Source organism: Narcine bancroftii, unplaced genomic scaffold (assembly GCF_036971445.1).
Source record: "Narcine bancroftii isolate sNarBan1 unplaced genomic scaffold, sNarBan1.hap1 Scaffold_258, whole genome shotgun sequence".
Taxonomy (NCBI): Eukaryota; Metazoa; Chordata; class Chondrichthyes; order Torpediniformes; family Narcinidae; genus Narcine; species Narcine bancroftii.
Window position 1 is genome coordinate 15,827 of NW_027211993.1, and position 144,179 is coordinate 160,005.

The 144,179-nt window shown below is 42.9% G+C and overlaps 2 protein-coding genes across 12 annotated transcripts in view; one reads left to right on the plus strand and one right to left on the minus strand.

Moving 5' to 3' along the window:
• The window catches only part of LOC138750772 (vasoactive intestinal polypeptide receptor-like), a 12,173-nt gene extending 6,859 nt beyond the window's left edge, over window positions 1-5,314 (plus strand). The window contains exon 4 of the mRNA XM_069912914.1: window positions 4,149-5,314. Within this exon, the coding sequence (XP_069769015.1) occupies window positions 4,149-4,337 (189 nt within the window). The 3' untranslated portion in view covers window positions 4,338-5,314. The remainder of the gene's footprint in view (window positions 1-4,148) is intronic.
• A 26,964-nt stretch (window positions 5,315-32,278) lies between these two features.
• Window positions 32,279-107,374, minus strand: sec22c (SEC22 homolog C, vesicle trafficking protein). 11 transcript variants are annotated; one of them, XM_069912905.1, is made up of 11 exons: window positions 106,887-107,352; window positions 104,011-104,054; window positions 94,327-94,395; window positions 94,154-94,225; window positions 89,538-89,697; window positions 88,030-88,240; window positions 83,233-83,396; window positions 77,444-77,623; window positions 58,270-58,388; window positions 50,522-50,587; window positions 32,279-38,583 (listed from the first exon to the last, which is right to left on the minus strand). In XM_069912905.1, exons 6-11 carry the CDS (start codon window positions 88,209-88,211, stop codon window positions 38,383-38,385), a joined length of 912 nt encoding a protein of 303 aa, XP_069769006.1. In that variant the 5' UTR covers window positions 88,212-88,240; window positions 89,538-89,697; window positions 94,154-94,225; window positions 94,327-94,395; window positions 104,011-104,054; window positions 106,887-107,352; the 3' UTR covers window positions 32,279-38,382. The 11 variants fall into 11 exon arrangements, with proteins under 11 accessions (XP_069769006.1, XP_069769005.1, XP_069769008.1 ...); XM_069912904.1 differs by lacking the exon at window positions 104,011-104,054; XM_069912907.1 differs by lacking the exons at window positions 94,154-94,225; window positions 104,011-104,054.
• Between the last annotated feature and the right edge of the window lie 36,805 nt (window positions 107,375-144,179).

Below are 144,179 nucleotides of genomic sequence, written 5' to 3' on the forward strand. Positions count from 1 at the left end.
CTGGCTGTAGTCAATAGCCAGTCATTTCATAATGTGATTTTTTACGACTACCACTTGGGCCCGCCACGGACTCTTACTAGGTTCAATTATTCCCTCTTTAAGCAGTCTCTGGGTCTCTCCTTTGATAAACTCACGATCCTCTTTGCTGTAAGAACGGCTCTTAGTGGCAATCGGCTGACACTCGGGATAAATCACTGAAAAGGGAAGAAGCTTTGATCTTTAATGCGAACAGACTGCAGTAACTAAAACAGGGAATGGTAAGTGTGGGTAGTGGCCCACCGAAATTTAACGCAACACTGTTCATCTGAGATTGAATATCTAACCCCAGTAACACAGGGGCGCAGAGCTCAGGCATTACAAAAAGCCAAACATCAGCCAGGCAATGTCCCTGGAAATTTAAAATAACTTTACACTTGTCCTGTATAGTTTTTTAAGTTCACTACAAGCCATTGATATCTTTCGGTTCGCTGGATATCTCCACAAATTTAAGGCTCTGGCAACTTTCTCGTCGATGTAGCTGTCAGTACTCCCCAAGTCTATTAGACAATCAAGAATCTCACCATTCACCTCCCCCTTCATAGTCGACAGTTCCAGTCCGTAACATCCCCCAAGCTTTACAGTCAATCACAGGGGTTCTCACCTCGCCATCACTTGAAATCGATTCAGCCTGCTTGTCTGAAGATTCCCCCTTGTCACAGTTGTCTTCCATTCCTGCCGCTCCAGGGAGCATTTTCTTGGTGCTTCGCTTCTTCTTCTTATCAGTGGGAATACTTTTCGCCTTACACGCTTTAGCAAAGTGGCCGAGTTTCCCACAATAGCTGCAGGTAGCAAATCGAGCCGGGCACTTCTGTCTGGAGTGCCAGCTCTTATGACAGAAGTAGCATTTTTCAGTTCCCCCTTTTCTTTCCTTCGGGGTTCCAGCACTCCTTGATGTTTCCTTTTCGGTTTCTAACATTTCACTGGACCGCAAGGCACTTCTCAGTGTTTTGGCTAGAGTGACTGCCTGGTCGTAGGTTAAGGGCTCTGACTCCAGCAGCCTCTGTCGGATGTAACTGGAGTCAATCCCACTGACTAAAGCATCCAGCTTCAAGGCATTGCGGTGTTGTTGCACATTGACTGCCCTGACATCACATTCCCCCACCAGTGAGTCGAGAGCCAGTGCACAGGCAGCATCACTTTCCCCAGGTTTCTGGCATCTAGTCAGTAATTGGTCTCGAGCAAGCACCACATTCCGTGGCGCTGCATAGTAAGCTGTCAGACGTTCCCGGGCTATAGCCAGAATGGTAGCTCCTTGCGTTACGGCGAAAGGGACCTCACCCAGCAGAGAGTTCAGGTGGCCCCACTGTATCACCTCATCGACCACGTTGTTTCGAGCCCTGTAGTAATCGAAACAAGCAATCCAGTGGTTGAAAATTTCTCTGGCCCTCGGAGCAGACTGGTCGATTATCAGCCGCTCTGGCTTGAGGGCTGCATCCATTTCTGCTAATAAAATTGAAGTGCCAGTTGATGAAGTAGACAAAGACGATGTGGTCAAACAATAATCATGGCTTTTATTAGCAGAAACTCATGGTACAATAATGAAAGACAATAGGTGCATATACAGTTATATCCAAGGGGAGTGTCCTTAACAGTAGAGATAATGCACAGCCAATGTTAGTACAGCAAGGCTCACCAGAGGGGAGACGGGCAGTTTGGCAGACATTCACCACAGATCTGTTCTGGGACCCCTGCTCTTTGTGATTTTTATAAATGACCTAGATGAAGAGGCAGAAGGACGGGTCAGTAAGTTTGTGGATGATACAAAGGATGGGTGGGTTCTGGATTGTGCTGAAGGTTACCGTAGGTTACAAAAGGATATACAGGACCTATAGACAGTATGCAGAGGTGAATGGATAAGTGGCAGATGGAGTTCAATCCAGATAAGTGTGAGGTGATGCATTTTGGAAGGACAAATCAGAAAGCTGAGTACAGGGTGAATGGTTGGATACTTAACAGTGTGGAGTAACAGAGGGACCTTGGGGTCCAAATCCACACATCTCTCAAGGTTGCTGGGCTTCAGTAGTTGGAGGATTAAGTTCAAGAGTCAAGAGGTCATGTTGCAACTCGACAAATCTCTGGTGAGACCACACTTAGAATATTGTGTTCAGTTCTGGTCACCTTATTATAGGAAGGATGTGGAAGCAATGGAGAGGGTGCAGAGTTGATTTACCAGGATGTTGTCTGTAATGAAAAATAAGTCTTATGAGGCAAGGATAGCAGAGCTGTGGCTTTTTGGAGCCAAGAAAGATGAGAAATGACTTAATAGAAGTCTACAAGATTCAGAGAAGCTTCGATAGGGTGGACGGCCTGCACGTGTTTCCCAGGGCAGGAATAGCAAATACCAGAGGGCATCTGTACAAAGTGAAGGGAGGAAAGTTTGGGGGAGACATCAGAGGTTGAGGGTATATGGAATGCCTTGCTGGGGATGGTGGCGGAGGCTGGAATACTAGGGACATTTAAGAGATTCACTCAAGCCCATGGATGAAAGAAAAATACAGGGTAGGAAGGGGTTTTTTTTGTAGGTGTATATAGGTCACCAAGTGTGATGCAGTTCTTATAGTCTTGCAGTGTTCATGCTCCTGCATAAAATAGTCTCAAGTTTCCTCAGTATATAACACCCGTATACTGAAGCGTCCACAACAACTTAAAGAGCTGGGAAAGGCAGAATGGGTTGAATGTTATGCTTTATTCTAAGCAGGATCTGCATTGTACTTGCCCTCTCCATTCTCTTTCTGAGTTCTCATCAGCGATTGCTCAACAACTGTTCTACCCAACTGTTGCCATTACGTTAAAACTCCCATATGCAACTGGTTGGCTCCCTGTGGACAGAGCTGCGTGTTTTGGTTCTTTAGCCTGTTACATCGGACTTTTCCCGTGTAAACAGTCACCCTTCCCTCCATGGGCAACTGCCACTGGGTAAAATCACCGCTCCAATAGTCCAGGGCTCCCAAACTTTTTAGCTCATGGAATCCTTTTGAGGAGCACTTGAGAATCGTGGAACCCCAACTGTCAATGACAGTCTGAAAGACCTGCATAGTAAGAAAGTAAAAAAAACTTACCAAGAGCAGATTAATTTCCACCCAGGCCCTAGGCTGTGCTTTAGGAAGGCCTCCCCTGACCATGCCCCACCATGTGCCCAGCTACCCCCGCTGCCCTGACACCCGCTGCAGCCCATGCCATATGAGACACCGTCGGCTGCGCACCCCTCCCAATGTTCACTTACCTCAGTTGACAGGCTGGACATCACCATTTCAGAGACCCCTCCTTGCACACGCCGCACGTCTTCATGCTGCCACCACCGGGACCCAGAAACAACCGCGCACATCACCCCAGCAACAACGTAACGCCGACTCTGGCCCACAGTCATTGGCTTCACCCACACAGATCATAATTTCATCTGCGCAACCCAGTTTGGGAAACGCTGCACTAGCCCCGTGGTGCACGGATTAAAACTACGAGATGGCTGTTACAACAGTAAACCCTCGATAATCCTGCACTTTCAGGGCTTCAATCCCACAGTGACAGATTTTCTGGATTGTTGGATGTTATTCCTATCAATTGAATCCCCGTCCGTTGTCACAGTTGGCGTGGCGGTTAGCGTAACATTATTACAGCGCCAGCGGCATGGGTTTGAATCTGGTGCTGTCTATAAGGTGTTGCTACATTCTTCCTGTGTCTGCATAGGTTTCCTCCAGATGCTCTGGTTTCATCCTACCCAAAGGTACACTGGCTCAATTGGTTAATTGGGTGGTGCGGATTTCCTGGACCAGGAACAACATCTTCCACAGTGGGTCTCAACCTTTCTCTTTCCACTCGCGTCCCACTTTAAGTAATCCCTGTGCCATCGGTGCCGTGTGATTAGTAAGGGATTGCTTAAGGTTGTGCGTCCGCATGTTTTTGCACCGAGGGCTGGAGAACGCTGATTCATTGGGTTGTACATGTACGACCAGATGACAATAGACTTGGAGTAATGTGTTCTGTTCTGGTCCCAGAGTGCTGATTTGGCCAGCATGGGCAAGTCGGGGTGAAGGGCCTGCTCACTTCTCTGACCCAGCCACAGACTGGAGTCAGAATCATTCATTTGTTGCTTTGTTTCATTGTCTGTGCAGGTTCAATCCGAACTGAAGCGAAAATGGAGACGGTGGCACGTTGAGAGGTCTGTGGGAGGAGAAATGAAGTATCACCAACCTTCCATAGGCAGCAATGGGGCCAGCTGCACCACCCAGATCTCGGTGTTAACCAGGTGTAGCCCCAAGACCAGAGATTCCTGCATCCAAGCTGAGTCTTCCATCTCCTAGGCTCTGGCACCTTGAAGATTCATCTGAATGTTGAATCCCACACAACCCAGAAGGAGCTGATAAGCGTGCGAGCTTTCTCCCACTGAATTACTTTAAAATCTAGTTTTTTGGGGGAAGATGCTAAAAACATTCACAAATGATGGAAGTCGGTCAATATTCCCTGCATGTCTGCGGTTAGTGCGACACGATTACAGTGCCAGCAATCCGCATTCGAATCCATCTCTAGGACCTTCCAAGCTGCCGTGTAAAATGGGATTAACCGGTTAGCGCCCCACTCGGGCAGCAGCTTGAAAGGGTCCGACCCAGTCAGCATGGTCCAAATCCAACCGGGTCCCTGACCTACCTCAGAGGTAGCCAGGGAACCCAGGTAAACTTAAATAGGTCGCGTCCACCATCAGCTTGAAAACGAAAATGGCCGACCCGGTTGAACCAGTGACATCAGCGCTGGTGTGGATGCGTCATCAGGCTGCATCGACCGAATTGCGCATTGCTTACACCCTGCTGCTCCTCCAATGGCGGCAGCATTCGCCGGACAGCAGTGGTCACAACAGTTGCCTGCTGTACGGCAGCACAGCAGAGTTGCTTAGCCAGCATCTGAAGATTGTTCCCGTACCCGTTCGCCATTTGGATTTTGATTTCACTTCCGGTAGTACTTTCAGTGACTGCGTGGCGCGTCATTCAATGTGTCATCGTGGGGGGGCAGGATTCCCCCTTAAATCGCTGGGTTCCTTTGCCCCACTAATCGCACCAGGGTCCCAGGAGGGCTACCCAGGTGCTGCAGCTTAAAAATGCCTCCTGACCGAAAGGAGTTTGTACGTTCTCTCCGTGTCTGCGTCGGTTTTCCCTGAGTGTTCTGGTTTCCTCCCACCCTCCAAAATGGATGGGGAGGGAGGGTTAATTGGGTGGCACAGGTTTCATGGGCCAGAAGATCCTGTTACTGTGTTGTATCGTTAAAATTAAAATTTGAAAATGAAGAATTATTGCATTTCCAGATTTTGCTTTGGAAATCTTCAAATGGAGATTGGGTGAAAAGATCAGACCTGTTTACAACAATATTAAACAATTCATTTATTAATTTAAAAATACAGCCCAGTAACAGGCCCTTCCTGTCCATGAGCCCATGTTGTCCAAATACACCCAATTGACCAATTAACTTATTAACCCTGTACATCTTTGGTGTGTGGCCGGAAACAGAGGCACCTAGAGAAAACCATTTACTTCCATGGCTCTGGGATGCCCTCTATCCATGAGGCAGAAGGAGACCATTCAGCCCATTGAATACAGGCCAGCTTCTGGACGAGCAAACCCATCCTTCTTCCCCATACCTTACTCGCTCGAACCCCTTCCTTGATTCTTTTGCCCCTAATCTCCACCAAGGATGGAATTTACACTGGCCACTCCTTAGTCATCGAGGTATGCAGCACACAAACAGGCCCTTCTGCCCAATTCATCCATACTGACCAAGGTGCCTCCCACTTTCCTGAGCTTGTCCCATATCCCTCTAAGCAATCCCAATCTATGCACCTGCCCACTGTCTTTTGAATGTTGCAGTTGTCCCTGCTTCTACCACTTCCTCTGGCAGCTCAGTCCATATATCCACCATCCTTTGGGCGCACCCCCTTGAATCCCTTTTAAAACCTTTCCACCTGCCCCTCACCTTAAACCTACACCCTCTCAGTTTTAGCCTGTCCTACCTATCCTGGGGCAAAGACCATGACCATTCACTCACCTTACCCATTCCCATCATGATTTTATAAACCTCTAGAAGGGTCATTCCTCAGCCTCTGAGTTCGAGGAGAAACCAGTCCCCACCTAGTTTCTCCTTGTAACTCTGTCCGGTCCCGACACCATCCTTGTGATTTCTTTCAGTTTTTAGATTGTTAAATTGGTCTGCTTAGGTTGGCACCATATTGTGGGCCGAAGGGCCTGTGCTGTATGTCCCAGCTGGTAGCCAGCACTGCATCAGGTTTCCAAATATGGGCTCACCAACATTTTGTACTGCAAGTGTGCCAAGTGCCACCTTCGCCATCCCATCTACCTTTGGCATCCCCTCTGTACCTGTACCTCTGGATCTGGGGGTGTCAGCGGAAGTAGCGATACTGCGGGTTGAAGCTGACGCATCAGTTGAATGCTAGGAGACTTCTGCACTGAGAGGTAACATCTTTCACACAAGATTTAAGTTCTCTAACCTCTTGCCTTGAGGAGCCCAACAACTGGCTAAATACTGATTTACTGACACCACCAGTTCATAGGCTACGTGTGGAAATGAATGCTGTCAATCTAAGTGAAACTGTTTCCCACAGTCTATCGATCAAGATCAATGTAACAGCTGTAAATAGTTATTATCCTGACCAAATACAGTTCCACTGTACGTTGCTTCACAATGAATGCATTTTTGTGTTGCCATGGCAGCAAACTGAAGTTCGATGTGATCGTTTTGGAGAGAGTGCATCCACAAGACATAGGAGAAAAATATGGCTGTTCAGGCCATCTAGTCTGCTCCACCATTCCATCATGCCTGATTTACTATCCTTTTCAACCTCTTTCTCCTGCCTCGACTCTTTTCCTGATCAAGAACCTATCTACCTCCACCTTAAATGTCCATGATAACTTGGTCTACACAGCTGACTGTGTCAATGAACTCCACAGATTCACCCCCCACTGCGTAAAGAAATTCCTCCTCATCTCTGCTCTAAAGAGAAATTTTTATGTCCTGAGGCTGCGCTCTCTGGTCCCAGATATCCCCCACTGTAGAAAACAGGAGTGATATTGGAGAAGAGGGCCTCTTCAAGTGCAACTATACATATACGCACAAAACAGTGATTCTCAGGACCATGGTGAATACGCATTCATACACGATACCCTGCATATAATAATCACATTTATATATATATATATATATATATATATATATGCAGATATAATTAAAAATAAATATTAAACATTTTGGGATGAGATTTACCTGGTTACAGGATACTGTTCGTCAATCGCACAGCCTACAGGAAGAAGCTGTTTCCCATCCTGTCAGTCCTGATTTTGATGCTCCTCCTTGTAGTGGGTTAAAGATCCTGTGTGCTGGATGGAACGGGCCTTCTATAATTATTTTGAGCCCGATTTAAGCAACGCTCCTGGTAAATGTTGTCAATAGAGGAAAGGAGATCCCAGTGATCTTCGTGGACATTTTGATGATCCTCTGTATTGACATTGATGCCGGCCAACAGAACCCTCTCAATTGTGACCCTGTAAAAGGCCCAGTGGCCTTACTCTTCTCAACCTCTGTGCTTTCCTGACTAATGAGGAAACACTGTGGGTCCAGGATAAGTTGTCCTTTATATGCACACCAAGGGACTCTGCGCTGTCCATAACGGAACCATTGATGTGCAATGGACCTTTGTCCTCCTGAAGTCCACAATCATTTCTTTTGTTGATGGTGGTTGCCATTAACAATTCAAGATATTTCCAGAGCTGGGCATGGATTAGCAGATAGGAATGTGATCCTGTTGGCATCAAACAGGCCTAGTTGAAATCTGGACAAGACTGGGAACTCTACATTCCAGGGAATGCATGCACCAGGCATTAGCAGCAGGGAGGATGGAGTTGCAGTGCAATGGCAATTTAGGGTTCCCTCCTGCAGAAAGGTCTCCTAATGAGGAGCTATACACAAAGGGAGAAAATAGGAAGAGTCCACTTTGCCACCTCAAGCATTGCCTACCATTCAATATGGATGTCCAATCCCTTTATACCTCCATCCCCCATACAGAAGGTCTTTAAAGCACTCCGCTTCTTTCTGGACCAGAGACTCGACCAGTCACCCTCTACCACCACCCTCCTCCGCCTGGCAGAACTTGTCCTCACTTTATCCAATTTCTTAACCATATAACAATTTCAGTACGGAAACAGGCCATCTCGGCCCCTCTAATCCGTACCAATTTAAGTGAACTCCACTAGTTCCACCTACCTGCTCCCTGTCCATAACCTTCCAATCCCCTCCAATCTCCTCTTAAATGACAAAATTGATCTTGCTGCAACTACCTCTTCCGGAAGGTCATTCCACTCAGCCACCACTCTCTGAGTGAAGAAGCTTCCTCTCATGTTACTTCTAAACTTTTTCCCCCTAACCCTTAACTTATGACCCATCATTCCAATCTCTCCTATCCTCAAGGGGAAGAGCCTATTCACATCTACTCTATTTGCCTCATAATTTTAAATACCGCTATTAAATCCCTGCTCAACCTTCTATTCTCCAGTGGATAAAGACCCAGTCTAATCAATCTTGTTTCACTTCCTCCTAATCAAACAAGTAACCATGGGTACCTGCAAGGGTCCCAGCTACGCCTGCCTGTTTGTGGGTTTTGTGGAGCAATCTATACTGAAACCTGACACAGTCAAGACCCCCACAACTCTTCCTCCGGTATATAGACGACTATATCAGGGCTGTCTCATGCAACGGCAATGAACTTGTCAACTTCAACCACTTCATTTCCAACTTCCACCCTCAAGCTCACCTGGTCCATTTCCGATAACACTCTCCCCTTCCTGGATCTCTGACTCCACCTCGGGACACAAGCTTTCCACTGACATATATTACAAACCCTCTAACTCCCACAACTACGTTGACTACACGTCCTCACACCCTGCCCCCTGCAAAGATTCCATCCCCTTCTCTCAATTTCTCTGTCTCTGCTGCATCTGTTCCCAAGAAGAGGTCTTCCAGTCTAGATCTTCTGAAATATCTGCCTTCTTCCACAAACGTGGCTTCCCCTTCACCACCATCAACTCAGCCTCACCTGCATCTACCCCATTTCCCACTCATCTGCCTTGGCCCCTCCAGAATTTCCAAGACTTACAATAGAATCCTCCCCTCTCTGCCTTCCTTTGGGATTGCCCCCTCCGTGACTCCTTTGTGCACTTATCCCTCCCTACCAATCGTGCCCCCCTCCACACCCCTGGGTGCAGGTTAGTGGGATGAGGCAAAAAAAATGGTTCAGCACTGAGTAGAAGGCCGGAAGGGGCCTGTTTCCGTGCTGTAGTGTTCTATGGTTCTGTTATCGGGACTTGAGAAGCTGAATTATGGGGAAAGGTTAAACAGGTTAGGACTTTATTCCCTGGAGTGTCAGAGAATGAGACCCTTCAGGCCAACGTACACATGCTGACCAAAATGCCCCACTGACACTAGTCCCACCTACCTGCCGATCGCCCATATCCCTCTTGATCCATCCCATCCATGTAGCACCTGGCTCAACCCACTTCTCTGGCAGGCCATTCCACACACCCACCACCCTCTGTAAAAAAAAAAAATAGTTACCCCTCAGGTTCCTGTTCACTCTCCCCTCAAACCTCTGTCCTCTGGTTACTGATTCCCGACTCTGGGCAAAAGACTCTCTGCGTTCATCTATCCTCTCATGATCTGTACACCTCTGTGAGATCTCTCCCTCCCCCCCACCCCCCAAATCCTCCTGCGCTCCAAGGATTAAAACCCCAGCCTGCTCAACCTCTCCCTGTAGCTCAGGCCCCTGGCAACTTCCTCTGAGATCCTTGGCCAGGTTTCAGAGACTGGGAGGAGCGATGAGTTGCATTGTTTGGAAGCTCTGGGAATAGTGAGTTAAAAGAACGAAACCCCCTGCTTAAATAGAGAGGTAAATTTCAAACTAATCTGCCGGAGAAAACATTCCTTGATGTGGCTCTCTCGGGAGAAGAGGGAATCAGTTAGCATTGACTCATTCGATCCAAATTCAATCATTTCAGAAAATAATATTGTTTGGAGAATGAGTTAGAGAGACGTGATGTGGTGAGTGTATTGTGTTGCAAGGAATGGTTGTTTTGAGATGTGGAGAGAAAATTAATCTTTGATTTTATTAACACGAGCAGAAGAGTGAGTGTCGGCATATAAAGTCAAGGTGAATCCGAGCCGATTCCCTAAGTATATTAAGAGCAAAAAGGTAACTAGAGAGATAAAGTCCCCTTAATGATGTGTAGTTGACTATGTGTGCAGCCACAGGAGACGAATGAGATTGAAAATGAATATTTCTCGTCTGTATTTACACGAAAGTACGGGAATTAGAACTATCAAACACTAAAGCACAGAAATCGGCCCATCCATTCTGTGCTGAAATAGCCTCAATGATCTGTACCTAGAACACAGTCCTTCATACCCCTCCCATCCGTGTACCAACCCAACATTTTTCTTAAATGTCAAAATTGAGCCCACATTCATCATTTCCACTGACAGCTCATTCCACATTCCCACCAGGCTCTGCATTAAGAAGTTCCTCTTAATGATCCTCCTAAACCTTTCACCCTTGCCCCATAGATACAGTTTTTGCCTCACCTAACTTGTGGAAAAAGCTTGCTTGCATTTTCTCTGTCTAGACCCCTCAAAATTTTGGATACCTCTATTAAATCTCTCCTCATTCTCTGAAGCTCCAGGGAATAAAGTCCTAACCTGTTTAACCTTTCCCTCTAACTCATTTCTCAAATGCCGACAATATCCTTATGAATCTTCTCGGCACTCTTTCAATCTTACTGATATCCATCCTGTAATTAGGTGTCCAAAACTGCACTCCATATGTGGCCTCTCCAATGTCTTGTACAATATCCCAGCTCCTTTACTCAATACTTTAATTTATGAAGGCTAATATACCAAAAGTTCTCTTTATAACACTATTAACCTGTGACATCACTTTCAGGGATTATGTATCTTCATTCCCAGATCCCTCTGTTCTTCCACACACCTCAGTGCGCTACCATTTATTGTATATCTTGGTTTGTCCTTCCAAAATAAAAAACCTCACACTTGTCTGCATTAAATTACATCTACCATTTTTCAACCCATTATTCCAGCTGGTCCAGATCCCTCTGCAAATGTTGAAAGCCTTCCTCTCTGTCCACTATGCTACCAATCTTTCTGCCATCTGCAAGTCAGGTGATGGAGGTGAGCATTGGAGAGAACTTTGGACCCAGTGATCACGGACGGGTCCATTAGCTTTAGCTTAATTTCCCAAGATCGTGTTATATGGCGAGCTCTCCACTGGCCACCGTGACAGAGGTGCACCAAAGAAAAGGTACAAGGACTGCCTAAAGAAATCTCTTGGTGCCTGCCACATTGACCACCGCCAGTGGGCTGATATCGCCTCAAACCGTGCATCTAGGCGCCTCACAGTTTGGCGGGCAGCAACCTCCTTTGAAGAAGACCGCAGAGCCCACCTCACTGACAAAAGGCAAAGGAGGAAAAACCCAACACCCAACCCCAACCAACCAATTTTCCCCTGCAACCGCTGCAACCGTGTCTGCCTGTCCCGCATCGGACTTGTCAGCCACAAACGAGCCTGCAGCTGACGTGGACATTTACCCCCTGCATTAATCTTCGTCCGCGGAGCCAAGCCAAAGAAAGAATGATGGAAAGGGATAGGTCGGGTCTGAGGTTGAAGTTCTTCGAAGGGGGGAAGGCCAGATTTGGAGAAATGAGAATGGATTTGCAGAGCATTGTGATGTTGGCTGATCTTTTTGCCGGAAAGGATGTAAAGGAAATTTGGGGGGCATTTAGGGGTGAGATTTTGAGAGTACAGGATCTTTATGTTCCAGTCAGGATGAAAGGGAAGACTAAAGGTTCGAGGGAGCCATGGTTTTCTGGTAAAATTAACAAATTGGTCCAGGACAAGAGAGAGGCCTATACTAAATATTAAAAAAAGGGATTGAGGAGATGTATGGTTGTAACTTAGATTGCAGGAAGAACCTTAAGAGGGAAATTAGAAAGGCAAAAAGGTATGAGGTGTCCATAGCTAATAAGGCAAAGGTGAATCCTAAGGGTTTTTACAGATATGTGAACAGTAAAAGAAGGGTTAAGGATAGAATAGGTCAACTGGATGATGGGACCGGTGAACTATGTCAGGAACCATATGAAATGGGAGAAATATTGAACAATTTTTTTCTCGTCCGTATTCATAAGGGAAAGAGACATTGGGCTATACGAGATAAGAGAGGCAAGGGGCTTAGTTATGGAAAGGATAGAGATTAGTAAAGTGAGAGTTTTAGAGCTTCTAGGGTCAATTATGGTAGATGTCTCCTGGTCTTGATGGGATTTTTCTCAGGCCTTTTAAGGGAGGTCAGGGAACAAATAGTGGGGGCAATGACAGTGATTTTTCAACGATCACTGGAGGAGGGGATGGTACCACAGGATTGGAGGGTTGCAAATGTAGTTCCGTTGTTCAAAAAAGGCATTAGGTGTAGGGCAAGTAATTATCGGCCAGTAAGTTTGACTTCGGTGGTGGGGAAGGTTATGGAGGGTATTCTGCGAGATAGTATATACGCATATCTGGATAGGCAGGGATTGATTAGGGGCACCCAGCATGGGTTTGTAAAAGGAAAGTCATGTTTGTTGAAGCTTGTTGAGTTTTTTGAGGAAGTGAAAAAAAAAGTGGATGAAGGTAGAGCGGTTGATGTGATCTATTTGGATTTTAGTAAGGCTTTTGATAAGGTTCCACATGGAAGGTTAATAAGGAAGGTTCAGTCACTAGGAATTAGTAAAGAGATTGTGACATGGGTGTGATAGTACAGATTCTATTACCGATGTGTATATGCATAGATGGTAGTGCAGGATGACTGTGATTGGTTGAGAGTGTAGCCACGCCTACTGGCAGGTCTTAAAGGGTTGCTCCTAGCCAGACCAGGTCATTCTGGACTGGTCGACCTACTTGTGATACGCTCCAGTCTTCTAGTTAATAAAAGCCTTGGTTTGGATCATCAAGCCTTTGATTCTTTCGATGCACTCTACAATAGATTCAGAGGTGGCTGGGAGATAGACAGCAGAGAGTCATGGTGGACAACTGTCTGTCAGGTTGGAAGCCTATGACAAGCAGGGTGCCTCAGGGATTGGTGCTGGGTCCCTTGTTGTTTATCATTTATATTAATGATTTAGAAGACGGTGTGGTTAACTGGGTAAGCAATATGCAAATGATACTAAAATAGGGGGAGTGGTAGATAGTGATGTAGATTTTCTTGGATTACAGAAGGATTTGGTTTGTTTGGAAGAGTGGGCTGAAAGATGGCAGATGGAATTCAATGTAGACAAGTGTGAGGTGTTGCATTTCAGTAAAAATAACTAGAATAAGACATATACAGTTAAGGGGAGGGCATTGAGGTACGCAGAGGAGCAGAAGGACCTGAGGTTATGGTACAGAGTTCACTGAAGGTGGATTCCCATGTATATAGGGTAGTTAAGCTGACCTTCATAAATCATAGTATGGAGTATAGGAGCTGGGAAGTGATGCTGCGGCTGTTTAAGGCATTGGTGGGGCCAGGTTTGGAGAATTGTGTTCAGTTCTGGTCTCCAAATTATAGAAAGGATATAGATAAGGTGGAGAGGGTGCAGAGAAGGTTTACAAAGATGTTGCCTGGCTTACAGCATCTGGATTACAGGGAGAGATTAAGGAGACTGGGACTTTATTCATTGGAAAGTAGACGACTGAGAGAGGACTTGATAGAGGTATTTAAAATTATAATAGGAAACTAGACATTAACAAACTCTTTCCCCTGAGGACAGGAGAGGTTGGAACAAGAGGGCATAAGTTAAGGGTAAGGGGCCAAACTTTAGGAGAAATATTAGAGGATGCTTTTTCACTCAGCGAGTGGTGGCAGAATGTAATGATCTTCCAAATGAGAGAGTTGCGGCAGGGTCCCTTCTGTCATTTAAGAGAAGGTTGGATGCGTACATGGAGGTGAGGGGGTAGGAGGGTTGTGGGCGGAGAGCGTGAGGATTGAGCTAGTGGAATTGTTCTAGTGAACCGGTGCGGACTCAAAGGGCCGACATGGCCTGTTTCCACTCTGTAAACGGTTATATGGTTATAAAAGAACAATGATGTCCTGAAATTTATTGACATTATGAAAGTGGAGGTGTCATAACTTGAATAAATCTCTTGAGACCTGACCTGCTGTATCCCAGAAAGTTGTGGGAAACAAGGAAGGAGATTGGTGGGTCCCTGCAGAGATTCTTGTGTCTCAATTTGCTATGAATGAGGCACGGGAAGAGTGGTGGGGGGGGGGGGGTGGAGGGAGAGGGGGCTAATATTGTGTCCTAATTTAAACAAGGCTACCAGGACAAGCCAAGGAACTGCAGGCTAGTGAGCCTAACATCAGTGGTGGACAAATTACTGGAGGGGATTCTGAGAGACAGGCTCTCCCTGTATTTGGAAAGGCTTTATGTGTGGGAAATTATGTCTCACAAAATAGCATTTTTTTTAAAGAAATCACCAAGATCATTACATCAGAACATAAGAAATAGGAGCAGGAGTCGGCCATCCAGCCCATCGAGCCACTCTGCCATTCAATGAGATCGTGACTGATCTGATTTCTCTTGTCTCATCTCCACCTACCTGCTTTTTCCCCACATCCTTTAATTCTTCTGCTATGTAAAAATCTATCCAATCTTGTCTTAAATATAAGGATTGAAAATAGGGTTGTAGATATTGTCTACATGGACTGAAAGGGGAAAACTTTAAATGGAAATTTTAGGGGTACTGTAGTGTTCCATAGTTCAGTCAAGTTACCAGGAAACAAAATATTTAAACTCTGTGTGTGTGTATAAAATTGGATTGTAACACCACCCAGTGGTTTAAACTACCCATGACACTATATTTACATCCATTGTTTAATTGTCAATAGATATTAATAAAACAAGAAATAAACCTCAACTCTAAATACTGGTGCACTAAGTTCTGTAGAAATAATAACCTGTTTTAAAGATTAATCTTTTGTAAACTAGAGATACACTACTGCAGGTTCTTCTCTGTGGATTGTTACCTTGTCGTGGTAGAGAAGTTTGTGAGGACCTGTGATCCCGAGAGTGATGTTGTCTGGAGCTCTACTCCTGATAGGGCCACCCATGGCGGTAAGGTCGAGGGCGAGGTCCTTGACAAAGAACAATCCAACCAGGTCCTCAATGGAGGAGCAGGCGGACAAAGTTGCTTCAAATTCAATGTCTGTGAAGGCGGACGAAGGCTGGAACAAGTCGATCAGCTCCAATCATCAAGGCTTCCAGGCCATTGGAACTAGTTGGTTGATCTGTGAAGTATCATGTGCTTCTTGGGAGTAATAATCAAGTACAGGTTAAACAAACACATGCCTAGGTATCATTGCTCGGTGGGCCACTTTCCAAGATTGGACTCATAAGCCACTCGACCCAAGGGATAGCCATGATGGATAATGTAAACCAGAGATAGATTACTGAAGATACTGAAATCTGGAGCAAAAAGTAAACTGCTGGAGGAACTCAGCAGGTCGAGCAGCATCCGTGGACGGGTACAGGCCGCATGCAGGCAGGAGGGACTAGTGTAGGTGGGCTAGTTGGCAAGTTGGGCCAAAGAGACTGCTTCCTCGCTGTGTGACTCTGATAGATATAGCATATTGTTTGCGCTGCTATCCCAGGCACATTAACTCATTCTAAAGTACAGCCGGTGTTCAATAATAAAGTGCAGGGTGTAGTGTTACAGTAAGTCAGAGGGTGCAGGGTTTGGAGAGAGAGACATAGTCAGTTAAACGATGCATTCTTTGATTCCATGCTCCCTCTAAACCCATCCAAGCCATGTATTCTCGATGTTGCAATAGCACTTGCCTCAGCCACCTCCTCTGGCAGCCTATTCCATTCACCCACCACCCTCTGAATTTAAAATTCTTGTTAAATCTCCCACTTACCCCCCGACCTTAAACTTCTGGCCTCTGGTTATCGATTCCCCTACTTCAGGCAAAAGACTCCATGCATTCACCCGATTTAGACTTCTGTGAGATCACCCCTCTGTGGATCCTGTGTTACTCCAAATATTAAAGCCAGAGCCTGATCAACCTTTCCCTGTAGCTCAGGTCCCAAGTCCTGGCAACATCCTCAGAAATCTCTGCACCCACTACAATGAAGCACTGTGTGGTCTGCCAAGTGGACGTGAAAGGCCTGAGGCAGAGCCCAACTCCTGCCACAATCTACCAGTTACTGGGTTATATGACAGGTCAGCCTCCAGCTCCAGGGATCCTGCTGTCCAATGTGGGTACCATGAGCCTTGACAGATTTCCCAGCTCTCGGCTGCTGAACCCATGGCAGCAAACTGAATGGGAGATATCACATGCTGAGATAAAGAGAGGCAGGGTGTTTTAATGCCTGTACAGCACAGAAAACACCTGCCTGTGCCAATAAAAAATTGCCCATTTACACAAGTTACTCAATTTAACAGGTATGGAGAGATTGGATAAACTTGGTTTGATTTCTCTGGCATGTAGGAGGCAGAGGGGCAACCTGATATTTTAAATTTAGATATAAAGCACGAGTCCGTGCCAGCAAATTTACACACAATTAACACACCACCCCTGGTACATTTTGAATGATGGGAGGAAACCACAGCCCCCAGGGAAAACCCACGCAGACATGGGGAGAATGTACCAACTCCTTACAGACAGCGTGGGATTCAAACACTGGTCCCGATCGCTGGCACTGTAAAGGTGTTGCGCTAACCGCTAGGCCAACTGTGCTGTCCTTAACCATGATAAAAGTTTAGAAAATCATGAGAGGCATTGGGAGGGTGGACAGAATCTTTGCTTCAACATCACTGTGACAGAATTGTGTTATTATTAATATTTAGTTATAAATTATATTTTTTTTATATATTTTCATTTTGAGGGTTCGGACACAGACACACACAATTACACTCAGAGAGAAGAAAGCAACCCCAATAAAACTAGAAGTCTTTGTTCTTTAGAATATCTTGGTCAAGGAGGACATCTAATTAAACAAAAGGCTCTTTACTTGTTTACATATGGTATAAGAATGGAGTCTCCGATGGTATCTGTTTAAACAAAAAACACGCTTTTCCTTGTGGTCAGCAGACAGATCGGAGGCATTGGCTCGTAAAACACTGTCAGTGGCTCCAGAAGGGATGACGACTTTGCTGCTTCTCTTGGTTAAGAGAGAGAGAGAGAGCAGTGTTGTGGTGGCATTTTAAATCGCCACCTCTGACTGACCCAATTCTGGGCAAAAGAAAGCAAGATCATTCTTGTTTCTGAATCCTAACTATTGTAATGGTTGCCTCATCAGACTCATACCTGAGTTTGTGAAATCATCGTGGAAGAAAACACAAGAACTGAAACCTCCATGTAAGAGGGGGAAATCATTTGTGTGAAGAAACGATTCTCTGAAAACTACAAGAAATTTGTGAGTTTTGATAAGCCTGATGCTTCACATTTACTCCATAATTACTTTTGAACAGCAGTAAAGACTTTGAGTTTCAACACAAAAAGTTTTCTGAGGCTGAACTTTAAAATCATCTCTTCAGAATCATGCCTGAACTGCAATGGTTTTTGATTTTGCCACACACACACACATTTGCACATAGTGGGGGTTAGAGTTAAGTTAGAAGTGTTATGTTATTAATAGTTATTAATAAAAATAATTGTTTTGAAATTCCCATTGTGGTGAATTACCATTACTGCTGGTTTAGTACATAATACTCACACACTCAAGGACGTGTGTTTAAGGTGAGAGGGAGGAAGTTTAAGGGAAAATATTTTACACAGAGAGTGGTGGAAGCAGAACAGTAGCATGCAGGAGGCTTCGAGATAGACATAAATATGCAAGAATTGATAGATAGTATGACTAAGATAGTCAATGTGAGATTAGTTCATCATCATTTCATACATCAGTTACATTTAACACCTGGAAAAATTAGAGATATAATTTAATTCCTTCAAATTTATGCTTTATGTCATAAAGAAGTAAATTCTTTTTATACATTCTACTTGGTCATGTGACACTATTAAACCCTTTTGGATGCGACTTCAGGAGGTTTTAGAGAAAATTTTTAAGATTAAATTGTTGATGGAACCAACATTATTTTAAATGAGGTAACATTAAAATGTTGGGTTTGAAATTGAGATTAAATAGGCATCAAATTGTGTTTTTGAGATTAGCCTTGGCTGTAGCCATAAAATGTATAGCGATTACATGGAAAAATTAGATTGATTTAAGTTTGCAACAATGGCAATAGGGAATTGAGATCATGCATTCCATTGGAAAAGACAACGTATAATTTACATGATAATTATCTTTTATTGGAAAATGTGGAGCCCTTATTTGGATTAAGCGGGGTTAAAGTTTTGAACTTTCTTTGACACATTGTGGGGATTCCGTGGCATTTAATTATGTTATTGATGGGTGTATCTCCTTTCTTTCTTTCTTCTATCTTTGGGGTTCGGGGTAGTAGGGAGAGGGAGGGATTGGAGGGAGGGGAATTGGGGTGGATGGGAGGGGGGATTTTGGGATTTTGTATATAGCACATTGTGTTTTGTACATGAATTATTATATTTGAATGCAATGTGGCTTAAAATGTTAAATAAAGTATTTTTTTTAAATATGCAGGAATTGGAAGGATATCTACAGTGCAAGAGGCAGTGTTTTCGTTTGCATTGGGCATCATTTTTAGCACAGACACAGAGGCCGAAGGGCCTGTTCCTGAGCGATAGTGATCTATGTTCTATTAATCTATTACACACTTGGAATATTGAGTCCAGTTCTGGTCGCCTCATTTCAGGAAAGATGTGGAAGTTTTGCAGAGGAGATTTACCAGGATGTCGAATGGATTGGAGAAGGCATCTTATGAGGCAAGGGCTTTTCTCTTCAGAGCAAAGAAAGATGAGAGGTGTACTTAATCGAGATCTTCAAGATTCTGAGAGGCATAGATGGGGTGGACAGCCAGCACTTTATTCCCAGGGTGACAGTAGCAAATACCAGAGGGGAGGAAAGTTTAGGGGAGATCCAAGCATCTGCAGGAAACTCAGATGGGGAGAGCGTGCAAACTCCACCCAGACAGTGCCTTAGCTCAGGAATGAACCCAAGTCACGGGTGATGTAAGGCAAGAGTGCAGCCTTGTCCTACTTCAATTGAGTTATACTTATTTCAAATATTTTTTCCTTATTTTCTTGTCAAGAGAAATTTGAACTTATTTTGAATGTCAGACTTTCACCAACTTTCACCAACAGTGGAGATTTGAAATTCAGGGCTTCTCTCCTGAATATCTTGAGAAGAGTGAACATCAGAGTTGTAAGGCTGGAGATACACACAAAGGAAAAGGTGAGACAGCAGGCAAACACGAATTTCAAAAGGCATTGCACTGAATATAGGAGCTGTTGCATTAAAGCTACACACGATGTTGGCGAGGCCACTTTTCGAATACTGTGCCATGGGAGAGATGTCATTAAATTGGAAAGGATGAGGACAAGATTCTCAAGGATGTTACCGGGACTGGAGGGCATGAGATAGAGTGAGTGGATTGGTGGGACTTTATTTCCTCAAGGATAGGAGGCCGAAGAGTGACGGTACAAAGGTTACAGAGGTGGGTTCACACAGAGAGTGGTGGGTGTATGGAATACATGGCTGGTAATGATGGTGGAAGCAGGTACAAGAGGATCTTTTGAGAGAATTTTGCATAGGTACATGGAATTGAGAAAAATGGGGGGTTATGCAGTAGGGAAATTCTGTACAGTTGTTAGGTTATTAGGTCAGCACAACCCTGTGGGCCAAAGGGCCTGTACTGTGCTGTAGATTTCTGTATTCTGTGTCTATAAAATCAGAGGGGGCACAAAAGAGGTGAATGGACACTGTCTTTTCACCAGGGACGTAGGCAAGTAGAGGGGTGAAGATTTAAAATAAGCCTGAGGGGGCAATTTTATTTCACACACAGGATGAGGCTGTGTTATCTGGTCCTAGACTCTCTCTCTCTCCCTGTGCACTCCATCCAGCTCTTTTAATATTCAAAATGTTTCAGTGAGATCACTGCTCGTCCCTGCTAAACACCAGTGGGTCCAGGCCAAGAGCACGAAACGGTTCTCATCCATTAACCTCTCATCTCTGGGATCATTCTCGTTAACGTCCTCTGGACCCTCACCCAAAGCCAGAACACCTCCTTAGATATTGGGGCCCAAAATTGCTCACATTACTCCAAACGTGGTCTGATGAATGCCACAGCCTCAGCCTCGCTGTAAAACACAACTGCAGAGATCTGGAGAAGTGCAGGCCAGCAGTGGGAGATGAACAGAATAGTGTGAGTTATATCAGGGAAGCAGGAGCTTGAATGATCACAGATGTACTCAGTCGGGTGATAAAAATCCTGGTTACTTAATCCAGAGGTAGTGACGTGTTCGTTGAAAGTTTCAGGAGATGAGCTGAGCCAGGGTAGTGTAATCAGAGGTCCAAATGGGCAGTCTTGGATAACAACACCAATTGGAGTTTATTAAGAGCTGAGAACTGGTTTGCTTGCAGGTAGATCTGTTAACAATGTCCCACACCACATCATTATTGTCTGCTTGTCCAAACTTTCCATAAAAAGGTGCTGTGCTCTTCAGCTTTCTAATGAGATGACGCTGATGTGCAGGTTTTAAAGCTGTGGTTTTCATACTTTTTCTTTCCACGCATATTCCACCTTAAGCAATCCCTATGCCATAGGTGCTCTGTGATTAGTAAAGGATTACAAAGTGGAATGTGCGTGGGAAGAAAAAATTTGAAAACCACTTTTAAAGGAAATATATTTACAGATCTTTATTTCATCAGTATTTTTATTTGCAATGTATAGTTTGACGTGCAAAAATTGAGCTGTTGATAAACAGAGCATATAAAACATCAGATGTCTTAGTTATTGTACAATGGTGCAAAAAGTATTCAAGGTTCATGTTTTTTTCCCATTTTAAATGTAGACATACAGCACGGTATCAGGCCCTTTCGGCCGTACCTCCCAATTGACCTGCAACCCCTGGTGCATTTCGAATGGTGGGAGGAAACTGGAGTCTCCAGGGGAAATCCACGCAGACATGGGGAGAACGTACCAACACCTTACAGACAGCGCAGGATTCGAACCCTGGTCTCGATCGCTGGCGCTATAAGGGTGATGCCCTAACAGCTACACTGACCATGCCATCCTTTATGTATTTGTATTTTGTTCAAATACTTTTTCTTAAATATATTTCTAAACAATATATAGGTTTTCAACAGACCAGTCTGGTACCTATAGGGGACCTAATGATGCCAGCGACATTTAGAAACTCAGCAGGTTGAGAATCATCAGTTGGAGAAAAATGGTTGACCTTTCAGCCCAGGAGCCCTTCGTCAAGATGGAAAAAAATGGCAGCGCTGCTGGAGCGGTCCCAAGGAGAGCAGGAAGCAAAGTCCATGCTCCTCCAGGGTCCAATCGCCCACTCTGACTGCTGTCGGCTCAATACAGGCTTTAAATGGCCTGTTAAATTAGCTGGCGTTGATTTATTTTAAAACCCTGCGATGCAAGTTTCTTGCCCAAGATGGCACCGCCTATGTTCGGCAGCAGCCACGAGGGGTTGCAGACTCCTGAGAAGCGGAGGACTGGCACAGGACAACAGTAAATAGGAGACCACCACCTGTTTGAAAAAAAGCAGATGAGATGACCCACCGGATGGTGACCCAGCAAGGGGCTCTGAAGCTGACTGTTGGTGAATCGAGGTGAGGAACCCACCACGTAGGGTGTGGGCGACTGAGGTCAAGGGATTCACACCAGGCTGCGGAATGCTGGAGACCGGCTCCAGACTGGCTGAAAGGGTAGTAGGCATCAGAACCAGGATGCGAAAGGATGCTGGAGGCTTCCTTTATCATGTCAGATATGCATCTGGAGCTCATGTTGCTGACAATTTGGAGGTCAGTGTGGCTGTAGGACTGCTGGAGGCCAATCCACGGACATTCGGTGACTTTGTGGGGGTGGGGGGTGTTGGAATCTAGGGGTTAAAACAGTATGAAATAAATGATTAATCAATAAGTTTATTTGGACTGCATGAGTCAGGGAAAGAGGAATGTGGCTAAGTGGCTGTCACAGCATGGAGCAAAGTTGGCTGAACAAAATTGGCTGCTCCCAAGATACAGGGAGAGGATATGCATAAAACGATTTAGGAGGAATGCTCAACTGAAGGAGGTGGGAAGTAGCACAGGAGACACAGGCCAGATCAGAACAAAGAATGGCCTGCAAGAATCAAAGGGAATGGAAAACCAGTCTAGGAGGAAGATTAAGGCACGAGGAGGTGTTAAAGAGAACAGCAGAAATTGGCCAGACAGGGACCGAATGGTGATTAGAAATATCTGGGGATGAATTAATTTCAGATCTAAACAACAGGATAGTCTGGCCTGGAGGATTAACATGGGAATGCTACACCCCAGAAATCTGCAAAACAGGAGATGACTTGTGATAACCCTTATGCAAAAAGATCTAGCAGGGAAAACAACTTTTGTTCTGTGTGATAAGATTGACCTATATAAACTGTGCCAACTGGACAATAGGGGTCAGTCTCGGGGAGTAGCTCACTGGCAGGTGACCTATGAACTAACAGACTGACCCAGAGCTCTGTTAAGTTTTATTCTTGTGCTGTGTAATAAATTGACTGTTGAACCGAATACCTTCTCCTATCACTTCATTCAAAGAACGCGCTGGACTCAGACCACACATAGACTAAATTAAGAGTAAGGTAAAGCCAGAGTCCAACAATTTGGTGACCCCGACGTGATGAAGATGGAGAAGTGACGGAAGAAAAAGATACGAAACACCGGTCGATTGTGGTGTGGTGATAACAACAAGTGACCATCCTACAAAGGGAGGTAAGCAGACGCCTGTTTTAACGAAGTTCTGCTATTGGCAAAGATAAATTGTGTGTTGTCACTACTCTGCAAAAGCCCTCGTTAAAGCCAAAGAATAAAACAAAAAGGGGGTTGGAGTCCCCCTAGTAGAACGGGGTTGGAGTCCCCTGTAGTAGAAGGGGGTTGGAGTCCCCCTAGTAGAACGGGGTTGGAGTCCCCTGTAGTAGAAGGGGGTTGGAGTCCTCCTAGTAGAACGGGGTTGGAGCCCCCTGTAGTAAAAGGGGGTTGGAGTCCTCCTAGTAGAAAGGGGGTTGGAGTCCTCCTAGAACGGGGTTGGAGTCCCCTCGTAGCGATCTCGAGAGATAGCTTTAGACACTTGGCCAATTAGTATAAGGTGTATGGTGATGGTTATTTGCTTCTATAGTGTATAATAAGGATTTGTTTAAGAATCGTGTACCATAGTAGTGTATAATAAGTATCCGTATAAGGTGTATTGTGTTATAGTTATTTGTTTCTATAGTGTGTAATAAGTATTTGTTTAAGAATCGTGTACCATAGTAGTGTATAATAAGTATCCGTATAAGGTGTTCGGCATTTAACTGTTTTTTCATGCACGCTGGTATTGTTGCTGTGTATATCACTGTATTACTCTCGATGTTTTAAGTACTTCTGAAAAAGGGGTAGCAGAGGTTACAGATTGTACTGTTTTACAGGGTAGAGAGGGCATAGAGGCAAGGTATTTAGAATACGGATCAGGGAAACACAGTGGGGATAGGCAGTCACACAGTGAGGCATCAGTGTACACAGACTAACCGCAAAACAAACAATAGACACTTCACACAACCACGAGACACATAATCCCCCACCTGGCTCTCTCTCTCTGATCATCCCTGAAGGGGAACACCTGTTTTCAGGGAGCTGCTGGTCATCTGGTGGTTATATAACGTGGAAAGGGGCGAAGTAGAGTGCAGGGTGTCAAAATCCTACCAGGAGAGAGAGCCAGGGAGTACGAGGTCTAAAGGGTTAAAGATCAGAACGGAGATGGAAGGAGTAAATAGGGATGTAGGGCAAGAGTTCGGGGAAGACAGAGGAGTTCCCCCATCTGTAGACAGACAGTGGGAAAATACAAGGAATCAATTACTGGGAGGATGACCGAAGGGAGAGGAAGGACAGGCTAGGGAACGGTACGAACAGATTTGGAAAGAGCTGCAGAGTCAGGGGAAGGTACCACGAGGGTTTGAAAAAATCCGGCTGTTACTGTACTTAGGAGAAGCAGAGAGGGAAGCATGATCACACACAGAAGACAGGGTCAGGAGAACCCTCGCTTCCCTTTGGGATATGCGTTGCGGGAAAGGAGGGAGTGGCCGCTGCGGTGGCACTGACATCTGAACAGCTGGAATGGTATGAGATGGCAGGTGAGGCCATTCCTCATGTCACCCTTGCAATTGGCACTACTCATCAGGCAAAAGATTTGGGACCGATGTGTCGGAACTTGAAGTCCCTAAGGGACTGGTCTGACACCCAAATACCGACAGTGCAGTTCTCCTCATCTGGTCAGGCATACAGAATTTTGTCTCCGACACATGATCAAGTCCTCCTTGAGCATAGACAGATTGAACGCTTTCATGGTAGAGAGAAGATGGATCACCCCGACTCGGCCCCTATGCTAGATTCTCTCCCTGAGAACCTGTGGTCAGTGGGACCAGCAGATGTGGGTTTTTGTCAGCAGGTTGATCCCATAACCTTCGAACTGTCAGATTTCACCCCTAGTTGGCAGATGCAGTATCCCCACAAACCTGATGCTGAGGAAGGTTTGGCAAAGACCATTGATGGCCTTAGGTATTCAGGGGTGTTGGAACATTCGCGTTCTAGTTGGAATACACCCATTTTACCGGTTCCTAAACAAGACACGGGCAAATATCGGATGGCCCATGACTTAAGGCGCATCAATGGTATTGTGAGTACACCCACAGTTCCAGTACCAAACCCATATACTGCCATGACTGCTTTAACCCCCAACCACAAGTGGTTCTCTTGCATAGATTTAGCGAATGCTTTCTTTTGCTTGCCGCTGGCAGAACCATTAAGAGATGTGTTTTCGTTCACGTATAGAGGTAGAAAGTTGCGGTATACTAGGCTTCCACAGGGCTTTATTTTATCTCCAGGGATTTTCAATCAGGTGTTGAAAGAACAGCTGGGGGGGCTAGCACTGCCAGGTGGGGTAGTTCTGATCCAGTATGTAGATGACATCCTATTAGCAGCACCTGATCATGCTTCCTGTTTGGAGGCCACCTGTCTCCTGCTAGTGCAGCTGTTTAAGGCAGGCTTTAAAGTCTCTCGCTCAAAGCTGCAATGCTGCAGACAGGTGGTCACCTTTTTAGGGAGAATGGTCTCAGCGAAAGGCACAGGGATTTCCCCTGCACATCAAACAGCGATACTACATCATACAAAACCAAAGACAGTTAAAGAGATGCTTTCGTTTTTGGGTTTGTCAGGTTATAGTAGGCAGTTTATCCCATCGTATGGTGAATTGACACATCCACTGCGAACTTTGGTGAATGAGCAGGGGATGAGGAACCTGGGAGCTACACTGGATTGGACTGCACAGGCTGAGATGAGTTTTATTCTATTGAAGCAAGCTCTTACAACAGCTACAGATTTGGCGATTCCAAATTATAAACTACCTTTCTTTTTGGATGTTTCTGAAAAAGCACACACAATTGATGGTGTTCTTTTTCAGAAAAAAGGGGGTGGAAGATGTGTGCTCATGTATGGGAGTATCACACTAGACCCAACGGAAGACAGACACCCACCATGTACAAGACATGCAGCAGGAGTAGCAAAGATTCTACAAAAGGTGGCACACATAGTAATGGGACATGGCCTGACAGTATTAACAACACATAGTATTGTAGCATTTGTGAGCTCCACAGCATTTACAATGACTTCGTTAAGGCAGACGAGACTAGAAAAGATCCTGAATGCTCCAAATGTTACGTTTACCCATGAAGGCATTAACATGGCAGAAAATAGTGGAGAGGATGAACCAAACAATAAAAGGTAAGATCGGGAAAGTACAGGCACGGACCAAACTAAATTGGGTGGATGCGTTGCCTCTGGCATTAATGTCAATAAGGAGTTCGGTAAGTTCTGTGACAGGATTCACTCCATATGAACTACGAACGGGGCACCAGTTCCCGGGACCGGGAGCCGGAAGTCAGACTACGAAGAATGAGGTAAGTTCAATGGGATGCAAGCTGTATTATGATAAACTAACGGCTCTGGTGTCAGATTTTTCACAACAGGTCACAAGTCCCAACAGAGAAGGGGAAACACCGATACCTTCAGTCGCGGAGTGGATTCTGCTAAAGGTCATCAAGAGAAAGTGGTCGGAGCCCAGGTGGACAGGACCCTACCGAGGGGTGGAGAGGACGTCCCACGCGGTTCGACTACAGGGAAAAGGCGAGACGTGGTATCATTGGAGTCAGTGTGCAGCCACGGACCCACCAGCACGGACACTGGAACAGATTCGTACGGCGGCGACTGAGAACCTGTGAGCAACTACGGACTAAGAACTTTCTGAACGGGTCCCTTTAAAGAACATATTGGACTCCGGGGACTGTTGATGGTAGAATCTATTGTTGTTTAAAAATCAATGACAATGGGCAAGCAGTAAAGGAGATTTCTTCAGGTATTCGCAAATTAGCTCACGTCCCGGTTCAGACCTGGCGACCCTTGGGCAGCGCATGGCTGGGAAATTTGTTCTCTGGAGACTGGGGATGGATACAGACTATAGTGCTAGTTGCTGGATTTGTGGTTTTGGCGTTGATTCTGATCCCATGCATCCTTCCCTGCCTCCAGTGCCTCATTCAACGAGCGCTGTCACAGAGAGACATCCCCAGACCCCAAGGCATGTATTTGTCCCTACTGCCCTCTCAAGAGTGTAATGATTACAAGGGATCAGAAATGCCAACCCTAGCATGTAACCCGGATTTCTCTATCTAATAAGTTAACTGGTGGTTGGTCTCATTTTCATGAGACCAAAAGGGGGACTGTTGGAATCTAGGGGTTAAAACAGTATGAAATAAATGATTAATCAATAAGTTTATTTGGACTGCATGAGTCAGGGAAAGAGGAATGTGGCTAAGTGGCTGTCACAGCATGGAGCAAAGTTGGCTGAACAAAATTGGCTGCTCCCAAGATACAGGGAGAGGATATGCATAAAACGATTTAGGAGGAATGCTCAACTGAAGGAGGTGGGAAGTAGCACAGGAGACACAGGCCAGATCAGAACAAAGAATGGCCTGCAAGAATCAAAGGGAATGGAAAACCAGTCTAGGAGGAAGATTAAGGCACGAGGAGGTGTTAAAGAGAACAGCAGAAATTGGCCAGACAGGGACCGAATGGTGATTAGAAATATCTGGGGATGAATTAATTTCAGATCTAAACAACAGGATAGTCTGGCCTGGAGGATTAACATGGGAATGCTACACCCCAGAAATCTGCAAAACAGGAGATGACTTGTGATAACCCTTATGCAAAAAGATCTAGCAGGGAAAACAACTTTTGTTCTGTGTGATAAGATTGACCTATATAAACTGTGCCAACTGGACAATAGGGGTCAGTCTCGGGGAGTAGCTCACTGGCAGGTGACCTATGAACTAACAGACTGACCCAGAGCTCTGTTAAGTTTTATTCTTGTGCTGTGTAATAAATTGACTGTTGAACCGAATACCTTCTCCTATCACTTCATTCAAAGAACGCGCTGGACTCAGACCACACATAGACTAAATTAAGAGTAAGTTAAAGCCAGAATCCAACAGGGGGGAGAGACACTCTCTTTTGCTTCCCGGACTGTAAGGGCCACTGGGCAACTTCTGCTGAAGGCAAATCTTTATCTGCCTTACGGTGGACTAAAGGAAATATTGTGTAATATATTTTCTGTTTTATTACACAATAAAAAAAAAACATCTTAAATATTGCAGAGGGACCAAAGAGTTCAGGGCTGGAGGAGGATGCTCACTGAATGCAAAATAGAATCTTCCATTAACCTGTCACCAATGTGAGAGGTTATAAAATCTTAGTTTAGATTATTTTAAAGACACAAGAGACCCCGTAGATGCGGGAATCTGGAGCAACAATCAACCTTTATTTGACCCACCAGCAGTTATATTTTGTGGAGTTTGAGATTTGGTCTGTCACCAAAGACTTGCAAGTTTCGACAGGTGGACCATGGAGAGCATTCTGGCTGGATGCATCACTGGTATGGAGGTGCCAATGCAAAGAAGAAAAAGCTTGAGTTGCGAGCTCAGGCAGTTCCATCATGAGCAAGAGTTTTCACTCCATCGAGGATCTCTACAAGAGGTGGAGTCAAGAAAGGAGCCTGTATCCTCAGACACACCACCCAAGCCATGTCCTCTTCACTCTGCTACCATCAGGAAGGAGGCACAAGAGCCTGAAGACAAACACCCAACAGTGCAAAAGCAGCTTCTTCCCCTCAGCCATCAGAATTCTGAACGGACAATATTGTGACAGAATATATAGAAATATTTTTGGGAGATAAATTGGGAAAGGTTAGAGTAGGTTACATACAAACACTTTAAAACAGATCTTATTTGAAATACCGGAGACTTTATATCCACAGTCAGTAACTTTGAAGAATGCCTATGGAGACTTCACAAGTAGGTGTGAATTGGACTGACGTTGTGGAATGAATGGACTATTGTCTTTAAAGCAACAGCTGAGACATCACAGCTCTTCACACTTTTTGGCAGGAGTTTGAAGAGTGCTCAGAGAGAGGGCACTGATGGGTTCTTGCTTCCCTACAAATAACAGATGAACCAGAAGACTGTCTCCTATTATTTTATGGCGGAGGTCAGTTGGTTTTGTGCAAGCAGAGAGGGAGTTTCAGGCTGTGTGAGGGAAAAAGAAAGAAAGCAGTTTCTGACTGAGTGTCAAGCAGCAGAAGCTTGCTGGAACTGAAACAGAAGTTCCAGTGTGGCTGTCTAATGTTTCACTTGGAAATAAGAGAAACAAAAAGGAACTCTGTGGTGACCTGAGAGAAAGAGGTTATCATCTGGAGAATCCCGATGGGGCAAGTTTCATCAGCAAGACACTGGGTGACTGAGGGAAGTACCTCCGTTGTGGATATCCTGGAACAACACATCTCTCTCTCTGTGCAAACCTATGGGAGCCATCCCAAGTGGTGACCGTTTCCCTTTCGAGCACCAAAGCCCGGTGAACTTTATAAGCGTTAAATTCTGTGCACAGTCTAAGAATGGCCTGCAACCTGTGAACTTGGAAGATGAGAAGTGAGATTGGACTGTGAACCAAAGAACTTTTCTGAACTTACATACACACACCTGAGCTTAGAATTAGAAGGGGGTTGGGTTAGGCTAAGTTAAAGTGTGATCCTGTTTTCATGTTTAAAGATCATTAAAAGCCACCATTTGTCTTGGTGAATGTCTATTGCTGCTGGGTTCTGGGCTCGTAACATTTTGGACACTACCTCATCTTCTCTGTTTTTTGTACCAATTTTCTAGCAATATTTGTACCGAAAAGCCATGAAAACAAATAATTTTATGACAATAAATTCTGATTTTGTTGGAGAAACTCAGCGGGTTGAAAGAATTGGGCTGGAACCTGTCATCACGATTTACTTTATTCTTTCATTGTTATTTAATGGCTCCAATGTTTGAGTTGTCCCTTATTTTCTGAATGGGCAACTGTTTCACTCAGTGAGGCTGCCACGTAGGTGCACAGATAACAGACAATAGATTCCGTCGTTATCTAATTCAGGTTTCAGGATCTGAACATTGCTGTCAATCAGCAATTGGCTTTCATCCAGGTCAATTCAGACAGTATTTAAATGGATCCGAATCAGAATTTATGGTCATGAGGCATGTGTCATGGAACAGGATTACAGTTGCAAAAATTGTTATAAATTATTATTTTTTAATTAAATTAGTATAAAGGAAGAAAAAAGTGGTGTCTGTCCATTCCGAAATCTGATGGCAAAGGGGAAGAAGCTGTCCTGGTGTCTGGCTCCTGCACCTCCTTCCTGATGGTAGCTAGAGAAGAGGGCATGGACTGGGTGGTGAGTGTCCCGTAATGAGCCCAGAGGATCCCAAAACCCAGCAGCAATAGATATTCACCAAGACAAATGGTTACTTCAACAAAAGTTGCTTTTAATTATCTTTAAACATGAAAACAGGATCACACTTTAACTTATCACTATTGACTTAACTAACCTAACAAACCCCTTCTCATTCTAAGTGCGCGTGTATGTAATGTGTGTGTAAGTTCAGAAAAGTTCTTTGATTCACAGTCCAATCTCACTTCTTATTCCTCCAAGTTCATTGGTTGTAGGCAATTCTTATACTGTGCACAGAATATAACATTTATAAAGTTCACCAGGCTTTGGTGCTTGAAAAGTAAATGGTTACTGCTCAGGAAGGTTCTTGTCAGTTTTCAGAGAGATTTATTGCTCACTGGACACTCACAACTGATTCCTTTTTCATCAGCCACTTCAGTGTCTTGCCGAAACTTCCCCCCCGCAGGGTTCTCCAGATGATAACCTTTTTCTTTCTGGTCACCATAGAGTTCCTTATTGTTTCTCTTATTTCAAGTGAAACATTAGACAGCCAGTCATCTCCTCTTACATGAACCACAAGGGCTTTGACCAAATCAGCCACTTCAGTGTCTTGCCAAAGAAACTTCCCCCTTCAGGGTTCTCCAGATGATAACCTCTTTCTTTCTGGTCACCATAGAGTTCCTTTTTATTTCTCTTATTTCAAGTGAAACATTAGACAGCCAGTCATCTCCTCTTGAAACATTAGACAGCCAGTCATCTCCTCTTACATGAACCACAAGGGCTTTGACCAAATCAGCCACTTCAGTGTCTTGCCAAAGAAACTTCCCCCCTCAGGGTTCTCCAGATGATAACCTCTTTCTTTCAGGTCACCATAGAGTTCCTTTTTATTTCTAGTGAAACATTAGACAGCCAGTCATCTCCTCTTGAAACATTAGACAGCCAGTCATCTCCTCTTACATGAACCACAAGGGCTTTGACCAAATCAGCCACTTCAGTGTCTTGCCAAAGAAACTTCCCCCCCTCAGGGTTCTCCAGATGATAACCTCTTTCTTTCAGGTCACCATAGAGTTCCTTTTTATTTCTCTTATTTCAAGTGAAACATTAGACAGCCAGTCATCTCCTCTTGAAACATTAGACAGCCAGTCATCTCCTCTTACATGAACCACAAGGGCTTTGACCAAATCAGCCACTTCAGTGTCTTGCCAAAGAAACTTCCCCCCTCAGGGTTCTCCAGATGATAACCTCTTTCTTTCAGGTCACCATAGAGTTCCTTTTTATTTCTCTTATTTCAAGTGAAACATTAGACAGCCAGTCATCTCCTCTTGAAACATTAGACAGCCAGTCATCTCCTCTTGAAACATTAGACAGCCAGTCATCTCCCCTTGAAACATTAGACAGCCAGTCATCTCCTCTTACATGAACGACAAGGGCTTTGACCAGGCTGAACTAAGCACTCACAATCCATCTTCCAAACCTTGCCAGCTTGTCCTGTTCCAGTCCCAGCTGCTGCTGACTGTAAAACCACAGAACTGATCTGTCTCTCAGAAAGAAAGCATGTTTTAATCTTTCTGCTTGCAAAACCACTCCTAGAACAGCAAGTTCCACTCCAGACAGCCTGTGGCTCTGACCAGTTCTTTCATCTGTTGCCTTTTTGAAAACATCAGTCCATTAGTTAAGTCTCTTGGGCACTCTCCAGAGCTTTTGCAAAGGCTGACATGTCTAGCATGAGCAGAGCTCAAGTATTTTAAATAATATGTTTTAAAGTATGTAACCTGCGCTAAAAAACCTGCCCCAATTTATCTCCCAAAAACATATCTATATACAAAACAAACACATCATCTGTCACACCTCGATGATGGAGGCTGATTTCTTGAGACACTGCCTCTTGTGGATGTCCTAATGGAGCGAGTTCACGACACTCTGTAGCCTTTTTCTGTCCCGTGTACTGGCACCTCCAGACCAGACAGTGTGATGCAACTAGTCATCTGGAGTCGTATTTAAGCGAGAACTGAAAAAGGGCAGGAGATTCGCTTTCTAGTCTAAGGCAGCTCATCACCAGCTTCTCAAAGGTAACAAATGGTCAACGATCCCAGAATGAAAATAAATAATTTTGGAAAACATTGCACTGGACAACAAATTTTTTCAAAAGGTTTGCTTCCTGAAAAAAAAAATTGGGGTTTACATAAGACAACTTCAAGTTGAACACAAAGGTAATTTCAGATTTGGTGAAAAAAGTTGTAGAAACATTAAATTAACTTTTATTGAATTTAGCATAAATCGCATAATGACGCTGACAAATTGCGTTAGTTCAACTGACTTAAAAATGTTTTGCCACCAATTTTCTTTCGTATCAGCATCTGACGCCTCTTGTGTTGCTGTCCATCAATAGTCGGCCAGCATTGGTGGATTCCCGTTGCCCTGATCCTCTTTTCAAGTCACAATGTCCTGGTGAAACCTTTCACCATGTTCGCCATTGACTGCACTGAGATCAGCAGGGAAGACGTCCAAGTGCAAATGCAGATAATACATTTTCAAAGACACATTGCACTTCATGGTTTTGTCGACTTAAAATATGACAGGAAATCACAGAAAAAGGTTATACTGCATCTAAATAACACACAATAGGAAAATTTTAAGGTGATTTTTGTGATCAGCAGCCCAAAATCCATAAAATCCCCCCAGAAAGGGGAAGGAAGCTTCTTCAGGGTAGGGAGAGCCCTCTGTAAACCCCTCTGTAAACCCCCCACTGCTGTCAACGTCTAAAATTCACATCCACGACCATGTGTCCTATCACAGAGCACCTTTCTCTGCCCTCTACCCCCTCGCTCTTCCACCTCTCAAGCCCTTCCCCCTCCAGCCTGTATCCACCTGCTAGCCTGTGCTCCTCCCCCAGTCCGCTCCTCCCCCAGTCCCCTCCTCACCTTATTTGGGCATCTACCTGATTCTCAGCACACCTCAAGCCCAAACCTTCGACTATTCCTATCCCTGGATGTTGTGTGACCTGCTGAGTTTCTCCAGCACTTTTGTTTATCTTAATGCAAGAAGCATTCGGAATAAGGTAGATGAATTAGCTGTGGAAATTGAGATAAACAAATATGATTTGATTGAGATTAAAGAAACATGGCTGCAGGGTGGGCAAGCCTGGGAACTTAACATCCCGGGGTATACGATATTTAGGAGGGATCGGCAAAAAAGAAAAGGGGGTGGGGTAGTATTGATGGTGAGAGAAGGGACCGACACGATTGACAGAAAGGATATCAACTCGGAAGATGCGGAATCTATATGGGTAGAACTGAGGAATAGCAAGGGGCGGAAAACATTAGTGGGGGTGGTATATAGGCCTCCAAACAGTAGTATAGAGGTGAGGGAAGGCATTAAAAGAGAAATTAGAAAAGCGTGCAATAAGGGAACAGCTGTCATCATGGGAGACTTTAATTTGCATATAGATTGGACTAGTCAAATTGGTAAAAATACTGAGGAGGAGGAATTCCTTGAATGTTTACGGGACGGTTATCTAGACCAATATGTCGAGGAACCAACTCGGGAGCAGGCCATTTTAGATTGGGTATTATGCAATGATAAGGGGCTAATCAACAATCTTGTTGTACGAGGCCCTTTGGGTAGGAGCGATCACAATATGATCGAATTCTCACTCGACATGGAGAGTGATGAAATTAAAACCGAGACTAAGGTCCTGAATTTAAATAAAAGGAATTATGATGGTATGAGATGGGAGTTGAGTAAGATTAATTGGGTGGTGTTTATGGGGGAGTTGACTGTGGATAGACAATGGAAAGCATTCACAGATCTAATGGAGAAATTGCAAAAATTTTTTATACCGGTTTGGCATAAAAATAAACCAAAAAAGGTGACTCAACCGTGGATAACAAGGGAAATTAGAGACAGCATTAGGTCCAAAGAGAGAGCATATCAATTGGCCAAAAAAAAGTACCACAACCGAAGACTGGGAGCAGTTCAAGATGCACCAAAGGAGGACAAAGGGATTAATCAAGAGAGCAAAAATAAATTACGAAAGTAAGCTTGCGGCAAATATAAAAACCGACTGCAAAAGCTTTTATAAATATGTCAAGAGGAAAAGACTGGTGAAATCCAGAGTAGGTCCTTTGCAGTCGGAATCAGGGGAATATATAATGGGGAATAAGGAAATGGCAGACAAATTAAATTCTTACTTTAGTTCTGTTTTCACAAGAGAGGATACAAATAACCTCCCAAGGATGTTGGGAAACATACAGACTAATGCAAGGGAGGAACTGAAAGAAATCAGTATCTCTAAGGACATGGTGTTGGGAAAATTGATGGGATTGAAGGCAGATAAATCCCAAGGGCCTGATAATGTACATCCTAGGGTAATTAAGGAAGTGGCCATTCAGATAGCGGATGCTTTAAGAATTATTTTCCAGAACTCGATAGACTCAGGATCAGTACTCATGGATTGGAGGGTAGCTAATGTTACCCCACTATTTAAAAAGGGGGTAGAGAAAAAGCGGGGAATTATAGGCCGGTGAGCCTTACATCAGTAGTGGGCAAAATGATGGAATCCATTATTAAGGATGTAATAGCGGAGCATATGACTAGCAGAGAAGGGATCGGACGGAGTCAACATGGATTTACAAAAGGTAAATTGTGCTTGACAAATCTATTGGAATTCTTTGAGATGGTGACAGGTAAAATAAATGGGGGAGAGCCAGTGGATGTGGTGTATCTGGATTTCCAAAAGGCCTTCGATAAGGTTCCACATAAATGACTGGCATGCAAAATCAAGGCTCAAGGAATTGGGGCAAGGTATTGATGTGGATTGAGAACTAGCTGGCAGATAGAAAACAGAGAGTTGGGATAAACGGCTTGTTTTCTGAGTGGCAGGCGGTGACGAGTGGGATGCCACAGGGATCTGTACTGGGACCCCAGCTGTTCACAATTTACATTAATGATCTAGATGAGGGGATTGGATGTAATATCTCCAAATTTGCAGATGACACTAAGCTAGGAGGGGTTGTGTGCACGGAAGAGGGGGGTCAGGAAGCTCCAGTGTGATTTGGATAAATTGAGGGACTGGGCAGATACATGGCAAATGCACTACAATGTGAATAAATGTGAGGTTATCCACTTTGGTCATACAAACCGGAGGGCAGATTACTATTTGAATGGCAATAGATTAAGAGATGGGGAAGTGGAGAGAGACCTAGGGGTACTTGTACACCAGTCTCTGAAGGTGAGCATGCAGGTACAGCAGGCGGTTAAAAAGGCAAATGGTATGTTGGCCTTCATATCAAGAGGGTTTGAGTATAGGAACAAGGATAGCTTACTGCAGCTGTACAGGGCCTTGGTGAGACCGCACCTGGAGTATTGTGTGCAGTTTTGGTCACCTTATCTAAGGAAGGATGTTCTTGCAATGGAGGGAGTGCAGAGGCGATTCACCAGGCTGATACCTGGAATGGCAGGAATGACTTATGAGGAAAGATTGCGCAAATTGGGATTACAGCACCAGTAATGTGGGTCCGAATCTAGAGCTCTCTTAGGAGTTTATACGTTCTCCCCGTGCCTGCATGTGTTTCCTCTCACCTTTCAAAACATATGAGAGTTAGAACCATAGAAGTATGAGAGTTGTAGGTGAATTGGGTTATTTGGACAGAATGAGCTTGTGCGCCAGCAGGGCCTGATACCATGCTGTATGTTTAAATGAAAAATGTAAAAAATTAAATTTAAATTAAATACAAAAGTGCTAGAGGAACTCAGCAGGTCAACAGCATTGACAGGAAGTAAAATTGAAGAGAGCTCGGTTAGCACAATACCTATTATAGCATCATTGACCTGGGTTGGAATCCGCTGCTGTCTGGAAGGAGCTTGTACATCTCCCCATGCCTGAATATTTTCATCCGGGTGCTCCGGTTTCCTCCCACCCTCCAAATGGGATTGTAGGTAAATCTGGGTGTACTGCACGGCACGGCTTTCGGTTGCTAGAATCAGTTCCTACTGTGTTGTAAACAAAATTTTTTAAAAATTAAAAACCAACTGGATGGTCTCATTTTCTGATTCTGTCACCAAGAAAGGGTAGCATTCACTGCAGCATTTGGAGCATGTAATGTCTGGCTTGCCACAAGGGTGGCAAGGGAATTAAGTGTGCATGATGCAGTGAAGGAGAACATTTTTGTTGGTATGGATCAGTTTGGGTTCAAATGGGAATTTGGAAAGAGAGTTCCTTCAAGCAAAGAAAAGGCAATCACTAAATGAAAATTCCGGCATTCTTAAAAACTTCATTGCCAAAGGAGGACCTAATGAGAGTAATTTTGATGTCTTTGCTGGAGACTTGTTGTCTTTTGAGGAAACAACTTGGCTGCAACTCATCCATAACATATCGTTACCTCCCACCAGCATGAAGAGGAGTCTCCTGAATCAGGTAAACGTCAAACACCGGAGCACATTACAGGCCCTTCAATCTTCGATGTTGTGCAGATCCATATATACCTACCAAAAAACTGAACCTTCCCTACCTCATAACCCTCTATTTTTTTTTCAACCGTGTGCCTTAGAGTCTCTCAAATACTCTTAACGTGGCACCCTTCACCACCACGTAAAAAAAAACTTACCCCTCTGATGTCTCCCCCAAACTTTCTTCCTTTCACTTTGTAAACCTTGGGAAATTACATCTGCTTTGCTGTTACCAGATCTCTGAATGAACCACCCAAGTAAAACTATGTTCTTTTTGCTTGTACCAAATGATCTTCCTCTCTGTAACTCTGCACTTCTGAACTGTGCCCTACATCTTAGCAAACCGAACATTACCATGACATACTGGTAAACATGACAATAAACTTGGAACAAAATAAAATTACGACATGATCTATCCCGATTATCAGCATTTTTTAAAGAAAGTATTATTATCTGAATCAACTACTGCAAAACAGTAACAAACCACCCCCCCACCCCGCCCTTGACTTTCGCCCTCTGGATTAACAGAGGCCCAACATGTTTATCATTAAGGGAAGTGATGTGTAGTGTGGAGACCTCGGGAGTTTCCAGCCTTGAGCCAGATAGGTAACAGGATGATTTAATACATTCCTTCTTCCTGCCTCGAATCACTTCTTATTGCAGAAGGCTCATCCATCTCTCCAGATATCCAAATTTCAAATTTTCTTCTCGGGTTCCACTTCCACTCCATGCCAAATGATGCACACATGGTCCTGAGGAGTGGGTTGAAAGCACCCAAACTCTTTTCAGTCCCCTTATAGGTCACAAAGGATATGATGTGCATCTATCACATCCCATCAAGTGTGAACGCTAGACACTGTCGCTTCCTATCAAAACAACCAATCGTCTGCACCCCAGAGCAACGATCAAACTGTACTTGCCTTGATATACTTTTTGCGGAAGATTTTCAGTAACATCTACAGGGAAAACTCCCCCAAAACAACCAATCATCTGCACCCCAGAGCAACGATCAAACTGTACTTGCCTTGATATACTTTTTGCGGAAGATTTTCAGTAACATCTACAGGGAAAACTCCCCCAAAACAACCAATCGTCTGCACCCCAGAGCATCGATCAAACTGTACTTGCCTTGATATACTTTTTGCGGAAGATTTTCAGTAACATCTACAGGAAAAACTCCCCCATCACCTTGCAATTTCACCCCCTTGCACAATGGTGGCGCTACAGCACCAAGGATCAAACGTAATTGGGTCTTGCCAAACAAATCACCACACAGTACACGTAGCATAGCAGTTAGCACAATGCTGCTACAGATCCAGCAACCCAAGTTCGAATCCAGGACTGCCTGGAAGGCGTTTGTATATTCTCCCTGTGTCTGTGTGCGCTTCCTCGGGGTGCTCCGGTTTCAAGTTCGCAAGATAAGGGATCAGAAGTAGGCCATTTGGCTCATCGAGTGGGCTCCGCACGTCCACCCTGACCTGTCCTCCCTCAAACACCTATAGGTTAATTGGTGTATCTGGGGGTGCAAGCTCATTGGGCCAGAAGGGCCTGTTATCGTGCTGTACCCCTAAATTTAATTTACTTGAGAAACATAATAAGTATAGAATGTATAGTCTCAATCATCTCCTGTCTGGTAAACATCATCTGAACGCACACTATGAGGTAACAATTCAGACATTCTTCAAGATTTAACGTCATACACGAAGTTTTGAATTTGAGGGTAAGCATCGTCCTCTCGTGCTGAAGAAAATCCCACTTCTCCTGCGTTTTGAGAAGGGGCATTTTAGGTTCCGCTTGGTCCAGACACTGACAATGATCAAACCTATCGAAGGCACATTTGGGAAAGATGGGTGGCTGAAGTTTTCCGTCAACGGGCCAGGTCCTCTCAAGGATTAGACTCCACAGTCGGCTAATCTCTCTGTCAGCTTCCTTGAACGTATCTGATGCGTGGACAGACAAGCCACTCCCAAGTGGAAGAGGATTTGCCAAACATTCCTCAGCCCAAATAAATAAAAATTGCATATACAAATGAGAATCAATGCTCCAGATGCCTTGATCATCCTGGCCGACATATAGAAGAGGTACAGGTAACACTGGAAAAGAAAGGGAGTCAACCATTAAAACACGCGTGTGACTCGAACAAATCATGCTTCATTCATCTAAACTGGGTGGTGAAAACGACTGCAAACACAGAGTCAAATCCAAACAGAAACTGCTGGAAGGATTCAGCAAGTCGGGCACCACATCTGTGGAAAGAGATGGAGAGCTTCTACTTCTGCAGATGCTGCAGGACATATTGAGTATTTCACGCAAAAGACATTGGTCAGGCCAAATTTGGAGTACCGTGTGCAGTTTTGGTCACCTAACTACAAGAAAGCTCTCAGTAAGATTGAAAGAGCGCAAAGAAGATTTACTAGGATTTTGCCAGGACTTCAGGAACTGAGTTACAGGGAAAGGTTAAAAAAAAATTAGGACTTTTCCCCCTGGAGTGAAGAAGCATGAGGGGGATTTGAAAGATGTATACAATATTATGAGTATATATAGAGAATTTTTTGTGTATTTTAGAGATGCAACAGTGTGGTGAATGTCTGCCTGTTTATCTGAGCCTGGAACCGTGCTGCTGAAGAGCCATGCTCGGGCACATAAAACAGACCCCCTAGTCCAACCAGTTCAGCTACTGCATACTAACCCCAACTACGCTCATGTTAGATTCCCAGACGGGAGTACTGACACTGTACCCCTAAGAGATCTGGCCTCGCCTGGTTCGCCCCTTCCTTGCACCCCTACTCAGAGTGAGCCTGAGAGGTTGGACTCACCCCCCCCTCCTCCCAGCCTCTGACCCCTGGTAAGCTTTCAGCTGGCCATCCTGAGGCTTCACTGCCTCACGCTGGTGATTCTGGAGCGGGTCCAGAAGCCAGTCCTTCCCACACTACAGACCCAGGAACTGTACCAGTTCCCAAGGTTGCAAAGGAGCCACCTGTTTTGAGATGAAGCACCAGAATTCGTAAACAACCTGATAGGCTGACATATTCATAAAACATTTCATTATATTTCGAATGCTTGCTAGATACTGGCGTATTTTGGCTGTTAGAATATTCTCAATGCCAAACATGGTATCCATGTATTGCTTGCTTCAGTCTTTCCTAGCAGCTGTCCTTTTGATTTTAACCCTTCTTCTGCAGGGGGGAGACTGTGGTGAATGTCTGCCAAACTGCCTGTCTCCCCTCTGACGAGCCTTGCTGTACTAACATTGACTGTGCATTATCTCTACTGTTAAGGACACTCCCCTTGGATATAACTGTATATGCACCTATTGTCTTTCATTATTGTACCATGAGTTTCTGCTAATAAAAGCCACGATTATTGTTTGACCGCATCGTCTGGCACTTCAAGCAGGAAAACAGTAAAAACACAGAAATGAACCATAGGATAAGACACCACGGAAAACAGGCCATTCAGCCCTTCTAGTCTGTGCCAAACAACTTCATACTGCTAGTCCCACTGTCCAGCACCCATTCAATAACCTTTCCCCTTTCACCCTAAAGCCATGTCCTCTTGTATTTCTCTCTAAATATAAGTGGAAAGAGCCTCCTCACATTTCCTCTGTCTACACCTCTCAATTTTGTAAACCTCAATCAAATCTCCCCTCATTCTTCTACACTGCAAGGAAAAAAAGTCCTAACCTTTTTAATCATTCCCCGTAACTCAACTCCTGTAAATCTTCTCAGCATTCTTACTGATTGATATACTTTCTGTAGTTTGGCAACTGGAATTGCACACAATACTTGAAATTTGGCCTTATACAACCGCACCACAACATCCCAACTCCTGCACTCAATACTTTATGAAGGCCAAGATGCCAAAAGCTTTCATCCCAACCCTGTCTACCTATGATGCTACTTTCAAGGATTATGTATCTGAATTATCAGATCCCTCTGTTCCTTCGCATTCCTCAGTGCCCTACCATTTACTTGGTTTGTCCTTCCAAAATGCAACACCTCATACTTTTCTGCATTAAATTCCATCTCCCACTTTCTTGCCCATTTTTCTAGTTGGTCCAGATCCCTCTCTCTGCAAGCTTTGAAAGCCTTCCTTCCTGTTCACAATCCCTCCAATCTTAGTGTCATCAGCAAATTTGATCCAATGTACTACATTATCATCCAGATCATTGATATTTTCAACAAACAACAATGGTCCCAGCACCGACCCCTGAGGCCCACCACAGGAGAACAAGCCTCCAGTCTCAGAAGCAATTTTCCACTATCACTCTCTGTCTTCTTTCATTCAGTCAATTTCAAGCCCAGTTTACAATCTCTCCGTGGATATCTAGTGCCTGATCCTTCTGAACCACCCTCCCGTGTGGGACCTTGTCAAAGGCCTTCACTAAAGTCCACATAAACAACATCCACAGCTTTTTCCTTCATCTACTTTCTTTGTAACCTCCTCAAAAAACTCCAAATACTTGTATATCTGATCTCTCAGAATACCCTCCAATAATTTACCTACTGTAGCAGCCCGCGACCTGGCAAGCGAACCGGCACTCAAAATGGCAGACTAATGCGGTGAGTCCGTGCACACTAATGGCCTTCAAGGGCCAGGAGCCTGCACAGCTGGAACCATGCCAATCAAAGGCCGGCTCACCAGTGATGTTGCATCTGCCCACATAAGCAGGGGGGGGGGGGGGGGGGAGGGAACGTCGGGCCCAGTGGTGAGAAGCTAGGTCTATAAAAGCAGGGCTTGGGAGAGCAATAAATCAGTCTTGACCTCACTTACACCCATGTGTGTGTGTGTCGTTCTTCTCTCACTCTGCAGTAGCACCCCATTTTTGCATTTAACAAAGTATCGGACCTGTGGTCAGCTCGTCAACAGAGGCACCTGTCATACTGTCAGAATTCACCAGCGACGTCAAGCACATAGCTGGGTAAACCAATGAGGTGGCTGATACTTCATCATGACCAATGGTGCAAAGCATTCAGACCCTGTCCCAGGGGGATAGACTATACAGCCCTGGCAGAAGTGCAGCAGGCAGACCCAATTATACCTGCATACAGGACCACAGTATCAGGACATCACCTGGAAGACAGTAGGTCCAGGTAACACAGTCCTTCTTTCGACATATCCACCGACCGCCCCTGTCCCTTAGTACCCACGTGACAAGTCTTCAGTGCAGTACAAAACTTGACGTACCCGGCCATTAGGACAACCATTCGCATAGAAGCCAACAGGTTCATGTGGCACAGCCTCCAGAAGCAGGTCAGCCAGTGGGCCAGAACCTACACACTGTGCCAGACATCAAAGGTCCAACAGCACACGTGGGCACCAACCCCACCCCCACACCCCAGTCATTTCAGCCAACATGAAGAAGGTTCAACCACATACACATTGACATTGAGGGACCACTGCCGGTGTGTCGGTGGGGGGGGCACAATACCTACTGACAATGGTTGATCGCTTCACATGATGGCTGGAAGCAGTCCCACAGAGACAACGATGGAGGCCTGCTCCAAAGCCCTGATAAACACTTGGGTGGCAAGGTTGGAGCACACCAGGCACTGTTACAATGGCCATATAAAGGATCATACAAGGTGATCAGGCACATTGGGTCAACATGCGTACAGGACATAGGTGGGAAAGAAGACATTCATTGTGGACCGCCTCAAACCAGCACACCTAGACACAAACCAACCAGTCAACACACAGCCACCACATTGCAGGAAAAAGCTGCCCAAGCAAAGGCAGGTCATAACCAAGGACAACAGCATCTGTGTCGCCAGTTCTTGGGGTGGGGAGAGGGGGGTTATCTTGTAGCTACCTGGCAAGCAAACCAGCACTCAAAATGGCGGAAAATGTGGAGGGTGCAGAAAGCCCACAGACTATTGGCCTTCACGAGCCAGGAGCCTGCATTGCGGGAACCACAGCCAATCAAAGGAGAGCTCGCCGGTGACCTCACGTCCGCCCGCAGCAGCAGGAAAAATCGAGCCCAGTGAAAGGAAGCTGGATCTATAAAAGTAGGACGGGAGAGATCAATAAATCAGTCTTGACTTCACTTACACGGGTGTGTGTGTCTTTCTTCTCTCACTCTGCAGTAGCACCCCAGTACACTACTACTGATGTCAGGCTCACTGGTCTGTAATTTCCTGGTTTACTTTTGAAGACTTTTTTTAAACAATGGAACAACATGAGCTAGCCTCTAATCCTCAGACATCTCACCGGTGTATAAGGATGTTTTAAATATTTCTGCCAGGACCTATGCAATTTCTGCTCTCGTATCCCTCAAGGTCTGAGGGAATATCATGTCAGGCCCTGGGGATTTATATACCTTTATTCGCTGTAAGACAGGAAGCATCTCCTCCTCTTTAATCTCTATATGTTCCATGCCACTACTGCTTGTTTCCCTTCCAACCTTGTACACTATGCCAGTTTACTGAGTAAACACTGATGCCCCTCCTGCAACTAATTTTCACTAATAACAATAATGTTATAATCCCACGTCCCAATCTACACCCCAAGCTTGTCCGCCTTTCCGACAATATCCTTGCATTGAAATAAATATACCCGAGAACATTTCTATCACATACAAACCTTTGATTTCTGTCCTCACATAACCTTTATTCCCCTCCACCTATTTACTTTAGTACTCTGGTTTCCCTCCCTCTGAAAATCTAGTTTGCTGGATGAACTCAGTCAATCTCACAGCGTCCATAGGAAGATATATCATATTTGACAGCATACAAGGCCCAGTTTTTTTTCCCAAAAATATTCCACTGGTCTTGTTTGCAAAGTTGAAATTAGGGTGATAATGGTGAATGACGTCGACAATGATCACCCTTGCTCCGTGGTTCAGTATCATGGAGGGAGGGATCCTCCGCTGTCTACCCGGTACTGCCACCTGGCCCTGGTAATAGGGAGGGAGTGACTCCCCGCTGTCCACCCAGTATTGCTGCCTTGCCTTGATATTTTGAGATTTAAGAAAAATTTGGACAGATACATTGATGGGAGGGATGTGGACTGGGTGCAGGTCAGTGGGACCAGGCAAAATAATAGTTCGGCACAGACCAGATGGCCTGAAGTGCCTGTTTCTATGCTGTAGTAACATAACATAACATAACAATTACAGCACGGAAACAGGCCATTAGGCCCTTCTAGTCCGCACCGAACCAAACACCCCTTTCTAGTCCCACCTCCCTGCACAATGCCCATAACCCTCCATCTTCTCATCCATATACCTGTCCAACCTTTTCTTAAATAATACAATTGACACCGCCGCCACTATTTCTCCCGGAAGCTCATTCCACACGGCTACCACTCTCTGAGTAAAGAAGTTCCCCCTCATGTTACCTCTAAACTTCTGCCCCTTAATTCTTAACTCATGTCCTCTTGTTTTAATCTTTCCTCCTCTTAACGAAAATAGTCTATCCACATCCACTCTGTCTATCCCTTTCATAATCTTAAATACTTCTATCAAATCCCCTCTCAACCTTCTACGCTCCAAAGAATAAAGACCTAATCTGTCCAATCTCTCCCTAGACTCTAGATGCTTAAACCCAGGTAACATTCTGGTAAACCTTCTCTGCACTCTCTCCACTCTGTTTATATCCTTCCTATAATTAGGCGACCAGAACTGCACACAGAACTCCAAATTAGGCCGCACCAACGTCTTATACAATCTCAACATCACCTCCCAACTCCTATATTCCATGCAATGATTGATAAAGGCCAGCATACTAAAAGCCTTCTTCACCACCCTATTCACGTGAGTTTCTACCTTCAGGGAACGATGTACCGTTACTCCTAAATCTTTCTGCTCTTCTGTATGTTCCTATGGTTCAATTCCAGATTTTTGTTTCAGGTTTCCAGCACCCTGCAGTGGTTTTGCTTCCAAACAAAAAAATGGTTTAAGGTATATTTTACACACTCTGTTTTACAGGTTTAAACCAGGGCAGTCGGTTCAGTTGTGCCAATCAATCCCACCCTGGGTTAAATGCATTTAATGCTTGATGTGCCCTGGATGCCAGAAGCGACCTGGTCTCAGCTTCAGCTACAACACCTTGTACGATTGCAATCAGGACCACATTAAGGTGTGGAGTCTCAGCCTGCTGACAGTTGCTGTCTAAATGTGTCCACTGGTGAAGTCCAGAGAAAGGTGGGGGAAGGCGTGGAGATGTTGGGAACGCCTCTCTTGAAATGTCTCCTGCAGCAAGCTTCCGTTGGATTCAGTGTTCATCAATGCAGGTCGGAACCACGGGGATGGCCAGGGCAGCAGAAACTCTGGACTTTAACTTACAATGGTAGGACAAGTTAAACATGAGGGAGAATTAAAAAAATAATCATCTAAACACAAGTTCAAATCCCACCATGAGAGATTTATATTAAGCTCACTAAATACATCTGGAATTCCATTATTGGAAAATAAATGAGATGGGATCAATGGGAATGTTCCACATGCCAGCATGGACTTGATGGGTTGAATAGCTTCCTTCCCATGCTATAAGAAGTATTATTTACTATGGATGAGGAAGGATGTTTCTTCTGCTTGGGTTGAAACATGTGAGTGGCGGGGGGGCAGGGTTATAATCTCAAAGGGAGTTGGCCATTCAGGGAGGCGATTAAATATTTAAATAAGACAAAAATTTGACAGACATTTTGGTGATGCGCCAAATGTTGATGGTCACTTGGTAGCTCTCGAAATAACTTATTTCTTAGACTGTCTTAATCACACCCACAGCCTGTCTCAGGTCACAGACAGCAAAGCGGCCTAGAGGTGGATATTCAGAAAAGCTCTCCACACACAAGCTCATTTAGAGTTAAACCGGGAATTCTCCAGGCACTGTGATTGTGGAGTAATACACAAAAGTGCTGGAGAAATTCAGCATGCCAGGCAGCATCGACGGGAAGTAAAAGGGTAAACAATATTCTGGGCCTGAGCCCTTCGTCAAGTTACCCTTTACTTCCTGTGGATGCTGCGTAACCTGCCGAGTTTCTCCAGCAGTTTTGCGTACTGCACTACAACCCGAGTCTTTCCTGTTTAAGTTGACTATCTATTGTTTTCCATGGACACACTGAATTCCTCCGGCTGTGTGCTGCCAACAATCCATGGAAATTTCAATCGATTCAACAAGGACAATCTTGCGATTCTAAATGATCATTGAATGAATCCCATTACACATCTAAATTGCCTGGTTCCAATTTCAAGATTACGTTCCCTTGTGGTGAATCCTTCTTCATAAAGAACGATTATGGTATTCTGTTGAGGCCTTTTATCTTGTTAATCACCTCAATTAGTTCAACCCTAAATCTTCCATGCCAAGGGAATACATCAAGTTGATGCAATCTGTTCTCAAAATTAAACATCAATAGATGATAGTATTCCAGTCAATCTGCCTGGAATCTCACAGCCATTCTTGGGCATGCTGTCCAAAACTGCAGAATAATTCAAATGGGGTTTGACTGAGAATCTGTACAATTGAAACATCCCTTCCGTCCCTTCAGTTAATTTTTTTGAGGGGGTGAAAATTATTCAAAGAAAGAGGCCAATCAGCAACAAACTGCAAAAAAAGGATATATGGAGAGGTTTTTGGTTTATTTGGTACATCAGATTTAATCCTTTGGTCTCCATGTCCCGTTTCAGAGACGACCAACAAGTACATATCCTCCATTTACTGTTTTTCACAGTTTACCAACAAGGACTGGTTTTATCCCCGACCACCAGCTGGTTCATACTGGTGTTCGTACTATGGATTACCCACGGACCCAGTCCGGAGTATATATTATGAAAGGCCAGAGACCAAAGGGTTATGGCAGAACATGATCTCAAAACTCAACCAATGCAGCAAAGGGGCTGCATAATAATCAGGATAAAGCAGTTTCTGGGCAAAAATAATTTAAGATCAATTGTTTTTGGCAACCAGCAACCAATAAAGATCCCTCAGTCCCTCAACCATCTTAGGGAAATTGTTCAGTGATCTATTTGAACAGGGGTTTACTGGGTCATTATATGGTGCAGTTGAGATTCAAAGAAGGAACATTAGGAAGAAAAATGGTGGGTGGAATTTATCACAATTTTAATCTTTAGAGTTCTGATGGAACCTCATCCCAGGAAAGGCTACCTGCTTCTCTCTCCACAGATGCTGGATGACCTGCTGAGACCTTCAGTATTTCCTGCCTGATACAAGAGAAACACAAATACTGCATAAGCTGCAGGGATTCTGCAGGTCAAGCAACGTTCATGGAGAGAAATGGTCGGTTAATGTTTTAGGTCAGGTCCCTTGATCAAGGCTGCTCGATAAAGGGCCTCAAAGAAACAATGTCTCCTTCCTGCCGATAGGTCAAATTTCCAACCTCTTTTGTATTTCAGGATCATTTTGATCTGAAGTTGTGGACAAGAAGACATCAATAATCAGTGTTCTCATTGGAACAACTTGGGATGAATTTAGGTAGAGCTGGTAAGAATGAAACAAGAGGGAATGGTGGTCATTCAGAGCATGAGATGAAGAGGAGTGTCATATCAACCAGAACTCTCTGTAGAGATCAGTGGTACGGAGGGTATTACACAAATATGCTAGAGAATCTCAGCAGGTCAAGCTGCATCCATTGGTCTTATGGACAATTCAATCACAAATGGACTCTGTCTGGTGAACACTGTTTACCAGTCTGTTTACCACTGTTTACTTTGATCCCCTGATCAAAGGGATTCTCTGCAGTGCAAGGGAGGATCACTTGAAGAATTCCGAGGTTGGGGTAGGTTTGGATAGTGGAAGTTAGGCCCATATTGCCTGGAAATTAGGAGAGAGAGGAGACGCGTTGGAACAGGTCTTAATAGGACATAAAGGAATAATGTTCTCCTAGCTGGATCATCTAAAATCACAGATCACAATCTAAAAGGGTGGGGTGGGGGGGGCACAGTTAGCACAACAGAATTACAGTGCTAGCGACCCAGATTCAAATCCAGCGTGGTCTATAAAGAGTTTGTACATTCTCCCTGTGTCTGTGTGGATTTTCTCCATGTGCTCTTGTTTCCTCCCACCCTTCAAAAATATTCAAGTATTGTAGATTAATTGCTGTATTAGGGAGGCACGAGCTCATTGACCAGAAGGGCCCATTATTGAGTTGTAGGTCTACATTTTTAAAACTGGGTTGGTCATTCAGAACAGTGATGAGAAGAAAATTTCCTCAATTAGAGCAGAACACCAGAAACAGGAAGAAACAACACCCCCACAACCTCCATTGAGAAGGGGAAACATAGAAGACCCTACAGGGAAGGTAACCCCAGCAGTGTCCAGTGAGGGGCTCAGCAATTGAAGGACCCACACAGGCAGCAGGTCACTGGATACTGCCTCATGGAAACCAGGTATTAGAACTGGGATTTGAGAGGGTGCTGAGGACTAGAAGGACTCCTTCAGAAGGGCTCTGAAGGCTTCCAGATCATAATGGAGGTTTGGATGTAGAGCTTGGGTTGCCAACGGCTAGAACAGGGGTCGGTGCAGCTGCAGAGTCTGCAGGAGCACTGGAGGCAAATCCACGGACCCTCAGCGCCTCTGAAGGAACTCTCTTTTGCTTCTTTTCCTTTTATTGTTAGGGGTGCCAGGCAATGCAAATGGTGATTCTTTGTCTGCCTTACACGCAATTTCATGCAATATTACATTTTCTGTTTCATAACAATTAAAAAAGTCTTGATCTTCTTTCCAGGACTTATCAGGCTCTTGAACCTCCCCTTGGAACACTGCTCCAACACCAAACCAAGGACTGTCTGCACTAGTGCAACACCACCTTTTTTTCCTTGCACTGTGATACCTGAATGTTATCTATCTTTTGTACTTACTACCTCTTTTTAACTTATTGCAGTTGCTTTTTTCTTCACAACGTACAGTTTGGCTGCAGTTGGAATGTATATGATAGAAAACTTTCATTATACAAAAGTACAATATACAAAAAAATTCTTGCTTGCTGCAGGTACACAAGTACATAAAACATATAAACAAAAGGTATAAATTAAATTACCACACAAGAAGATAAATATTCTCAGTTGCAGTTAAGGGAAAAATAAAATGTGATCTTACATTAGTGATTCACAGCAGGCTGCAGGCTGCTGGAGAATGGCTTGAGTCAGGCCGAAGCTGGAGAAACTCAGCAGGTTAAACAGTGTCCTTTACATAGCAAATGTAAAAATACTTAATTGTGTCCTTTACATAGCAAATGTAAAAATACTTAATTGTGTCCTTTATATAGCAAATATAAAAATACTTAATTGTGTCCTTTATATAGCAAATGTAAAAATACTTAACTTGAGCCCTATACAATCTGTGGGATTCTCTCTTTTGATACCTGGTATCAAAACTGGGATTCGAGAGGGTGCTGAAGGCTTCCTGATCGTGTTGAAGATTTGGATCTGGAGCGCAGGTTGCCGATAATTTGGACTGAAGGCTGTGAGTACAATGGAGGAGAATTCACGGACTCTCAGGGACTCTGGGTGGCTCCCTTTTTACTTCTCTTTCTCTGACTGTAAGGGCCACCAGGCAATTTCTGCCAATGGCGAATCTTTATCTGCCTTATGGCAGACTAAAGTCATGTAATATTACACCTGGTCTATTATAATGACAATAAAGGAATCTTGAATCTAGTGCAGTTAGATCTTTTGTCCATTATAGTTCAGGCAATATGAGAAAGTTGATGAGTCTAATAGCTATTATTAAAAAAAAAAGTTCTTGAAATCAGACATACCAAACTTCTGTATCCTCTACTTAATGGTAGCAGTGGAGGAAGTACGTGACCAAGGTGAAAGGAGGATCATTTATGATGTTAGTTGCTTTCTTGAGGCAGTACCTCACATTAATGGCTTCAAATGACAAGAGTAAAAATACAATGCTGGAGAAACTCAACAGGTGGAACAGCGTCCTTTATATTACCAATGTTTCGGGTTTGAGCCCTAGTCGTCGGGAGAAGCTGAGAAAGCAGCCGTCAATGCTTTGATGGTACCTGAGAACCTTGTGGGGGGTCAAACTGCGAGGCCTGGAATCAGAGCTGGAAACTGCAAGGCACAAGATGGTAGCGGAGGCAAGTAGCAAGGAAGGCAACATGGCTATGGAATAGAGTCTGGGTGAATACATGGTCGTAGAGCTTGAGAACAGAATGGAGCACAGATGGGTAGCAGTGAGAGAGAATCCCACAGATTGTATAGGGCTCAAGTTAAGTATTTTTACATTTGCTATATAAAGGACACAATTAAGTATTTTTATATTTGCTATATAAAGGACACAATTAAGTATTTTTATATTTGCTATATAAAGGACACAATTAAGTATTTTTACATTTGCTATGTAAAGGACACAATTAAGTATTTTTACATTTGCTATGTAAAGGACACTGTTTAACCTGCTGAGTTTCTCCAGCTTTGTGCTTTTACTTCAACCAGTGTCTGCAGACTTGCATGTTTTACTTCAAAGGACAGGAGGCTGGTGCCCATGATTACTCTACTTTGCGGATCCCTCAATGAATTTTGTATGTTTCGATGGGGTCACCTCTCATTCTTCCGAACTTTTGACCAGCCGTCCTCAATGGGGTCAGAGCACATTTAAGGGGGGGGGGGGGGGAGGGGGGGTCGCTATGGACTTAAACCATAAAATATTTATTATGTTTTTATGTAGTCAGGAGAGAAGTACAGAAGAAACCAACTAAACTTGACTGCTTCAGAGGGAAAGGGGTCCATAAACTTTGAGCAGAGCCTGTGAGGGCCATCACCAGAAGGAAAAGGGTTGAGAATGACCACTCTGGACAATTGAGGCCTAGCTTTTCCACCACAAACTTTCTCTGTGTTTCCTCCATTGTACGTACATGTTCATGTTGATAAGGAGACCAGAACTGCACATGACACTCAAGCTGCACTCTTTCCTGTGTAATCGCTGTGCCGCAACTTCACAAGTGCCTTAGAATTTGAGGACAAGACAGGCCAACATTGCATTTATCCCATGCCGGATCCCACAGGTCAACTTCCAGTGATTTGATTGTTTCACAGAAATAAAAATAAAGCAACTTTACCTGAAGAGCACAGAGAACAAACGGTACAAGAAACGCAACGACCGCTCCCATTTCTTCATGATTATCCTGGTGAAAAACAGAATGATAATTAACCAATGGCTCATTTCCACTGAAGTACAAACCAATGAAAGAAGAATTCAACGAAGGCATAGCCAATGCCCTTCAAAATTCATTCCATTCGTTGCCAAGTGACCATTATGACAAGTTCAAGGGTCGACCGATTGTACCAGTATATCCTGATGAAAAAGGATTCTCTGGTCCACAGTGCAGAAGACAGGTACAGTCATAACACACATGCAGACAGACGATACATATGCACCATGTTCTGGCGCAGATAGCGCAGCGGTGCAAGGAGTTTGTTCGTTCTGCCAAATCTGCGTGGGCTTCCTCCAGGGGCTCCGGTTTCCTCCCACCATTCAAAATGTACCAGGGGTGTCGGTCAAGCGGGTGTAATTGGCCAGCATGGGCTTGTGAGCCAAAAGGGCCTGCTACTATGCTACATATCAATGTGCCAATGTGGAATGCATATGCAGATATCAAAATAAATATTATTAATAAATGGACATCACAGAGAGTTGTGTTTAGCAGTCACACTGCCCATGGGAAGAAACCGTCCCTCAGTATCTCTTCCCCATGTTAGGTCTGCTTTGTTCATGAATGAGTGAGACAAACACCAGGCTGAGTCGAAATCAGTGTTCTTTGTTCTTTATTACCGGATTGTAACACTTGCGACTAACCATGTTAGTCGGAGAATGCATTCTGCCGTTATCAGCAAAATGGTGATTTTTTATATCCTTGGATACGTGCTTAGAACATCATCATATCATTACTTGTCCAATGACTAAAACTGTTGCTATCCTTTCCCTGCTAGCTTCCTGCCTCTCAATCCATCAATGTCTCTCTTATCTTGTAAGTACAAGGATGCATTCACATCTTGTTACAGCCCTGTACATTCCCATCTCATGATGTTTTACCTAACAGGAGTACAAGGACACCTCCCCTTCTTGTTACTGCCCTGTACAGGGTAACTCCCTACACATTCCCATCTCATGATGTTTTACCTTACACCCAACGGAACCAGCTGAAAGATGCTGTGTGCAGGGTAGAAAGGGTCCTCGCTGTTTTTGTGCTTCCTCTCTCGTCAATGATTCTGGTAAATCACATCAATAAGGGGGGAGGGAGACTCTGCACTTTTATGGTTCTGTGGATTAACCTTCGAACCAATGCTCTGCAGCAACCGCACCCCACTGTGATGCAGCCGGTCAAGACACTCTCGATAGAGCTCCTGTAGAAAGTTGAAAGAATGGTGGCCAGCCTCAGCCTTCCAAGGATGTGCAGTGGCTGTTGCACCTTCCTGACCAGTGAGAAGTTGGTGTCCAGGATAGGTCACTTCTTAAGTGGACTCTGAGGAACTTGGTGCTCTCCACTCGCTCTATTATTAAGTTATTGAGGCAAGGGTGGTCATCCCTGGTCCTCCTGAAGTCCACAATCGTCCTCTTAATCTTGTCCACGTTGAGACTCAGATCGTTATTCCTGTATCATTTCACGACATTTTCCACCTCTTTGTAATGCAACTCATCACTGACGATGATGAAACTGTCTGCTATCATGCCATCTTAAACCTGATAACTCTGATGGAGCTGGATCGAGTCATGGGTGAGTAGCATGAATAGGAGCGGACTGAGCACAGACTCCTGAGGTGCACCAGTGCCCAGCGTGATGCTCTGTCTGTGGTCTTTCCGTTAGTATCATCACAAAGCAAATCAGAACATTTTTATAAAGTTAAAACACAATGCTGGAGAAACTCAGCAGGTCAAACAACATACTTTATATAGCAAAGAAAAAGATACAAAACTAACATTTCAGGCTGAAGCCCTTTATCGAGGTATGACAAAATGTAGGAAGATATCCAGACAAAATGGTGAGGAGAGAGGGACAAGGGGAGGAGCACAGTCCCCAGGCGACGACCTACATTTTGCTCGTACCTTGATGAAGGGCTCAAGCCCAAAACATTGGTTTTACATCTTTACCTTTGCTATACAATGTTCACGGTTTCACCTGCTGAGTTTCTCCAGTATTCCATAATGGTGTCTGCAGACTTTCGTCTTTTACTTAAGAAAATTTTACTGTTATGTCTGGCCAGATGATTGTTGAGACTTAATACAGACAATAGTCAGTCATAGGAAATAGGCCCAGAGGGTTGTGGATTTGTGGAATTCTTTGCCACAGAAAGTAGTTGAGGCCAGTTCCCCAGTTCCTTTTCGATATTTAAGAGTAGGTTAGATTTGGCCCTTGTAGCTAAGGTGATCAAGGGGTATGGGGAGAAGGCAGGAACTGGGTACTGATCAACCATGATCATATTGAATGGCGGTGTAGGCTTGAAGAGCCAAATGGCCTGCTTCGGCACCTATTTTTCTTTTTCTATGTTAATTGAGGCCACATTCAACACATCCAGCCAGTGCATAGCAGCAATCAAGATTGCAGGGTCCTGAATTATTTGGGCAGAAAACAATGGAATTCAAATCAGAAGTCGTACTCTAACATTTAATATACTGATTACAGAGACAAGGCAAAATATTCAAAATAATGAGCTAAGAAATTGGTCTTAAGACAACATTGTTAAAAATCTTGTATTTCCTGGAGCAGGGGAAGTGACATTAGACATCAGATGCATCACAGTACCCTGCTGAGCCAGAATTTCTACAAAATTAGTGGGCAGCAAATGCACAGAGGAAAAAGTGTCAACTCATGAGATGCAATAATAGACAGCATGAAACTTAACAGAGATGGGCAAATTCCATGTGTTGATCAATTTGGAGAAGCAGAACCAAATATGCATGGAATCATTTACCCATAGGATCCCAGGATCCTGCATAATATTTTGAATTTGTTTCATGCCTTGTCAGTCGCCAGTCCCTTCATTCATTGCAAATACTTTTAGAGCTTCTCACTCAGATCAATGAAATGAAATAAAGATCGAAGATTTTTTGCAATCATGGGAACACTGAACAATCTTGCATTTAAAAAGGACAGGATTCCTCTTGTCTTCACCTACGCCATAGTCTCCGCATCCAACATATCATCTTCCACCATTTTTGCCACCAACTATTTGATCCCACTACCAGACACATACTCCATAACCTTCCCTTCTCTGCCTTTTGCAGAGACCACTTCCTTCGTGACTCCCTCGGCCACTACTCCCTTCCCACCCATCGGCCCTTTGGGACTTACCCCTGTGACCAGAGGAGGTGCTGCAATTGCACCCACATCTCCTCCCTCACTACCATTCGGAGCCCCAAATAGCCCTTCCAAGTGAAGCACCGCACCACTTGTGAATCTGTAAAGGTCACCTACTGCATCTGGTGCTCCTGTTGTGGTCTCTATATCGGAGAGACTGCACAGACTGCTTCATTTAGCACCTTCGCACTGACCGCTGCAATAGTGGGGATCACGCTGTGGCAACCCATTTCAATTCCCTGCCCCATTCCCATGCCAACATCGATCCAATGAGTCATGAACTTCCAAACTGAGATCACCTGCAAATTGGAAGAGCAACACCTCATATGCCATCCGCAAACCCATCAACTTCCCCATTTCTGTTAAGCTTCCCACCATTTCTCCCTTGCTCCCTATTCCCCCTGTCTCCTTTCCTCCACCATTTACAGAGATACCCATTTCCTTTGATCAATTCTCAGCTGCCCTCCTATCCACGTCTCCCTAAGACCTCTTGCCCGTTGGCCTGGGCTCTTCTCTGTTCCCCTTCTTCCCTCCTCCCCCAACCTTTTCATTCAGGTGCCTGCCTGCTTTTTTGCTCGTTCCTTGACAAAGCGCTTAGGCCCAAAATGTTGGTTATATATCTTTGCCTCCTGCAGTGCTGCGGGTCCTGCTTTCTTCTGCACTTTTGTATATTTACTACAATCACAGTGTCTGCAGACTGGTTTCACTTCAAGGGAATCCACAGTAAATGGTAGAGTTCTGGAGAGTGTTGTCGAAGACAAAGACCAAACAATGCAGTTAGTGGCGATTGAGGTGGACAGGGTGGTGAAGAAGGTGTTTGGCACGTTTGCCTTTATTGAGTACAACTGTTGGCACCTCATGATGCAGCTCTATAAGAATTTTGTGGACCACACTTGGGAATATTGTATGCTGTTCTAGGGGGAACTACGAGGTCAGTGGTTTTCAAATTTTTTCTTTCCACTCACATATCACCTTAAGTCAGGGGTGTCAAACTCAAATTCACGGAGGGCCAAAATTAAAAACTTGGACTAAGTCGAGGGCCGAACTAAATATTTATTGAAAATTTTCAACAAAATCTGCGTGTTTTCTCTTCTTTCAACATATGTAATGTTAAACTTTAGGATATCACTTTAGGAGGATAATGTTACAGGTCAGGAGTAGGTAGCTCAAGTTCACCCTTTGCTTGACCTGAGGGAAACATATTTGGTCCCTGTGGAGATGTAGTCAGCATTCACAGGCTGTGTCCATTTTGGCCTGCATCAGGACTCAGCATTTCCTGCTCACTCCTCAGGCTCTAGGCCTCTATTCACCCTCGACCCACCATCCCTCTACCTGACCAGTCCTTTACCCAACCTCTACTCACCCCTCACTCCACTCGCTCTGCCTCTACCCACCCCATCCTATACACGCCCCTCTACTGCCTCTCCCCTCAACCTGTTCCTCCCTCTCCCCGTCTCTCACCCTCTAATCACCCCTCCCCTACTCGCCCTGCCCCTCCCCTTTTACCTCTTCCCTATCCACCTCTCCTTCTACTCATCCCTCCCTCTAACTGCCCCTCGCACCACCCTAACTTCCCCTGCCCATAACTCCTCACCTACACCCTCTGCCCACCCCTGCTTACCCACCCACTCAGGCCCAGCGCGCTGCCGATCAGCCTTTGTGGACAGCCACCATCTCTCTCTTCACGTGCAGGGCCGAACCAGCCGTCCCCGGGGTCCGCGCGGGTGCAAGCGCTGAAGGCCATGGCGACTGGGAGAAGTGCGCTCGCGCTGTGGAAGGGCCGTCCGGTGTCAGTGGCGCGGGGCTCGCGCTGCCCGGGGGCCGTGCGCAGCCTGCCATGCCCGTCGCGCCGACAGGAAATCACAGGCGCTCGCCCATCCGCCGCACCGCTTGACAGGTGGGAGAACTGACTGGTTGTGCGGGGAGCCTTCCAACGGGCTTGCCGGCTGATGACATCGACAGACTTCTCGTGTTACAATTTCTCGTGTTACGATGGGGAAGGATGTCCAATGAAGGGGGAGGATGGTGGGGGTGACATTACCAAAAAACAGCATCGGTTCTCGCTGCAGGGCGGGCCACCTCTAATACATTTTTGAAATGATCTTGCGGGCCAAATATAATTATATCGCGGGCCAAATTTGGCCCGCGGGCCAGAGTTTGACATGTGTGCCTTAAGTAATCCCTATGCCATAGCTCTGTGATGATCTAAGGTGGTATATGAGTAGAGGGTGGTGGGGTAATTCTATAGGTTAAAAAATGGAATCAAATCTTTGGAAAGAGACATTGGATCAGAAGATACAGAATCCCTGTGGATAGAATTAAGAAACTGTAAGGATAAAAAGACCCTGATGGGAATGACTGTATATGCAGACCTCCAACAATTCCCATGATGTGGCGTGCACATTATAGAGGGAGATAGAAAAGGCATGCAAAAAGAAAAATGCTATAAGAGTCATGGGGAATTTCAATAAGCAGACTGACTGGGGGAAAAATTAAGTTGGTGCTGGATCCCGAAAAGGAATTTGTAGAATACCTTTGGGATGGCTTTTAAGAAACATCTTGTGGCTGAGCCAACCATTGTCGTGGCCTATCTGACGGCACTACCTTGTACACAAATGGAAATAAATGACACCGGAGACAGTAGAGTCAGGAATCAGTCCCTTCATTGTGCTGAACCACAGCTTTTATAGTCCCCCCTGCGCACTTCACGCTGAGCCTTCTAGGAGGCGGAAAAGACATCACTTTCCAGCCTCGGGTGTCGGGTGCCATAAAAAGCGCGGGCTCTTATTCGCGCGCTTTTCCTGATTGCTGATGCCTGGCTTGTAGCTGGAGGACTGGGACATCATTGGAGGCCGCGCTCTGGTAACGCGCTTGCTAAACTGCCGTGGCTGCATGCGTTTCTGTTGTACGCGCGGGGCTCCCGCTACACCGTGGAAATGGAAATTCTGGACTGAGTATTGTTACGAGCCCAGAGGAATCAGCAGGAGGAGAAATTCACCAAGACAAACAGTTACTTAAACAAAAGTTATCTTTAAACATTAAAACAGAATCACACTTTAACTTAACACTTTAACTAACCCAATTTAACTCTCTTCTAATTCTAAGCGCACATGGATGTAATGTGTGTGTGTGTGTGTGTGTGTGTGTGTGTGTGTGTAAGTTCAGAAAAGTTATTTGATTCACAGGTCAATCTCACTTCTCATTCCTCCAAGTTCACTGGTTGCAGGAAATTCTTGTACTGTGCACAGAATTTGGCATTTATGAGGTTCACCAGGCTTGAAAGGAAAATGGTTACTGCTCAGAAAGGTTCTTGTCAGTTTTCAGAGAGAGATTTGTTGTTCACCGGACACCCACAACTGATTCCTTGTAACCAGCCACTTCAGTGTCTTGCTGAAGAAACTTGCCCCATCAGGGTTTTCCAGATGATGACCTCTTTCTTTCAGCTCACCAAAGAGTTCCTCTTATTTCAAGTGAAACATTAGGCAGCCAGTCCTCTCCTCTTGTATGAACCACAAGGGCTTTGACCAGGCTGAACTAAGCAGTCACAACCCATCTTCCAAATGGGGTTTTTCCACAAGCTTGCCAGCTTGTCCTGTTCCAGTTCCAGCCGTTGCTGCTAACTGTAACACTGCCGAACTAAACTTTCCCTCTCCCTCAAAGAAAAAACTGTCCAACTCTCTCTGCTTGCAAAACCACATGACCCTCAGAGCAGTAAGTTCCACTCCAGACAGCCTGCTCTGACGACTTCTTTCATCTGTTGCCTTTTTGTAAACAACAATCCATTAGCGAAGTCTCTTAGGCACTCTTTGAAGCCTTTGCAAAGGCTCTTGGCGCCAGATTGTCTAGCATTAGCAGAGCTCCAGTATTTTGAATATGACCTGTTTTAAAGTGATTGTATGTGACTTACACTAAAAAACCTGCCCCAATTTAGCTCCCAAAATCATTCAAACACAGCATAATCTGTCATAGTATTGTGTAATAAACCAGAGTTGATAAAGAAGTTCAATGTAAGGGAACCCCTGGGAGACAGTGACCATACTATGATGTTCGTGTGTGCACCTAGCTGCTACTAAGACCTGAGGAGTTGCATAGAAATCTGTGCAATATTTAACGTTCTCAATGCAAGTGCTGGAGGCGAATACACGGATACTCGGTGACCTCTTCTGCTTCTCTTTCTCTCTTACTGTGAGGGGCACCGGGCCACACTAATGGCAACTCTTTGACTGGCAGAAGGCAATTTTGTGTAATATTACATTCTGTATTATTACATGACAATAAAAGAATCTTGAAAAATAGACGTCTCATGCATCTTCGTACCTACCGTATATTTAAAAAAGAGAGGATCACCAAGTTATGTGACCAACACAGAGAAAAAGGTAGAGCAAATAACTGGCTCAAATAATTGATGAGCTTAATAAACTTTAATTACTTTTCTAGGCAGTGAAGAAAGACAAACAGAAAGCTGTCAGCTGCTTCAAGTACTCAAAATATTTTAGCCTTACTGCATTTACCTGAAAGTTGTGTTCAAGGAGGTGAATTCCGCGGATTAGATTGAGAGCTCCACATACAATATTAAGGATAACCGAGAGGATGCCAACTGCACTTATGGGTTCCAGTCTGTAACTGTGTGCTGGGGGTTAATGAAACAAGATTTGACATTGTGATCAGAAGCAATTTGCTATAGTATTGCTGAGTTTTACAACACAAAAACTCATTCAGGCCAGCCAAGTTATCCATGTATCTGTCTAAAGGTCTTAGAAATATTGTAGTTGTACCCGTCTCTACATCTTCCTCTGGTAGCCCTCTCACTCCATATACCTGTGTCATCCTTATTACTTGATTTGAGTGTTATTTATATGGTTATATACAATGTTGAGGAGCAAATTTATTTCTTTTCATACCATAAACAGAAATAGGCCATTCAGCCCATCAAGTCTGTCCTGTCATTTAATCGTGAGCTGATCCATTTTCCCACTCAGCCCCACTTCCCCGCCTTCTCCCCATCACCTTTGATGCCCCCAATCTCTGCCTTAAATACATACAATAACCTGGTCTCCACAACTTCCTGTGGCAACAAATTCCACAGATTCACCATCCTCCAACGAAAGATATTTTTCTGCATCTCGTTCTATGTGAACACCCTTCAATCCTGAAGTGGTGCCTTCCTGTCCTCAACTCTCCCTCCATGGCAAATAACCTTTATGCATCTATTCTGCCCACACCTTTCAACATTTGAAATGTATCAATGAGATCCCCCTCATTCTCCCAAATTCCAATGAATGCAGGCCAAGAACAGTCAAAAGTTACAGAAAAGTCAAAAATGATAACCCTTTCATTCCCAGAATCATCCTTGTGAACCTCCAGTGTTCTCAACCATTAAATTTTTCTCTTGTTCTTACTGCTCTATTAAATACCAACTAATATGCAAGCCTGGCCCCCAAACAATTGTGCCAGGAATCTATTTCACTGTGGTCTAGGTAAAACAACATAATTGAAGTAAAAACACAATGGTGAAGAAATTCAGTAGGTCAAACACTATTTTAATAGCAAAGATAAAAATGCTTAGCAACGTTTCCAGCTTGAGCCCTTGGCACTTTGATGAATGGCTGAAGCCCGAAACATTTATACTTTGATGAAGGGCTGAAGCCCGAAACATTGATACTTTGATGAAGGGCTGAAGCCCGAAACATTGATACTTTGATGAAGGGCTGAAGCCCGAAACATTGATACTTTGATGAAGGGCTGAAGCCCGAAACATTGATACTTCGATGAAGGGCTCAAGCCCGAAACATTGATACTTCGATGAAGGGCTCAAGCCCGAAACATTGATACTTCGATGAAGGGCTCAAGCCCGAAACATTGATACTTTGATGAAGGGCTGAAGCACGAAACATTGATACTTTGATGAAGGGCTCAAGCCCGAAACATTGATACTTTGATGAAGGGCTGAAGCACGAAACATTGATACTTTGATGAAGGGCTCAAGCCCGAAACATTGAAACTTTGATGAAGGGCTGAAGCACGAAACGTTGATACTTTGATGAAGGGCTCAAGCCCGAAACGTTGATACTTTGATGAAGGGCTCAAGCCCGAAACATTGATACTTTGATGAAGGGCTCAAGCCCGAAACATTGATACTTTGATGAAGGGCTCAAGCCCGAAACATTGATACTTTGATGAAGGGCTCAAGCCCGAAACATTGATACTTCGATGAAGGGCTCAAGCCCGAAACATTGATACTTCGATGAAGGGCTCAAGCCCGAAACATTGATACTTCGATGAAGGGCTCAAGCCCGAAACATTGATACTTTGATGAAGGGCTCAAGCCCGAAACATTGAAACTTTGATGAAGGGCTGAAGCACGAAACATTGATACTTTGATGAAGGGCTCAAGCCCGAAACATTGAAACTTTGATGAAGGGCTGAAGCACAAAACATTGATACTTTGATGAAGGGCTGAAGCCCGAAACATTGATACTTTGATGAAGGGCTGAAGTCCGAAACATTGATACTTTGATGAAGGGCTGAAGTCCGAAACATTGATACTTTGATGAAGGGCTGAAGCCGGAAACATTAGTTATGTATTTGTAATTTCGCTACGTGACAGATTATGTCGTGTTTGTATTATATGCAGATATGTTTTTGGGAGATAAATTGGGGCAGGGTTTTTAGTGCAGGTCACATACAAATATTTTAAAACAGATCTTATTTATTATTTAAAATACTGGAGCTCTGCTCATGCTTGACAGGCTGGCGCCAAGAGCTTTTGCAAAAGCTTTGGAGAGTGCACAAGGGACTTCACTAATGGATTGTTGTTTACAAAAAGCCAACAGATGAAAGAACTCATCGGAGCAGGCTGGTGCACCTCATAAATGTCAAATTCTGTGCACAGTATAAGAATTTCCTACAACCAGTAAACTTGGAGGAGTGAGAAGTGAGATTGACCTGTGAATCAAAGAACTTTTCTGAACTTAAACACACACATTACATACATGTGCGCTTAGAATTAGAAGAGGGTTAAATTAGGTTAGTTAATAGTGTTAAGTTGAAGTGTGATTCTGTTTTAATGTTTAAAGATAACTTTTGTTTAAGTAACCATTTGTCTTGGAGAATTTCTGTTGCTGCTGGGTTTTGGGGTCCTCTGGGCTCATAACAGCTATTTAACCTGCTGAATTTCTCAAGCATTGTGTTATTACTGTGGTCTAGATCAGCCATTTTCAACCCTTTTGTTGATGGTCCCCTTAGGACTCTGCTTAAAGTTTATTGCCCCCCCCCCTTCCTGTGAAGTAATTAAGTTTGGATGGTTTCTTCCATACTTCTCTCCCATACTTCTCTCTTCCCGTTTGCATAAATAAAATGATTTCAGTCAGTGGCCCCTGTTGACAATGGCTTGTGTAAATCGCATGGAATCCGGGATGTGCTTGCCAATTGGATAGAAATTTGGCTTGAAAGGAGTCATGGGTGGTAGTCAAGGGTTATTTTTTTAGATGAGGGCAGTGACCAGTGGTGTGCAGGAGGGATTGGTGCTGGGTCCCTTGCTGTTGTGATTTATATTAACGATTTGGATGAGAAGGTAGATGGCATGATGCTAGAAAAACTTAGCAGGTTACTCTGTTTAATGCACAAAGGTGTATTAAACTACAATCAGTGTCTGTAGATTTTCTTGTTTCACTTCATGTTTATCAAGTTTGTGTTTAGAGGCATATGGGCCCAATGCAGACAAATGGGATCAGCTCAGGAAATCACATTGGTCGGTATGGACAAGTTGGGCTGAAATGCCTCTTTCCTTACTCTAGAGCACCATGATAAACCCAATCTTATCCTTCACACTAAAGCCCATCTGTGATATAGAGAATTTAGGTTAAAAAGACTTAAGTTAAAATGTGATGATTAATCAGAAACAGGGAAGCCAGAACGGACAGAGAGTTTACTAGCAGTCAAGGACAGAAGGAGCTGCTGAATATGTTTTTTTAAACCTATCTTTTCATGGTCATAGTGAGAGACATGCAGGAGACAAAGGATTGATAAGAAGTGTGAGAAACAGAATTCAGTGAATGTAGAGTTCACAGCGTACGTAACGAACGTGATAATTAATAATGCAGTTATACTTAGAATGTTTTTGTAATACTAACCAATTAAAACAGTATTAATAAGAAGGGGAAGGGCAAATAATAAAGGTATAAAAATCAATGCACTGTATGTATCGGGGCTTAACTGGTGAGAAACCAGTTGAGTCCAACTCTGCAGACTTGTAAATAAAGCTTGTCGTGTCATCAGTTTTAAAGAGACTCATGTGTGAGAAGTTTTATTTCTGACAAATGGGGGCTCGTCCGGGATCTACACTCCGGCCGTGAGGGGAGGCGAGAAGAGGGACATCGGAGGCGGTGCACCCCGCTGAGTTCAGCGGCTCCTAGTCCCTTGCTCGTCGCTTCGGGCGGCTTGAGCGAGTGGTATCCGGACAGGGTGACACGACAAGACGGAGAGGAGAAGGGTGACGGTTCAATCCCCGGGAAGACACCGGTAAGTGACGACTTACGATTGTGGTGTGGGGATTGGGTAACAGGTGTAACGGGATACACCTGTTTGGATAAAAACCTAACGGAATAGATTAAGTATAGATCTTTTGTCGTTGTGTGAGAACCCTGTCGCGGGACTCTAGGATAGACCCCAGGGAAACCTCGGCGGTAACCGAAGGAGGGACAGCACCTCCGACGAAGTGCCGAGAAGAGAGGGGTCAACCCCAGGAAAACCTCAGCGGTAACCGAAGGAGGGACAGCACCTCCGACGAGGCGTCTGAGAGGAAGGGAGTAGGGTCCAGAGCGAGAGGGTCCTCAGCAACGATAAACAGATCTAGGTGGGAAAATGGGAGGATCAAAATCTAAGGGCTCGTCTGAAAATTCAGGACAATTCCTGGGAGTACCCCTTGACAGCCCTTTGGGGAGAATGTTTGAAAATTGGGATAGTAAAAGATATCGGGACAAAAACAAGAAAAAGATGGTCCAATATTGTCTCCTTTGGTCAAAACAACCTATTAAAGGTTCCTCGGTCTGGTGGCCGAAATTTGGATCTGATGAGGATTGGGTTAAACAAGCATTAAACATATATGTAAATTCGAGACCAAAGGTGAATCAAGAAGAGTCAGCATATGCATTTTGTTGGGTTCCCTGGCCAGGATCCTTAACAGAATGTTTTAAATTGAGAGTGGCAGGAGAAAAGAAATGGGAACCTCTGGACAACCTTCCCCCTCCTTATATTCCCCCGGTGCCTACTGCGCCCGAGGAAAGCTTATTACCGGAGGGGAAAGGTGATGAATCTGATTGCCCCGAAGGGGGCCGGGATAAAAAGGATGAATTAAGGGAGTCGGACCCTAAACTTCCACCGGTAAACCGACCCTGGACAAGATCCCAGACTGGTCCAGGACCATCAAAGTTTTCAATAAACCTAAATCCCCTGAGAGAAGTTCCTATGGGAGGACCGGGAGGGGGAACGGGATATGTGAATGTTCCCCTAACTAGTACAGAGGTGCGGGGATTTAAGAAAGAAATGAAAAAGTTATTGGAAGATCCTATAGGACTGGCTGAACAGCTTGACCAATTCTTGGGACCAAACACATATACGTGGGAAGAGATGCAGGCAATAATGGGAACATTATTTTCACCCCAGGAGAGGCAGATGATTCGACGGGCTGCCCTCCTCATGTGGGAATATGAACAACCTGGGGACCCTAGACCCCATGAACAAAAATATCCCTTAAATGAACCCAGGTGGGACAAACGAACACCCGAGGGATTGGCAAATATGAGACAATATAGAGAGTGGACAATTAAAGGGATACGGGAGGCTGTGCCAAAGGGTCACAATTTTACCAAGGCATTTGGGAACCACCAGGGGAAAGACGAGTCCCCTACTGATTTTTTGGAGAGGGTGAGAAAGAATGTCCAACAGTATGCTGGTGTGGACCCTAGTACACCAATGGGTGAACAGCTTATTCGAATTGAATTTGTTTCCAAATCATGGCAAGACATTAGAAAGAAACTAGAAAAGGAGGAGGACTGGAGTGAAAAACCCCTAAGTGAACTGTTAAAAAAGGCACAAAAAGTATATGTGCAGAGAGAAGAAGAAGATCAAAAGAAGGCGACAAAGGTTATGGTACAGACTATCCGACAGATGAATGCTGAATCCAGAGGGGAAAGAAAACAAAACCATCCTCTAAACAATCCAAAATATCCAAGAGAGGGAAGACCCCGGAGATTTGTTAAATGCTATTACTGCAATGAGGAAGGTCACTTTAAGAGGGAATGCCCCCGATACAAGAGGGAATTGCGTGCCCTCGAACTTATGGAAGAAGATTAGGGGTGTCAGGGGTTCCAAATGTTAGGGACCAAATATAAGAGGGAACCCCTGGTAAAACTAAAAATTGGTCCCAAGGGAGAAGAGGTGGTGTTTATGGTGGACACAGGAGCGGAACGAAGTAGTGTAATAACTGTGCCAATCGGAACTGAGCCTATAAAAAGTAATTTGACAATTTCTGGGATAGAAGGAGCTCCCAGAATGGTATCAATAATTCCCCAAGTAACAGTGAAACTGGAAGAAAGAGAAGGGGTACAAGACCTCTTGTTATTACCTTCGGCTGGATTTAACCTCCTAGGAAGGGACTTACAGGCTCTCCTAGGTTTGGGTGCTCTCCCTGTGGACGGAGAAGTGCGAGTCCACCTCTGCGCTTTAAAGGAAGAGGATGAACGGCAGATTGACGAGAGAGTCTGGTATAAGGAGGGAAATCGAGGAGGTCTGGACATCCCACCTTTACATGTCACATTAATACCAGGTCATCAGCCGGTAAGGAAACGTCAGTATCCTATTTCTTTGGAAGGGAGAAAAGGGCTACAGCCGGTAATTGAGACTTTAATACGAGACGGACTATTAGAAGAATGCATGTCACCTTATAATACCCCTATACTCCCAGTAAAAAAGTCAGATGGATCCTATCGCCTAGTTCAGGATCTAAGAAGTTTGAATGCTATTGTTCAGACCCGCCACCCAGTGGTGCCTAATCCCTATACTATTATGAGTCGGATTCCCCCAGACCATGAGTGGTTTAGTGTTATCGACTTGAAGGATGCCTTCTGGACTTGTCCGTTAGAAGAGGAAAGTAGAGATATGTTTGCGTTTGAATGGGAAAATCCATGGACAGGTAGACGGAGACAGTTTCGGTGGACTGTATTGCCCCAAGGGTTCACTGAATCTCCAAACCTGTTTGGAAAAATGCTAGAACAAATCCTGATGGACTATCCACAATCTGATGATTCCCAACTAATGCAGTATGTGGATGATTTACTATTATCAGGACCCAAGGAACAAGAAATGAGGAGAGAGACCATTAGACTCTTGAATTATCTGGGGAAAAAGGGTCTACGAGTGTCCAGAAACAAGTTACAGTTTGTTGAGAAAACTGTGATATATCTGGGACACCAGATAAGTAAAGGACAGAAACGAATTACCCCTGAACGAATTGCGGGAATCACTAGAATGCCTTTACCCCGTAATAAGAAGGAAATAAGACAATTCCTGGGACTCTTAGGATACTGTAGGTTATGGATAGAGGACTACTCAGCTTTGGTGAAGTTTATGTATGATAAACTGACAAATGAAAATGACTATCCATTGAAATGGACCCAGGAGGAGGAGGGATGGTTCGAGGACTTGAAACATCGCCTAACACGAGCCCCAGTGCTCACTCTGCCCTCTTTAAAACAGCCCTTCCAGCTATTTGTCACTCATAACCAAGGAACAGCTGTGGGAGTTTTAACACAGGAAAAAGGTGGTCAGCGACACCCAGTGGCTTTCCTTTCCAAAATGATGGACCCAGTGTCTCGCGGATGGCCGACGTGTATCCAGGGAGTAGCGGCTGCTGCTCTGTTGGTAGAGGAAGCACGTAAACTTACTTTTGGAGGAAAGATGACTGTGTACACCTCCCATTCTGTGAGTGTTTTATTAACACAAACTGCCCATCGATGGCTGACTGATTCTCGTATATTAAAGTATGAAACCATTTTAATGGTTGGAGAAGATTTACAGTTTGCAAAAATTAATAGCTGCAACCCAGCTCAGTTTTTATACGGCAGTGAAACAGAGAAAGAGGTGGAGCATGACTGTGTCGAGTTGACAGATCTTCAGACCAAGACCCGAGAAGACCTTTGCGATACTCCGCTGGGAGAAGGATATGAATTCTACATTGACGGCTCCGCCAGATGTGTTGACGGAATGAGAAGAAATGGGTATGCTATAATAGAAGGAAATACTTGGAAAGTAGTAGAATCCACGAGACTACCCGGAAGCTGGTCAGCACAATCCTGTGAACTATATGCCTTGCAGAGAGCCCTCAGAATACTGGCAAAGAAAATTGGAACGATTTACACAGATTCCAAATACGCATACGGGGTAGTGCATACCTTTGGTAAGATCTGGAAGGAGCGTGGTCTAATTACATCAAGAGGAAAGGAATTGGCACACGAACAGATGATTACTCTGACTTTAGAAGCCTTAACATTACCCCAAGAAATAGCAGTGGTCTACATACCAAGCCATCAAAGGGGAGATAACCCGACAGCAATTGGAAACAGACTGGCTGATGAAGAAGCCAAAAGAGCAGCCATGCAACAAGAAGTCCGTTTGCTGACTTTAATCCCAATAAGGCAAGGCATAAAGACAGCTCCCATTTTCACTGCTAAGGAAGAAAAGAACATGGATCAGCTGGGCGCAAGCCAATTACCTGATGGAACATGGAAAACACCAGATGGAAGAACTGTTCTAAATAAAGAAATAACTCGCAACATTTTAAAACACCTGCATCAACAGAGCCACTGGGGCACTCAAGCCTTGTGTGACACAGTGCTTCGAGAATATGTGTGTAAGGGAATCTACACCTTGGCCCAACAAGAGGTGCAAAATTGTTACCTATGCACAAAAATTAATAAGAAGATAATGAGGACAGGGACCATGGGAGGTCAACCATTAGCCATACGCCCTTTTCAACGTATCCAGATCGACTTCACAGAGTTACCTCAAGTTCAAAGATGGAAATATCTGTTGGTGATAATAGATCACTTTACCCGATGGGTAGAAGCCTTCCCAACAATAAATACTACAGCCTCTACAGTAGCTCGCCTCCTCCTAGAGCAGATAATCCCCAGATATGGTATAATGGATTCTATAGACTCAGACAGGGGTCCACATTTTTCTTCAAAAATCCAGCAATTGATTTGTGATGCATTACAGGTCTCTTGGAAATTACATACCCCTTGGCATCCACAAAGCTCAGGGAAGGTCGAACGTATGAATGGAACACTAAAAATCCAATTGACAAAGTTAATGGTGGAAACTAAAATGCCTTGGATAAAGTGTCTGCCCCTAGCCTTATTGAGAATTCGTACTGCCCCACGAAAAGATGTAGGGCTGTCCCCTTATGAAATGATGTTTGGGCTTCCCTTCTGGAGTACAGTTGAGGGGTGTCCCACCTTGGGGGAAGGGGATATATTTGTTAGGAACTATTTACAGGCACTGTCACGCTCTCTTACAGATTTACGAAAGAGAGGACTATTGGCACAAACACCGCCTCTAGACTTTTCTTTACACAAAGTGGAACCAGGAGACTGGATTCTTATCAAGACCTGGAAGACTGAAAAACTCCAGCCCCAGTGGGAAGGTCCATACCAAGTTCTCTTAACTACAGAAGCTGCAGCACGAACAAGAGAGAAGGGGTGGACACACGCATCCAGATTTAAGGGACCTGTAGAGGCGCCACAGGACCCTGATACGAACTCAGATTGGACTTGTATTCCTGGAGAAAAACCTCTTACCTTACGATTTCGCAAAAAGACTTAATTCACAATGTTATTGTTATGTTCTTTGATTTTTCTTAGTTTGCCTATGTCTTTATCAGGTGTGAAATGTAAGAAATGCAGAGATACAGTGGTCCTGTTTCAGGACCACATTTGGGGAAGAAAGGAAGGTAATTTCATTTCCCATACCTCAGTTCCTGAGAAATGCTGGGCAGAAAATACCACCCAACATCCATATACCCCTTGTGTGAAAAAAGGAGGAAATAATATAGGTTATTATATACAGATTCCTAATACCACTCCTTTCCCTCTTAATGGTTGGAAAGGTGACTCGAGCCCACCATGCCCTGATGGACTCTGGTTTTGCATACACCAACGTACTGTTCCAATGAGAAGTTACACTCCACACTTGAAATTGCCTGTCCCTTTAAGACAGCCGGACTTAGTTCGAGTCCATCCAAATAACCATGTAAGTTTCGGAAATGCAATTGGGGGAGATAACCTTTTTGTAGATCTAGCAACTAAAATTGCAGGAACTTTTAATGTAACCAATTGTTGGGTCTGCGGGGGTCCACGGATGTCAGAACAATGGCCTTGGTGGGGAGAACCTCTCAATTCATTGACCATGATTTCCCGCATTTGGACAACTAACCGAACGAGATCAAGAGAAACCTGGTCTCTCTCTAACGTCCCCTCTGGTTTTTATTGTCTCTCACGAGCCGGCAAATACCCAGTAGGAGAAAGTCCCTGCAAGGCTGTATGGATTCGCATTTCGCCTGGTGTTTTCACTTGGTTTCCTAAACCTCAGACTTGGTTCTTATCTACTGTTTTTAAAACTAATTGCCTACCCCTGTCTAATAGCAGTATTCAGTTTTGGAATTGTACCACTTCCACCATCACAGGACCATACCAATCAAATCCTGTTCTTAAGAGTTTGGGAAAGGGGGTATGGAGTATCCCCAAATGGATTATTCTGGGTATGTGGTAATAAAGCTTATACTCGTCTTCCCTCACAGTGGAGTGGAACTTGTTTCCTAGGAATAATCCGCCCAGAATTTTTCCTTCTACCCCACGATCACGGTCATAAATTAGGCGTGAAGATCTTTGATACATTACATCGTGCACCCCGCTCTACCACGGTACATTTGGGAGAATGGAGAGATGATTGGCCTCCAGAGCGCATAATTCAATATTATGGTCCCGCTACATGGGCTCAAGATGGATCTTGGGGTTATCGTACTCCTATATATATGTTAAATCGCATAATTCGCTTACAAGCAGTGCTTGAAATTGTTACAAATCAAACAGCTATAGCCCTGCAATTACTTGCATCCCAGCAAGGTCAAATGCGCTCTGCTATATATCAGAACCGTCTAGCCCTAGACTATCTCCTAGCCACGGAAGGAGGTGTATGTGGCAAACTTAATTTGACTAACTGCTGCTTACAGATTGATGATAATGGAAAAGCCATTCGTAAAATCGCTGATAAAACATTTCTCTTCCCTAGCTTAGAATCCCCATTCATATCTATACATATATTCAACACATTTTAAAGAGAGAAAGGGGTGGATTGTGATATAGAGAATTTAGGTTAAAAAGACTTAAGTTAAAATGTGATGATTAATCAGAAACAGGGAAGCCAGAACGGACAGAGAGTTTACTAGCAGTCAAGGACAGAAGGAGCTGCTGAATATGTTTTTTTAAACCTATCTTTTCATGGTCATAGTGAGAGACATGCAGGAGACAAAGGATTGATAAGAAGTGTGAGAAACAGAATTCAGTGAATGTAGAGTTCACAGCGTACGTAACGAACGTGATAATTAATAATGCAGTTATACTTAGAATGTTTTTGTAATACTAACCAATTAAAACAGTATTAATAAGAAGGGGAAGGGCAAATAATAAAGGTATAAAAATCAATGCACTGTATGTATCGGGGCTTAACTGGTGAGAAACCAGTTGAGTCCAACTCTGCAGACTTGTAAATAAAGCTTGTCGTGTCATCAGTTTTAAAGAGACTCATGTGTGAGAAGTTTTATTTCTGACACCATCCATGGACAATTTACATCTGTGGATGACCAATAGCAACAACAGAATAAACGCAGGTTGACTTTATTCATGTTCCCCAACATAGAAATGACATCAAATCATTTTTTTGGGGAATCTCCTCTGGGTTAATCACATGACCTCCAAACACATTGATCAAAAGCACCCTCCTGAAGAAAGTGAACCATTCCCATCATCCAATTCATCATTAAACACCTACCCTTGGTAGTGAGTGAAATAAAGTGTCTGATTTGAAAGCACACTGAAGAGAGAAATGGGGGCCAGGAATGAGATCCTAGATCACTACTTCAATGCTCTAATTGAACAAACAAACTTAGTCGTGCGCTGCAGCGCTGCACATAGGAATTAAGACCAACGACAGCTGCATTCACTCAAATGTAGGCAAATGAGATTACCTCAAAGGCCAACTAAGCACAAAAAATTGCTACCCTCTCCCCCGTTACCTCAGCTTTTTTTCTCTTCTACCTACATCCACTCTTAGACTGTGCTCTTCCTCCTCCCCTTTATTCTGAAGGCCTGTCTATTTTTTCCTCAATCTTTGCGGAAAGCCCCAAACCAGAAATGTTTTCTACCCTTTACTTCCTATAGATGCTGCATGACCTGCTGAGCTTCTCCAGCAATTTTTGGGAATTGCATTCAACCCTAGTTCCTGCAGACTTCCCTGCTTAACACCAACTTAGTTGGCATGGACAAGAATGGGCCCCAAGGGCCTGTTCCGTGCTGTATGAGTCAATGACTCTAAAGTGTTGAGCTGTCCACTGAGCTCTACAATATATTCAAGAGAAGCAGGAATAACAGATTCAGGAACATGGATGCAAGATCTGGTTTTTATTCACTCGATTCTGAAGGAGAGCAGATAGATGTATTGGGAAGGATTGTGGGTGTCATGTGACAACACTGTCCCCCACCTAGTCGGAGGACACACCAGCTGCCAATCAAAGTTTGGCTCTGCCCCTCCTATTAGTACACATCTTGATGTTTGTCCCATGTAATACCTGGACTGGACTCTCCAGCCTGCCTGTAGTTGGCTTTGGGCCATTGGCTGTTGTAATTGGATTAACCCTCCTAACCCTGAGCCATTGAACCCTGCTAAAGACCTGGGCTGGAACTTCTAGCACTATAAAGGTGCTATGTGTTCTTTGTTCTCTCTCCTTGCCAGCTTGGGACTACCCTGCTTCACTCCAGGCCTAGAAATGTGGAAGGGTGCTGGAGAAATTGTTGGCAAGATGTGCACTGTAAAAAGGGATAGAAGCATTTAATTCGTATCCCTTGTAGCATAGAGCCATGCCTGCAGTGAGTCACCGAGTGGTGGGGCGTTATAGTGATTTTTCCTTGATCATTGTCTGTAACAGTTCATTATCTGTGTGTGTGCATTTTGTTCCCACGCTATTTTCCCCACGTCCACTATTTCTTTCCCACATATAGCCTCTTTTCTCTTCAGTTCCCCAAAGGTTTACAGGAAGTTACCCAACCACCACATCATAGTTAGTGTTCCAAAGAGTCCACAAGAATGATGGGCCAATGGAATGTGCTGGCAGAGGGAAGTACAATAATAACATTTAAAAGACACTTGGACAGGTACACAGACAGGAAAAATTTAGGACAGGTCAAGTACCCCATATCCGAAGTTCTGAAAACCAAAAAGATCCCAAAACAATTTTTTTTAAAGCACCAACATGATGTCAGAAGTTGAAAAATATTCACCATCTGACTTGCCCACGAGGGGCTCTGATGCTCTGTTGGCGCCAGTTGGTAACAAGAAAGTTCTGTGGTACAAAATTAAATCTTTGTTTCTGACCAGGAAGATACCCATAGAGCTGGATCCAAGTCTTCAGCATCGGCTACAGCCAGTCAGCAATGGCGACTCCATTCTCAACATCAGGTGCGGTGTCGTCTGCATCAAAGAAGTCGCCTTGGGCTCCCGGGCAGCAGCGGCAGTAGGGAAGTGTTAGGGCCAGAGACATGTTTCGTGATGTATTTACCTTCTTTTTTCAGCAGAGATCAAATTCTTTGATAAGTACAGTATTAAATCTGAGTCAAGAAATTATGTTTCAACGACGTGAATTTAATTCTGTGAAAGAGTTGTTGTGGAAAAAAGGATACAAGACAACTTTTAGGTACCCTGCGGTTTTGAAGATTTTTCAGGATGGATATCAGCCAAAGTTTTTTGATAATCCTAAAGAAGCTATGGACTTTGCTCAATCTTTACCGATCACACAATTTCAAGATCGACGTAGTCCTCCTCGGTCTCCAAAGAGAGTGGTGATACAAGATGGGAATCAGATTCCAAGAAGAAATGGAAACAATGGTGGTCAAAGTGATAAAATTGATTTAAAAAAAAATACATTTTTTTTTGGAAGATCTTAATCATTGATGATAGTTTAATATGAAATGGGAGTTGGGAGAGGGAACTGGGTGGGCACTATTTTCCAGAAGTCGTCAGCTACATGTGAGTCATCTCACACCCAGTATTTTGTGGGAGTTACCGCATTGTGCGGTTTAAACAGGAGGGGGTAGTAGTAACCTCCTGCCTGTTTTTTTTTTCTTAATTTTTGGGTTAAGGAGTGAAGTTTTTTTTTATTACTTTTTTTTTAATTTTTTTTTCTCTTTTTTTATTTGTTTTTGATTGTAGTTTTAAGAGGGAATAAGAGAAAGGGTTTTTTTTCTTTTGGGTTTTTTTTTCTCCTTTTTCTTTCTTTTCTTTTTTTTCTTGTGTTGAGTTGTTGTAAGGAATGTCTAAATTGAAGTTTGCTTCTTTTAATGTCCAGGGTTTAAATAATCCCATTAAGCATAAGAAAGTACTTGCTTACTTAAAAAAAAATAAAAGTTGATGTGGCTTTTTTACAGGAAACTCATTTGACAGATAAGGAACATTTGAAACTCAATCGTGAATGGGTTGGACAAGTTTTTTTATTCTTCATTTAATTCAAAAGCAAAAGGAGTGGCAATTTTGGTGCACAAGAATTTACCATTTCAGTTACAAAATGAAGAGAAAAATGGCGGAAGATTATTAAAATTGAACTGTACAATTTTTAATGAAGCTTGGACTTTGCTTGATGTTTATGCTCCGAATGTTGAGGATACAGCTTTTGTTGTCGATATGTCTTTATTACTTGGACAATCAAATTCTAATGTGATGACTGGGGGAGATTTGAATGTGGTATTGGAGCCTTTATTGGACAAGTATCCAAGAGTAATTAAGAAATCGAAGATGGCAGCTCAAGTAACTAATATGATGTCAGATTTGATATTTAGCGAAGATTTAATCCTACAGAGAAAGATTTTTCTTTTTATTCGTCACGACATAATTCTTTTTCTAGAATTGATTTTTTTTTTTTAACTTCAACACATTTGCAGGATAGGGTTGCATCTGTGGATTATAAGGCAAGACTGGTTTCAGACCATTCATTATTATTATTAGAATATCAGAGTTCACAGGATGTTCAGAGAGCTCCAAGATGGAGATTCAACACTATGTTATTGCAAAAACCGGTATTTATTAGTTATTTAAAACAACAAATTGAGGTTTTTATTAGTAATAATATTAATTCTGTTTCTAGTCATTTTGTTTTATGGGATGCAATGAAAGCTTTTTTACGAGGTCAAATTATTAGTTATGCTTCTAAAGTAAAGAAAGAGAGAATTAAAGAGATTAAAGATTTAGAGAAAAAGATAACTGTTACTGAAAAATAATTTCAAAAAAATGCAACTGAAACGCAAAAGAATCAATTAACCAATTTAAAATTTAAATATAATGAATTACAAACTTATCAGTTTGAATGTTTAATGAATCGAACTAAACATAAATTTTATGAATGGGGTGAGAAAGCTCAAAGTTTTGTCATGGCAGTTATAAAAGGAACAATTATCTAGAATTATACCAGTAATTAGAAAGAAATCGGGTATTACTTTTAGTCAAAAGGAAATTAATGAGGAATTTTGTAATTTTTATAAAAAATTATATACTTCGGAATATAAAGATGTAACTGAGGATGCTATAGATTCTTTTTTGATAAATATTAAATTGCCAAAATTGAATCAAGAAGATAGACAGGAGTTAGATAAATCCTTTACAGAAAAGGAAATAGAAACGGCGATAAGAGATATGCCAAATGGAAAGGCACCTGGTGAAGATGGATTTTCTATAGAGTTTTATAAAACTTCTTATGCTGATATATTTCCTATATATAAGGATGTTCTACAACAAATTTATGATACTTTTCGATTACCCGAGTCTTGTTCCAATGCAATAATTACAGTTATACCAAAAAAAGATAAAGATCCTTTACAGGTTTCTTCTTATAGACCAATATCGCTGTTAAATGTAGATTATAAAAATGTAGCAAAAGCTATGGCTAATCGATTAGCTCAATATTTGCCTAAAATAATACATAGTGATCAAACGGGATTTATAAAAAATAGATATGCGTCAGATAATATTTTGCGTTTAATAACTTTGATAAATAAATCTAAATCTCAGATGAATTATCCAATATTGGTTTCGCTAGATTCCACGCTAGATAGAGTGGAATGGAAGTTTTTGTTTAAAGTACTTGAGAAATTTTGTTTTGGTTCTTCATTTATTGGATTGATAAAGGCTTTATATAATAGTTCGAAGGACAGAATTGCTGTCAATGGGCAGATTTCAGATTCTTTTAATTTAACAAGGTCTACTAGACAAGGATGCCCATTGTCACCTGCTTTATTTGCTATAGTTATTGAGCCTTTGGCACAATTAATACGTCAAAATGAAAATGTTAAAGGCATGAGAGTTTTGAACGAGGAATATAAGATTAATTTATTTGCTGATGATGTTTTATTATATTTGGTGGATCCGGGTATTTCTTTACCAGCAATTCAAGAATGTTTAGAAATTTATGGTCAATTATCTGGTTGTAAAGTAAATTGGACTAAAAGTGAAATTTTAACAATTTGTAAAAATGATTATTCAATGTATAAAAGTATTACAAATTTGAAGTGGACCACACAAATTAAATATTTAGGAATTAATGTTATATGGAATTTCAAGATTTATATTCAATTAATTATCTTCCTTTAATAAAAAGGATTAAATTAGATTTGATTAAGTGGAAGGATTTGCCTTTGGGTCTATTAGGGAGGATTAATATTATAAAAATGAATATTTTTCCCCGAATACAATATTTGTTTCAATCAATTCCTTGTTTTTTTTTTAAAATAAAAGTTTTTTTAAGGATTCATATAAAGCAATTAGAGACTTTTTATGGAAGGGAAAATTTCCAAGGGTAGCGATGAGAAAGCTGATGTGGGATTTTCAATTTGAAGGTTTAAGATTACCGAATTTTCAACATTTTTATGAAGTAGCTCAATTTAAATTTCTTAGTGCATTAATGAATATGGATGATCCGCCCAGTTGGGCAAAGATAGAAATGGTGGTTATTTCAGAAAAATTTTCTCATGAGTTTTTGTTTCAATGGAATAAAAATTTATTACGAACTTATGATGTCCCAATATTGAAGCATTTATTAAACTTATGGACAAGTAAACTTAATAAATTGGGGCTCAAAAATAAATGGTCTGGACGATTGCCATTTTCTAACAATCAACTTGTTCCTTTTACAGTCTCCAATATTACTTTGAAACAGAGGGAAAGGAAGGGAATAAAAAAGTTATCCGATTGTTTTTCTGAGGGATGTTTTTGTTCTTTTGATGAATTACAAAGGAACTTCGGTATTAGTGGAAACTCTGTATTTGTGTATTATCAATTAAGATCTTTTGTAAAACAGATATGTGGTCGACATATGATTTTATTGCCTGATTCTAATTTTGAGGAATATGTACTTTCAATACCACAAAAGGGATATATATCTGATTTGTATTGTATTTTACAAGAAATTGATAGTAAAAAAGATTGGGATAAGGATAAGTTGAAATGGGAAAAAGATTTAGGTTTTATAATAGCTGAAGAAGCTTGGATGGAAATTTGTCAGAATAGTATTAGGAAATTGGTTAATGCTAGATTAGCGATGATTAATTACAATTTTATACATCAGTTATATTTAACACTGGAGAAACTAAAAAAGTTTGGTCTTAGTCAGTCAGATTGCTGTTTTCGTTGTGACCAGACGGCTAATACTTTTTTGCATACTGTTTGGTTTTGTGATCGATTGCAACAGTTTTGGAAGGGTATTCAATCTATATTTAATAGTTTATATATTTGTCTTGTATTAGATCCTGGTATTTTTTTATTAGGGAATATGCAATCATTAATTGATTTGGACCTACAAGATTATTAGATTTCTTTTATCTATTTAGCTTTAGCTGTGGCCAAGAAATGTATAGCACTTACTTGGAAAGATAGAAATATATTAACTTTAGATAAGTGGTATTTGGAGATGAAGTTCTGTGATATCTTTTTCAATTCAGGATAGAATGTCTTTTTATAGGTTGAAGTGGACTCCATTTGCTAAATATATGCATTTAAGTTTGATTTAAATATGTTTTTAAGTTTGATATTTTAGTATTGATAATTTTTTTTCTTTTTTTTGATTTTAGTATCTTTATTTGTTATGTTTTACCTTTTTTTGTGTAAGGGGTTTTTTTTATATATAATTATAGTTCATTTTATTAACTCTTCACTCTTTCACTCTTTATTTTGGGGGGGTTGGACTATCTTTAAGCTAGGTTATTAATGTTGTGTACTAATTTGGGGGGGGGTTTGTTTATTTAGTCTGCTGATGTAGTATTGTAATTTTTATTATCTTATGTTTAAACTTTTTACTGTAACTTTCTATTTTATTCATGTTATAAAAATCTTAAATAAAGTTTTTTTAAAAAAAAGTACAGTATTAAACATTATTTCATGTGAATTTTCCACTTGTGGCGACATGTCAGCATTCAAAAGCCGGCCGTTGTTTGTTGTGGTTGTTTAACCGCTGATACAGGTTTTCTGCTGATGCTACTGTGATGCTTAGTTCCATTGTTCCAAAAACCGAGAAAACCTGATGACCAAAAAATGTCTGATCCAAAGCGTTTCGCATACGGGGTACTGTCCTGTAATGTGGACTAAATGCAAACAAATAGGATTAGATGGGGAAGTTGGGCTGAAGGGTCTGGTTCTGTACTGTATAACTCTAAGGCTGTGAGGATCACAGACCTGAGTCATCACACCACACTCCACTGCACTGCATAGAAACTCCAACATCCTGGACCACTGACTGGATAACACAGTTAATGCTGAACTGATATGCCTGTCACCCATGTCCAGTACACATCCATGGAGATGATAAATGAAACGCAATAGAATTCCGCAGATTAGCTTTTAGCTTGGGTACAGGGAAATGGGGGGGGGGGGGGGGATGAGAGTGATGGGATTGCTCTACTCAGAGTCTGCATGGATCCTCCTCTGCATACAAATAAGCAAATGAGTCATGACCATAAAGTTCACGCTTTAATTGGGATTTCTCATTGACGTCACATGTATGCAGACTGAATTCAACCCTACAGCAAACATCAGATTAATCTCACTCAAAGTAATTTGTGTCATTAAATGAAGATGATAAGTAAACAAGAAATCTAGCCTCCCACCTGCATCCATCTGTTTATTACCTCTTACCCGTTAACTTGTGCTCCCCCTTCCCTTTCACACACCCCCTAACCCTTTCATTCAGGCATCTGCCTGATTTTTGACATTCCTGAAGAAAGGCTCAGGCTCGAACTCCAGCACTTTCACGTACTGCAAATGAGTACCATCTTTTGAAAATAAATCAATTCAATGAGGCAGTCTCCGATCTCAGCTTACCAGAGCCAGAGTACAAATGCAGGTGTCCATTCGGTGTCCCATTGGCAACCAGAATATCATCCAGATTCACCTGGCGGGGTGGCACCACCTTTAGCTCCCTCTGGATTTTTGTCACACTGATCTTTAATGATGGACGGTTTGAATAGTTATAATGCCATTTTATCTTCTGTATCACACTGTCTGCAATGAAACAAAATGTTCCCATCTTAAACCTATTAAATAGCATGACAATGAATGAGAATAAACAGCCAAGTAAAATAATTCCCTACATATACAATACAAACAAGGCAAGGCAATAGAATTCATACATCCTACTCAGAGAGGAGGCTTATTGTGTTCTATTAAACACAATTGGTATCAGAGGTTTCACCAAATGAAACATTTCAGATAGGTTAGCCTAAACTGCTGACTCCCTCCTGGAAGCAACAAAACCATTAGATCAGAATTTATTGGCATGAACATGTGTAAATAAATTGGTTGTTTTTCAGCAAAATTTATAGGGTGCAAAAGTTGCTATAAAGTACATTTTTTAAAAATTAATTAGCGATGAAAAGAAAAAAATAAGCTAGTGTCTATGATTCATTGTCCCTTCAGAAATCTGATGCTGTCAGGAAAGAAGTTGTTTTTGGTACTGTTTGGCCCTGTACCTCCTTCCTGATAGTAGAAGTGAGAAGAGGGCATGGCCTGGGTGGTGAGGATCCTTGATGATGGAGTCTGCTTTCTTGGGACACCACCTCAAAGATGTCCATCATGGTGCTGGCCAGTTCACAACTCTCTGTAGCCTCTTCCCACCCTGTGTGTTGGCACCTCCATACCAGACAGTGACGTCGGAATGTTCTCCATGATACACCTGTAGAAATTTGCAAGTCTTTGGTGACATACCAAATCTCTGCAAATTCCTAACAAAGTATAGCCACTGGCAAGTCTTCTTCATGATTGCATCGACATCTTCAGATATCTGCAGAACATTGAACATTGCTCAAGCTGATGGAAAACCACATTTGCTGCAAAACTAGCTACTTCTCCAGAGACATTCAAATCCATTGAGTTATTTAAGAATTACTTTAAAGCTGCTTAATTGAGATTTATTAATGTATTGTTTAGATAAAATTCCTGCTTGGATTAATATGGAAGTTAGTGAAATAAGAGAAACAAACTTACAGGATTTTATTAAAAGATGGAATTCTAAATTGTTGGTAGGAAGTAGGGAAACACCTATTTTGAAACATTCGATTGAATTATGGAATAAGATTACCGTAAATATTCGTGTATAATGTGGAAAAATTCCCCTTTTTTCCCTCAAAAATAGGGGAGGGGTCATATACACAGGGTAAAAAAAATTCTTCCTTTTTCCCCTCAAAAATGGGGGTCGCATTATACACGGAACGCATTATACACAAATATTTACGGTAATTGTGAAAGGTATGAAAGGTTCAGTATCACAAAAATCCCCCTTTGTCAAAACAGACATTCCATTTTCTATGGATAATCAATTCTTGATGATGCAGATGGGTTTTGAGAGGATAGAGGTTTGCTTTGAAGCTGTAAGATTTATAACATTTGAACAAATGAAGAATAAATTTAATGTGCCTAATAATATTTTACTTTGTTATTACCAAGTTAAGGCATTTTTAATGGATAAAATAGGTCCGAGTTTGATGATACCTAGCTGGAGTGAGTTGGAATTATTAATTTGTAATAGCAATGTAAGTAAATTTATTTCTGTAATAATTTATTTACAAGGAAAGCCCCCAAAATAGGGGTGCATAAATCGAGATTAAGATGGGAAGTGGATTTAAACAGACAAGTAAATGAGAAAGATTGGATGGAACTATTTAAGAATAATAACAAAAATTATAAACGTTAGGAACAGGTTAGTTCAATATAATTTTCTGCATCAGTTATATTTGACTCACAGAAACTAAATAGATGAACCCTGCTAAATCAAATGTTATGTTTTGGGTATGGACATGAGACTGGGTTGTTTTTTTTTTTGCATACTGCTTGGCAGTGTCCTAAAGTTAAATATTTTTGTTTGGATGTCGGTAACTTTTTGGAATGGATTATGGGGGTCAAGTTCCCACAGGATCTGATGGTATTTTTATTGAGTAATATTAAGGATACAAGACCTAAATTAAAATTAACTATGTATCAAAATGAATTTGTGTTAATTGCTTCAGCAGTTTCTATGAAATGTATAGCAATATCACGGAAGTCAAGATACAGATTTAGGTCTGGAAATATGGCATGCAGATCTTTGTAGCTTGAGAAAATAACTTACAGCTTATGAAACAAATATGTATTTTTGGAAAATATGGTGCCCATATTTACAAAAAGTGGGTTTGTATATTTAATAGACTCTGAAGACCTCATCTCTTGGCAACCTCCAATATTAGACTTTATAATACAATGCTCTATCCTCTTGGCGTTCTCCAGTCCTTCTCTTTCTCTTTTCTTTACAGGGTTTTTTTGGGGGGAAGGGAGGTGGGAGGGTGGAAAGGGTGGGGAAGGTGGTGGGGAAGGTTTATATACCACATGATTAACTTTTTGTAATAACTTTTGAATTGCATCTAATGCAATTATTATTGTGGTTTAAAATTTGGAAATAAAATATATATTTTTTTAAATCCATAGAGTTGAATGCCTTCAATCCAAAATGAGTACTCGTCCATTTCATAAAGCTGATACTGTGGCAGGGAAGTCACAACCGAGCTGTCCAAGTAAAGGGAGCTTATCATATTTCCTTGGGACATAGAAGACATCTACTCAGCTCATTATTCTCATTCGCCAGTTGATTTCCTGGTAATTATTCTCTCTCTCATGAGCTGATAATTTTCCCCTACCATCTGCATACTTCACTCTGAAAATGCCAGAGGAACTCGGTGGGTCTTGCAGCGTCCATTGGAGGTAAAAAAAAATATATATATATTATATTTGGCTTGGCTTTGCGGATGAAGATTTATGGAGGGGTAATGTCCACGTCAGCTGCAGGCTCGTTTGTGGCTGACAAGTCCGATGCGGGACAGGCAGACACGGTTGCAGTGGTTGCAAGGGAAAATTGGTTGGTTGGGGTTGGGTGTTGGGTTTTTCCTCCTTTGTCTTTTGTCAGTGAGGTGGGCTTTGGGGTCTTCTTCCAAGGAGGTTGCTGCCCGCCAAACTGTGAGGTGCCAAGATGCACGGTTTGAGGTGATATCAGCCCACTGGCGGTGGTCAATGTGGCAGGCACCAAGAGATTTCTTTAGGCAGTCCTTGTACCTTTCCTTTGGTGCACCTCTGTCTCGGTGGCCAGGGGAGAGCTTGCCATATAACACGATCTTGGGAAGGCGATGGTCCTCCATTCTGGAGTCGTGACCTACCCAGCGCAGTTGGATCTTCAGCAGCGTGGATTCGATGCTGTTGGCCTCTCCCATCTCGAGTACTTTGATGTTGGTGATGAAGTCGCTCCAATGAATGTTGAGGATGGAGTGGAGACAATATATAAATATAAAACTGACGTTTTGTCCTGAGCCCTTCTTCAAGGTATGAGTAAAAACCAGGCAGGCATCCAAATTAAAAGGCTGGGGAAAAGGAAAGAAAGGGCAGGGAGAAGAGCACAGACCAACAAACAAAAGGTGTCAATTGGACATGGACAGGAGAGGAAAGATGAGAATTGATCGGGGGGGGGGGGGGGTTGTGGCTCTGTGTATGCATAGCTGGAGGAAAAGGAACAGAGAGAGAGCCAAAGGAATGGAGAAATACGGATAAAAGGTGGGGAGTTAACAGAAACTGGAAAAATCAATGTTAATGCAGTCCAGATGGAGGGTGCCCAGACTGTGTAGTTTACCTTGCCACAATGCTGCCCATTTATCTTAAAGCAATCAACAATCACAAACTGAAATAGCTTTGTATTTGTAAGTGAATTATCCCATATTATTGCACTGTTAAAGGTTTCCTGCAAGATCGTTTGAAGTCCGAGACTCTAGAGCGCGTCGAAAGAATCGAAGGCTTGTTGATCCAAACCAAGGCTTTTATTAACTAGAAGACTGGAGCATATCACAAGTAGGTCGACCAGTCCAGAGTGACCTGGTCTGGTTAGGAGCAATCCTTTAAGACCCGCCAATAGGCGTGGCTACGCTCTCAGCCAATCACAGTCATCCTACACTACCATCTGTACATATACACATTGGTGATAGAATCTGTACTATCACAGAGACATACCAGAAAAAATATTTTTGCATGATAACTGAATTGAAAACTTTGACTCATGGAGACTGCAGGTGCGGTTAGCTGTAGAAAGAAAACCAATCTGCTGGAGGAACTCCATGGATCGATAACTATCTGTGAGAGAAGAATAGTTAACAATTTGGGCTAGAACCACAAGGCCATAGGGTATAGGAGCAGAAGTAGAACATTTGGCTCGTCGTCCACTTCACCATTCCATCATGAGTTGATCCATTGTCCCACTCCCTGCCTCCTCTTCATAAACTTTGATATTCTAACTATTCAACAACCCATCAATCTCTGCCTTAAATACACCCAATTACCTGGCCTCCACAGCAATCCATGGTAGCGAATTCAAGAGGTTCATGACACTCTGACAACAAATTCCTCTGCATCTCTTTAAATGGATTCCCTTCAATCCTCAAGTTGTCCCCTCTTGTCCTAGACTAGAGGTCTTCAAAGTGGTTGATATCGACCCCCAGGTACCTTCCAGGGGGTCGATAAAGGCCAGCGGTCCGAAAAAGGGTCCATGATACTGGGATGGGTGGGGGGGGTTGGTGATAACATGGTAGGATCAATTTAAAATATCACCTCCACCACCCACCCACCCCTGTCCAGCATTGCCTCCACACCCCCCTCCCTTCCAGCACAGGGGGAGGGAGGGGAGGCTTACCTGCCATGAACCTTCATGCACTGCTGTCACGCTTCCTCCTCATGACGCATGAGCTTGTTGGCACTCGTGTATGTGCATGAGAAAAATCATGGTTGCGCACGGCCTGCTAACCCCAGGACACCACATTTAACAGGTAAGTGCCCTTTTTTCCCCTTAATTTGTCCTCCATTTGAGGGTGTACGAGAACAGAGGGCTCAAAAGTCAGACTGTCTGGCCTAAAACCAGACGTCAGGCCAATCTATCCAGGACCGCCACCAGCTCCTCCCCCAACCCCAGTCCAGCAAACCACCCCACCTATGTCCAGCACCAGGATTCCATGCCTGGAGGTACACCTGTCCTAGACTCTCTTACCATAGGAAAGAAATTTGCCACATCTACTCAGTTCAGGCCTTTCAACATTCAAAATGCTCTACGAGGTCCCTCTTATTCTTCCAAATTCCAAGGAGTCAAACATTTCTCTCATGCTAATACCTTCATTCCAGGAACCATTCTTATAGATCTTCTTTGAACCCTCCCCAATGCCAGTACATCCTTTCTTAAATAAGGAGCCCAAAACTGTACCCAGGTCTCACCAGTGCTTTATAAAGCCTCAACATCACATTCCTGCTCTTATATCCTATTCCTCGAGATATGAATGTCAACAATGCATTCACCTTCTGGATGAAGTCCTGATGAGGGGTTTCATGAACCATTCTGGGTCTCCCACTGATGCTATTCGACCCACAAAGTTCCTCCAGCAGATTGTTTTCTGCAACTCGTTGACATGATGAAAGTACCAGAATGTTTATCACAACCTACAGTCAAAAACAAACGAAAGTGCATGGCAGACAATTTAAAGGAAGGTTGATGGACACGTAACTGACAGAAGTTAAAGTAGAGACCGAGAAACAGCAAATAGGTTGTCAGCAAAACTTACCAAATTCAAGAAAAGCGTACGGTCTTGATATCAGCGGGACTTTAGCAATCTCAATTGAAGAAACAAATTCCATGCAGAGTTCCTCTAGGAAACAAAACGCCATCGTCGTGGGATAATAGCTGCAGCAGATGGTCATGTAGGCAAGACCCTGTGAAGAGGTAAAACTGGGAGAAAAGCCATTATATATGAATATAGAAAACATCCAGCGACAAAGTGTAAAATAGTGCAACAGAGCAGCCAGCTTAAAATTCTGCCCATTTCATGGCTTAAAAATTGACAATTGGTTAGGAATGACCCTCTGACCATTCAGAGATACCACACCTCCCTGACTGCACAACCCTATACCAAAATGGGCAATAAACATAACTTTGCAACCAAGCTTTCTCCCCAGATTCTGACGAAAGTCAAATTAGGGATTGGCTGATGCAAACTAGACCAAAGATGGAATTAAATGTACCAATCAAATTCAAAATCTACTAGGTTTACTTTGTAAGGGATTGGAATGGTAAACATGCTTGTTAAGATAATGGGTGTCTTGAGGCCTTTAAAAAATAGCCTATGGACTGTGATTTAATTCTAATATGTTTAACTTTTCCACCTCAACTTCGAGAATAGATCATGTTAAACCTCATTATAGAAATGGGGAAGCAGATGAGTTTTAGTTTAATTTGGCATCACATTTGGTGCAGATATCATGGGCCAAAGGGCCTGCTTCTGTGCTGTACTGTTCCACATTCTAACTTCTTTGCCTTAAAAAATCAGCACCCAGAGGTGTTTTTTTTTAAATGTTCATGTGCTGTGTCTTGGATTAGTATTGCAGGACATATCAGTATCACCACATGCTCATGGTGATGGTGGGATCTTAGTGAATGATTGAGGCAGGGTGCAGACCAAAGTCGATTTTTTTTAAAAAGGTGACAGAAAAACAGAATGACTGCAGTTAAAACATTCATGTAGGACCCTTAACTTCTCCATGTTCAAAAAACCTCTTCTCAGGATTAGTACACAAAGTAGCACTCTAGCTATGCAAGATCATAGGTTTTAGTATGGACGATCAAAAACTTGCACAAACTGATATTTTTCAGAAAACCAGAGACAATATCCAAGGCCTGAGAGAAGAATACACAGATTATTTAAAAGAAAATGTTGCATCAATCTGATTGCAGGGAAAATTGAGAACATTGCATTTACTAATGCAAAGCCAAAAATTTATAGTCAAAAAGGGTGCATGCAAATTCCGAACCAGCTCTTCCAACCCCAACACCCTCCTCCCCTCAGGCTCCCACCCTTTACATGCTCCTTCTGAAATAGTATCCCTTCCCAAATCCAGCTCTTTGAACTTGATAGTGATATAATATGGTGATGTTAGCAGAACAGAAGCAATATTAATTTTTGATACTGCAAGTCAACACGAGATCAAGAACAATGTGGTCATAATGCTCAGTTTTTCATTGAAACTGGAACCATTTAACTTCAAGTCTAGCTGTAATGAGCGATCTTTAGTAATCAAGAGCCACACACAAATTGCTGGAGGCAAAGGACAGACAACGTTTTGGGCCGGAAATCCTTCATTAGGTCAGGGAATGCTGAGGGCAAAAGCCTGAATAAAGAGAGGGGAAGGGGGAAGGAGTTCAAGCTGGCAGGTGAGAGGGGGAAGAAAGTGGGTGGGGAAAGAAATTGGAATAATGTAAGAAGCAAGGTGTTAAGAGGAAGAACCAGAGGGGAAAAAAAGATGTATTTCGATAGGAGTGGACAGTAGACCAGGGAAAGAAGAGAAGTAGGTGGGAGCTAGAGGAAGGTAGGTAGAGAGGGTATCAGAAACGAAAGGGGTGGGGGGGGTTAAAGTTCGCCACCTTTAGCAATCACGCATATGTGTACAGAATGCATACATCATTAGAATGTGAGGGGAGGAAAGTTCAGAGGAGACATCTGGGTTAAATTTCTTTAGAGATTAGTGGGTGCCTGGAATGCATTGCCAGGGAAAGTGGTGGAGGCTGGTACAACAGGGATATTTAAAAGACTCTTAAACCGGCATATGGCGACATGAAAAACTGAGGGTTATGGATGTGAGGATGGGAAAAATTAGATTGTTCTAGAGTAGCGACGAACGACCTACACAGTGTTCTGTGTAAAGAAGATAACTAATACTGTATACTATATTGTAAATGCTGCTCTAGTGTGGTGGCAAGTCTTTTTTTTAAAAACTTTATTTATTAGTTCAAAAAACAAATAATATGACATATACAGCAATTAAACATGAACATGAACTTTTTTTATATATATAAAAGAGAAAAAAGATCCCCCCCTTCAGCCAACTATCCTAAGAGAGCCATAAAAAAAGAAAAAATATTTTAAAAAAAGAGTTAAATATACATATTAAAATCTAATCAATATAAATTGAAATGTAAATATTCCGAGTATAATAGCCACTTATTAATAAAAAAATTATAATTGATGCAAAACATACGTAACTTTTTCCATTATTGAACAATATTTCATCTCATTATGCCATCTATTAATATCAATCATGTTCGTATCTTTCCACGTACTAGCAATACATTTTTTCACTACGGATAAAGCTAAATATACAAAAGCAAGTTGAAACTTATCTAATCCCAAGCCTTTCAGAGGTTGCAAACTACCCAACAAAAATACTGTCGGATCTAAAGGTATTTTAATCTTATACAGGTATTCAAAAAACAATTGAATTTTAGAATTCAAAAGAGGGTAAGTTTTTATCTTTTAATCAGATGAGGTAAGATTTTGGTATTGATAAGAATTCTTTATTTCTTTATTATCAAATTCGATCTTTGGTAAAATGTATGTTTGGTAGAGATATGATTTTACCTAAAATGACTAAATTTGAGACTTCTCTTATGAAGGTACCAGAGAAGGGTTATATTTCATTCATGTATCAAATATTACAGGATGGTATGGATAAAAAGGGTTGGGATAGATCTAGAATTAAATGGGAAGCGGATATTGGTTTTACTTTTTCTGAAGAGGATTGGCTAGATATCTGTTATGATAATGTAACTAGATTGATAAATGCATGTTATGCAATGATTAATTACAATTTTTTACATCAATTATATTTGACACCTGAAAAATTTAAAAAATATGAATCAGATTTGTGTTTTAGATGTGGTGATACGGTTGGAACTTTTTTTCATGCTGTTTGGTCATGTATACATATACAATCTTTGTGGTGGCAAGTCTTGATGAGAATATGGTCATTGAGCTGGAGGCTCACAGCATTTTAGGTGACTTAATAGTGGTGAGACTGAGTGGCATAGATAGGGTGGTAAAACAGAACATTTTCCTGGGGTGACAAAAGCAAATACCTGAGAATATTTGTATAAGGTGAGGGAATAAAAGTTGACCCTAATGTCAGAATGTAATTTTTTAAAAGCACAGAATAGTGGGTGCCTGGAATGCATTGCCGGAGGTGGTGGTGCTAACCAGTACAACAGGGACATTTAAAAGACTTTTCAGGCCCTTTTATAAAGAAAAAAAATCTGAACGTAAAGGCAGAGATTCTCCATCCTTGTGTCACAAATCTTACCTTTGTAAATGGTCAATGAGCTGCTCCAAAGCGCCAACTCTGATCCTCGTGTCAGAGGTGGAGCAGAGCACACCACCTCGCTCCATAAATCTCCAGCTACTGCAAGCGGCTGGCTAGGGGTGGGCTGATGGCATCGCATCGACGCCATCAGCCCACGACCCAGGACTGTTTAGTAAACATATTATGTCAGAGTAACACGGAATAGTAAACATCTGTGTGGCCGCCGCCGCACCTAAGTGGCCCCAGACTTGCCCCTCCCCTCCCTCGTCCTTCTCAGTCTCCCGGCCGGGGCGGGTCAGGATCATGAAGCCCACGACGATCATTCCACAGCAGATCAGCAGAAGTAGTTTGATCCCCGCCAGCCCAGCACCATCGTCCACTTGTAGCGGCTCTGGGGATGAAGCTGGCCCACAGGCCATGGGCTCTGGAGCCATACGTCGGGGCTTCAGGCGATCACCATAAGAAGAATGAGGCCACATCAATGATTGCAGAGGAGCAGCCGAAGGCCAGAAAATACATCCGGAAGGCAAAGGTGCCCAGGAGCAAGCGGAGGAAGACACTGTCAGGCAGGGGTCGACTGTTCTTGCTGATCTGCTGTAGAATGATCGGCGTGGGCTTTGTGATCCTGACTCACCGTGGCCGGGAGATAGAGAAGGACAAGGGAGCGGAGCGACAAGTCTGGGCCCCGAAGGTGCAGTGGCAGGTGGCGGCGACCATCCCGGTGAACATTTTCACTAATGATTTGCAATATCCAGAATCAAGAACTCACAGGTGAGACTGAAACATAAACTGTGACAATGAGCAATGGCCGACTTCTTTACCCATGATCCCACACTCAGCTGGAACCACTCTGCGTTTCCCAGAGCGGTTCCAGCTGCGTGTGCATTTTGGGTAAAGAAGCCGGCCATTGCTCACCCCGTACTTATGACAGGCGGCGCCATGACAACACCTACAGCAGCTCTGGAGGAAGCTCTGAGGCGCCGCTTCGCGTAAAAGAGACACTGGAGCAGCCTTTTAGGGCTGCTCTATAAATAGGTACATTAAAATTTTTCTCCGCCAGCCTCGAACTGGAAGTCCTCCATAAGAACATCTTGAGGCAAGTACACATAGATGCAAGAAAAGTAGTGTTATGGGAGTGCAGGTAGGGAAGGTTTAGATTGTTGAGTAGCTTTGGCACAACATCATGAGCCGAATGACCTGTATTGTTCTATAACGTTCTATGGAGTACTCACTGTATATGAAGCTGATTATTCTTCACAGTTCCACGGCCAGGAAATTGCTCAAGCATTTTGGACACAATCTTCATATGCTTTTTGCATTCCTGCAACTCTGCACTGTATTCAAAGTCAGTGGAAGCAGAAAGTGGCATCCCATCTTTCACCCGGACAACATAGGCAAACAGGATCATGGACATCGTGGTGTCTGGGATTCATTAAAGGAGTGCTGAAAGTAAAAGTAGAAATTAAATTGAATAAAACACCGCAGATGCTAGAAACAAAAATAACCGTCAAATGGGAAGTGGGGGAGGGGAAAGGAGCTCGAGTTGAAAGGCTATAAGTGAATGCAGGTGGGAGGGGGAAGAAAGTGGGTGGGGAAAGAAACTGGAATAATGTAAGAAGAGGATGTCAGGAGGAAAAGCCAGAGGGTCCTTCCTCCTCTGTGCAGTTAAGAGTTCCAGGGCAGTGATCTGATCAGGTTGGGGAGGAGATGAGAAAAGAAAAATGGGAGGAATGAACGGTCAAAGAGAGGTGGAATACAGGAGATTTTAAATGACTAATGTGGATAACAGGAGCAAGTAAAAAAAAAAACACAAAAACTGCAGGTGTTAGAATGTTGAGCACACAATGAGGGGCTGTAATTCAAAATAAATAGCTGAATAATTATTTAACATTGCTGAGCTAAATATCCAGGCTGAATGGCTATGAGCCCAACAGATGAGACTGTTTACTTCTAGGCAACCGGCCAGTTAGTCAACCTTCGAGAGAGAGTCCTGGCTGGCTGCATCACAGTGTACTACCGTTGCTGCAGGGAAATGGATCTGAGATCAATCCACAGGATCATTAGAGCAGAAGAGAGGATCAGTGGAGTCTCCCTCGCCAACCCCCCCCCCCCCCCCAATCAATGATCTACCAGGATTGTCGTCTGAAGAGGGCACGTAAAAATCGTTGCGGACCCCTTCCACCCCACACACAGCATCTATCAACTGCTCCCGTTGGGAAAGAGATGCAGGAGTAAGAGAGCCAGCACCCCAGTCTGAGGAACAGTTTCTCCCCATAGGCAGTAAGAATGCTGAACGACCATCCGAAATGCTCATATTCACAAAGCAATATTTACTGATTTATATATCTGAATACTTTCCCCACACGTTTATTGTTTGTGTTCATATGTGCTACGTCTGGTTATTCGTCTGCGTGTTTTGCACCAAGAATCAGAAAATGCTGTTTTGTTGGATTGTACTTGTCTAATCATATGACAATAAACTTGGCTTGAAGAAAATATTAAATGTTTAAAAAAATTTAAATTTAGACATACTGCACGTGAACAGGGCCTTCTGGCCCATGAACCCAGGCCTCCCAAATACACCAATTAACCTACAACCCCCCCAGACGATTTTGAAAAGTGAGATGAAACTTGGGATCAGATAAAGTGAGATGAAACCGCAGACACGGAGAACAGCAGCCCCGAATTCGAGCACAGGTCGCCAGCGCTGTAACAGTATTGCACAGGCTGTTACACTAACCCAAGCCACCACAATAATGGATCTCGAACCATATTTTAAAAACATTTCTTCCAAGGCATTGAACTCTCAAACCCTAGACGCCTCAAGGGTGGAGAGTGAGCTTCCTGATTTGCATGTTTAAGGTTCTCCCATGGTGCTGTTGAGTGGAGAGTTCCAGGATCTAGACACAGCAATGATAAAGGAACAATAACTTGCATGCAAGTTGAATTATGTATACAGCTATTTAAAAGAATCTGCTCCAGTTTGATGACAAGAATGGTCGCCATTTAGGCTATATCACAGTCATTCAGGGTCTGGTAGTGTTCGACAATTGAGAAGGTAAAGCATCTTCTCTCCACCTTCCATTACCAACTACAGATATCATATAATGCACAGTATTCTGCTGTAATATTCACCAAAGATTCAAAAGTCAATACCTATGCATACAAATTAAGGCCAAGTATATGGATAGTCAACATGGCTTTGCACGGTAGGTTGTGTTTAACCAACCTTAGAGTTTTTCGCAAAGGTTACCAGGAAAGTTGACAAAGATGGGGACTTTAGTAAGGTCTTTGACAAAGTCCCACATGGGAAATTCTTCAGGAAGGTTCAGACGCTAGGTATTCATGGTGAAGTAGTGAACTAGATTTGACAACAGCTGGTCGGGAGAAGCCAGCGCATCATGGTGGATGAATAATTTTCAGATTGGAGGCCTGTGAACTAGAGGTGTTGTGTGTCATCTATATCAATGATCTGGGTGATAATGTGGTAAATTGGATCAGCAAGTTTGTAGATGACACTAAGATTGGAGACGATGTGGACAGTGAGGAAAGTTTTCAAAGGTTCCAGAGGGATCTGGACCAGCTGGAAAAATGGGCTGAAACATGGCAGATGGAACTTAATGCAGACAAGTGAGGTGTTGTATTTTGGAAATACAAACCAAGAAAGGACATACACGGTGAAATGTAGGGCACTGTGGAGTGTGGTAGAACAGAGGGACATGGGAACAGATAAATAATTTCCTGAAAGTGGCATCACAGGTGGAAAGCATTGTAAAGGAGAGCTTTTGGCACATTGGGCTTCATAAATCTAAGAATTGAGTACAGGAGTTGGGGTGTTGTTAAAGATATTGGTGAGGTCAAATTTGGAGTATTGTGTGCATTTTTGGTCATCTAACTACAAGAAAGATAGAAAGAGTGCAGAGAAGATTTCTTGGATGTTGCCCAGACTTCAGGAACTGAGTTACAGGGGAAGGTTGAACAGGATTGGACTTTATTCCCTGGAGCATAGAATGGAGAGTTATGAACTGGGTGCAAGTCAGTGGGACAGGTGCCCATTTCTGTACTGTAGTATTCTATAGTTCTCTGTCCAGAGTAACAAGGCCCAAGCTGGGTTTACAGTGCACAAATGTAAATGCAAGTGTCGTAAACAAAATTGGTGAGCTGTTGGTCAATAACATAGGCCTGACTTTAAAGAAAAGGGACCAGGTATTTAAGTTTGAAATATTCTTCGCTGCTTAATGTTTGTGCAATACAGGCAAGGGAAGAAAGGAGGGATAGTTGCTGTATTGATAATGGAAAATCTTGCAGTTCTTGACTGAGAGGATATCCTAGAACGATTAAGGGTAGTATTTGTTTGTACAAGTGTCAAACGAAACAACAAATGTGTGATTGTCTATCGGCAGCTAAAGAAAGATTTAAAGGCTTTAAACATAACTTAGAACTTTTACTTAAATGAATTCAGACATTATGGACTTCAGTTACATGGACTGACTGGAGAATCTGGTTCTGCTTGAGGACAAGTGGCAAGGGATCAGATAAAACGTTTAAATTTATACATACAGCACAGTAACAGGCCTTTCCAGTCTGTGACATCCAAATATACCAATTAACCTACAACCCCAATATGCGTTGAAGGGTGAGAGGAAGCCGGATCATCCAGAGGAAACCCACGCAGACATGGGGAGAACGTACAAACTCCTTAGACAGCAGAATATTCAAAACCAGTGATACGCTCTATCAATGACTCCAAAGTCAGTGAGTGAGAAATGATAGGCTTTAATACACTTTAGATTGCAGCTGGCCCGATTCCATGTACTCGAATGAAGGATGGGGGAGGGGGGTCAACATTTATGGCTGGGTCACAAGGGGAGGAGTTACAAGAGAATGAGTCATCAATGGATGGGCCAGCTACCCATACACAGTCATACATACTTATCACCACACTCACCACCTCTTTTAAAACAAAACCCCACCGGGTTAAAATTCTACAGGCTTGGCCAATCAGGTGGTCTCCTCTACTTCCGTGGCCTGCACAGTTCTGACAGTGGTGTACTGGTCAGTTCCATTGCTGGTTGTCTCCTGAGGGTGGGGAAGGAGGGCAGTTTCTGTAGGAGGTGGGGCTTGGTTGTATGTGGGGGCAGTCGTGGTGGTCAGAGCAGCTGGAAGAGGCTGCTAACCTGTGCCAAGTCCCTGAGGAGGCCAATGGGGGCGTAGGTAGGATCTGGGTTGAATGGGGTAGGGGCCTCCGGCACACACCAGGTCCCGGAGAGGGACTTTGTCCTCATGACCGTCGAGATACACCATATAGGCATACTGAGGGTTGGTGTGCAAGAGCTGCACCTCTTCGATCAATGGATCTTATGACCTCTCACGTGTTTCTGCAACAGTACGGGTCCCAGAGATGAAAGCCAGGGAGGCAGTGTGGTTCTAGTGTCTTGGATGGTTAGTGTGAGCAGATCCTTTGATCGTTCAGCATTCTCACTGCCCATGGGAATGTAAATTTAGACATACAGCATGATAACAGGCCCTTTCAGCCCAGGAGCCAGTGCTGCCCAATTACACCCAATTGGCCTACAGCCCTGGCACATGCCTTCTTTTGACAATGATCCCAGTAGATTATGTTGATAGAGTGGGGAGGCGGGCTGGAGGGAGACTTCATTAATTCTCTCTGCTGCTCTTATGGACAAGTGCTTTGCCCGCCGATTCATTCCTCTGCTGCAAGCTGCGATGTAACCAACTAGGATGCTCTCGATGGAATTGCCATAGTAGGTTGCCCACTTTAGTCTTCTCAGGATGTGCAGTCGCTCTTGCACCTTCCTGACAAGTTGAGTATCCACAATAGGTCACTCGTTACGTGAAATCCAAGGAACTTGGTGCTCTCTGCTCTGACCCCATTGCTAGAGGGGTCAAGAGCAAGGCAACACAGAATGAAGCAATTGACCAAAGATGGAAAAGTGGTATGTGAATTTGTTTTGAGTCCAGGGACCATTGGGCACAGTGATGGGAACTGACCTACATCGGAATATAAAGAATTTGCAGAGCTTTGGGGGTAGGGCAGAGGAGATGGGACGACCAAGATCATCAGTGTGAACTCAATGGAGTGAAAGACCTCCTTCCTTATCATGTGAACCTAAGAATTAATATATGCAGAACCCTGGAATCAAAAATTTTATTTGGCAGGAAAATGACATCAGACAAAACATTTCATCAACTGCCACATCAACATAGTACTGTAAAGCATCCCAGGGTGATCTTTCCAGTGAGTTTACTTCATGCCTGTGCTTATAGCATGCAGTTACCTACCTCTGCAAAGTTAAGCTAGATGCAACAATCCTGTGGGACTCATGATTTGTATAATTAGAACCAGTTATTGCTAAATATCTTTGCCCTATATATAAAACTATTGTTGAAGGACAACCTAAACGTCAAAGATCCACATGCTTCAGTGATTGATAAATGCATGCATTGCTGTATCTGTTAAACTTTAAAATTAAAACTGGGTACATGATATTATTGCGCACCATCAGCTTGAACTACTACTGTCCAAAGTTATTGTAGAATACACTTGTGGTAAAACATACAACCCTGAGATTCTTTTTCCTGCAGGCAAGGCAGAATTCTTGTCAGTAACTGTAAATTATACACAAGATATCATAGAACCATAGAATATTATCACACAGAAACAGGCCCCTTTGGCCCTTTTAATCTATACCAGACTATTATTCTGCCCAGTCCCACTGACCTGCACCCAGTCCACAGCCCTCCATACCATTCACGTCCATGTACTTGTCCAAATTCTTCTTAAATGTTAAAGTGGTGCCTGCATTCACACTTCAGCTGGTCGCTCGTTCCACACTCCCAATGTGAAGAAATTCTGTCTAAACATTTCCTCTTTCACTCTTAACACGTCCTCTGGTTTGTATCTCACCTACCTTCAGTGAAAAAAGCCTATCTACATTTACTCTGTCGATTCAACCCCCCATCATTTTAAATAACTATCAAATCTCCCCTCATTTTTCTACACTCCAGGGGACAAAGTCTTAACCTGTTTAACCTTTCCCCATAAACTCAGTTCTTGAAGTCCAGTCAACATCCTAGTAAATCTTCCCTGCACTCTTTCTATCTTCCTGTAGTTAGGTGACCAAAACTGCACACAATACTCCAAATTTGACCTCACCAATGTCTTATACAACTTGACCATAATGTCCCAGCCCCTATACTCAATACTTTGATTTATGAAGGACAATATGCCAAAAGCTCTCTTTGCAACCCTGTCCACCTGTGATGCCACTTTCATGGAATTGTGTATCTGCATTCCCAGATCCCTCTGTTCTACCACACTCCTCAGAGTCCTACCATTTACTGTGTACTGTATGTCCTCTCTTGGCTTGTTCTTCAAAATGCAATGCCTTGTGTGCGTTGGTTTCTCTGTTTAAGAAAATAGAGCACAACGTACATCTGCATAATGTGTACAAAGTTATTTTTGATGCTCAATATATTTTGAAAAACAAAATTTAAAAATTCAACACCTCACACTTGTCTGCATTAAGTTCCATCTGCCATTTTTCAGCCCATTTTCCCAGTTGGTCCAGATCCCTCTGCATACATTAACAAACAAGAGAAATAAAATAAGAAATGTAAACAAACTGACTGTGCAATACAGAAAAAAATAATTTTTTTGTGATAAATTAAGTTCTCATTGTGCCTGTGCAATAGCACTAATAAAATAAATTAATTGTAGTTATCACTGATGGCAATGCTTTCAACTGATGAGTTAAAAGCTCCATTGGTTTTATTAACCAGACCCCAACATGCAGTTAAGCCGATGTTGGGTACACAAAGAACTAATAAAAATCAAAATGACTGCATATGCTAAATTTGTAAACAAAATCAGAAAGTGTTGGGCAAACATCTGTAGAAAGAGAAACTTTCAACATTTTGGGTCTGAGATTCCTCCTCAAAGCTACAAAAACGAGAGAGAGACAAGATAAATACACAAACATGCTGGAGAAATTCAGCAGGTCACACAGCACCTACAGGAAGTAAAGGGTAACCAACATAGGCCTGGGCTCTTCATCAGGTACAAGTTAAAACAGGCAGGTGTCTGAATAAAAAAGGTGGGGGAAGGGGGAGAAGAAAGCGGCAAGGGAAGGAGCACAAGGCAAGCAGTCATAGATTAGAAAGTAGATGAGAGAAAATAAAGGTGAGAAGTTATGGGGGGGGTTAGCTCTCTAATAGGTGCAGGAAAGGAAGGGGGTTGGTAGCTGGAAGAAAGGAGACTGAGGGAATAGGGAAAGAGAGGGGCAAGAAAGGAGCCGAAGGGAAACTTGAAGTCGATGTTAATTCTATCTGGTTAGAAAGTGTCCAGAAGGAATACAAGGTGTTGGAGTTATTTTTAGCAAGGAGAAACATGTGGGAGGGATTTGTGAACAAAGGTAATGTCTGAGATAGGTTTAGTTGAAATGGTTTCATAAGGATGTTGAAAAGCTAACTTAGCTTGTTCTGTTAATAGCAGTCAGCATTTTTGGTAACCACCAAATTACGAAGTTACAAGATTGTGTGTCAGGAAGAGCATGTCCTGGAGAATGAGAAAGATTAACAGCAGGCCAAGCCAAAATGAACACCCTTGTCCATTGTGTCGGGGAGGAGCGATATAGGGTCGGCAGGCACAGGAACAAGTAGAAGCAACTATGTTGACCAAGGTGGTTACTGGGGCAGCTACAGTTAAACAGCAACTGTCCACTTAAACAACAAGACTTGACAATTTTACCAGGGATAGGTTAATGATAAATATTCACTCCAATCCCTCATGCCTAAACATCCTGACACCCTGCTTCCCACAAGGACTCCATCCCATTATCCCAGGTCCTCTGGTTCCTTCACATTTTCTTGCTGATCTTTTACCTCAGGGCTACTTTCCGGGTTTAACCCCCTCATCCTTTGATTCCCTTCTTACCCATCTTCATCTTGAGTATAGTCACGACTCTCAAGCTGAAAAATGTCTTTTCATCTTAGACCTGAAAACTCATTTTCAGTTTGTGACCCCCTTATTCTATCGACTCCAGCCACTGAAAACATCATCCCTGCATCTACCCTTCAAAACCCCTAAAAATGTTAAAACTTTCAACATCATCTCTCATTTTTTCTTAATGCAAGGGCCCATCTTAATAGTGCAGTTGTTAGCAAAATGCTATCACAGCGCCAGAGACCCAGGTTGAAATCTGGTGCTGTCCATAAGGAATCTGTACATTCTCCCTTTGTCTGTGCGGGTTTCCTCTGGGTGCTCCAGTTTCCTCCCACCCTTCAAAAATGTGCAGGGTTAATTGGGGTATTTAGGAGGTATGGATTCATAGGCCAGAAGAGCCTGTTCAAGGTTCCTTTTGTCATGTAATAGTACAGAACCCTCTGGAGAATAGAGTTCCATCGATTCTGCCTGATGCAAGATAAAGATTCACCATTAGTGTCATCTGAAGCCTCTTACTGTAGGAGAGAAAGGGATGTAAAAGAGAGCCCCTTCAGAGTCACTGAGTGTCAGTGGACATGCCTGTTACCATACTGCATGTTTGAATTAAATTAGACTAGATTATAATCAAGTTCAAGTTTATTGTCACAGGTAGCAAGATGCTTAATCGCTCATTGATCAACCTCCTCCATCTAGGGAATCTCAAATGCAAGTAGAAAGTCCAGGATAAAACCATTGTACACTATTGTCTCATGAAGGCTCACAGCATATTCACTCTTATGTTAATGCTTGCTGTGTTTATATACTAACTTTTACCAAAAGATAGTCAAGTTCCTCTGAACGTCGACATGTGTAATTCTCTCTCCTTTTTTTTTAAACCAAAGTGGATGGTCACAATTTTCCACATTGAAATAAAAGTCTGATATCTTGGCTCTTTGGTGGTGCCTGACTGACAAGTTTTCCAGGCTACTTCAATCACTCCTATTAATACCCAAACAAACGTCTATCTCACAGAAACTGCAATGCTGGAGGAACTCCATAGGAGAAATGGTCAACGTTTTAGGCCTGGACCCTTTATCAACACTAAAGGGAAGGGATGATTTTACATACATAAATTCGGAAAGAAGCTGGGGGAAGGACCCAGAGAGGATATGCTACAGTTCATAAAGTGTGGCATAGACAGGGGGAGACACCTGAAAGAAAGGGAGAAGGAAGAAAACAGAGGAAGGGAATAAAGTACAGAAGTAACTAAAGAACAGATAAACAGTAAAACCAGATCAGGGTGGGAGTTCCCTAAAATTAGAAAAATCAATTTTCATGCTCTACCTGACCTGCTGAACACCTCTAGCATCGCTCAAGTTTCCAGTGTCTGCAACTTTTGTGTTTCTCGAATCTGACCCTCGGGCTTGGTCACCAGGATTAGATTTGTTTCCATCGGTTCCCACAAACTGCAGCTACAAAACATCACCTTCCTTGGGAGAAGTTAAACAAGAAAATCTGTAGATGCTCGGGTCGAGTGCAATACACAGACGTGCTGGAGAAACTCAGCAGGCTATGCACCATCCATAGGAAGTAAGGGATATCCAATGTTTCAGGCCTGGGCCCTTCATCAGGTACAAAGTGCAGTTTCCTCCAACCCTTCAAATGGGGGATGTAGCTTGGGGTATTTGGGCGGCACGGGTTCATGGGCCAGAAGGGCCTGTCACGGTGCTATATGTCCAAATTTAATTTAAAATTAAAATCAGCCACGATGAAATGGCAGGATGGACTTGATGGCCCGAAACATTGGATATCCCTTACTTCCTATGGATGCTGCATAACCTGCTCAGTTTCTCTAGCACATTTGTGTATTGCATCTTCCTTGGAACGTCTTTAAATACACCACTGCATTTTCCACAGTGAACTCCCTACTCCAAAGATGCTCAGTGTGTAATGCAGTTCATTAGCACACACGACCTAAGTAAAATCAACAGTCTTGTCTTCCTAGTTCAGAGCTGACTGACTTCAGCATTCTTATATTTCAAATTTCCAACACTCCAGGATTTTGTACCACATCTAAGAATTATTTTTCTAACCTCTGTTCTCATCTCCAGCCAGACAGACCAGTTATGTTAACAAGCCTTCCCTACCTCCTTGAATTCCATTTCCCATTCCCACATTTGCTTGGCCTACTGCAGTGAAGCCACATGCACATTGGAAGATCAACACCTTGTCTTCGGTCTTAGCAGTCTCTAAGCAGATAGCATCAATGCCAATTTCTGGTAACCTCCCCCTTGCTTTCCCCCATTTCTCTAGTGGCATTCCTGATTGTACAAGACTCACATTAATTCCAGCGTTAATCCACTTCAATTCACCAAAAACTGCAACAGGATCAATGCAGATGCCATCTCACCAGACACCGATCTCTTTTGTTCTCTCCAGTCTTTTCCCTTCTTTGCCTCTTAAAACACACTCATTTTCTCTCTTAAAACACACTCATTTTCTCTCTTAAAACACACTCATTTTCTCTCTTAAAACACACTCATTTTCTCTCTTAAAACACACTCATTTTCTCAGTCTAATTCCATGGAAAGATCTCCAACCCAAAAATTAACCCTGTCCGAGGGATCAACCTCTCGAGACTCTGCAGCATTTATTTCACTTTATGAAGTAGCATTTCTTTTCAAAAAGGTATCACTTGACTCAAGAATCAATTACTTATTTACTTTTACGTTACCCTCCAGTCATTTCTCATCTGTCAGCAAACAGCTTCAATGGCCCTCCTGACGGGTCAGTAAAACCCCAAGATGAGGAGGGTGAGGAATTGGTGAAATTCGTTGTCACAGATGAATGCAGAGGCCAAGTCATTGGGGATATTTAAGAAAGAGGTAAATACGTTTGCAATTAGGAAGGGAATCAAGGCTCACGGGAAGAAGATAAAAGAATCAGGTTAAAAAGGACAGTAAATCGCCAGATACAAGGAGTTTGGACCTTCTCCCCGTGTCTGTGTGGGTTTCCTCCGGGTGCTCCAGTTTCCTCCAACCCTTCAAATGGGGGATGTAGCTTGGGGTATTTGGGTGGCACGGGTTCATGGGCCAGAAGGGCCTGTCACGTTGCTATATGTCCAAATTTAATTTAAAAGCAAAATCGGCCATGATGAAATGGCAGGATGGACTTGGTGGCCTAATTCCGCTCCTATGCCTTAGGTCTTATGGTTTTCTCCTCAGCCACAACTTGCCCTTGCTATCTGATCATGTCACACGTCCCGATTCCATCTCTAAACAATGTGTGCGTACCACTTGATCAGGATCTGAAGCCACTCATAGGCAACAACGGACCAGCTATTTCAGGAGACACGTACCTTTATGATCTTTATGGCATAATTGCCAACACCTGACTCTGAATCACCCTGAGTTAATGATGGCAGTAATTGATATTTATAAAAAAATAGGATCTTTTGGAAACTAACTTTGAATTTAAAGAGTAAAAAACACATTTTAAGGAAGATGTAGCAATTCTTTAAACATAAATGTATTGATTTTAAAAGAAAGCACTTCAATTGACAATCAAATTTTCCAGTGACTCTCCCCTTACAAATGCAATGCATCTTGACAAAATTAATTGGTGTCTCAGGTGAACAGGGTAGTGCAGAAGGCGTTGGGCACACTTCCTTCATTAGGTGGGGTAATGAGCACAAAGGTCGTCAGAAATTCATGATACAGCCTTACAAGACGTTGGTGAGACAACACCTGAAGTACTGGGTGGAGTTCTAGTCACCCAGCCATAGGAAGGATATCAATAAGTTGAAAGGATTAAAGAGGAGATTCATTAGGATGTTCCAGGACTGGAAGGATTGAAATATAGGCGAAGGTTCGATAGGCTGGGTCTTTCTTCCCTGGTGTACAAACTGCTGAGTGGGCGACCCTATAGAGCTCTATAAATTCATGACGAGCACGTGAAATACTCAGTCCAATTCCCAGGGCAGATGATTCTCAATCTAAAGGGCATAGTTTTAGGTAAGCAGGAAGAAATTTTTTTTTTAAACTTTATTTATTCCTTCAAAAAAACAAATAATATGACATATTAAGCATGAACATGAATGGTTTTTTATATATAGAAAAAAAAAGGACCCCCCCCTTCAGCCAACTCTCCTAAGGAGAGGCATAAAAAAAGAAAAAAGAATATTAAAGAAAAAGTTAAATATACATATTGAAATCTGATCAATATAAATTGAAATGTAAATATTCCGAGTATAATAGCCACCTATTAATAAAAAAATTAAAGACCATGAAAGACCCCAACAATGAAGACGCTGTTTACATCCGGTACCGCACGGATGGCAGTCTCTTCAATCTGAGGCGCCTGCAAGCTCACACCAAGACACAAGAGAAACTTGTCCGTGAACTACTCTTTGCAGATGATGCCGCTTTAGTTGCCCATTCAGAGCCAGCTCTTCAGCGCTTGACGTCCTGCTTTGCGGAAACTGCCAAAATGTTTGGCCTGGAAGTCAGCCTGAAGAAAACTGAGGTCCTCCATCAGCCAGCTCCCCACCATGACTACCAGCCCCCCCACATCTCCATCGGGCACACAAAACTCAAAACGGTCAACCAGTTTACCTATCTCGGCTGCACCATTTCATCAGATGCAAGGATCGACAATGAGATAGACAACAGACTCGCCAAGGCAAATAGCGCCTTTGGAAGACTACACAAAAGAGTCTGGAAAAACAACCAACTGAAAAACCTCACAAAGATAAGCGTATACAGAGCCGTTGTCATACCCACACTCCTGTTCGGCTCCGAATCATGGGTCCTCTACCGGCACCACCTACGGCTCCTAGAACGCTTCCACCAGCGTTGTCTCCGCTCCATCCTCAACATCCATTGGAGCGCTCACACCCCTAACGTCGAGGTACTCGAGATGGCAGAGGTCGACAGCATCGAGTCCACGCTGCTGAAGATCCAGCTGCGCTGGATGGGTCACGTCTCCAGAATGGAGGACCATCGCCTTCCCAAGATCGTATTATATGGCGAGCTCTCCACTGGCCACCGTGACAGAGGTGCACCAAAGAAAAGGTACAAGGACTGCCTAAAGAAATCTCTTGGTGCCTGCCACATTGACCACCGCCAGTGGGCTGATAACGCCTCAAACCGTGCATCTTGGCGCCTCACAGTTTGGCGGGCAGCAGCCTCCTTTGAAGAAGACCGCAGAGCCCACCTCACTGACAAAAGGCAAAGGAGGAAAAACCCAACACCCAACCCCAACCAACCAATTTTCCCTTGCAACCGCTGCAATCGTGTCTGCCTGTCCCGCATCGGACTGGTCAGCCACAAACGAGCCTGCAGCTGACGTGGACTTTTTTACCCCCTCCATAAATCTTCGTCCGCGAAGCCAAGCCAAAGAAAGAATAAAAAAATTATAATTATCATGCGAAACATATGTAATTTTTCCATTATTAAACAATATTTCATCTCATTATGCCATCTATTAATATCAATCATATATGTATCTTTCCACGTACTAGCAATACATTTTTTTGCTACGGATAAAGCTAAATATACAAAAGCAAGCTGGAACTTATCTAATCCCAAACCTCTCAAAGGTTGCAAACTACCCAATAAAAATACTGTCGGATCTAAAACTATTTTAATCTTATACAGATATTCTAAAAACTATTGAATTTTCTTCCAAAAAGATTGTATATGTATACATGACCAAACAGCATGAAAAAAAGTTCCAACTGTGTCACCACATCGAAAAGACAAAGCTGATTCATTAAAACCATATTTTTTTTAATTTTTCAGCTATCAAATATAGTTGATGTAAAAAATTGTAATTAATCATTGCATAACGTGCATTTATCAATCTAGTTACACTATCATAACAGATATCTAACCAATCATCTTCAGAAAAAAGTAAAACCAATATCCACTTCCCATTTAATTTTAGATCTATCCCAACCCTTTTTATCCATACCATCCTGTAATATTTGATACATATGTGAAATATAACCCTTCTCTGGTACTTTCATAAGAAAAGTCTCAAATTTAGTCATTTTAGGTAAAATCATATCTCTACCAAACATACATTTTACCAAAGATCAAATTTGATAATAAAGAAATAGAGTTCTTATCAATACCAAAATCTTCCCTCATCTGATTAAAAGATAAAAACTTACCCTCTTTAAAACAATCTCCCAAATTTTTCACACTTTTAAATCTCCAATGCAATAAACTTTGATTATGTATTGAAAAAGAAATAAGTTGATTATTATACAATGGAGTCAAAGCCAATAATTTACCCCTAGAGCCTCTCATTTTATTTTTCTTTATCCATAACTTCATTAAATGTTTTAGTATAGGCACATTATATTGTTGTAACAAATTTATATTCCACCTGAACAAAAATTGATGTATTTCAAATTCAGAAATACTTGCCATCTCAATTTTAGCCCAACTAGGAGGCCGTACCAAATCCATCAATGAACTAATAAATTTAAGTTGGGCTGCTTCATAATAATTTTGAAAATGTGGTAAACGTAGTCCCCCTAACTCATATTTCCAAGTTAATTTATTCAAAGCTACTCTTGAAAATTTACCCCTCCATAAAAACTCCCTAACCATTTTATTCAAATCTCGAAAAAAAATTTTATCACGTAAATACGGAATAGATTGAAACAAATATTGTAAATATGGAAAGATATTCATCTTAATTGTATTTATCCTTCCCATTAAATTAATAGGTAAATCTTTTCATTTATTCAAATCAGTTTTATTTTTTTTCATTAACGGAGCATAATTTAATTTATATAAAGATTGATAATTAACACTCAAAATTATACCCAGATATTTAATTCGATCAGTCCACTTCAAATTAATAATATTCTTATAAACTGAATAATCTCCTTCACTTACCGGTAATATTTCACTTTTTTCCCAATTAACTTTATATCCAGAAAGACATCCATATTGTATTAAACATTCCTTCAAATGCAAAAGTGACTGATCTGGGTTTATTAAATACACCAATACCTCATCAGCAAATAAATTAATTTTATACTCCTTGTCTAAAACTTTCATACCTTGTATCTGTGTATTTTGTCTTATCAGCTAAAGGTTCAATCACTAACGCAAACAAAGCTGGTGATAAAGGACAACCTTGACGAGTTGATCGAGTTAACTTAAAGGGTTCTGAAATCAAACCATTCGTCAATACTCTAGCTACCGGTTTACTATATAGAGCCCTAATCCAACCAATAAAAGGACCAAACTTAAATTTCTCCAAAACTTTAAACAAAAAATTCCATTCAACTCTATCAAATGCTTTTTCTGCATCTAAGGATATCACCATCAGGTGATCTAAAGATTGTTCAACCTCAGGTGAATCTGTAATCTTTTTCAAGTCACTAGTATCCAGATAGGATGCCACGAGAATAGTGGAAGCCAATATTATAGTTCGACCTAAGAACAGGCTACCCAAGGAATATTGAGATACCCGACTGCCACATGATTGGAAATATGTGATAATTCTGGAAAGGATGCAGAGGAGATTCACTGGGCTATCAGTGGGATAGAGTTAAGAGGCAAGGTAAGAAACGATGGTTTTGGTTTCCTTGCAGCAGAGGAAGCGGGGTGGGGGGTTGGCAGAAGTATCCAGTTATGAGGGGAATTGATAGGGGAAATAGCAGAAAAATTAAAACCATAGCAGTTGTGACTGCAACACAAGAAGCCATAGGTTTCAGGTGAGAGATAAGAGGTACAGACAGGATCTGAGGCCTCATTTGTTCCTCAACTCATTATCAATATAATAGAGGTTTTTAAAATTATGAGGTTCCAAGAGAAGGTAAATACCCTTAGAGTATTTCCCAATGTTGGGGAATCTAAAACTAGAGAGCATAGATTTCAGGTGAGAGATAAAAGATTTAAAAAGGGGCACCTATTTCAAACAGATGATAGAGGGTAAATGGAATGAGCTGCCAGGGGAAGTAATAGATGTCAGGACAATTGTAACATTCAAAAGTCATTTAAGACAGATACATGGACAGGAAAGGCCTAGAGGAATATGGGCTGAACACAGGCAAAAGAGACTAGCTCAGCTGGTCCAGTCTGTTTCCATGTTGTAGAACCTCATGAACGTAGAACAGCAGAGGAGCAGGCCCTTCAGTCCACATCTGTGACAAACATGATGCCTAAAGAAAACTGAAACACTGCTGTTTCCACATAAACCTATCTCCGACCCCCATCCCCTGCATAATCGTACTTCCACCACTAACCTTGGCAGCAAAAAACAATCTGCAGGAGGCACTCAGTATCACCACTGGAAGAACAAATAAGGACAATGTTTCGGGTCAGAACCCTTCAACAAGACTGCTTTTCTCTGGTCTCTCACTCCCTTGCATCTTCCCATCAACTTTTGAGGGAGGCACCATTAGTGTAACGGACAGCATAACACTGTTAAAGCACCAGCATCCCGGGTTCCAATCCAGCACTGTCTGTAAGGAATTTGTGCATTTTCCATGCGTTTGCGTGTGCCTCCTCTAGGTGTTCCGGTTTCCTCCCACCCTCCAAAAACGTACAGGGTTTGTAGATAAATTGGTGTTTTGGATGGCACAGGCTCATGGGCTGGAAGGGCCTATTATTGTGCTATAGGTCTAAATTTCAAAAAAAATATTTCCAGGGACGGAGTTTGGCACAAGAGTGAGTGAGAGGACAATTTAAAAAGTGTAACTGTACAAGGTGAAAGGCGACTGTAATTAATTGCAACCAATAAAAGGAAGGGAAATATAAATGGAGCATCCATTGTTGGAGGACGAAAGGCTTTGCAAGGAGTAATGACAGCTCTTTGGGAGTAAGGATGACTTCTTACTGAAAGTGGTTTGATGACTTCACTTGAGAGGTGCATCTGCCTGCAACTTCTTACAAACTGTGCTAGGGAAGTAGATGAACGGGATCATTTGAGAGGCAGAGAGGTTTGTTAGTGCTACACTGGGGAATTCAAGTTAGGGTTGTAGGAGGATGGGAAAAAGATAATGGGGAGGCTGTGGAAAATCATCTTAAGGCTCTAGACAAAGACAGGCATTAAAAGATTAAGCATGGTGGGAATAATGTTCTGAGTTGTGCCTATTTAAAGGCAAGTAGCATTCTAAGAAAGGTGGGTGAGTTTAGAGCAGTGGTTTTCAAACCTTTCCTTTCCACTCACATACCATTTTAAGTAATCCCTATGCCATAGGTGCTCTGTGATTAGTAAGGGATTATTTAAGGTGTTAAGTGAGTGGAAAGAAAAAGTTTGAAAACCATTGGTTTACAGCATGGATCAGCACATGGTGACCATTAGTGAAACATGGCTGCCACAGAGGCAGGTGTGATAGCTCAATGTTCTGGTGTTCCATTGTTTTAGATGTGATAGGGAGGGTGAAAGGGGTAAGGGTGGTGTTTCTCACCAGGGAAAATATCATGGCTGCGCTCACACAGAATGGACTAAGGGCTTATCGACTGAGGCTACATGGGTCAAACTAAGGAATTAGAAAGCAGTGACCCCATTAATGGGATTGGGAGAAACAAATTTACAGAAAGATGGCAGACAGTTGCAAGAAATGCAACTGATGATAGTGTGGATTGGGGCAGGTTGTTTTATGGCAAAGGTGTGTTTATAGGTGGGAGGCATTCAAAAGGTGAAATTTTAAGAGTAGAGGGTTTGTATGTTCCTGTCAAAATTAAAGGCAAGAAATCAGGTGCAGAGAATCTTGGTTTTGCAAAACTATTGAGACCCTGATTCACATGGAGGAGCATGGTCAGCAAGGAACAAACGAGTTACTCAAGAAATACAAAAAAAATGCAAGAAACCATAAGGATATCATGGGGGGAGGGCAAAAGGAGGCATGAGATGGTTCTGGGAGACAAGATAGATGAAAATCCCAAAATCTTCCAAAATTGTATTGAGCAAAATGACAGCAAGGGACAAATTTGGTCCTATTGAAGACCAAAGTGGTCATCTGTGCATGGAGCCAAGAGATGTGTCAGATCTTAATTTTTTTATACCTGTATTTACCTAGGAGATGAGCACAGTCTATAGAAGTGAGGCAAAGAAGCAGTGAAGTTATGAACCTTATAGTTATGAACCTTATACAGAGGTTTGCTGTCTTGAAGCAAATATGGGTGGATAAATTCTCAGAGTCTGCCAAGATATTCCATGGATCTTGAGGAAGACATGAAAAAACTGTAGGGGCCCCATCAGAGGTATTTAAAACATCCTTTACCAGAGAACTGGAAGAAACCTAATGTGGCTCCTTTGCTTCAGAAAGGTTTTAATAATCTGACTAATTATAGGCACGCGAGCAGTTGGTAGGTCATTGGAAGTATTGCGTACAGGAGCTGGAATGTTACATTGAAGTTGAACAAGGCATTGGTGAGACCTGATTTAGGGTATTGTGTGCAATTTCAGTCACCCTCCTACAGGGAAGAGATCAATAACATTGAAAGAGTGCAGAGAAGATTTACAAAGATGTTACTGGGACTTTAAGAGCTGAGTTAGAGGGAAAGTTTGAATCGTTTAGAACAGTAGTTCTCAACCTTTGTCCCCCTACTCATATACCACCTTAAATAACCCCTTATGGCATAGGATGCTCCGGTGATAGAAAGGGATTACTTCAGGTGGTATGTGAGTGGGGAACAAAAGGGTTGAGAACCACTGGATAAGAACTTTATTCCCTGAAGTATCAGACAATGAGGGGCGATTTGAAAGAGGTATTCAAATTATGAGGGGAACAGAGAGTAAATGCAAGCAGACTTTTTCCATGGAGGTTAGGTGTGACAAGGATGAGGGGATATTAAGGAGAACCATCTTCACTTGGATGGAAGCGAGTGTGGAATGACCTGCTAATATTTAAGAGAAATTTGGTTCAGTGTATGGATGGGAGGGATATGGAGGACTATGGTATGTGTTCAAGTGGATAGCACTAGGCAGAATAGTTCAGCACAGACTAGATGGGTTGAACGGTCTGGTTCAGGGTTGTTTAACAGCTCTGTCTCCTAAATCTCCCATCTATCTGCCATGCTCATCCCTGGCTGGCCCCTGGTTAACACTCCCCAGCCTGTCCTCATTATCCTGGCCATCTCCCCTCTGCATTCTGTCTCCATGAAGGGTTCCCACCTGAAACGTTGACCACTCTTTTTCCTCCCATTGGCACTGCACGACGCTCTTGAGTTCCTCCAGCAGATTGTTTGCTTCTTTTTGCTCCAGTTTCCAGCATCTGGTGTGCCTGCGGTTTGCTACTGGTCCAAGCATCCACTCCTCTCTCAGGGGGGGGTGAATAGACGGCCCATCGTCCTATCCCTCGTGCTCACAGATCAGTCAGGGTGTTCGAGGCCTGCAACTTTGAACAGCCTGAGGTCCGGGTAGTGTCTACACAGGCTGAGCCTGGGGATGCCCTCGGGTGGCTCCAAGGCCGGGACACGACAACCAAGCAACAACAGACGTTCTCTGCTCCATTTTGGTTCCACCACCAAGTTTACTTTCACGGTTGTTTTTTTTCCTGGCAGGCCGACGCTTCAGGACATTTCCCCAGTGCGAGGGTGTTCGAGCAAGCTCACCTTATCGGCGCCTCATCGTCGCTGCGCATGCGCCCTAGAGAGAGAGAGCGGGGCGGGGGGGGTTTCCGGAATCTCTGTCCCGTCCACACCGCGCATGCGCTCGAGGGACACGCAGTCCCGTCCACACCGCGCGTGCGCTCGAGGGACACGCAGTCCCGCCCACAACGCGCATGCGCTCGAGGGACACGCAATCCCGTCCACACCGCGCGTGCGCCTGTAACCGCGGGGCATGCTGGGGCGTGTCGTCTGGGTCGCTTCCGTCCAGTTTGTCTCTTCCGTCCGGAGGAAATTAAAAGCGCGCTCATCGTCGAGGCCGCGCTCTCGCGAGATCTGGGGCGCGGGTGACGTGGATGCTGCGCGCCCAAATTAAAGCCTGCGGACGGGGCTCACCGGCCCAGAGAAGCGGTAGGTGCCACCATTCTCCTCCTGCCTCATCACTCGACCGTTAAAAAAAAAGGAGGCCGGGTGAATGAAGTCCGTGGGTTGGACGCGGGGCAGGGGTCTGCAACCTAATATCATGTGAATCATGTGAATGCAGTAAATGGCTATTTTATTTAAATTATTTTTTGATGTTTTATCACGGTAATAATTATTATTTTGGAGGTTAAGGTGATCTTGTAACATTAAATCGTGTTTTGTCGATCAAAATTTGCCTCACGGCACTGTAGAGGTTGGTTCCGCTCACAGCCCAACAAGCGACTTGTTATGAAGCTAACCGTGGATAAATCCAAAAAAAAAAGAGAAGTTTCGGATGAAAACGGGACATTTAATGCTTCACGGACAGATTCGTTTGCTTTCACTGCCGACAAAGCTGGAGATGAAAGAAAAAGAGCAGTTTCGGAACTGCTGCGGAAAGCTGATCAGAGTAGAAAATACTTCGAAGGAGTGGGTGGAATCGACAAACTCGAGTGCTTCTGCGGGCAGCTCGGGAGATGGCCAGACACGGGAAGCCGTTCGCAGATAGGGAACGTCTAAAAGAATCGTTTCTCAAGAACATCTGTCCTAGGGCTTCAAAAGTGAGAGTGAAATTGTTTAGAAAATCAGAGACATGCCACTCTCTGCAAAGACTGTCAAGGACAGGACCATCAAGATATCACGAAAGCACAAATGGAGTGAAATTGGAAACCTCCCCGAACCGGGCAAACGTGTTTGAAACGTGGAATTCAATTCCCGACACTTGTATGAACACGAAAAAATAGGCATCCGGAGTCCTTTCGCTCTTTGGATCCACATACTTGCGCAAGCAGGTTTTCTCCAGCATGAACGACATAAAAAGCAAACATCGTGGGCGCCTCACAGATGACCTTCAGGAAGATCAAAGTGACGTCTTACAGCCCAGCCCTAATATTGACCAGCTGTGCAGTGAGGTTCAGGAGCAGAAGTCACATTCAGGTGAAAGAAATCATTCAATGAGTTATTATTTTGCAAATATATATTATATTGGACCCTGTACTGATGTAGTTGTGTTTTATATTTAGTTTGGCGGTTGACGCGACCGAAAAAAGTCAACGGATGACGGCAACCTTCAGAATAAAATTCAAACTGGCATTTTTTTGTTTGCTCTTTTTAATTAAAGCAATTTTTTTTTTAAATTCCACAAATAAAGGATGGACTCAAACAGGTAAGCATTGTGTATTTTATTTGAAACTTGTACGTGCCAGTGTCTTTTTTTAGTTCGAAAGAATTTGTTGTTTTGCTTTGTTACGAACAGAAATAAATGTCATTCGTTTTCTGTTTTTAGTTCTTTTATTTCATAAATGTAACAAATTATAGTCCTTATATACATAGAATAAGAGTAATGAAACTATATATGTGGTGTTTTCTTCATTTTAGGGATCAAACTGGTTTTGTGGCTCCAGATGGGTTTTATTTGGTGGGAAATAGGCCCAAATGGCTCTTTTAATGCTGAAGGTTACCAATCCCTGACATAGAGTGACCAGATTTGCCAAATAGAAACACAGGGCACCCTGTTCAGATTTAAATTCAATTTTTTTCTAATTTGCATATAAATACATACATTGAGATAAATTAATATTACTACATGAGAAAAACATACTAAAAATTACGGGATACACAGTCATCTGGAGAACTCTCTCGAAAACACCTACAGTTGTACTGTGGAGAGCATTCTGGCTGGTTTCATTGCTGCCTGGTACAGAGGGGCCAATGCTCAGGACAAGAATAAACTCCAGAGGTTTGTTAACTCGGTCTGCGACATCACAGGCACCAGACCACTCCATCGAGGGAACCTTCATGAGGTGGTGTCTTAAAGCAGCCTCTACCCTCGAAGGCCATGCACTCTACTCTGCTACCATCAGGGAAAAGGTACAATAGCCTAAATACGAGCACTCAGCAGCACCAGTATAGCTTCCCCGCTGCCATCAGATTCCTGAATAATCAATGAACCAAAGACACTGCCTTACTTTTCGTGCTCTATTTTTTTTAGCAATGTCTTAAGGTGGTTATAATATGTATGTATGGACTATTGATGCTGCTACAAAACCTCACATTTCATGACTTGCTCATGGCAATAAATTCTGATTCTGGATTAAATTAATTTAATCACGTTAACTTGACCAAAATATTCATTTCTTACCCAATTAAAATATAAGTATTTAGATTACATACCTTTAATCATATTTCACTGACGACTTGGCTCTCCTTAATAGGTCCTTGCTTATAAAATACCTTGCACTGACAGTCTATTTTCCATTTACATTGTAACATAGTTTCTGCTGTGGTCACATCCAACTTATTGTGTTCTTTTGTCCATAGAACATTCATTGACAAGAAAACACGCTCAACTTTAGCAACATGCTGAATATGTGATTATGTGCCATCTGGGCGAGTAAGGACAATGTCGTTGCCAATGCGTTCTCACAGCCCACCATCCACAACCTGTTCCCCAGCCTGAACTACACCCAACTAACACAGACGCAAAAAGGGGACTAAGAAGACGCAAGCCTTCCAAACTGCCGCCATGGGCCTCCGCCTCGAGGACTTAAAACTACCGGGCAGCCTGATACGCTACTCTGCGACGTTCCCACTGGCTCGCCGTGTCCGGTAGTTCCGCATCAATGGAGGCCGCAAGCCTTCAAGATGGTTCATGACCTGGTATATGCCTCAATCAAGGCCTCAGTGCACATGGTGGCAGAGCACTTCATGTGGCATAGTCCCAAGAACCATGTAGCCCAGATGGCACAGAATTGCATGCAATGCCAAACTTCCAAGGTCCAGCACCATGTTAAAACCCCCATGCAGCAATTCGACCCCCCCCTCCCCCCGGCCAAGAGGTTTGAGCACATCCATATCAACATCTTAGGTCCCCTACTGGTGTCCAGGGACACCCGCTACCTATTAACTGGTTGACCGCATGACGAGGTGGCTGGAAGCCATTCTGCTCAAAGATACTTCCGCTGAGTCATGTGCCAGAGCCCTGCTCGCCCACTGGATCACCAGGTTTAGCGTTCTGGCACACATGACAAGCGACAGGAGCGCCCAGTTCACATCCGCTCTCTGGTCACAACTGGCAAACTTCCTGGGGATCAAGCTTCACCACACTACTGCATATCCCCAGGCCAACAAACTCGTGGAGCGTTTCCACTGACACCTCAAGTCAGCCATCATGGCGTGGCTCACCGGCTCCAACTGGGCGGACGAATTGTCCTGGGTTCTGCTCGGTATCAGAATGGCCCCTAAGGAAGACTTGCAAGTATCGTCTGCAGAGCTGGTCTGCGGCGCACCGCTGTCGCTACCTGGTGAGTTCTTCAGCTCAAGCACGGACTCCAGCACCGGGGACCGAGCCCTCCTGACAGACTTGCGGGACAAGCTAGCCTCACTGGTGCCCCCCTCTACCTTCCCATCACAGCAACCACCTGATATGCATCCCCAAAGAGCTGGATACGACAAACTTTGTATTCGTCCGGCGAGGGCTCCTATAAAATCCTGAAACGTTCAGGCAAGATATTTACTCTGGACATTGGGGGAAGGGAGGAGCTGTTTATGACAGATAGGCTCAAAGCGGCGCTCTTAGACCTTAGCCAACCAGTGCTGACGGCTCAACCCAAACGACGGGGTCGGGCGCCCAAGCGGCGAGACGCATAAGCCAGTTCTGGGAGGGGTTGTGTGGTGGCGCACATCGCTCGTGGTGAACTGGCCCCACTTGTAACGCCGCGCTGGTGGGACAGCCGCGGTAAGATGGCGCCATCAGGAGTTTTGCAATACCTCCTGACTTGGGCCATGGCACGCGCCTCGGGCAGCGTGATGATGTCACCCCCTGCGCAGGGCGGAGTTCATGCCTGCCCTTAAAGGGCCATGCACAAAGTTCAAATAAATCAGTTCAACTGAAAACCTGCTTTGTCCTGTGGTGTGTTTCAGTGCTTGTACCTGTCGCATTCTCCAGTTTTTCTTCATTCTTTTTTTTTCTCTAGGGATTGCGTGGAAGGTGAGATAGTGGGGTGGGATTATCTAGACCACGTGTATAATTTTTTGAAATAATTTTTGAATCGAATGTAATGTAATTATTACTGTGGTTTAAAATTCATAAATAAAATAATCAAAAAATAAAGGATATAAGTAGGCTTCACAATGGATTATTGAAAAAGTCAACAAGAATTTTTTGGGACCTTTTCTTTGAAATTAAAGTATGATTTTAGTGCTTCAAATAATCTGAGGATTCTCTCAACTGAAGTTATTAAAGAGACCCAACAGGTTTTAGAATGCAAGAGAACTAAAGAATACCGAAGACCTACAAAATCGCAAAAATCCTTTCATCGCTCAATTCGAACAGAAAACCATTTCATTACAATTACTTCAATGTCAGTCGAAAGGACATCAGATGTGGTTTGAGCAGCGTTATGCAGAATAGGAGCGGGACAGCCAACACCTTCCACAGAATCATTCATGCTCTGCTTCAACTTTGAATAGACCTCGATCACACCTTGACACGAACGTCCACCAAAATTAATATTTGTATTATCTCCACCAAAAGCTGTGCAAATTTTTCTCGGGAACTCCTAACTCAATAAGTGTTAAGAGTTTCTGAGGTTTCACCTGGAAGGGATTTTACTTGCAACAGCTTGATCAGCAAGCCTTTTTCACAGGAAAAAAAAAACTGCATAATTAAAGGGGAAAAAATTTCTGCCTGGTGATGACTTGCATCCGTGGATATGCTGTAAAAGATGAGGAATTTATACCTTTGACATTCTCTGCAATAGTACATAGAGCGATTACATTTTTTACTATTGAAGTAGATTTCGTCCTGGCACTTGAAAATTTGGATGCAGTTTTGGAATCCGAAAATACATTTGATAGAAGTATGTTCATATAATTATTTGAGCTGAAAGACCTATAATAATGATGAACAGGGTGGAAGGTCATTACAACTTCTGCAGCTATTATTTTATCTTCTATATTTCTCTTAATCAAGTAATCAGTTTCTTTTATAGTTAAGGAAAGCGTTCATCTCTTGTGCTTCTTGGTATGTATATGCTTCATTATATCTGACCTCCCACCATTTTTGATACTGAATGAGCAATTGCATCCTCCTCAAAGAACTTCAAAACAACTTTTCCCTTGTTTAATAAATGTCCATTCTTCAGAGAATTCATTCATGAAATTCACACTTTCATTTTGACATAATGGGGTGAAATTACAAAACACAATGAAAAGTATTTTGCTAGTTAACCAACACAAGAATTGAAAAAATCAAGCTGGTTATTTCACTGATCCATTACTAACTGTAAATGCATAACTAACTGGCTGGCAGCTGCCAGTGACTGGAGCCAATGAATGCACAAGTGACATGTTTAAACGAAAAATCACGTGTCCATTCGTTGGCTGCGGTTTCAAACAAGTTCATTACAGCTCAAATACTTGCTGTCTTCAGGTGACTTCAGGTATCCTGCAATTGAGTAAATCATGTCAACACACCACACACACACACACACTCTCTTCTGGCTGTCCATCCCATAGGATGATGATGGTTCCTTTCAGTTTGTGGGGTTTGATATGAGGATACCCCACTCCTCAAAGAAACAGCATGTGTGTGAATGGATTTAGGTGAGTTGGGGTTGCACAGGTCCAGACCCACCCTCTCAACATCCCTGCCCGGATCCAGTGATGTGGTGAGGTAGCTGAGGCAGCTGGGGGAAGTTCTGTTGCAATGAATGGCAAAACCAAGCTTCAATGCAAGGGATGCCCTTTCTGTGCTTTACAGCACGTGTTTGCTAGATGGCCATTCACCCTAAGAGAGGGTTCATCCGCTCTTTGACATATATGTGTGCACACACACACACACACACACACACACACACACACACACACACACACACACACACATGCAAACAGATACATATACATACACTCACTTAAGTACACACTGTGACAGAGTATATAGATATATTTTTGGGAGATAAATTGGGAAAGGTTTGTTAGAGTAGATTACATACAAACACTTTAAAACAGATCTTAAAATACTGGAGCTCTGCCCATGCTAGACATATCAGGGCTTCACAGCTTTTGCAAGAGCTTTGAAGAGTGCTCAAGTGACTTCACTAATGGATTGTTGTTTTCAAAAGGCAACAGGTGAAAGAGCATGTCGGAGGCACTTCTGTCTGGCAGAGGGTCATGTGGTTTTGCAACCAGAGAGAGATTCGGTAATCAGGTTAATTTGGAGATTCACATCAGTCTCTGTGGAACTCTCATTGTGTGCTTCACTCTGCGTCATTGCCCTGGATAACGCATCATCTAACACAATAAGTTTCCCTGGTGTTTATGCAAGTTCAAAGTCATAATATTGTAAATTCATCATCAGTCTTTGGATTTGCGGCAACATTTCACTGACATTTCTCTTGATATGGATATTAATGGGTTGTGTTCTGTCTGCACGCATGTTGGTTGGCCATACACATAACTGGAATTTCTCAAGTTCATAGACCAGGAGAGTCATGTGATGTGGAGAGGGTGAAAAGACATGCCAAGAGAGCTCCCAGATAAAGCATGTTAAAACAAGGAAAAAAGATTCACAAGAAAGAATGGGCAAGAAGAATAAGAAGGAGGCTGTGGAAGTGCAGGACCTATTGGAAGCAGTTGAAACACTGAGTGAAAATTCACTCGACACTGGCCACCACAGGTTCCCGTGCTGTTAGCGGGGCCTAACATTGAATACACGAAGACGAAGCCTACAACATTGGGCTCGCCCAAACAAGATGTATTGGCAGACGATGGCGGACCAGATCGGAGGATTGGAGCAGCAACTGGATGCCAGGCTGAAGGAGGTGTCCGAGGGTCTGCTCAGCCTGAGGAGTTCAATCGGGGCTTTGACTAATCGGTTTAGGGCCCTGGAAGACAGATGGTGGATGTCCAGAACAGACAGGAAAAGGTAAAGACTGCAACTAATATGTGGGTCATCGAGAAGAATCAACTAATGGATAAGTTGGAGTATCTAGAGAATTATAATCATCGTAATAATATTAGATTATTGGGCCTGAAGGAGGGGGGGAGGAGGGGAAATGCCCTATGGAGGTTTTTGAATGGTGGACCCCTGAAGTGCTGGGGGGTGGGGGTGAGTCAACTTAGGGCCCCTCTGCCTGTAGAGGGGGCCCAATTGACATTTGGACCCCACCCCACATCAAATCAATGCCCGAGGCTGGTTTTGATCTGATTTGTTAACTAGGATCAGGGGGCAGTGCTGAGAACAGCAATGGCACTAGCAAGGAAGACCACCTTAATACTACTCTGCGGGAAACTTAGACCTGTACTTTTATAAGGGGCCAAATAGCTTTGTTTTGTGAAACAAATGGCCTCTCAACTAATAATAGTTTTTTTTTTAATTCTGGGATATGCTAAAGGCCTATTTAAATGGGCAAATAATTTTGCGTACCAAAGATATTTTTAAAAATCTGGCTGAGGTGGAGACACTGGAATAGGAGATCACAAAATTGAAAAAAAGAATATCAAAACTCAGGATCGAAAGAGAAATATCAGGAGTTGGAGAATTTTAAAAAAACTTAAAATACATCACTCTGCAAACATACAGAGTGTAAAAAAACACTTGTGAACCATGAAAAAATACTACGAGTTAGGTGAAAAAACACACAAGTTTTGGCATGGCAGTTGAAAGCAGAGGAAACCGCAAGGATGATCAATGCAGACTTTATATCATATAACCCAAAAGAAATTAATGATACCTTTAAACTTTATTAGGAGGATTTGTATAAAACTGAGTCACCAAGGGACTCGAATAAAGTTCCTATGTGTGATTAAGTTGCCGGAGATGGCCCAAGAGGACCAGACAGAGTTAGATGCCCCCTTCTCCAATGAGGAAATAGATCTGGCCTTGGGGTCGTTACAAACAAATAAGTCTCTGGGAGGGGATGGCTTTGTCCTGGGTTCTATAAGGAATTCAAAGACCTATTAATGCCCTCGATATGAACGTAGTCAATCATGCGGCGGAGATGCAGACTCCCAGAATCTTTCTACATCTATTATTGTGGAGATACCAAAAAAGAACAGGGACGCATTGAAACCATCTTCATATTGACCCATCTCACTGCTAAATGCTGATTATAAAATAATAGCCAAGGCACCGGCCAACAGGCCAGGTCAGTACCTTCCAAAGTTGATAAATCCAGATCAAGGGGGCTTCATTAGGAAAAGGCACTCTGCTAACAACCAGAGTAGACTGTTTAATATACATTTGGAACAATCAAAACAAGACCCGAGTTCAATAGTCTCAGATGCAGAGAAGGCCTTTGATTGTCTAGAATGGCCATTTCTGTTTAAAGTATTGGAAAAATTCGGACTAGGACAAATGTTTATTAATTGGGTAAGAACACTTTATGACAAACCTTGAGCAAAAAATATTACAAATGGACAAATATCATCAATATTTCCCCTAAGGGCAAGGTCGTCCTTTGTCTCCAGGGCTGTTTGCCCTAGCAATTGAACCATTGGCAGGGAGCATTAGGAAAGATCCAAAGACAAAGGATTCGGTGTGGGATAGCAAGAGCATAGAATAAATTTAATGGCAGACCATATTTAGGCACATGGAAATGTAGCCGCACCCCGACAAAAATACCAATAGGTGAATTAATTTTTAAAAATTATTTCGGGGAGTGGCTCAATTGCTTCTCCAGATGTCCATTGGAAGCACCGACACTGCATCTATTTGTTTTTTAATGTTGTGGCTGATCTGATCATACAGGGCTAGACCGGTGGTTGATTTAAATTTTTCCTTCCAGGGTTTTTTTCCTTATGAGGGTGGGAGAGGGAGGGGGGAAAACATCACATGTTTGTAAATTAGTTGGTGGATATTTGTATATATTGAAGAAATATGTAATGTTTCTTTTTTATTGATGGAAAATGAAAAATAAAATATTCAAAAAATGTCCATGGACCAGATCTAGACACACTTTCTCGATCTGTGCATATTGATAACCAAATGTTTTCATCGTCCTTGATGCATATGCTTCTGGCCTCCAATCTTCTCCTATAGCCTGAAGTAGTACGGCATCTATTCCATCTTTTGAAGAGTCTGTAGATATTTTTGTCCGTCTCGATGCGTGAAAGAATGTCAAAAGCTATGGTTCTGTAGTACAAATGGACTTCAGCTGTCCCCATTCTTCCTTGTGGTTGGCTGTTCACTTGAATTCGCATTTGTCCTGTAACAACTTCCTTTGGTACATTGTTTTAGAAGACAGGTTTGGTATGAATATACCAGTGAAATTGATCATTCCCAACACTCTCAAAATGCATTTTTTGTCAGTGGGTCTGAGCATCTCTAAAATTGCTTTCACCTTGCTCTTGTCTGGCTCCACACCTACCTCTGACAGTTTATCTCCCAGAAAGGTGATTTCCTTCACACCAAACTGACAAATTTTTCTGCTTAACTTTAATCCTTATTTCTGGATGTGTTGTAGCACTTTGATGAGCCTCTAATTGTGTTGTGCTTGTGTCGATCCCCATAGAATCATGTCATCCATGTACACATATACCCCATTTATGCCTTCTATGATGTGCTCCATTGTCCTGTGGAACACTTCTGCAACTGAGGAAATTCCAAAAGGCATCATCAGACAGGAGTATCAGTCAAACATTGTATTTTGGGCTATCTTTGTGCACTTTTATTTGCCAGAAGTCCTGGGATGCATCCAATTTAGTGAAAAACTTTGCACTGGCCATCTCACTTGTAATGTCATCTCTGGTTGGAATCTGATAATGTTCCCTCTATATTGGCATTCAAGTCTTTTGGGTCCATGCACATGCATAAGTCACTGTTCTTTATGTCACACACAATTGAATTCATCCATTCAGTGGGCTCCTCCACTTTCTTTATGACCCCTAGTGGCATCATTCAGTCAAGTTCCTGCTTGAACTTTTCTTTTAGTGACACTAGAACTCACCTCGGGGCGTGCACTACTGGCCGTGTGTCTTCCTTTAACTGTACCTTATAAGTAAATGGTAGAACTCCAGATCCCTTGAAGATGTCTGGAAATTGATCCTGTATTTCCTCTACACTATTCCGTGCATTGGTGCTGATAATGTGATACACCCTCTTGATTAGGCTCAAGTTTTCACATGCTTTGTCACTAAGCAATGATTCACGTCCATCTGAGACTACTGTGAGTCTGAAGCGGAGCTCTTTATCTTTAACTTTCACCTTGAGTTTACATGTACCTTTCATGTTGATGCTCTTTCCATTGCAGGCTTTGAGCTGTACAGGATTTGCATGGATATATGGCTTTATCTTCATTGCCCTGCCAAGCTCACAGATCGAATTGACTTTTTCCCCCCCGAGTTCAGCCTGAAAGGAATATTTACTCCATTTGTATGCAATGACATAGTCTACTTGTCCTGCCCGACTTTGTTCATGCTTGGCTGTTCAATCTCTGTTGGTTTATAATCTTCCTGCATTACCATGCCAACAAAAAGTATATCACTGAGAGCAGTTTCTTCTATAGTGTGTACAATGTGCATACTTTCACTTCTGTTTTGTTTCCCTTTGGAAAAACATTACTTTGCATAGTGATTCTGCCCTTTGGATTTATTACAGACTTTTCCTTAGGCTGGGCATCATTTTGGTGCATGTTGAGTGCCACATTGTTTGCAATTGTATGTCTCTCCATCTTTTTATTGTTTCATATATCTTGTTTTTTTTGTTTATACATGAGGACACACACTGGCTATGGTTGTGCCTTCATTTTCACTGACTTTTGCACTATCATCGGACTTTTTCGCGTGCTGCAGAGCTAAATCACTGGTGTGGGATATTTTCACAGCTCCGGCTAAGGTAAGCTCTGTCTCTTGCAGCAACCTCCCTCCCTCTCTCTCACTTTCATATCAATAATCCTGAACACAATTTGATCACGGATCATTGAATCTTGCATCGATCCAAAATTGCATGTTCTTGATTTTAATTTCAAGTCTATTAAAAAAAGTATCAAGTCTGTAAAAAAAAAAGTATCAAAAGTATCAGATATATGCGCAAGGAAAACACACATCTCTCAAATGTTTCATTTTTCTTTGGTGAACAGTGTCACGGGTCCCACCACAGTAAGTAGCAGTGCAATCTTCCATGCATCATGTCTGCTATTGAGTCTAATGACTTGAAGATACAGCATGAATTTTTGTTTGAACAACTTTCACTCATGGTTGACATTTCCAGTCCATTTTACAGCATCTGGAGTCTTTACACTTTTCATGTTTTCTGCTATATCAACTCATTCTCACTCTGCACAATCCTGGTCTTTCTTCCACTTCTGGTACCTTACATATTCCTGGTATCATGTGATGTTTCTTTTATTGTAATAAAGAAACTTGGGTTCTTTTAAAACAACTATACTTTATTAACTATTGAAATATAGAGCAATACAACTCATGACTGTGGAAGCATACATCTTGAATCCAACTTAACCTGCAACCAAACTCATTTCTGACTCCCTCTAGTGGTCAGGAGAATCACTAGTACTCCAGCATTGCATTGTAAATCTTGGGGACTTCTGTATTTGAACTCCAAGGGTCTTTTTAACCATATAACCACTTACAGCACAGAACAGGCCAAATTCGGCCTTACTAGAACATGCCGTAGCAAATCCCCACCCTCCTAGTCCCACTGACCAGCACCCGATCCATACCCCTCTAGTCCCCTCCTATCCATGTAACGATCCAGTCTTTCCTTAAATGTAACCAATGATCCCGCCTCGACCACGTCTGCCAGAAGCTCATTCCACATCCCCACCACCCTCTGCGAAAAGAAATTTCCCCTCATGTTCCCCTTATAATTTTCCCCCTTCAATCTTAAACCATGTCCTCTAGTTTGAATCTCCCCCTTTCTTAATTGAAAAAGCCTATCCACATTTACTCTGTCTGTCCCTTTTAAAATCTTAAACACCTCTATCAAGTCCCCTCTCAATCTTCTACGCTCCAGAGAAAAAAGCCCCAGTCTGCACAACCTTTCCCTGTAACTCAGACCCTGAAATCCTGTCAACATTCTCATGAACCTTCTCTGCACTCTCTCTATTTTGTTTATATCTTTCCTATAATTTGGTGACCAAAACTGTACACAGTACTCCAAATTTGGCCTCACCAGTGCCTTGTACAATTTCATCATAACCTCCCTACTCTTGAATTCAATACTCCGATTTATGAAGGCCAACATTCCAAATGCCTTCTTCACCACACTATCTACCTGAGTATCAGCCTTGAGGGTACTATTTACCATAACTCCTAAATCCCTTTGTTGCTCTGCACTCCTCAATTGTCTACCATTCAATGTATATGACCTATTTAAATTTGCCTTTCCAAAATGTAGCACCTCGCATTTATCTGTATTAAATTCCATCAGCCGTTTCTCAGCCCACACCTCCAGCCTTCCTAAATCACCTTTTAATCTACGGTAATCTACCTCACTGTCCACAACACCACCAATCTTTGTGTCATCCGCAAACTTGCTTATCCAATTCTCCACCCCTACATCCAGATCGTTAATATATATAACAAATAATAGTGGACCCAGGACCGAACCCTGAGGAACTCCACTAGTCACCGGCCTCCAATTGGACAAACAATTTTCTACCACTACTCTCTGACACCTCCCATCCAACCACTGCTGAATCCATTTCACTACCTCCTTATTTATACCTAATGCCTCCACCTTTTTTCCTAACCTCCAGTGGGGAACTTTGTCAAAAGCTTTACTAAAGTCCAAATAGACAACATCCACAGCTTTCCCTTCATCAACCTTTTTTGTAACCCCCTCGAAGAACTCAATCAGGTTTGTCAAGCATGATCTACCCCTGACAAAACCTCCAAAAATTTGTAAATAGCATCCCTCAGAACACTTTCCATCAACTTGCCCACCACAGACGTCAGACTTACAGGCCTATAATTCCCAGGTTTGCATTTGGACCCTTTCTTAAACAGAGGAACAACATGCGCCACCCTCCAATCCTTTGGTACCACCCCCGTGGCCAGTGACATCCTAAATATCTCTGTTAATGGCCCCACTAACTGTCCACTAGCCTCCCTGAGTGTCCTAGGGAATATTTTGTCCGGTCCGGGAGATTTATCCACCTTTATCTTTTTTAACACAGCCATCACTACCTCCTCGGTTATCCTTATATGCTTCATGACCTCCCCACTATTTTTCTTTACTTCAACTGGTTCAACATTTTTTTCCCTAGTGAATACCGAGGCAAAGAAATCATTCAAAATTTCCCCCATTTCCTCTGACTTCTCACTCAGCCTACCCTCGCTATCTACAAGGGGTCCAATTTTATCTCTCACTAATCTTTTACTTTTAATGTACTTATAGAAACCCTTTAGATTTATTTTTACTCTGACAGCCAAAGCCTCTTCATGCCTTTTTTTGGCCTTTCTAATTTCTTTCTTAAGATTCCTTCTACACTCCTTGTAGTCCTCCTTCAACTTCTCAGCTCCCTGCTCTTTATACCTCTTGTACACCTCCCTTTTTCTCCTAACCAAATTTCCAATATTCGTCGAAAACCAAGCCTCCCTATGACTTCCAGCCTTTTCTTTGATCCACACTGGGACATAACTACTCTGTACCCTCAAAATTTCTTTTTTGAATATCCTCCACTTTTCATTAACATCCTTACCTGAAAATATCCTGTCCCACTCAATACTCCCCAAATCCCTTCTTATTCCTTCAAAATTTGCTCTTTTCCAATCCAGAACCTCAACTTTAGGCCTCTCCTTGCTCTTCCCTAAAACTACCCTAAAACTAACAGAATTATGATCACTAGACCCAATTGGTTCTCCAACATTAATGTCCGCTACCTGGCCTAGCTCGTTCCCTAACAGGAGATCCAGTATTACACCGTCCCGAGTCGGTTCTTCTACTAACTGATTTAGAAAACAATCCTGAACACATTTAACGAACTCCAGCCCATCCAGCCCTCTAACCGTATGGGTATCCCAATCAATGTGTGGGAAGTTAAAATCTCCCATGATCACTACCCTATGATTTTCACACATATACGTTATCTCCCTACAAATTTGTTCCTCTAATTTTCTTGGCCCATTTGGTGGTCTGTAATACACCCCTATTAGCACCCTCTTGCCTCCTCCACCCCTCAATTCCACCCATGCCATCCTGCCAGTAATGTCCTCCTTAACAAGCAGAGCAACTCCTCCTTTTTTACCCCCTGATCTATCACATCTAAAACAAATGTATCCTGGAATATTAAGTGGCCAGTCCTGCCCCTCCTGTAGCCAGGTCTCACTAATTGCCACAATATCATGACCCCAAGTATCTATCAATGCTCTCAGCTCATCTACCTTGTTCACTATGCTTCCTGCATTAAAATATATGCATCTCAGAGAATGACCCTCACATATATTCTCTTTTCTACCTTTTACCCTAATCTCCATCCTACCTTTGTTATTATTATTCCTATCTAGGTGGCCATGCTCCCTTGACACTGCTCTCACACTCTGTTCCCCACCCCCCTGCCAAATTAGTTTAAACCTTCCCCCACAGCTGTAGCAAATCTGCTTGCCAGCACATTGGTCCCCCTCCAGTTCAAGTGGAGTCCTTCCCTCTTGTACAGGTCCGACCTTCCCCAGAAGAGATCCCATTGATCCAGAAATCTTATCCCTTGCCCCCTGCACCATCTCTTTAACCACGCATTCATCCTCCACATCCTCCTATTTCTACCCTCACTAGCTCGTGGCATGGGCAGCAATCCAGAGATTACTACCTTGGAGGTCCTGTTTTTTAACTTCCTACCTAATTCTACATAATCCTGTTTCAGGACCTCATCCCCACTTCTAACTAAGTCATTGGTCCTCACATGGACCACGACTTCTGGCTGTTCTCCTTCCCCTTGCAGAATGCTATGTACTCGATCAGAGATATCTCTGACCCTGGCACCAGGGAGGCAACATACCAACCTGGATCCCCTATCTCGTCCCACAAACCTTCTATCTGTCCCTCTGACTAATGAGTCCCCAACTACAAGAATCCTATTCTTATCCTTCTTTCCCTTCTGAACCTCAGGGGCAGCCCCTGTGCCAGATACCTGACCCCCACGACTCGTCCCTGATAGGCTGTTCCCCACGACTCGTCCCTGATAGGCTGTTCCCCCCAACAGTGTCCAAAGCCGAATACATGTTGCTGAGGGGCACTTCCACAGGGGTATTCTGCACTGGGACTCTCCCTCCTTTCCTCACAGTCACCCAATTCCCTGACTCCTGCCTTCTAGGGATGACTGTCTCCCTGTAACTCCTCTCTATCACTGCCTCTGCTTCCCTTATGATCCTCAGTTCATCCAAATGCAGCTCAAGCTCCCTAACACGGTCACTCATTATATGCAATTGGATGTACCTTTTGCAGGTGTAGTCATCAGAAACAGCTGTGGTGTCTCTGATTTCCCACATCCCACAACTGGAGCACTTAACTACCCCAACTGACTCAATTTCCTCCTTTCTTGCTATAATACCCTTTACTAATAAGCTCCTTCTCAGCCCCTGCTCACCGAAGTCCCTCGAGCCAAAGTCCCCACTCCTTCACTGGGCCACTGAGCCAAAGTCCCCACTCCTTCACTGGGCCACTGAGCCAAAGTCCCCACTCCTTCACTGGGCCACTGAGCCAAAGTCCCCACTCCTTCACTGGGCCACTGAGCCAAAGTCCCCACTCCTTCACTGGGCCACTGAGCCAAAGTCCCCACTCCTTCACTGGGCCACTGAGCCAAAGTCCCCACTCCTTCACTGGGCCACTGAGCCAAAGTCCCCACTCCTTCACTGGGCCACTGAGCCAAAGTCCCCACTCCTTCACTGGGCCACTGAGCCAAAGTCCCCACTCCTTCACTGGGCCACTGAGCCAAAGTCCCCACTCCTTCACTGGGCCACTGAGCCAAAGTCCCCACTCCTTCACTGGGCCACTGAGCCAAAGTCCCCACTCCTTCACTGGGCCACTGAGCCAAAGTCCCCACTCCTTCACTGGGCCACTGAGCCAAAGTCCCCACTCCTTCACTGGGCCACTGAGCCAAAGTCCCCACTCCTTCACTGGGCCACTGAGCCAAAGTCCCCACTCCTTCACTGGGCCACTGAGCCAAAGTCCCCACTCCTTCACTGGGCCACTGAGCCAAAGTCCCCACTCCTTCACTGGGCCACTGAGCCAAAGTCCCCACTCCTTCACTGGGCCACTGAGCCAAAGTCCCCACTCCTTCACTGGGCCACTGAGCCAAAGTCCCCACTCCTTCACTGGGCCACTCACTCACTGTGCCGCTCCTCGCTGGCCACTCCCTCCTTTTCTACTTTTATTAGCCCCTTACCAATTAACCCCAATTAACACCTGACTCCTCCGCCTCCTCCTCTCACCCGACACCAGGCACTGACTCACTGTCTCCTCCGACCCCGAGTCTGACCTGACTGAGCCCAAGTCCCGGTAAGTGCAGCTTTTATTTTACTCACCCTCTGAAGCTGTCTCTTGGCTCCTCCTCCTCTCACCCGACACCAGGCACTGACTCACTGTCTCCTCCGACCCAGAGTCTGACCTGACTGAGCATTTGCATTTGTTTTTTTTTACTGTAGATATCATTCCCCTCTTTGATGTCCCTAAGTGCATCCCTCACACTTATTGAGACTTAATTCCATCTACCAAGGCTGTACCCAACATTTCATCTGATCCACAATCCTGCTGTTGCTTCAGACAAACCTCCATTGCTACCCACAACACCACAGTTCATCCACAAACTTAATACACATTTCTGGCATTCACATCCAAGTCATAAATAAAAACCACACACAAAAAATGTAACATTATTCCCTGCAGTATAGTCACATGCTTCTGACATTTTATTTAATTTGCAGGAATCTATTGATCTGTTTCGAATGAACTCAATGACTGAGTCTTCATAGTGCACCAGCCTAAATTCCAAATATTCATTGCCCTCAGAAGGTCTGGTGGTTCACCACCCTTCTCTTTCTACCTCCATTTCCTGTATCTCCAGGACTACAAGTTAAAAAAATTCTTCATTAATTAAGGCAAGTCTTAATTTGTTGAAGGAAAATCCTTGTTCCCTATTCTGAATACTTCGATGAAACAGTTGAGGTTTTGGCTGTGGAGTTCTGGAAACAGACTCCTCAGTTCACTAAATCCACACTGCAGTATCCTCATTGTTCTCTCCATGTGCTTATCTACTCCCCTTCCAGGGATGCTCGAGTGACCAGTTAGCCTAACAACCTGTATGTCTTTGACCTTTTGGGAAAAAAGAGAACATCTAAAAGTGGTCCTCAACCTTTTTTGATTTAAGGCCCATCTGGCTTCCAGCCTAACATGCCATGGCCCACTAGTGACACTGACCAAGCAATATTTTAAAGTCAAAGACAGCCATGTAATAAACATGTCTTTATCTAATTTAAATTATTTTATTTAACATTTTTTAAAGAACCAAAAACTCTACAAGCATACACTGAATATAAAAACTTCCAATCAAAATCTTCACCAGTTTCTACATCCCTGGTTTTGTCCTAGATAATGCATACCTGAACCCGGCTTCCACTTCAATGTGGTTGCGTGCCTTTGTCTTCAAATAAAACAATGTCGAAAAGCCTAATTCACGAAGATGTGGTTGTGAAGGGCAGGATCTTCTGAAGACATTCCTTCACAATGTTGGGGTAACTATCTGATATTTTTGGCCAAAACTCAAAGATATGACCTCGGACCCAACAGGACTTCAGTGGGTGAAAAAGTTTCCGTGGCCTACACGGAAACACGCTGTGGCACACCAGTGATTCTAAAGGAAACTCACGTTGTCACAAGAATATGTGCAAACTCCACACAAACAGTGCCGGAGAACAGGACCAAGCCCAGCTCGCTAGAATTGAGGAGTGTTGACTCCTGGGGGTGGTGGGTGTGCCCTATGAGGTGAGAAATTAAGCACTCTGAACTTGCCCCCTCCAGTGTTCAGAAAAATAAGAGGTGACTTCAATACAAATGCAAAATGATGAGCAAGCTTGACAGAGTCGATGTAAAAATGTCACCTGACTGAGACATCTAGACCAGTGTTTACAGCCTCATGATGAGAGAATCAGAATTTATTGCCATGAACTGGTCGCAAAATGTGATATTTTGCAGCAGCATCTCATTTATATAAAAACCTCCTTTCAAATAACTAAGGATAGTTCACAAAAAGTCAGTCAGGCAGTGTTTTTGCTTTATAGGTCATTCAGGAATCTGATGGCAGCAGGGAAGAAGCTGTCCTTGTGCTGTTGAGTGCTTGTCTTTAGGCTCCGATAGCTTTTTCCCAATGGTAGCAGAGTGAAGAGGGCATGGCCTGGGTGGTGGGGGTCCTTGAGGATAGAGGCTGCTTTCTTGTAGATATCCTCAATGGAGTGAAGTCTGGTACCCGTGATGTCACAGGCTGAGTTAACAACCCTCTGGAGTTTTTCCTGTCCTGAGCGTTGGCACCTCCGTACCAGGCAGTGATGCAACCAGCCAGAATGCTCTCCTCGGTACACCTGTAGAAGTTTACGAGAGTCTGGTGACATACTGAATCTCCTCAAACACCTCACAAAGTACAGTCGTTGGTGTCCATAAAATCATATTGCGAAAAAAGCTGGGTCATGCTAAGTCCGTCAGTGTAACGAGTGGCAGACGAGTGAACTCAACCTTCGCTGGATTGAGACACTTCTGTGTCAAAGTGTTTCGAATCCCTCCGTAATGCGAGGACACACTTAGCTGACCAATGATCCAATACTTGTGTTTGAAATATTGGAGTGTCTGTGTATAAACTCATGTGCATCTGTGCTTGGAATTGCCGAGTCATTTATGATGCCCCCGCTCCTGTCGGCAGTCCAACGCCTGAGTCCAATGACTCATCGCATTTTATCCGAATTCACGTAAAGTCAGGGCACGTTATAATGGGGTTTCACTGTATGGCTGCTGACAAGCCTTCTTCATGATTGCATTGACATGGAGGCTCCAAGATAGATCCTTGGCAATGTTGACACCCAGGAACTTTAAGTTCTTGACTCTTTCCACTGCTGAGCTCTCAATGAGTCTGGGCTGGGCATAGTGAATCTTTAGAATTCTCTTCCAGAAATATCCATGAAGGCTCAATTACTGAGCATATTCAAGATAAAGCTTGATAGATATTTGTTGTTAGGGGAATCAAAGACTTGCAGGCTAAGTGCAGGAAATGATAAACATTCACAATCTTTTAACTAGAGGAGCAGGTGTAAAATGTTAGATGGGTGCAGAAACCTTGGAGAGAGTGCAGAGGCGATTTACCAATATGTTACCAGATTGGAAAATAAGTCTGATAAGGCAAGGTTAGCAGAGCTGGGACTTTTCTCTTTGGAGCATAGAAGGATGAGAGGAGACTTAATAGAGGTCTGCAAGATTATGAGAGGTGTAGATAGGGCGGATAACCAGCACCTGTTTCTCAGGGCAGGAATAGCAAATACCAGAGGATACGAGTACAAAGTGAAGGAAGTTTACAGGAGACAACGGGGTAAGTTTTTTAGGCAGAGAGTTGTGGGGGCCTGGACTGCCCCTTGCCAGGGATAGTGGTGGAGGTTGAAACATTAGGGGCATTTAAAAGATAGGCACATGGATGGAAGAAAAATAGAGAGTTAAGGAGTTGGGAGGGTTTAGTATTTTTTTAATTAATATATGGGTCGGCACAAGATCAGGGGCTGAAGGGCCTGTACTGTGCTGCAGTGTTCTATGTTTTGTGAAAGCTGCTTTGATTTCTTGTATTATATTGCAAATACGATCACATTCAAAAAGACTTATTCATGGTAAAAGTGCTTAGGGATGCTTCAAGGTGGTGAAAGGAAAGACATTGTATAAATCTGAGGATTGGTAATTGGGAAACATGAACTGAGAATAACAGGGGATTTAAAAATCACTGCTGCAACATAAAATGTTCACAAGTCACCTTTGAGACAGAAACTGTAACACAACACTAAAAATTATTTCCTGTGAAGGGAAAATATGAAAGGGTGAGAGCTTTGGGATTTGAAAAGACTGCTTGAGGCAAAACAGGTGTCAATAGCACCAGAAATACTTTAGTCATCAGTATCAGTGCATAAAGTGATTTATTCCTACACCATCTGCAGCTGCCCCAAAACATGCGTGAGACTCTTCAAACTTTATTGTTTTGGGATCACAATATGTTTCAGAAAACTGCCCAAAGTGCATTGCAAAAACCTTTAATACATTAATACCCTGGGGGCCACATCACTTTTAAGTAAAAGCCTTGTTTTCTTTACGCTTAGCGTAACATAATTTTTTTTATATGTAGTCAGTAGAATAGAAGTGCCAAAGACACACAAACTTGACTGCTTCACAGGAAAGGGAGTACTTAAACTTTGAGCAGAGACCTAAGGAGGCCATAGCCGAAAAGAGGTTGTAGCTGAACAATGACAATAGATGTTTTCAATCTGTATAAAAGCTCGGATTTCCAGCGATTTTAAAAACTTTGCATATCCTACACACTTTGATGCAAATATATTTATAATTGATCCACTTCCTTCCAACATTCAGTGGTCTGTGGTCATCTCACACCAAAGGTATTTTTAAAATCTATTTTGGTCATTAGTTCTACCAGAAAGCTTCCACTGTCTGCCTACTGTTTAGAAATCCAAAGCTGATTTTTCTGTAATTTGTTTCTTTCATCAATAATACTTCTCCTATTCCCCTCCTTTCTAATGATCTTATGACTGAAATATTTGAATCGCAGCCATTTTGAGATTAATTTATGTACCTTTTTTGTGAGACATTGACTTGTGACTTGTGCTCTTTTTGTGATTTTAACATGTTTTCAAAAGGTAACAAAAAAGCCATCATTATATATAGACAGTTATTTTGATGTCAATTACATATTAAATATATGCTTCCGAGCATATTTAATATTCATCCAGTGCCTGAAAACCCAACATTTGCTTGTTAACTCTCATACTTTAATATTTTGTGAATGGTATAGAACACTACAGCACAATTCAGGCCCTTCGGCCCTCAATGTTGTGCCGACACAGATATTCCTTTAAAAAACGTACTAAACCCTCCCTACTCCGTAACCCTCTATTTTACTTCTATCCATGTGCCTGCCCATGGATCTCTTAAATGCCCATAATGTTCAGCACCCACCACAATCCCTGGCAAGGCATTCCAGGCACCCACACTCTCTGTGTAAAAAAGCTTACCCCTAATGTCTCCCCTAAACTTTCCTCCCTTTGAATTATACACATCCTCTGGTGTTTGCTATTTCTGCCCTGGGAAACAGGTGCTGGCTGTCCATAATCTTGTAAACCGCTAATAAGTCTCCTCTCATCCTTCTCTGCTCCAAGGAGAAAGTCCAGCTCTGCTAAGCTTGCATTATAAGACTTATTTTACAATTCAGGCAACGTCCTAGTATATTTCCTCTTCACTTCCTTCCTCAAATGAGGTGACCAGAACTGAAGACAATAAATGTGGTCTGACCAGAGTTTTGTAGAGTTGCAACATGACATCTCTACTCTTGAACTCAATCCCCCTATTAATGAAGCCTAGCATCCCATAGGCCTTCTTAACTATCCTATCAACCTGCGTAGCAGTCTTGAAAGATCTATGGATTTGGACCCTAAGGTTCCTCTGTTCCTCCACACTGTTAAGTATCCAACCATTAACCCTGTACTCACCTTTCTGGTTTGACCTTAAAAAATGCATCACCTCACACTTATCCGGATTGAACTCCATCTACCACTTCTCTGCCCAACTCTGTACCCTGTCTATATCCTCTTGTAACCTTCGACAACATTTAGTTCCATGTACAACTCCTCCAACCTTCATATCATCTGCAAACTTAATGACCCATCCTTCTGCCTCTTCATCCAGGTCATTTAGAAAAATTACCCAGAACTGATCCCTGAGAAACTACACAAATCACTGACCTTCAGACAGAATACTTTCCTTCCACTACTATTGTATGCTTTTCTACCTGCAAGCTAATTTTTTATCCACAACCAAAGTTCCATGGATCCCATGCCTCATGGCTTTCTGAACATGTCTCACTTTGGGGACCATCTCAAATGCCTTACTAAAATCCATGTAGATCACATCTACCAACTATAGGATAAAGGAGGCAACACGTGTCTGGAGGTGCAAGAAGTTGTGGAGGTCCTAAATAAATATCTTCCTTTGGTATTCACAAGAGAAAAGGACCTTGATCATGGTGAGGTCAGAATAGAACAGGTTAGTTAACCGTTATCAATTTATTTTGTTACTTACACAAAAATCTCAATTAGGCTTGTAAGGCACAACCTTCCCTTTACAAAGCCATGCTGACTATCCTTGAATAGACTGTACTTCTCCAAATGCTCACAGGCCCTATCCTTAAGAATCCCCTCCAATAGTTCATACACCACTGATGTGAGACTCACCGGTCTATAATTCCCAGGATTCTCCCTATTACTTTTTTTATACAAGGACCCTACTTTTGCCATTCTCCAATCCTCCGGCATCTCCCCTGTGGCCAAAGAGAACTCGAAGGTCATAGCTACTGCTCCAGCTATCTCTTCCCTCACTTCCCACAACAACCTGGGATAATATGGTGTCCAGCCCCAAGGACTTATCAGTCTTGATGTTGTTAAGAATATCCAACATTTCCTCTTCCTTAATCTCCACATTGTCTAGCAGAAAAGCCTGTTCTATTCTGACCTCACCATGATCAAGGTCCTTTTCTCTTGTGAATACCAAAGGAAGGTATTTATTTAGGGCCTCCACAACTTCTTGCACCTCCAGACACATGTTGCCTCCTTTATCCTATAGTGGCCCGACCTTCATTCTCGTCATCCTTCTGTTGTTCACATACGCATAGAACGCCTTGTGTTCTCCTTAATCCTACATGCCAAGGCCTTCTCATACCCCCTTCAACCTCTCCCAAGTCCTTTCTTTTTTTAATTTTATTTATTACTCATGATGCAAATATTGAAACATACAATTAATAAATAAAACTTCAAAACAATTCACAAAATATATACATGATATTTTAAAATTAACCTACCACCCCACTTCCCTAACCCACTCCCTTGTAACCTACCCCAAAAGAAGAAAGAAAGAAAAAAAGATCACCCATAACAACAAAATTAATCAGTTAATTACCATGGTTTGGAGTAACACCACGTGTAATTATCACATAAATTGTATGTTATCTTCTCCAATGGAATACAAGACCTCAACTCCAGATGCCATCTCTGAATACTCAAATCAGTCTAATTTTCCCAAGTAATTGCCAGATATTTTCTAGCCACACCTAATGCCAATCTCAAAAAAGCAATTTGAAATCCCTTTAATTTTAATTCTAAACTGAACCTCTTAATATAACCCAACAAAAAAATACTAAAGGATCTAATGAAAATGTCACTTTCAGAATAACTTCTAAAAATTCCTTAAGTCTATTCCAAAAAGGTTCCACTGTTTCACATGACCAAGTAGAATGTAAAAAAGAACCAACATCTTTATGACATCGAAGACATAAATCCGGAGAGATAAAATTATATCTCCTTAATTTTTCCGAAATCAAGTATAATTGATGAATAAAATTATAATGAACTAACCGATACCTTACATTTAGTCATACTATCCCTACATAAATTCATCCAATCATCCTGAGAAATATATATATACCTAAATCTTTCTCCCATTTCAATCTAGATTTATGTATATCCAACTTAAGCATTTAATTCTATAATAAAGCATATAGCTCAGATATAAATCCCTTCTTACCACCCTCAGTAAGTAAAATTTCAAACTTAGACCGTCTAGGTAACCATAAAGTATGCCCAGAATTATCCAACAAGAAAGTTTTAATTTGATAATAAGAGCAAAGAGTATTTGAAGATCTATCATACTTCTCTTTCATTCTTTGAAAAGAAATAAAATATCCTGCTTCATAACAAACTTGTACCAATTTAATACCCTTTTGATTCCTTAACTTCAAAAGCTGATTATTAGGTGTAAAGGGGAAAAGCTTATTTTAATACAATGGAGTTTTACCTGAAATCTTACCTTAAGTACCTATAACATAAATCCATTAAGTGTTTCAAAACAGGGAAATTATAACTACTCAATTACCCAGGATTCCATCTATAAATAAAACTGATCCATTTTCTTCTCACCAATTTGAGATAATTCAATATTAGCTCATATAAAAAGTTTATCTATTTCAAACATCCTATTAATAAATTTCAATTGTGCTGCATCATAATAATTTTAAAAATTAGGGAGTTGTAGACCTCCTAATTCATATTTCCAAGTTAATTTTTGTAATGATACCCTTACCATTTTATCCTTCCATAAAAATTTCCTTATCAAGGCATTTAAATCCTTAAAGAATCTTATAAGGAATATATTGAAACAAAAACTGAATTTGAGGAAAAATATTCATTTTAATACAATTAACTTCCTATTAATGTAATTGGTAAATCTTTCCATCAATTCGAATCATTAGACAATACCGGCAAATAATTTAATTAATTTAAATAACTATAATTAAAATCTACCTTAACATCTAAATATTTCATCTGATCTGACCATTTACATTTCACAATATGCCTACATGAAAAATAATCCATTTCGGCTAATGACATAATCTCACTCTTTTCCCAATTAATTTTATAACCTGATATCTCACCATACTGTTCCAATCTGTCATGCAAACACCTCAAAGAATTCTGAGGTTCTGTTAAATATATCAAAACATCATCTGCAAACAAATTAATTTTAAATTCATCAGATTTCACCTTAATACCTTTAATATTACTATCTCGTCTAATCACCTGAGCCAAAGGTTCAATAACTAATGCAAATAGAGGTGATGACAAAGGACAGCCTTTATGGTCAGCATAAAAGGTAAAGATAACTGTCCATTTGTAATAACTTTAGCAGTAGGACTTAATCCAACCAATAAAAACAGGGCCAAATTTAAATTTCTCTAAAACTTTAAATAAAAAAAACTTCATTCTATCGAAGGCCTTTTCTGAATCTAATGAAATAACCATTGATAGGTTGGATCCCTCCCTAGAAATATTAATTAAAGAAATCAACTTCACAATATTATCTGCCGAATAATGATTTTTAATAAAACCTGCCTGGTCTAAATGAATTAAATCTGATAAATATTTAGCCAATCTATTAGCTAGAACCTTCGCTACAATTTTATAATCAACATTTAATAAGAAAATTGGTCTACAAGACCCAGCTTTCAATGGGTCCCTATCTTTCTTAAGAATAACTAATAATTGCTTGAGAAAAAGAATCCGAAAAAGAAAGAACCTCTTGCCTGTTTGAATACTTACATCAATAATGGAATTAGTAAGTCCTGAAATTTTTTATAAAATTCAGATGTAAAGTCATCATCCCCTGGAGACTTCCTATTTGGCATGGATCAAAGTGCATCTATTACTTCTTTAGCAGTAAAAGAAGCATCCAGATCTTTAAGATCCTTACCATTCAAAAAAGGTAAATCCAAATCAGATAAAAAATTATCACTTTTAACCTCATCCTCCACTACTTCAGAAGTATACAATTTTTCATAAAATTTTCTAAACACATCATTAATTTCTCCTAAGTCCTTTCTTAAGCTCCTTCCTGGCTACCATATATTTTTCATGAGCCCTTCTTGTTTATTGCTTTCCATATGTAATATATTCTTCCTTCTTCTAAACTAGCTGCCTCACCTGCTTCATCAACCATGGTTCCTTTTTCCAACCAGAGGGACAAACCTATCCTGAACCAAACACAAGTGGTCCCTAAATTTCCTCCACATTAGTTCTGTGCTTTCATCCTTGAACATCTGTTTCCAATTTACTCTCACAAGGTCATGCCTCATCCCATCATAATTAGGCCTTCCCCAATTAAATATTTTCCCATTTTGTCTGCTTTTATCCTTATCCATAGCTATGCTAAAGCTCAGGGAGTTGTGTTCACTTAGACCAAAATGCTCCCCCAACGAAAGGTCCACCACCTGACCAGGTTAATTACCCAGAATTAGGTCCAGTATGTACTCTTCTCTCATCGGCTGTCCACATACTGTGTTAGGAAAACTTCTTGAACACACTTGACAAATCTATCCCTCTTGCAGTCAGGAAGTGCCAGTCCATATTGGGGAAGTTGAAATAACCCATATCTACAACCCTGTATTTCCTGCACCATTTCAAATTCTAGGAAGTACACTATTGTATATAATCTATATAATACTATTGCAATCATTTTATGAGATTATTCTTTGTGGCGTAAGGTACAATAAAAAAGCAGTCTATATCAGGAAGAATTAGAACATGAACCAGTCCTCATTGAGGGCTCAGTAATGGAGAGGGTTAAAAACTTCAAATTCCTGGGTGTCAACATCTCTGCGGATCTGTCCTGGAGCCTCCATGTCGATACAATCATGAAGAAGGCTCACCAGTGGCTATACATTGTGATGAACTTGAGGGGATTTTGGTATGTCACCAAAGACTCTCTAAAAGGTTTGAAAACCACTGTTTTAATCATACCTAATTGACTCGTTATGTGCATGGTTTCAGAACTCCAAAGGAAATGGGCCAATGACAATTTTTCTCAATTAAAATCTTTCAGTAACAATTGGGTCTAGAGCAGTGATTCTCAACCTTCCCTTCCCACTGACATCTCACCTTAAGCAATCCCTTACTCATCACAAAGCACCAATGGCATAAGGATTACTTAAAGTGGGATGTGAATGGAAATAAAAAGGTTGAGAACCACTGAACTAAAGTTTTCCAATCCAGGCAATGTTGTCATGAATCTCTGCTGCAATTTCTCAGATCAACCATAATCCTTCCTGAAGTGGAGTGACCAGAACTACACACAATAATTCAGGAATGGCCGAACCAATGTTGTAAAATCTATTATAATATATCCAATAAAGGCAAAATTCCACACATCTTCACCACCGTATCCATCTTGCTGCCACTTTTGAGTATCTGTAGTCTTGTACAGTTCATCAATACTATTTAGTGTCATAACTAGCAGTGCCGCATGCAGATAGTTGCCACCATGAACAGCACAATCGGCCCCATCTTCTCTGCAGACCATGGGGGCCACCATCTTGGACCACGTTGTCGGTGCCATCTTTTCAGGCCTGCAGTACCGTGGGGAAACAGCAAAGGGACCAAGCACCCAAACAACTCGGGCCCTCTTCAGATTCGGACAGCAAGTCTACGCTGGCCTCCATCACCCTGGACCAAAGCAGACCTCACAAACTCGCTAAATTCATGATGGACATCCAGGTAAATGGGCGCAGAGCAAACGGTTTATTTCATAGTGGGAGTACGGAAAACTTCATTCACCCCAATACCGCTAAGTACCTAACCCTCAAAGTACAGCCAGAGAACCGTAAGATCTCATTGGCATCCAAATCCAATACGGCAGACATCCACGGGTCCTGTCTAGTGACTTTGACCATTAAAGGAACAGTCTACAAACACTCCAGGCCCCTTGTCCTGCTGCGGCTCTGCGCTCCCTTGCAGCTGGGGCTGGACTTCCAGTGCCAACTTAAGAGCGTTACATTGGAGTTTGATGGACCCCATCCCCCCCTCCCTCACCATCTTCAATGAAAAGTTCCCAGACAGCCCTCCACGCACAACCTGTGGGCTCTCAATCCTCAGGATCACCCCTCCATTGCTGTTTGTGAACATCACCCCCAACTGCAAGTCTGTGACCTCCAGGAGCAAGCAATACTGTGCTGCAGACAGTGTTTATCAAGGTGGAGGGTCCAGCAGTTGTTAGGTGAGGGCATCATCGACACTAGTAATAGGCCCTGGAGAGCCTAAGTGGTCATAGTGAAAAATGGGGAAAAGAACAGAATGGTCATAGAACTGGTACATGCAGCTCGATGCGTACCTTCTTCCCCGCATATCCAATTTGGTTAATCAGATTGCGCAATATTGGGTATTTTCCACTATTGACTTAAATTCAGCCTACCACCAGCTCCCAATCCACCCAGAGAACGGCCAGTATACTGCATTCGAAGTGGATTGGTGTCTTTACCACTTCCTCCAGTGCCGTTCAGCGTCACCAACAGGATCTTCGTTTTCCAGCGGGAGATGGACCACATGGTGGACCACTATAAACTGCAGACCATTTTTCCATACCTCAACAATGTGGCCATTTGCAGTAATGACCTGCAGGACCATGATGCCAACCTTCGAAAATTCCTCCGGGCCGCAAAGTTCCTGAATCTTTTGACAAGGAGAAATGTGTGTATTGGACAACCTGACTAGCCGTTCTCGGTTGTGTGGTTGAAAATGGCGTCATTGGCCCTGACCCTGACAGCATGTATTCTGTACTGGAGCTACCCCTTCCCCACACCCTCAGAGCCTTGAAGAGATGTCTGGGTTCTTAATCGGTCCTTAACTATGCAGACAAGGCTCACTCATTGTTCAAAGCCACCTCTTTCTCCCATCGGCAGAGGCCCGCACAGCTTTTGGCCATATCAAGGACCACATTGCCAAGGCAGCGATGTATGCTATAGATGAGCCCACGCCGTTCCAGGTGGAGAGTGATGCATCTGATTTCGCCCTGGCTGCCAGTCAACCAAGCAGGCAGACCTGTCACCTTCTTTTTGAGTACCCTCCAAGGCCCTGAAATCTGCCACTTCTCAGCCGAAAAGGAGGTCCAGGTCATCGTGGAGGCGATACGCCACTGGAGGCACTACTTCGCTGGCAAACAATTCACCCTCCTCGCAGACTAGTGGTGGTCACCTTCACATTCAACAACAAGTAGAGGGGAAAAATCGAGAATAATAAAAATCCTCAGGTGGAAAATCAAACTGCCCACCTACAATTATGACATCCTATACCAGCCTGGCAAACTTACACGCCCTTGGATGCTCTATCCCGTGGGACTTGCACCAGTGTCCAAATGGACAGATTGCAGACCCTCCATAACAACCTTTGCCACCCCAGAGTGATTAGGTTCTTCCATCTCATTAAAGCCTGGAACCACCTTTACTCCATTGAGGAAGTCAGGGCAATGACTAAAAACTGCCAGATCTACACTGAGTGCAAACCGCACTTCTACTGCCCAGACAAGGTGCACCTGATCAAAGCCTCTTCAAGCGCTTGAGCATCGACTTCAAGGGGCCTTTCTCTCGAATCGCAACTTGTACTTACCATCTTTGATGAATACTCATGCTTCCCTTTCACCATCCCCTGCCCTCACATGACCACGGCTACATAAGTGGCAAGAAAAACAATCGCTATTCTCTACCTACCTTTTTTCATTCTGTCCATATGTCAGTGGCCCTTCTAAATTTGCCCGCATTGGTTCTTTGTTGAATTTTAGTTGCATTCATTTCCAGGCAGAGCCATTGATCTGAATCATTAGCTCTGTTTCTTTTACAGTTAGGGTTTTAGGTCACTGCTATGTGACGTGCTAGGTGTCTCCCGTGTTTTATTATCAGCACCTGCAATGCCTTGCTTTTCAAATGCTGTTGCCCATCCCTACTTAACCATGAGAAGTTTATGGGGAACTGCCTTCTGGAAACATTTCAGTGTGTGATGAAGTCCCTTAAGGATTGTGTTTTAAGATTTCAATTGGTAAGAGACCAGCAAAGTCAAAGGAGCAGAATGTGTGTAATTGAGTACAACTGGAAGGTGAAACACAAACTAGCATTTAAAACTTGTGACCACACATCCCATACTGATAAATATAGTTGAAAAGAAGCAAAGAACATATAACATTGTACACTACCCCTTTCAATCCTGCTGCAGCTCAACATTATAGCCTTCAATGCAGCCCACTTAACTGAAACTGTGAAAAAACATGGGAGAAGAAAAAGTGGATAACAAGAAGAAATTGTGATAAACCACTGTATCTGTGTTTGGATGTACGAGGACATGCCCTTGCTGACTGTGACTGAGGGTCCTCCCACTGACCCCTGAATAAAGGTGACTGTGCCATAGCACCGTCCTCAGTCCAGGACAGACGACCAGCGTGGATGGACCTCCATTCTGTTGTGAATAAAAGCCTATCAGTTTGTCTACAACTTCTAGTCTTTGAAGTTATTGATAGTGCATCAATTTTATTCACTACAGTTTTTTTGATAATGGAGCACATTCAACTGGCCAAACTCTGGCTGCGTTGCTTGGAGCGTTCCTGCCAGCCTCCTCTGATCAGAGGATGATAAGCTGCAGATACTGTATTTCCAGGTCGGGCCCCTGGTGGACTCGATGATCAGGGACACCACGTCATTCCCAGCAGCAATCAGCATATTGAAAAGCCAGTATCGGAGAAAGGTAAACGAGGTCTACACTAGGCACCTCCTGGCTACCCAAAAACAGCAACCCATGGAATAAAGCGTCAAGTTCCTTCTGGCCCTGTGAGCTCTCAGATGGGCCTGCGACTGCAAAGCCATGCTAGAGATGGCCCTCCAAAACATGGATGCATACTCAGCCGACAACACGGCCACCTCGTGGTTATGGCGGGTGCCACCATCTTGAGAGTAGGAGGGCCACAAGCTTGCAAAAAACTGCCACGACCCAACCACGCTCAGTGTACTCCACGTGCACCCAAAGTGCTACTTGTGTAGCCTGCACAAACACCCGAGAAAATGCTGCCGGGAAAAAGACGCATTTTGCACCAACTGTGGGAAGAAAGGACATTAAACTAAGGTGTATAAATCTGAGTTGCCCTTTATACCTATCAGTGCCACATGGGGGCCGCCATCTTGGATACCTCCACCTTCTGAACCCAGCAGCACTGGGTGCGGGTGAGGGGGCTGTCATATTGGACGCTGCCATCTTCAAATGCCCGAACACTCCACCATATCTACAGAGCCCAAAAGCAACTCAACACTGGCCTCCAGGAGGGGAGTCACGTGATGCAGTAGTGGCCGGACGGTGAACTCCAGCCCTCTCCAGAAAAGTCGGGAAAAACAAAGGAAAACACAAAGGCACAGAAATAAAAGTTACAGAAAAGTGAGTATAGAGGTGGAAAGAAGATGGCGACAAAAAAAGAAAAATCGAAAGCAACGGTAAGAAGAGAGGAAGAGAAGACAAAGGAGGAAAAAGGTGAAGGCCTTACCTGTCCGAAGAGGCCCGCTGCGGAGAGAGAAACCCGCTCCCTCAGGTCGGTAAATAATGGACTACAAAAATGGCTCGCAAAGCCGAGTAAAAGTGCGCAACCGCGCATGCGCGATACTTCGCGCATGCGCGATGCGAATGAAAAAAAACACACCGACGGGAGGGGGGACCAGCTGGGGAGTCGATCTCCACAGCCGGCAACGACAGCTGCAGAACACCTGCAACAAGAAGAGACCACAGAAGACAATAGAAACAAGAAAGAAGAGGAGGAAAGGGCACCAAAGAAACAACAGATGGTCAACCCAGAGGAAGAAGAAGAGGAAGAGGAAGAGTACAGTGAAATAGAAGAAGAAAAGAAAGGCAAGGTAAAGGATATACTTGCTCTTATTAAAGGATACATGGAGTCATTTAAAAAATGGCAAACACAGGAATTTAAGGATTTAAGAAAAAGAATAAACAACACAGAAGAGAAAATAAATAAAATAGAGATGACCTTAACAGAAATGGGAAAGAAAATGGACAAGATGGAAGAGCGGGCAGTAGCAGCAGAAATGGAGGTAGAAGACTTAAAAAAGAAATTGGAGAAATCTAATAAAAAAAACTAAAGAGACACAAGAACTACTAGCTCAAAAAATAGATACAATGGAAAACCATAACAGAAGAAATAACATAAAGATAGTGGGCCTTAAGGAAGATGAAGAAGGCAAGAATATGAGGGAGTTTATAAAAGAGTGGATCCCTAAGACCCTAGGATGTCCAGAACTACAGCAAGAAATGGAAATAGAAAGGGCACATAGAGTATTGGCCTCTAAACCACAACCACAACAAAAACCAAGATCTATTGTAGTAAAATTCCTAAGATATACTACAAGAGAAAAGGTACTGGAGAAGACAATGGAAAAAGTAAGAGAGGGCAACAAACCACTGGAGTATAAAGGGCAAAAAATCTTCATTTATCCAGATATAAGTTTTGAACTCCTAAAGAAGAGAAAAGAGTTCAATACAGCAAAGGCGATTTTATGGAAGAAAGGGTATAAATTTATACTAAAGCATCCAGCTGTATTGAAAATATTTATTCCAGGACAACAAAACAGACTATTCTCGGATCCAGAAGAAGCACGAAAATTTGCAGAACAATTACAAAAATAGACTGAGGGATGAAGACGGGTAATGAGAGTAAAAATTATCACGATTGATATGTATGCGGGTAAAGAGGTATAAGTGTGAATAGAGACAATAAGCATACATGAATGTATCTGTACTTAGAGGAAAATATAGATAGTATAGACAAGAATTAATAAGGGAAGGTAATGGAATAGAGAGAATAAGGAGGGAATTAAAAGAGTGACCTTTGTGACATATGAAAAGTGAAATCTTTTCTGGGGGAGGCGGGGTGGGGGGAAATAGCGGTCACTGCAAAATCAGTTGACGCTTGCGAGTGGATTCGCAAATCCAAATGGAGAGGGGAGATGTGGTTGTCCAACAAGGGATAAAGGACAACTCAGGAGGGGAAGGGGAGATTGGGGATAAATAAGATAGAAATAGGAGAATAAGGAAAATGTTGGATGTTGCAGGAATGTTGTCTTATAAAGAGTTGAAAATAAGAAAACAGAAATGGAAAAGGAGGAAAGGTAATGATGGAAAAACGGAAAGAGAAGATAAACAAAATATAAAAGGGCTACGCTGAACTATATGTCTTTAAATATTAATGGAATACATAACCAAATTAAAAGGAAGAAACTACTAAATTTAAATGAATAAATGTATTCCATTAGAAAAAATAACATATAGGTTAAGAAATAATATTGAAATATTCGAACAAGTATAGGAGCCTTACATTAAATACAATAGCGAAAACCTACCGGGGACAAACATTACCTAAGTTGATGGAAGGAGAAGGAAAGAAAAGAATGGACTCAGTAGAATTTCTGGTGTAATTTTGTTGAATGACAACATTGTCTGACTGGCTTAATGCAACCTAGATTGTATACCTAAAATGGATGAGAGGGGTGGGTGGGGGGGTGGCTTGGGAGGAGGGGGGGGGGAGAAAAAGTCACTGTATATGTGTGAAAAAGAAATAGTGTATATCATGGCTAATGTGATTTATGGTGTGAAAAATAAAAAAATTTATAAAAAAAAAACACTGGCCTCCATCACACTAGATCAAGGAAGCCCTCACCGACTTGCCAGATTGATGATGGACATTGGAGTAAATGGTCACGTGACGAGCTGCCTGAGTGGGTGCATGGAGAGTTTCATCCACCCCAACACAGTGCAGTGCTACTCCCTCGCAATAAGGCCAGTGACCGCAGAGTATCTTTGGCTTCAAAGTCCCAGACAGCTACTGCGGAAAATCTCTAACCATGCGGGGAACAGACTGCAAAGACTTTAAGCTCCTCGTGATGCCACAGCTTTGTGCTGCTGGGGCTGGACCTTAAATGCCACCTTAAGAGTGTGACGATGGAATACGATAGACCCCATCCTCCCCTCGCTTTCTGTAACCAACAGTTTTTAAACCACCCACTGCACTCCACCCATGAAACCCCCTGACCCCTCCTCCCATAGTTTCCAGCTAACAAACCACAGGTTGCCCACCGTGCACAACCTGCGGCCTTTCAACCCTCAAGATCAACCCTCCACCACTGTTTGCTAACCTCACCCCCGACTGTAAACCCGTTGCCACCAAAAGCAGGCAATACAGTGCCAGGGTCAGGGCCTTTATTAGGTCAGAGGTGTGGCGGCTACTCAATGAGGGGATCATTGAAGCCAGCACCAGCCCCTGGAGAGCCCAAGTAGTGGTAGTAAAGAATGGGGCAAAATAAAAAATGGTCGTTGACTACAGTCAAACCATTAATAGGTAAATGCAGCTGGATACTTACCCTCTTCCCTTCATATCTGGCATGGTATATCAAATCACTCAGTATCGGGTATTCTCCACTATCGATTTAAAGTCGGCATACCACCAGCTCCCTATTGCCCGGAGGACTGCTAAGATACTGTCTTTAAGGCAGATGGCCGCCTGAACCATTTCCTGAGGGTTCCTTTTGGAGTCACCAACAGGGTCTCGGTCTTCCAGTGGGAGATGGACCACATGGTAGACCAGTGTGAGCTGAAAGCCACATTCCTTTATCTGGACATCATCACCATTTGCAGCCATGACCTACAGGATCTTGATGCCAATTTCCAAAAATTTCTCCAGACCACCAAACTTCTTAACCTTACATACAATAAGAATTGATGTGTGTTTCACACAACTCACCTTGCTATCCTTTGCTGCATTGTAGAGAACAGAGTCATTGGCTCCAATCCCGACCAAATGCACCCTCTTTTGGAACTCCCCTTCCCCACAGCCTCAAGGCTCTGAAAGGACGCCTGGGCTGAAAGGATGCCCGGTGGGTCCCCAATTATGCGGACAGGGCTCGCCCCCCTCATCAAATCCACATCTTCTCCCCTGACGTCAGAGGCCCTTGTAGCCTTTAGCTCCATCAAGACGGACATTGCCAAAGCATAATTCCAGGTGGAGAATGATGCATCCGATTTCACCCTGGCCACCACCCTTAACCAGGCAGGCAGACCCATAGCCTTTTTATCCCGCACCCTCTGGGGCCCCGAAATCTGACACTCATCTTTCAAGAAGGAGGCCCAGCCATTGTCAAGGTGGTATGGCACTGGAGACACTACATTGCCGGAAAAAGATTTACTTTGCTGACTGACCAACATGCAGAGGCTTTTGTGTTCAACAATCAGGAGTGAGGTAAAATCAAAAATGACAACACATAGGTGCACAGATATGATCGGTATCCACACCACCACCCCCCCCCCCCCCACCCCGAATGATGAGATAAGAAACAAACTGTCCCACCAGGTAAATAAAGGAGAGAGTGAATTGGGGTTGTGGCACAGATCTGGAAGGCAGTTCACCTGGCCCTTAAGTCAAAAGGGTGGTCTGTAGAATACTGGCAGGATGCTCTTCTTGAGGCACTCCATGCTATTCAGTCACTTCTGTGCACAGCTACCAACGAGACCCCTCACGAACACCTGTTTCCGTTCCCCAGGAGATCAGCAACAGGAATATCTCTCCCAGCATGTCTTGCATCTCCGGGACCAGTGCTCCTGCGTAGACATGTGTGGGCACACAAGGCCGAACCCCTGGTCGAGAAGGTGTTCCTCCTACACACAAACCACAACTTATGCCTACATTAGGTTCAGCATCAGTAGAGAGGACACGTCTCAACCAGGGACCTAGCACCAGCAGGAACACCCACCACAGCACAGCATCCTCCAGCCCAGGACCACATCAGCCTGACACACACCCCCGAGCCCGGACAGCTATGGGGCACTCAAGTCCTCCTTGGGCACCAAGGACTTGCTACAACCGTGGGGGATGAACCCGCTCCCTGCCCATCCAATGCGATACACATGCCTTAACCCCGCCCCCCTGGCCACTCCGCGCTGCACCACGCCAGCCGCTCCAGCCCACGCCCCCAATCCCTCCACACCCTCACCGACCAGTGACCAGGAGCCAGTCCTGCAACAGTCGCAGAGACTCCGACAGCTGCCGGACCTTCTCAATCTGTAAATATTGTGTATATGTTTTGGGGCTCTATACTGCAACTTTCCCCCCCCCCCCCCCACCACCCGGGACAATTTTAAAGAAGGGTGTGAATTTTGTTTGACTTGGCAAATTTATTTCCTTACCATAACTCTTCTTTACAAAATCTCAAACTTGATAGTTAGCAAACAAAGAATTTGACACAATACCATATTTCTCCTGTAATCTATTAAATGAACAAAACTTCCCTGCTTCAAAACAATCTATAACATTAACTATTCCTTTATTTTTTTCAATCCTTTAAATAAGAACTATTCAATGAAAAAGGAATTAATTTATTCTGATATATTAGTGATCTTATTGAAATCATCCCTTTAACCCCTATAATTAAATTACGATTGTACCAAATATTAATTATATGTCGTAAAACTGGCAAATCAAATTCTTGTAACAATAAAGGATTCCATTTATAAATAAAATGCTTAATATTACCTTCCAAGATCTGATCCATCTCTATCTTCGCCCACCTAGGTGGTTATTTAGGGTCAAATAATCTATTAATAAATTTCAACTGAGCCACTTCATAATAATTATAAAAACAACGTAATTGCAAGACACCTAATTCATAACTCTGTCTATTTTTGTAAGGAAACTCTTGATAATTTACCCTTCCATAAAAATAACCTAATTAGCTTATTTAGTTCCTTAAAAAAACTTTTTTGGTACCAAACATGGACTAGATTGAAAAAA

Excerpts from the sequence above, each read along its gene's own strand:
- sec22c (XM_069912911.1), bottom strand. The coding sequence starts at position 88,211 with ATGTCCATGATCCTGTTTGCCTATGTTGTCCGGGTGAAAGATGGGATG. Across the intron at positions 77,624-83,232 it reads GTACGCTTTTCTTGAATTTG|ACAGTGTGATACAGAAGATA; the intron begins GTAAGTTTTGCT and ends GTTTCATTGCAG. Across the intron at positions 58,389-77,443 it reads GCATTTGTACTCTGGCTCTG|CACACAGTTACAGACTGGAA; the intron begins GTAAGCTGAGAT and ends ATTAACCCCCAG.